Genomic DNA, 135,456 nt, shown 5'->3' on the forward strand with positions numbered 1-135,456 from the left:
AGAATTTGTCCCACATCCCACAATCAAGAATTACGAAGCATCTCGCGAGGGAATAGTCAGACACTGTAGGCGGAGAAAACCAGTTGGTGCTGTTAATAATACTGGTTATCTCCGATTTAAGGTTGCTGGGGGTAAAAACTATTATATTCACAAGTTCGTGTTCGAGTGTTTCCGCGGAGAGATCAAAAAAGGTCTTGTAATTGATCATATTGATGGACAGAAACTTAATAATAATTTATCCAATTTGAGAGCTGTGACGCAGAGCGAAAATTGTAAGGCTGGTAATACTGGTCATGGTAATAAGATCGCCAGGAAAGTTATATCTATAAATTTAGATACAAATGAAGAAATAATATTTCAATCGATATATGCAGCTGGCAAGTATTTTGGTATTTGTGTGGCTTCAGTAGGAAAAGTTGCAGAAAATATTACCAAATCCGCGTTGTCAAAAACATATAATAATCAGAAAATTATATTTCGCTATTGTTAGGTAATTTACTGTAATCGAGAGAATTTTCCAACGGAGATAACTCTGCAGTGACTGTGTGAAAAGTCAATGATATAATTATTTCCCCGTTGTTACTTGACTTTGTCAAGGATGACAGCGCGCTATAACACTTTACAGGTAACAGCAGACGGTTTTCTGCACAAGGAAGTAAATAACTTCCCTTTATTTCCCCTTGACGCTATCAAGGTGACAGCGCAAGAATGACAAAGTCCTTGATGAAATCAAGGTAAACGTGTATTTATCTTTTTATTTTCACAGACAATATCTTTATTTTATTACACTTGTTCGGGTTTATGGCTCATCTGTGGTTTCCACATGATCATATTTAAGAATATACGTTTTAAACAAATCACGCTGAGCTATTTCTGAACTTTCAAGTATCAGTCAGTTTATATACAATATCGTCCTAATACTATATTGGGGTTTCGAAACCCAACGAAGTTGCACACGTACTCCGTTATCGCCCCGTTTCGGGGTAACCTTTTACCCCAAAACAGGGTTGATTTCAGGGGTACGTGTGCAACTTGTTGGATGTAGAATTATAACCCCGCATTGTGTTTGTACCGTCCTAGGATAAGTTATGTGTTTGTGCCGTCTTAGGATGAGTTAGAATTAAGTTATATGTTTGTACCGTCCTAAGATAAGTTATATATACAATTGTAAAATACAACTGCTGTAAATAGCTTCTACTGCTGTAAATAGCTTCTACTGTAAATACTATATGTTTGTGCCGTCCCTAGGATAAGTTAGAATTAAGTTATATGTTATGTGTTATCCCCATATGAGCCTTGCTAGCATATCAAATGGTAAGCTAGGAGGTTCACAAATGGGGAATGTCTCGTCGTTTCGCAAACACACCCTCTGGGCTTTCTAGACTGTTATTTGGCAGTTTAGGAGCTCAGTCGGGGTTAGTGTTTCCGCCCCTCCTGAGTTTGGTAGGATGTCATAAGACACCCTAGAGACTCAGCGGAGATGTGATGTTTTTTTATTTTAAATATTTAAAAATATATATAAATATGAATCAAGAAAATATCAATAATGTGATTGATGCTATTAAAAAATTAGAAAAACAAGGATTTAATATATTACTAAATGTTGAAACTATTCTGTCAGATTTTGAATCATTATACGAAGCTAAGTGCGCAGGGCGTTATATTCTTCCTGCTCAATATCGATTCATAAAGATGATCCAAAATAATTTGTATAAATCGCTAGCCAGCGTAGCGGAGACACAAATAAATGAATTTGTTCCACTGTCTCGTGCAATCGAAAAGATCAGGCTGGCACTGGCAGCCGAGTATGAAACTAAAAAGATAATTAACAATCGGGTCCGGAAATTAAAGCATTGTATGTCCGCTGATGAAGTCAAGGATGAAAATCCAGAGAATTTTGAAGTCAATGATAGATTTGTCACGGATGACGAAGTCATTCACGAAGTCAGCGGGAAGTAAATACCTCTCCTTGACTTCGTCAAATACCTTGATAAAATCAAGGAAGTGAAATCGGGTACCTAGAAGTGAAATCGAAAGTAAAAAAAAAGTAATATTTTTTTTTACTGTGTAAATTATGCAACTGTCCGATTTCGTTGGTTTTCATAGCAAAATACCCCACAAAAGTCGTGACTTTGGTCTGTTTTGTTAAATTTTACTAGCAAATACCGTTATGAATCTGTGACTTTGGTCTGTTTCGTTGGTTTTCATAGCAAAATACCGTTATGAATCTGTGACTTTGGTCTGTTTTGTTAAATTTTACCAGCAAATACCCCCATGAATCCGTGACTTTGGTCAGTGGTAAAAAAATATATATATAAAGTAAAATATTTTTGAAATTCTTCGAATTTCAGGATGGAAATGTCTTTGACATTTTTAAAAATCCTTTGGATGGAAATGTCTTCGACATTTCTACTGCAGGATCTTATCGAGATGATCCCGTGAAATGCACGAGTGAGCAACATTGAGGATTTGGTCTGCATCACAAGTAATCATCGTGATATTGTTTTCGCGGAGTTGCTTCAGCTGAAAATCTGTCAGTAAAAAGTCATCATTGCCGTACTTATCGATGATTATTTTAACAACGCCCGGGGGATGATTTCCGGTAAATATTTTTCGGATGAATTCTTCAAGCGCGCTTTTGTCAACGATGGAACATTTCACGTGTTGATACATACTATTATTTTCGCGTTCATTTAATATAATTTATTATGACAGTGCTGTCGCTGATGGTGATGTCGTTAGCGTTTCCCACAGTGCTATCATCGTCGTCGTCGTCGTCAGCGAAATCACTGTCAGAGACATCTTCATCACTGACAAACAAAATCACTGTCAGAATCACGCTGTGATTCACAAACACTTTGTGTTTCCACGCTAGCGTCAGAACTGTCAGAGAGATTTTCATCATCATCATCATACTGTTGGTAATTCGAAGATTTTTTGGACATTATTATGATATGATATTATTAATTGAAAGTCCTTGAAAAATACTTTGTATTTTTACGATGGAAATCATTTCACGATGAAAGTCCTTAGGACGGAAATCGTTTCACGATGAAAATCTTAAGATTTTACCAGCAGATTAATACTAACAGTCTCCCTACGCAGGTCCAACAGTCTATGTTGCTGGTCAGTGACTTTAAAATTCATCCTTGTCAGCGTCGGATTATGACACCGCAACGATACTGGATTGATTGGCTCTTGCACAATCAAAAATCCAGGTGGCTCTTTAGGAGTAAATGAATACAGTATAAACCCTTGCTGGACTTGATTCGATGTTGTCGTGTCTATGTTGTAACTGCCATCGATGACATCACATACAAGATTGACCGCGACGACATCAGTGATTGCTACGATGCCCGGAGAAATATGCCGGCCATCGCTCGCTGTGGAATTATCATGTGCCAAGATAACGGGTTCTGGTAGTATTCGTTTGTGTTGTGCAAGTATGTCATCGAAGTATTCATCGACGATATCAGTGACGAATTTTCGCAAGATGACCGGGGAAACATATCCTGGTAATTTAAAATTCGGCAGTTCAGCTTCGGTCAGCGAGTACTTATCCAAAAACTGTTGTTTAATGATGGAACTACTGTCGGTTACTATCTGAATCATTCGTTGGTTAATATATTCCATATCTGCGGCAATCTGATTTAATATTTCGATTTGCTTAATAATTTCTCCACGTGAACCTGTTACATCGGAAAGATGTTCTTGGAAGCGTTGCCGTAGATGCGCTAGTTGCGCGCGGTGCTCCACATTAATAGTTTTAAAAAATTCAGTAATTTCGCTCAGATAAACACGAAATCCTAATCCTCCCACTCCCGTTGAATATGTTGCACGAGTAAAAGTCAACACAATATCGCCGCTGTCACTAAGAGGCGGGATCCACCTATCCACCGTTGCACCTTTTATATCATCCAGACGCGGCCTATAACCGGGTGTAATTCCGTGATATGACTTCGCGTCAGTGATATAATCGGATTTTTCGGGTGCAACGGGTGGTGTCGGTGGTGCCGGTGGTGGATTTCGAGGCCATCCTAATACTGTTCTGATTGAACTGTTATAGATATCAACGGCGTAACCCGGTGTTGAGATTTCGATGATCGTGGACAGCATTGGCTCGTGTGCAGTGATTGATATTTTTGCTTCTTTTCCGGTGATACGTTTTATTTGACGCTGTATTTCTTTGTTGATTTCTTCGATCTGATAACTCCCAGTGGGTAACGCAATGACGTTCCAATCTGGGGTTCCATCAGCGTTATTCTGATACGAAAAAACAAATGAGTTATTTGGCAACTGTCCGTGAAATGATGTCGACCTGATATTGGGCCAAATGTGATATACTCGTAATTGTGCCAACGCGATTTCACTTAATGGAATTGCAGTTGGAAAATTAATGCTGAACTCTGGTTGCGTCGAGGACACTGATATCATTGATGTTTTTACCGGAGCTGTATTTGCGGCTATCTCTTGAAGTATCTCCGTCATTATTTATCTTCATCGTTTTCAAATGAAAACCGTTTACGGTTTCAGTATTCGCTGCGCGTTCGTAGTCGTTGTAAATGCTGGACATCAACGCGAATTCAGAATCTGATATGTTGTTGTCGTCTGCGCTGGATGATATCAACGAGGACAATTTCGAGTAGGCGCTGTTGGCCGCGTTGGCTACCCGCGTATACTTGTGTAATTTTGTTATCGCGCACGAAGATATTTTTTTCGCGATGATGTTGGCAACTCCTGCAATCGTCGTTGAGGCAGAAATTGTGATTGTGATAGCGATTGCAGCAGTTACTGCTGTCAGCGCAGACAATAGCACACCCGTGGATGCAACTACCGCGGATACCGAATACACTGTTATGTCCAGCGCGGTCACACGCCGTTTGTATTTTTTTATTTTTGTTGCGCATCTGTCAATGGTGTTTTTCAACGTTGATTGCCATTCGCGTACCTGATCATGCCGGTATTGCTGAGCGCTTAATGACTCTGTCATTGATGACGTTGTCATCGGTGTTGTCGTTGATGCTGATTTCATTATTCAATTACGCGGTAACCAATTGTGGCATTTCTGCGACGAATTCCAAACACCACCAGTAAGATGTTGCGGTTAATTTCTTGTCTGCGGCTTCAAGTATAAATATTTCTTCGGTTCCGCTGTTTAGTATTATAGTTACAACCCCGGAATACTTATCGGTGGAATGTCTCCAGGGATATGTTGTGAAGATTTCAAATTTAGCGGCTGAAAACACAGACAACCTGTACACGCCAGTGACCGTTGCTGTGTATTTGATAGTATTATTTTGTCGGGACCATGTTGCGAATCCCGATGATACCGTGTATACGATGTTGGTGATATGCCCGGGGGTAACTCCAGTGGGGACTTTAATCAAACTGGTTTTGTTAACGATCTCAGGAATTCCCGATACGATATCCTGCTGTGTTTGTTTGATCGTGTCAATGTTGGTTTTGATTTCAGAAAGCTTCATATCGACGATCAAAGGAGCCCCAAAGAACTTATCCACGGTCTCGTCGGTTTTTTGAAAGTTTCTTCGAAATCTTGTAAACGCGCCCACGTGAACATCATACTCTGCCCGCAACGTGGCTAGTTTACCGTCAACGGTGTCTACGTATTGTTTGTTTGCGGCATCTTCGGGACCTTCCGGATTTTTTAGAACGGTTATTTTGTTGCCGTTCATGCTGAGTTCACCTGTCATTGTATCACGGGTCTTCGCTACACGCGTCGTTGCGACTTTTCGTGCATCATCTCGCAGCATCGCAATTGATATCGACGAATCTCTGATTCTGCCGCTGTCAGTGAATACAACGATGTTGTCCGTGACAGCTCCAATAACCCTGCGAATTATGTCATTCCACTTAATGTTACTGGTTCTTAGCTTGCCGTGCCTGTCCTGAAAAATAACAACCTCATCTGGGTCTATCCCGGTTAGATTTAAAAGATCATCAATTTCATCTTTGGTCGCATACTTCGATAAATCGATATCTTTTATTTCTTCCTTGATTCTGCTTGATCTTCCGTAAATATCAACCATTATCTGTTATGGGGTTGTTTAAATTTGGAAATCATTGATGATTTTTCAACGTGTATTCATGCACGACTTTATGAGGAGGAATCGCTGGATGTTTTGTTATCGCGTCAAGAACATTCAAAACCTCTTGACCACATATCGGAGGATCAATTAATGTTTGTGTTGGTAACGTTGACTGCCAAACTGGAATTGGAAATCCTTGGACGTACCTGAGAAATTCAACTGGCGGTGCTAGCCCGTACGAATCGAAATAGATAATTCCACGCGGATCGATCGCGTAAGCAACCCAATGAGTCCCAGGGCCCTCCTTGTTGTCAAGATTAATAATTCCTGTTTCTGGATTATTCGGTCGTGCTGGTAATTCATCTCGCATAAATACACCTTTGAAGGATTTTATGCGTAATTGTTTAGCAGCATTAAGTAAATCAAAATTAGAAGCTGGAAGCTTCAATGCTGGAAGTGTTTTCAAAACCTTTTTGGGTACCATGACGCCGGAGTTCCCGGTAGTCTTAGACCCGCTCCGTATTGTTCCACTGGAAGTTTTAAACGATTGGGCTGAGGCATAGTTGTCTTTCGGGGGCGTCTTGTTGGTTTTTGTGTTTTTGTTTGTCGTTTTTTTAGACTTTCCTTGTGTAAAATTCCTTTTCCGGTTACTTTCTTTAGTGCCATTCCAGCAGCGGTTCCAACTGCTCCTAACGCGGCTGCCTTTTCCGCGGCGGCTGCTGCTGGTGCTAACGCGGCGGCAATTATTGGAAGAAATGGAAGTATTCCGCCGGTCATTGTGACCATATCTTTGACCGCGGCCGGAGAGAGATCAATTCGAACTCCAGTCGTGCCCTGCTTCGCGCTGTTGAAATGTTTTAGCTGAGTTTTAGTCAGCGACAGCTTGTTTGGACCGCCCGCTAGCTGATCATGTTTTAACGTTATTGATGTCCCACATGTGCTCGCGTTTTTCGATTGTAATTTCTTCACCTGACCAGGAGTCAGTGACACATTAACGTAACTGTATGACATTTTATTTAATATGATGTTGATCTAATTGTTTACACGTGCTGCTAGCAATGTTACATATTTTCCACTGGAGCATCGATGACTCTCATTCGTCCACCAACACCTTCAAGTAGCATTGCTTTATCGGAGAGTATGACAGCGATCGCTCTAAAACCACCAGCAACTGCAGGTGGACCAGCAACTGCAGCGGGAAACTCACCAACGTTAGCCTTGAAGTGTATGTCAACGACCGATTGTTTGGTTAGATCAATATGTTCCAGCGAAAAGTAATAAATCGGATACAACGTTGTGAAATCCAACTGTGATATCTGCAAGCCGGTATCAATATTTTGATCACGTCCCATAAATGTCATCAGACGATGATACGCACGCGCAACTTGATTATTTTCAAAATCTATCACTATATCCTCGGATGGTTCTTGATGTCCGTTTATTCGCAGCGAAACTTCAGAGACAGCAAGTTTGTCAAATATCATATTCGAACGTATTTGACTACTTACTCTTGCGTTAGCCTGGAGCGCTACGAAAATATGTCGTGGTGCTGACACCCCCTGCTGTGATGCTATGTGCCACGTGAATTGCCCAGCACCGGCGCCCTGAATGGAATCTGTAGATGTTGTCAACCATGATATCAATGATTTACCACCTGTGTCCATGAAAGAGAGTAACCGTTGCTCTTCAGCTAACGATGGGGACATTACTGGCATCCACAACGCAAGCTTGAATAATATTACTTTACCAGGATTAACAGCAGGATCATCACCTTCTCGCCAGATAGCGTCGTTGTCGTCACCTTTTCTAACAAGTACAACTGTATGCTTGGCTCCAAAAATAACCTTTCTGACACCTCTGCAAAATCCAAAGATGTGAGACAGCGGAATTGAACATGAAAATCTTCTGCGATTACCCGATAACATTGATTTACGTACAGCAAAACCTAAATTATACTCTGGACTAGGCCTTAATATTGGAAACGCATCACCTGGCCTATCCGCAAATCCAGCTGGCTGTGGGTCAAGAGCAGTGTTTCGTGCTGTTTGTACTGGAATAACAGATCTGTGTTCAGGATGATCAGCATTATCCTTAGCAAACATCATAGTCGGACCAGCCGATCTAGTGTAATCATCTGAGTATCGTGCTAATCCCACGATTGTTGTGGCAACGTCAACGTTATCCTGAATCGTTTCAATTTCCTTTCCGTCGATGTTATATGAAGCACTTCTGAATAGTGCCATGATGCCGTTGTTGACAAGACCAACTCGAAAATTAGCTCCGTATGGTGTATTAAGGGGAACATCTGTTACAACTTCACCCGTGACTTCAAGGAATGCTTCAGCGGGTAAGAAATATCTACTTGTATCATGCACTTGTAATTCAATTCGTCCGCGCTGATTGGACGATCCTGCTTCATAAGAATAATACTGATAATCGCGCACAGATTCATCTTTAAGCGTTGGTGCATCCATGTCGAACGCTGGATCAGATACACGTTTGAACATTATATAAAATTATCGTCGTCTAAAACGAAGACCACTTCCTGATATCAGGCTCGTATTTATTTGTTCGGGTATTTGGTTTACTAGCGCCACAAGTTTTTGATTTGCGGATTGATTTATTACTTTACTGACATCCGCGGGCATAAGTTCAGTGCTCGGCAATTTTACTGGCGGTGGTTTAACCGCGCTAGGTCTGCGTGCTAACCGTGACAGTCCACCCTTAACTGACGTAAATGCCCTTCCGGCAAGATTACCAACAGCTCCAAGGGCTTTATCCTTGACAACATCAATCGCTTTCATCGACAGTTGTTTCGCAATCGGTAACGCCTTAGGGGCTATCCTTGAAAACAAACCCGTAACAACATCACCGAGACCATCTCCGTAGGTTGCTCTGTAGACCGGTAATCGTGAATTCACTACTCTGACTGGACTAGGTCGAGTATCGTGTATGATCATTTTATTTAATTGTTGTTTTCTCTAACTAAAATTATTAGTCGCTGTAATAACCATCTGCGAGTTCATTAACAAGTTCACGGTAGATGCCGATATCCATGATACCACGCTGAAATAGTCGTTGACAGATATCAGCCGCTTCATTAATTATTTCTGGTGAGTTATTTCCGGCACGTTTTCCTCCGATGAGCACTTCTAACCGAGATACATCATCGACGATATTATTAGGACAAGCAATAAAACCGCTTCCTGTTTTTAGACCATCTCCGTTTTTTTCGGATCCTTCGGAAGATATCATCCCTAGATCTTCAAGTACATCCCCCCTTTCTTCCGGAACCTCTTCTATTTTTAAAGCAGAGAAAGATGGAACTAGTTTCTCTTTTTTAGGTCTTCCACGTTTTTGTTTAGGTTTCGGTTGTTGTTCAGGTGGCGGTTGATGTTTCTGTCTTGGAGTTTGCTTTTGCTCTTGTGATCGCTGTTCTTCTTCCGGTTCTATGATTAATGGCGCTGTAATTGCTGATTTTTTAGCACCTTTTTTATGCCGTTTATCCTCTCTCGTTTGGATATCAAATCGATCCGATCCTGACATATACTCTCAATAAAATTGCTCACTTGTATCTAACCGTTCGATACCCCTTTTTATTTTATACACTCCATCAAGAAATTGTTGTTTTTTCACCCGTTGTTCGGCATTTTTTAGAAATTTTTCTCTTGTGTGATAAACACAAGTAACCTCAGTACCAAAAGCGATTGCATGGTCTCTGGTATTAATTGGAAATTTTTTTATTTTATCCACAAAATCTTCAATAAAGTCTGTTTTGTAATTAAATCCCTTAATTGGTTTAGGTTGAGCTTGTTTAAGTTCTTCTATCGCCTGAAGCAAACTTTTCTGTGATTGTTCAGGATCAGCAGGATCAGGCTTTCCTATGATAGCCGTTGTAACCGCCTTGGTAGCTGCTGTTAGAGGTTTGAATAATTCCTCCGCGGTCTCTGCGAAACCTTCCTTTACTTGCTGTCTTACTTGTAATTTTTCTCTGACACTATGTCTGACAGGAATAAATTTTTTGATTGCTTCAAGTCGTTCTCGAGCTACTCTAGCAGAATATGCTTCTCCGATGTTTGCCATTATTGTTAACTTAAATTTTTAATTCACAACAGAAATCCTAAAATGATTAGTAGCAGAGAGACTACGCCACCAACGTCGCCGTCGTGCCCCCCCCCCCCCCCCGTGAAGAAACTTTTTTTTATAGCGATTTATCGCTGTCGAAATAACCCTTCCGGCCAGAAAAGAGGATTTAGTCATCATAGTTTCTGGCTAGAAGGGTTTATTTTGTGAAATAAGAACTTCTATCAGAAATGTTTTTGATAGATGGTCCTGTTGGACGAAACAGTTGGTGGGCTCAGTCCCTCTGCTGCTAGGTGTGAACGTAATATTTGTCCAAAGTCGTCATGCAGACGCACATGAACTACTACAATATAATGATATGCTGCACGTTTAAGTTTAGAGTAGAGCATTTAGCTACTGATCACATGGTCAGTGTTATTTGTTATCAATTAATAACTACAGGACGGGTTATATAGTAAGTATTAATTACAAAACATAAGTACAGATGTGAAGTGGAGACAACCGTACTGAAGGTATTTTCGTTCAGAAGTTAAACCCTAGTCAAGGCATGACATAAACCAGATGCAGGTGCATATCAGGTCTATTCCTGCGTTCAGTGTCTAATTTCTAATTACCTTTACTGCCAATAACAGTTAAATGATATCGAAAGCTAATTAAAGATAAAACTACATCTTCTCTCGTGACTATGTTAACATTTAAAATGAAACGTGATCTGGCTACAGCATTTCTGGACCAGCTAACAACTTTGGTTATTTATAAGTTCAGTCCCTTGGTTGGTTTTGACTATCTTTCCAAACGTGTGATATATCCATTTTCCATGATTGGTATTGGTTTGCTTTCATCCGAGTCAGGGAAGGGATCAAGTTCAAATATTCAAATCGAGAGGCTCTGATATGATGAGATATTACCGATTTGTGTGTACTCGAACAAGAATGCTTCTACGTAAATTTAAGAATTGTTCATTGAATATCAGAATTAGATTATTCAAGTCTTATTGCTACACAATGTATTGTGCTCCTCTCTGGACAAACGTTAGTGAATGTATGAAAAGAAAACTAGTTATTGGTTATAATAATAGTCTTCGTTTTCTATTAGGTCTTCCTAGGTGTAATAGTGCCTCCAACATGTTTGTAAATTATAATGTATTCAGTTTTGATGAAGTAATGAGAAAGTATGTTTTCTCAATGATGACAAGAATATCTAATAGTAAAAACTGTATATTGAAATCAGTTTTGAACTATGACATTCATTTAAATTCTCATATTATTAGTAGAAAACAAATTACTCTTTAAATGTGTCATTTAATGTCATTCTTAACAATGCAGGGCACATTTAATTGTTGTAGATGTATCTGTATACTTGTATCTATGATATATATGTTCTGTTATGTTTACAATGTTTTTACTTTATAATTATATTTTAATTTAGAGGTATATACTTTGTAGTCTGAAATAAAGAATGTATATCATATCATATCTGATAGCGTAGTAGGCACTGGAAATAAATTTATCATTTTACTGTCAATCTCTCCCTCATACGTTACTACCATGAATGAACGAGGTATAAATGAAACGTTACAATGTCTTAATAAAGATCATCATTGATCCATATTTTATTCCCAACTTAAAGTGTTTTCATATTTCAGGCACGATGTCGACGATTATAATTTCTCTTTTGAGTTTGTCTCTAATAGTCTACCTATGTCTTAAGTTTCCTTAAACATGGCCATATGTTCTGTACGTATTATGGTGTCATTGGCAAAGTAGTTTGTAATTCTCTTTCCACTGCTAATTCGTCAGGTTTCTATCCATTCCTTAACGGTGGTTCACCATATGTTAAACGTGATGTGTACGGATCGTCTTCCTTTTTAGTATTCGTTTAATTGTTCTACCATCTTGTTCGGCCAAACCAAAATGTAGGTATTTTAGACTATGTGTAATATGTTTGAATCTATAAAATTATCTTAGTATTGCGGATGTAATTTGGGGACCATTATGATAAAATAATACTTCTGGTTTACCGTATCGCACACAAATTGGTCTGAGATAGTTGCAGTAATTGGTATCATGTTCAATTATTTGTTTGTAGTATATATTTCTGTTTCATCTCCTTGTATGAATATGTAGTTTGACCGAGTTATGTATATTATATAGTTAACTAAATTCGTTATTCAACAGGTGTTTACCATATCTGGGGTCTCCACATTTCATTAAAATTGAAGCTAGAACTTTCATAACCATATATCATTTTGTAAAGTTCCTTGAATTTAATATCTCGACTTGAGATCTGTTGCAACGGTTAATATCTGATGATATTGTAAGTTTGAATCCATATGAAGAAACGCTTATAGAACTACAAGTTTGAACCCTGAAAATGAGTGACTATACAAGTCATTTGTCAAACAGTGAATAGAAACAAGGAGTATGAACGAAAAAGAAAGATACGAAGCTGAGGAGAAACTAACATTGGCCATTCTGTAGTTTAGGTATGGAGTGGCGGAAAAGGTACAATAGCTCAGTTGAGTCTGGAGATGATCTGTAATACTGCTGGTATGTTTTGCTGCTAATGCAATAAATGGAATTAAGAGAAGAAAAAAAAAACAGACAAAAATGCTCTTAGATATATTCCTTGTCTTCAGTTTCAGAAAATCATTTCTTCTGAGTGCACATATATGTGTGCAAATGGCGAAGACAAACCTGTTTGCTTCAAATTACATGAATGGCAACATAATGTTGAAACAAACAATATCTCTCTGATAGTTCTATGAAGAAGAATCACCATCTATATGCCCTCATCATGCCATCTATATGCCCCTATCATGCCCCCATCATACCAATCTTTTGATTGGTCCTTTGCCTATTGAGCGTCTCCTTGCAAGAAACCTTGTGAATCGTGGAAAACGCATACCTCATTATGTATCTCTTTCATCGTGTCTAGATGACCATGATCGTATTGAGGAATGCAGAATTTTTGAACTCCGTTTAATTGCAGTGTTTTAAAGGGAGGTAACATTGGCTTGCTGACTCCTTAGATGGGAACCATTTAAAATTAATTAGACAATAGAACTTGCATGTTTACTTACAATTTCAGTGTTTATTTTAGAAAGCAGTTCAAGACAAAGTCACTCTCAGGCGTCGATCATCAAATGAGTTCCACACTTCAAACCTTGCCTCTTTTAATGTCGTTTGGGAGTCATCGCGCAATCACCATGTTCTCATACAATATATTATCACAAATGAATTGTTATCAGCTAACATAACATCACATCTCTTTCGTTTATTTATTTCCATCACAGCAGCTGGCACGTATTCATGGACAATCTTGTGCAGCTCAACAAGAAAACCGATCTTCACAATGGATAAAAGGAGAACAAATTAACGATGCACCCTGCCGATCACAACCAAATTTATTACAAAGGAGTAGAAAGATGCAATAGCATGGTATTTTTATACTGTGCGAAGAAATAAAAGATTGCTTACGCAAGAAACTACCCCAACTAAACTCGAAAATCTGGAATAGGTATTACTAAAGATTACCTCAGGCGAAGAGTGTGCGTTTTCACGTTTTTGAAAGCAAGCCATGTGTAGCCTGAAATTGTCATGGAATACACTTACGTCATTGCAGCCATTCAAAAAATTTCTAAACAAAGTGGCTGCTTTTAACGTGAACTTCAGAGGAATTTCAGAAAGAAAACTTGTAACTAGCTTTTCATCCTTGGCCCTTTATCATAAGGAGAAAATGGTTACTGGTAATAACAATGGCAAAAACGGAAACTTATCGCCCAACCTCAGCAATGAATAAATAGAGGGCATTTCGGGAACCATTACGTTCATTACAGCTGGGATAAATTTGAGGTCATTGACAATCCAGTATGATCTAGAAATATCAAATGGTTTGTTGCCTTATATTGATGTAAGTGATACATTTGTGAAGAAGAAAGAATGAAGAAAGATGAGGAGTGAAAGAGAAGGGAAGATGAAGAATATTCGACTATTAGATTAAAGTAGACTATGCTGATGAAGATATTATCCAAGATGTTAAAGCCATGCTAAAAGAAATACAGATACCACTTATGAATGACAAAGATAAAACTGGTTTTTAGTACTGACTGTAGCACAATAGAATATCAATAACTAAAACATATCAATCGCCGTCATTCTTATGACGCTTTACGTCACCTTTCGGTGGTAGAGATAACGATATTTATACATGGAAATTAGTTTTAGCTGATTTTATGGAAACAAATAAAAAAGTTTTGCATACGCCTTACCTCAAGATTACAAGTAGTCTCTTTAAGCCTATAGATGTGAGGAGTATGCAGTATTTCTTCCCCATTTTCCGTTACTGCTCATGAGAATGTTCAAAACTATGAATTTAAAATTAGCTTATGAAACATCACGAGAAGTTCACATGTTCAAATATGTTAGAGATCATGATATATACTGCATTAAAATAGTAACTACTGCGTACGTCATTGTAGCCATACGGTACATTTGGCGATCTTTAGAGGCAGTTTTTCTGACCTTTTTCATTTCGCTGCCTCATTTACATGCATAAGAACTGAGGAAAAAGTAAGTGTGACCAGACGTTTTTCCCAGCCAACGTGAACTGTGATGGAGACAAAGTTTAAAATCATTCATTAATAAAACATACATTGAAAATTTTTTTCCCTGCAATTCACATAATCAGGCATTAAAATGAAATTGTAGCCGAAATACTAGAAGGAAAAGATGTATTCAACTTAATTCTAGCCATTGTGAGGTCTTCACTTCGTTTCTCTTGTGAACGGAGGTTCCGGTTATGCTGGATTTTGCACATGGCTTTTGATCAACCAAAACAATTCAAATCTCCCTCACGGACAAAAGAAGCATACCCTATTTATTACACCCCACAATTGTAGCATTGACGTCTTCGGATTAGGCGGTGTTCGGGATACGTGCAACCGAGTAGCAAAGAAACGAGTTAGACGAGGCTACAGTAGGCGAGCAGAAACGAGTTCAATCCAGTTCGTTATCTCATGATAAGATTGTTAAAGATTAAACTAGATGAGAAACAAATGTTTGAAAAAGCAGCTGGGCCATATTGTAAGAACAGTTGGTCTGATACAGCAAAGAAACGGAGTGTCGTTAAATTAAAAACAAAATAAACGTATATTACAAATAAAAATCTGAGCTGCAGCGAAATGGTAGATTCAGTCAAATACAATGCACATTCAAGCATATAGAGAGGGTTAATAGCGTATGACATCCCCTGATTGTCTTAACATTGAATAGATAAACGGACCCAAAGTCTCAGTAGCATGATAAAAAGATCCAAAATTACAAAGATGAAGATTACCAAAAGGACTCGAAACTATCTCATTAAAGTACTTGTAAAAGAAAATCGAAGAGAAACGAAAAGAAAAGAAAAATGACGACATATATTACTGTGAACTGTCTAATCATTTCATGACTACTTGTCAAGTTTTAAATCATACAAGACATAATTATCACCTATAAATTAGCTGTTCTGAAGATAGCTTTTTCCGGATTCATAAATATAATATCTCATAATGGAGATGCAAGAGAACTAAAGGGAGAATGCCAGACCTAGGCGTTTTTAACCGTACTTATTTCAAGCCTATTCCGGATACCATTAAGGAAAACACGAAAGCTTAAGTTGTATAAAAAATGTTTAAAGTATATATATATATATATATATATATATATATATATATATATATATATATATATATATATATATATATATATATATATATGAGGTTACTATGCCACATTGACAAAAGCTGAAAATATTCGGAATAATAATTATACAATACCTATTTTTATATATTGTTATGTAAGCTGTCCTTACATTTACAGCGAAGCTTTTACCATGAAAAATAGGCGTGTCACTAATGAATTTAATATATGTGAAATGTGAATTTCAGTCGGTACAACATCTGTATTGTTTATGTAAATGTTGATAATTCGTTTAATGTACATATCATACATGGATGATCAAAAATAAAGTTGTTTCGCGGTTTTATTTTAAAATCTTAATTTTGTCTGCACTACATACTAACAGGTCTTTGGTACGCAAGTGCACCAGTATAAGAGATTCATATTGCAATTGATGGCATGGAAAGCAGGTTTCTAAACATCATGTGTCTGCTATTTTTATTTTGTTTTGTTTCTAAAATGCACATCATTTAAAACAAATACTAATCCACCATTCTTGGGGGCCGGATTATTAAAAAGTGAGAAATCGCAACATTTTAATAAATGTTCGTTAAGCCATTTAAAACGTCCATTGTGGCCGAAAAAAATAAACGTGACGTCACAGACCTATTTAGTAGATTGAAATGCACACAACATGAGACTCATTTTACGTCACATGAGCCTGCCTGACTTGCAAGTTGTAAGTCAGTAATTTGAAAATAACTGGAGGTACACAGTCGATAATTCTTGCCAGCAAGAGTGTTATATTACCTTTAATAGAAAATATCCAAATTCTTGGGGTCTGTGATAAGAGTAAAATGGCAAATTTGTCCAAATGTGTGCGTTGAAACGAAGCTGTATTCAACTATGATATTTCCAGTCATGTATATTTACAGCTGAAACCATGTAATAATGTTTGTTATTGAAGAATAAACCTAGTACGCGATCTATTATATTTATTAATTACATGACATTAATACAGTTGTGAACAGGAAGCAAGATTGCCTTGAAAGACTTTTTTCTTAGAAATTAAACCCTGGTTTAACAGAAACCAGATGCTGTTGTATATCAGTTCTAGTCCAGTGAGGAATGTCTGATTAGTTTCACTGCCCAGACTAGCTGAGAGGGAGTTAAAAGTAATTAGATTAATGATTACAAGCTATGCTTCATTTCAAACAGTGTCGAACTCAAAGACCCGTGTTTGGTCTACGGAGATAAGCATTGATAGATTCTGACTATGTATATATACTTTCAGGAGGAACACTAATATATTTCAACTCTAACAATGACAGTGTGAAAATATCTTAAGAAAGATTTACCTTAAAGAGGATCTTTTAAGATGCTATAAATTCAATGAGGTCAACATCTGCGTGAAATAGTAATTTTAAACCATCATTGCCATGACAAGCTATCATTTTAGTAAAATATATCCAAATAAAGCACATACGCTATATACGATATTTAAGTCATATTGTATTGGTACGGGTCTTCCCATTTGATGCATTTGGTATCGTTATATAATAACTGTATCAACTGTTGTACTTTGATAGTTTTCGCTTCTGCAGCGGGATAATAATCATCAGCTAGACCTCTTTTTCTCCACTATTCCATATCAACCTATGCATGACTTAACCTGTTCCATCAGCATTTCGAACGCAAGATGTACTACTTATCCAAAGATACATTACTGGAACAAAGGTTGTATCGTGTAATCAATTTTGCTACTGCTTTAACAATACAGCCTGCACATGAAAGAAAACTATATATATATATATAACTATATATATATATATATATATATATATATATATATATATATATATATATATATATATATATATATATATATATATATATATATATATATATAATGGCTGGTGCATGGGCGAAAAGTCAAAGGGAGACACTATTTTTTATTCCTAATATTATAATGTTGTTGTTTTCGCCGAAACCAAATTCCATTTAGAATGATTATCACATGTGCAAATAGGTTTAGGGGACAATAGTTTCATCCTTTGCAGACGTAACGTATTTGTCGTTCGTTTTGGAAATTTATTTCGTTTTGATGGATGACTTATTATCGCTATATGTAACGTAATAAGCCTATGGAGACACGGAATGATGTAAAGTCTGTCAGTTCCAGGGAACTAAATGTCCCTGACAGATTAATGGATCGATTCCTAAATTCTGTGGTACAAATTGTTTTATTCAGATTATAATGACCTCTACGTTGAAGGAGGTAACGGGCTTTCATGACTGAGAGATAGTGAGTTTCTCGTATAAAATCTATTGACTAAAGAATCAAAATTGCGTTAAACAGTGTATCTGGTTTACGTGCTCCTTTCTGAGGATGACGATGGCTTATTTCTTGGGTGTAACAATATCATCTCAGATAATAAACCCCTACCAATGCAGCATTACATACATCAGGATGTAGTCCCAAACAAGGAAGATAATTTGTTGAGTCTTCGTGATAAGAGGGAGAAACATATCCAAGTATTGACTATCGACATTACAAAGATTAATAGTGTAAAATACAAGTATGCATGCATGTATGAAGTTCTAGTTGATAAGATTGTGTGTTTGCTTGTTATATAGGAAAGCAAACCCAATTCTTCTTTCAGTAACACAATTTGTATATTCAATATAACAAACTTGATGGAAGTGATCATGCTGCCAATAATGATATATAGGGTCTTGTCATCATTACCTGTGAGACATGATATTATTTCCCTTGAGTGCTTAATTATGGATCCAACGTGTTCATGAAATGGGTGATATCGATCTTGTGTTAATTAATAATTAAAAATAAAGAAAGAAAATATATACATTCCTTTAACATGTCTACTACATGTGATTGATTTTCCTAATCGTTTTTTCTCGCCTGAGGCACATTGTGCATTATGAAATCAGAATAAAGAATATTATAGACGTTTCAAAGATTTTGATGTGAATGATTTTGCAAATGATTTACAAAATGCTTCATTTATTGTACTGTCTTCAGGTCTTGATCAGAATATATGAACTCTGTCTCTAGTAACTTTGATTTTTATGCTGTTGCAAACATACTCCATTAAGCATAGATATCCATGTAGGGAACCAATACCTTACATGAAAATAGAACTAAGGACAGCTATGTCTGGTCAAGAATATGGTGTTACAAAACACCCCGTATTAATCATGCACAGATTTTGAATAGTGAAAAGCAAGGACAGTTGAGAAATAAATTAAATATTAAGTTTGCGAGAACATTCTGATTTGAAATATGTGCTTCAGCATGAAATCATGAAACTGCTGTTCAAATATTACGTCATGTTCATCTGAAGGTTAACCAGGAAGAAATATAACAAATGATAATACGTATAAATAAGATGTTGGGGGTCAAACGCCTGTTAAACGATTTAAAAAGCTGAGACAAAACCCATTGTTAACCTTGTTACAGATCTAATTAACAAAACGTTAAAGTGAAATATTTCTGGATCGTCTCAATGAAGATCAATTTGTTCCAATTATCAATTGAACAATGCCCTTGAGAGAAGTTAATTTAGAACAACCAGCAGTTTACCCGTCATATCCAAACTGATCTCCATGTAAATTCAAAAGCAGCAGAGTAAGATGCAGGGTATCTGAACAAGCAGGACTGAAACAGAAAGGGGATTTTTTGAGGTCAATCCCCAGACTTTTAGTAGCTAATGTATTTACCAATGACATTTATACATTTTATTAAATACGGATTGGTATTTAACTATACTGTATAGAACTAGACACTTTGTCCTTTTTCTAACCAGACTTTGAAACATGACTGACGCGCTTGAAACGGATTTTGATGGACTGGTTCAATATTTCAAGCACTGGCCGTGGGCAAAAAGACCTTGAGTATGAAGCCTGTACTTTACATAAGTGGCGTTATCATACTCTGCGACGATTTTGTTAAACGGCCTTGACTTGACATTGACAATCAACTGCACTTTGATTCACATATAACAAATAGTACAGATCCGACATTAAATATAACCGCCACAGCAGCAATCTGGAACATTTGTTATTGATATTCCTCCACAATAACAATTCATATTATACCTGTGATTAAAAACATGTTATATCGAATTGGCCCTACACGAAGATGGTACCAAACAGATGTCCAGATGTCCACAGTGGCAGCATTTTTATAAGTTTAACCTTCACGATTGGTTGACATCAAGCGGTCAATCCACCATGACCAGTTCACGAGCAAATATACACACTGCTTTAACTTGGGTAATAGGTATTCCACTTCCAGGGTTTGGTGTGCGCAGTGGAGAATATTTTGTCATTGCTGTGGTAAGAAACTTGTTAATCCTAGCTGTCCACTATAGCTTAGTAACCTACTTTATAAGGTTGGCTAAGGGTCTGTAGATTGGAGCAAACCCCCTTTTTTAAATTTTATAATTTTTTTAGAGCTTTCGAGACCGGTAATTTGCAATCGGATTTCATATAGAATATTTTGTATGCTTTGTGGACCGGTCAAAACTCACTCTAGTGAACCATTGAGAGCGACTTATACTTAAAATTGTCTTTCTGTTTTCCTTGGCATCAAGAAAAGAAGGAGTGAGATTCGTGCTCTGCCTGTAGGAAAACGTTTAACTGCCGTTCAGTAGCAATTATAGGTCAGTTTGGTATAAATTTGCAAACCAAAGTTGTTGACAAAGTATTAGCACCCTTCAGTAACTACGCTTCCTACTGAGACAACTGATTTGGAGATTACAAAGATAATCGTTTCTGCGCAGTTAGAGTCTTTTGGTTCTATTTTTCCACTATAAAAGGTAGAAGAAAAGGTCAGAAGCGTCTCTTCCTTCCCGTCAAGGCACCTCTGATATGTTCGCATCCAACTTTGCCAGGTCTATTGTGATCAACATTAGAGAGCGGATCGTTATAAGTATCACAATGAGAAGGGCCTCTCTTTAATGAGAAAAAACCAATGCAGTTAGGGCCGTCACTACTTGCTGGGCCGATCTTCATTGGAATAATTTAAGAGAACCACATTTTGGTGGTCCCACATTACCCTCTTCTTTTAGTTTTGACCTTTAGCGTACCAGAGTGAAAATATCTTATTGGGCCCTATGGTAACAACGCATGGAACTTCCCTATGATAGATCATATTACGAACACTCGTACTATCTGGGCAAGTACATTCATTTGTAATAGTTTCTTGAGACTCATATGCCTGTCTCCAGACTCGCTAATCTTAGTTCGTTCCATCGAAGGTAGGGTGGAATTATGAATTTGGACGATGAGACTTCAGTCAAGGAAGAGCTAAGCCAGCAAACAGTGACATATATATATTACATAGTATAATTTTTTTGACCATTCCTTCCCACCCCCACTCAGCAAAAAAGGAGTATTATTTAAGTTTTTTCAGCTTCTGGAAAGACAAATAATCAAATCTTCAGAATGAGCGGTTTTGGGTAGGATTACTTACATAACTCTACCATTTGCAAAGTAATACTTTAGGAAATTTCAGCCAAAAGTCGTCTGCTATTGAACTATATGTTTGGACTGTTATAGTACAACAGAGAGCGACCCGGCTACAGTTGAAGCTATAGTCTTGGATTTATCTTAAAATGAATCGTTATATATCAAAATGAAAGAATACATTTCATATTATAGCAGAACATACATTTTTGAACAGAAATGAAGAATCGAATTATTAGCTAAGTCTTAATACAAAAATAACTTTTTGTGTGCCCTTATTCGTCTTATAATATTACACAGTTATGTGAGACATTGATTTGCATATATTTATTGAGGAAGAACTACCGTAACAGTTTCATCCAGATCGCCATGGTCGGTTTCAAATACGTGGTCCACGATACAGAAATATTCCACTTCCGTTATAGCCATATTACCGGGCTTCCAAGAATTTCATGGTCGTAGGAATTGCCACAGTCTGAATTATTATTATTATTATTATTATTATTATTACAGGAGACAATTTTTCGGATATTACGTGTGATGTCAGCCCATGTATGACTATCTTTTGTTTTAGTACTACAAATGCAGGATTGCATTTAAAATTTACTAAATCTTCCTTAAGGGACACTCTAATATAATCGTCATGTAATACAATACGTATGGACACTATATCTACCATTACTTTCATATGTAACCTGCACAGAATGGATTCGTGCCAAATAAAAGACAAATTTGTTGTCCTTTCCTGCGTGCAAAACGAATAATTTTCACTATTTGTAATTGTATATGCAGTGGTCGAAATGTAAGACTATCTCAAAGTAAAAAAGTTTAAAATTCTAACCTCGTTCCATTTTGATGCTTTTCCCTTTCGTGGAAGGGCACAGGAATAAACACGTATGGACACTGTATCTACTTGTACTTTCATATGTAACTTGCAGATAATGGATACATGCAATACAATGACACAGTTGTCGTCCTTTTCAGCGTGATATACGAACATCTTTCACCGTCGGTAATTGTATATCCAGTGCTCAAAATATAAGACTATCTCAAAGTAAGAAAGGTTAATGTTCTAACCTCATTCGATTTAGAAGCTTTTCCCTTTCGATGAAGGTCACATGAACAGACATTTTGAAATATATAGAAGGGGTATATAAGGAGAGAACTGAGCAATCAGATTTCTTTCCTATTTTCGAATCTTGCTTATTTATTTTTGTCCTTTGTAAGTCGGCAGACATGTTTTATGTTTCACGTAGATAATCTTTAAGACAAGGAAAATTTGTTTGGACTCTTCAGTTATAATAGAAGTGCTCATTTTTGGACTATAATATTAATATGAAACGTTTGGGAATTACCAAAGGATTTCTGGAAGACGATGTTTTGACAACATCACGATTCTTGGCGGACCAGAACATGTATGGTCTTGAAATATTTTACGGAACGTTACATTGTTTGGAGTTTCATAGACAATTATCATGACTATTTTGGACTCACTTCATAATAAGGGAAGTACCTCCAAGATTTTCATGTACAACTTTGATAATTAAATTATTTGTTAATGCTTACGTCACTAGATGGTTTAGCTTAGTTCTGTTACTTAGTTTATGATGATAGGGTCAAAATAGAAACTGGGGGCTCGTCCGGGATAAGCCTCCAATTTATGTAACGAGATATTTTAGCTCTATTTCCTAAGTATTGAATAAAGTATGCACATGAGTTCCCAACCGGTTATAATATCTGAACCTCACAGTCTCCGTCAGAGCGGAAAACCATCCATATAGCAGAAGCGTCATGAAATCCAATTAGCAATTTTTGGGATGTTGTATTAGCTAGGATTTCATGCAGTTTCTTCCTCTGGCAAGTTTTGGAATTATTGCTATAGGGAATGTTTTAGGGGGTGCTGGTGGTGTTTGCAGTCGGCTCGTTCGTTACCTTGAGCGGATGCTTAAAGTTATATAGTAAATGCTTAATATGTGCTATTTTATTTAGAAAGAGTCACTACATTCGACTACTTGGAAATATGGGTTGTGGTGTAAAGGTGAAAGGCATGACAAAAGGTGTTCCAATTTGTTGAAACAAAAATAGTATCAATATAATAGTCAGTCATGCCAGAACATAAATGCATACGATGAAAGTTTAATCTGACAGCCGCGAGGGGAAGATCACCATGAAGATACAATATTATATTCTTCTTATCTCTTGCAAAGCATTGATTCCATAAAATAATAATAATAATAATAATAATAATAATAATAATAATAATATCATAATAATAATACAATTAATGTTTAATATTAATTATGTTGTCAAAAAAATTAACGACAAAATATACAAGAAAAAGATGAATACTACAGCACAATTCTTAGATAAATATTTCCAAAGCGTTATAAAAAGCGAATATAAACAGATGAAATTGATGAAATACTTAAAACATGTCACAATTGTATTAAATCCTAAGCAGATTGCATAATTAATACACTCCCTGTATGTGAATGAATCCTTGGTCAAAAGAGCTGCTTCAAGTCAGTCTTCTCTTATGATATAATCTTTATCCGCTAGATATCCGGGGTAGAATAAGGGGAAAAGAACAATGCAACTGTTATGCGATACTGCTATTTCTTGAACAGGTTGTCTGGTCGATTTCCTAAAGAAAGCATACCCAGTCAATGCCGTCTTACGCCACATACCTCTCCCTAGCATTGTCTCTCATTTCAAATGTTCTGGTGTGTACCAGATTAATAAGTTTCACTCTCAAGAAAATGTATGAATATCTTGATTCAGGGATAGAATAGCTGCCAGAAATAAGGATGATGTTTTATCTACTTGTGTGTGTGTGTTTCTCAAAACGTATTTCCATGCAATGAGACTTTTTATTACATTTTCCACTTACACACCGACTCTGCAGCAGACTATATCAAACGGAGCTACTATCACAACTGACAGCCGCATTATATTGTGAAAACTGGCAAACGCACACTTATATTTATTGTAATTATATTACAAAGATCAACTTCATACCGCTAAAATGTCAACTAATGGTTTTAAGGTGAGGTACAAAACATGGAGTGGCCATGTGGAAAGTAACTTTCCAAAATAATGTTAGTTGCTAAATACATATATTCCTTTTATTTCACAATTTTCCTCAAGGGACAAACTTTGAACATGTTCATAAATTTTCTTAAATATAAATAATTATATATTTGTAAAACAACACGGAGAAATGTAAATACATATTTTAAATTTTATTAAAAGATATACAAAAAGAGAATTTATTGAAAAATCAGTTCTTTTTCACATACACATCAAGCTTAGTCTATAAATAGAGGTTTACGTGGGGTGCGATATTTCAAAGTGTATCACTTTATCTCTCTATATGTCTCTGTCTGTCTGTCTCTCTAACAGACACACTCACATATAAACGCACAATGTGATTTTGATGAATGCAACTTAGACCTTTTAGAGCTTGTTCATTAGTCAAATTATTCGGTATTACCTATTCGTGAAATGCCAGTAGAACACGATGAACGCAGTACAATGCTTGAGGAAATACTAGACTATATAGACATAGTAGACACACTCTGGCTTTTGTCTTAGGACGACGAATTCCACATACTCTTGTGCAAGAGAGTGGAAAACTTTGTCATTTTGTGTGACCTGACAGGGCAAATATAAAATGTGTTTGGCGGCAGAAGGATCATAAATGATATCCAGAAAAACAAAATGAACTTCAGCATGATGTCTGACATTTTGTTTATAAATTCGACTGATGATTGACTAACAGACATATTATTTACAACTATTCGACTTAACATTGTTGCGAGGGATAGTGTAACTGCACAGTTTGAGGATGCCACTCAATTGTGCAGATGTCGTTGTGACAGAAACGCAATTTAAATTAATGAATGAGTTTTGGTAAGAAATTAAATCCAATCTATGTTTGAGGATGCCTGTAGATTATTACGTCTGGTAGATGATTGATTAATAATGCGGTTCCGTTTGATAACTTTGTCAAAGGAAAATAGTCAGCCGGTAAAGCTCTGGTTTTGTTTATCGAAATACCAAGCGCGGAAATGTTGAACAAACAGCTATTGTGGTTTATTATGTTTGTCATGAACTGAAACCTTGCTTAGATCGGTTTATTAATGAAACGTGAAAATGATTAAAAATGATTAAAAAACAATTTCAACTCTGAAGGTGCATGTGTTAATAATGGCGGTTGGATAAAAATGAACTCTGATTGGACAAGTTAACCGACTGGTTTTCCAGGCGAAGTCTAGTGCTCGGTAAATGTCTTTCACTGAAAAACTAGTCAGTGTTTTCGTTTTCCGACAGGCGAAAGTTTCTTGGCCCCTGATTGATTAATTAATGAAATGAAATATGTTATATGCTCCTAAATTTAGCCATAACATTTTAACATGTTTGTAAAGTGACCTATTTTCAAATTCTAAGATAATTTTTGAATTGTTCCGTGTAAAGTCTTTTATTGTCAGAAACATATCGAGTGAAAAGAAAGACTTTCCATAAGGTGATGAAACGTTTTGAACAATTATGTTCAAAGATGACAATAAAGAAGTCTGAATGAGAACCATGTAGCAATGGATTTATATGTTTCATTTGCTGCATCGTCACAACTAAAATAGAGTTTAATGCAGCAACATAACATTCAGACAAATGTTTTTATATTTATTTACTTTAAAACTGTGCACTTGTGTGTGCATTTCTGCTTGTGTAGGTGGTTGAGAGAGAGAGAGAGAGAAAGATCAGCAATCAAGGAGTACACACTTCAAGTATATGGGATACGATTTCCTTTGATATTTGATATCACGTTCAGTCACATAGTGGTATCAATTGAAGGTTATGGTACTGGCTTTATCAAATGTACCGCTCTGATAAAATAATAGGTATTTATCATCGTTTCTCCACACTTACTCAAGTACATGATGAAAAACAATATGCTACGGAGATTATCCCAATTGCCATTTATATTTAATGTACCTGCATCGTCAGAAACATTGGCGGAAATATATAGTGTTGCTGGTGGTAGGTCGGAAATACTACTTTGATAACATAATTTAATAACATGAAAGAAGAAGAATTAACAGTAACAACTTTTCTAAATGTGTAAATACCACAGACATTTTATCTTTATCGGCTATACATGCTCTAAAACAGATGTATGTAATCTGTTGGAGTCTCCGCAGCAGTAGCAGCAGTAATATATTATCTAATGCTGCTCTACACTTAGGATTCGTAATGGTAATCTATAATGTAGTGCCGGTGTTAATGTAAGAAAAGCCGTGGTAGTTGAAATTAAAGTAGTAACAAATTTCAGTAGCATCAGTCACTGGATTAGCATTATAAGAAGGTCTTGCCTTTGTAATCACACGGCAAGCCAAACGTCAAAATAATCATTTATTGAAAGATATTCGGATTTATGATGACGTGGATTGAGGTGAATAACGTTGAAGCTAAATAAGAACGCATGGTGAATTTCATGACATTTTAATTTTCGTTATGTTCCGTATTTCTGAATATCTTACAGATGCCTGTTTTGAACAGTAATCACAGACTCATAGAGTGGGAACGTTTAAGAGTAAAGCCACACACTACACAAAACATTAAGGTGCAGTAAGTTGAGCTTTCTTAAAGATCCGTACATTATTTGTCTGCTACAATGTTCTTTATATGTACGGTGAACCAACAAGGACTTGTCTGCTACTGGATATTGGAAACGTTCTCTAAATGAGCCGCTTTGTGCACAATGACTTGAGTTTGGCTGTAAAGTTTAGAGGTGTGCATGACATCAGCGGAAACCTAAGCATTAAATCAGCTAATTAGAGTTTAAGAAGTTTACCAGATTGTCCGTAAGTAAAAGATTTTATTATATACTTGTAAATCTACTACAGTGTGCTTGATACAGCATCTTGATAACATGCATATTATTCTTGTTATCTGTAGACAGTGCATGAAAGAATTGTATAGTTCGTATATAAAATTCAAGTTTTGTTATCTTGTGAACTTCTATCTCATAGGATGATTTTAAGAAAGAGTTTTTATCAGACATTCAAAATTATCTTGTCAGTCATTTGAAGAATTTGAAGGAGTGGCTCTTTTTCTCTGAAACAGAACTTAGTTTGATTATATTTTCATCGTAAAACTGAAAATGAACTTGTACACGGACGTGTGAAACCAATTTTTCTGCTCAATAGTCGTGTATTGTAGATTTTCAACACACACACGCACACTTAAGCGCAGGCCATGGTTGTAAATAGGACAATTAATTCATTTCTAGTTCCTATTTCCTAGTATCGCGCTTTTCGTAGTATCAGTCTGCAGATGTGTGTTCTGTTAATGTTGTGTTTAGATTTAATTTGAGATGATTTATTTATTTTAGTTATTTTTGGGAATTGCCCATATGACTGAATTAGACAAACATTAGGGGATTATTGTGAAGTCTTTCACATTAGCTTTTAACAAGCCTGTCGTGATACATGAAGACTATCGGTAGTTTAGGACATTAAAAGCAATTCGAATCATGCAAATCGTTCTGAACAATATATTCCTTTGGACTTGTGGTATAACGTTTAGGATTATTTTCGATTTAATTGATAATATTGCGTGTTTCTCATAAATTTTAATTATAGAACTAAATGAATTAAATTGCTTATTAAGAGTCCTAACAAATGAAAAGTATGAAATAACTTTACTGGCAGTAAAAAGGTGCTGAAGCTACATGTTGTTTGATTGTTATGTTTCAACGGCACTTTAAACATTATTTGTTGTATCAATGCCGAGGAAGCTGGTTTTATATGTCAATGCAGGCCAGAGTCGTATTGAGATTTATACCATTCTCTGACGGTGTACATATTCTAGGACCTGATTTACTGTGATATCATATCAGCCTTTGTAATTCAGAATATGCATGTTGCTTAAACATCCACGGAGTAAATATCACTTTAATGCATCTTTTTGCTCACAAACGTTTAGGTGGAAGTAAATTTAAGAGGATTGTGTGTGACTCCCTTAAAATAATTAAGGTTTAGTTTATAATTAAGAAGACTGTATTTTCATTTCTGATGCCTCCATATTTTGAAAAGGGAAGAGTAATGAAACAACATAATGGAAACAAAAATGTTTTTACATTATATTCCCGATCACAATTGTCACACTTGGAAAGGTTACATCTAGGCGAAACTAAATATGATTTTGATTTTACTGTGAAAGAACGATTCATTGTAGAGGCAAGAAATATATATTTACATTGAATTGTTCTTCTTCAATCTGTGCAAAACAAAACGAATGCGACAAGTTTGTTAAACGAGTCTAGTGCGGATTTATACAGTGGATATTGCAGAGAGAGAGAGAGAGAGAGAGAGAGAGAGAGAGAGAGAGACGGGGGTGGTGGTGGTGGTGGTGGGTGGGAGTATTGCATGGCAGCTGTAACTATGGAAAAGGTCATTGGTACAAAGTGCGATTTCGTGTTGCCTACATGTTGATTATTTATAGATCTGGATGAGAGTATTAATATAAGACCAGTGACCGATCTTTACCGCTATAGGCGCGATAGAATAATTGGAATGGAACAAAAGCTGAGATATGAAAATGCCGAACAGAATGTTGTACTCATGAAATGTTGATGCTTGTGTGTTGTCGTATTCGAACTCGATGCCGCTGTAATCACGACTACTAAGTACATCTGTTCGATTTCCGTCAAAGATTTATCGATAATAACTTGTGCTGCAACAAAATATATTATTTTATTTTCAGCTCCAACAATGAAAGCGAGTCCCACAATATAACATACACTACGTCAACATGTATATTTGTGTTTGTGTGATGCCTGCGTGTCTATTGATAATTAGTCATAGATATGTAGCTGCATTCAAAGTCTTTTATTAACTAAAATGAATATGAAAGTTCCGAAACCTCGCTTAGCAATAAGCAAGCAAGATTTATCTGTATACAACGAGTTTAATTTTCGAATGTGCTATCCACTGTGTATCTATATCAGCTGATATTCGAATAATGTTTATTCACTAGGTGTAATTGGTTGACTCATTTGTATAACTTTAAAAAAAATTGTTTGAATAAAATCAAAACATCAACGTTCACTGAAATTGCTATTTAGTGTAAACTGAATCGTGGAATGAAAATTCAGGCGAGAAAGCAAAATCAAACACATTTCCTTTTATGAAACACACACAGAAAAGAACATTAAATAAGCACGAAAACATCGGGAAGAAAGAAATACTAGTTATAAATATGAACATAATAAATTGAAAATCTATGTGTTTTATCAAATAGCTTTGTAATTGCAAATGTACTCATACACAGAGCAATGGTTACCAGTTCTTCGTGTCATTTCAATTCCTGCTTTTTATTTAGTTTTTGGTGATAGAGACTATTGAAAGAAGGATTTAAATTTTTAAGCAAAGTTTGAATGATTAAAATATATCCGAACCTAATTAAAAGATATAATTAAGTAGAAGAATAACACTACGATGAGTGTATGTATGTATGTATGTATGTATGTATGTATGTATGTATGTATGTTTGGATGTAATTATGTATGTATGTATGTATGTATGTATGTATGTATGTATGCATGTACGTACGTACGTATATTTGAATCTCAGGAGCAGTGGTTGAGGTGTGGTTACGAATTATAATTTTTTTTGTATTAGCTAATGGACACTCCTACGTTTACGAGACCAACTGGTATTGGTCTTAAGTTTGCAGAGAAAGCTAAGAAAGTTACTACAAGAAAGGAAACAGAAAATTGTTACACAATTTGAACTATTTCGATCGCTAAAAGTTTAACGTGAACAACTGTATTGCTAAATTCATGTTATGTTATCTGAAGAAGCTAATAATGTCGTTCTAAAATTGAGCGTGATGATACCAAATAATTAAGCGTTTGGAAGAAAGAAGCTTGAAATATGTACAAACATTGATAGAACAACTGGATAAAAAGTTACAGCTATTTATCATGGTATATCCGAACAAAATTACATAACTTGAAGATCAACAGAAACATACTGGTAAGGACCTGAAATATATATTTCATACGGAGGAACATTAATCAGTGATTTAATATCTTGTGTAACATATATAAGCAATGCAAACTGTGAAAAACGACTACAGACGCAAAAAGAGGTATTCATCAATATTAACATTTTTATTTTAAAAGGTTAAGATCATAGATAGATGGTTTATATTCTTAAATGGAAAATAAGGCTTCCTTTGCAAAATTTGATTCTTTCATAGAGCTTATTTTTCTAGTGTTCTTATTAAAAATATTATTGAAAACAATTTCCGATGTCGTTTCATTTTCTTTGCTTTCACAGTGTTAGCCAGTTAGATATCTTTGTCAGATATATTTTTAAAATTCAGTATTATATACGCATAAGATGCATATGTATGTATCTGCTTGAATAACATGAAACTTCCTATAATGAAAATCTTGACCTGCCGTGTTTGTATAATGTGTTTGTAGATTGTTCGGTTAACCAGTTTTAAGTACAGCGTAATGTATTATCATCGCCCAATTCAATTGCTTCGGTTTAATTTGCCCTCATAATTGATTGATATTTGTGAAACAACTGGACTTTTATCATCATAGATTAAATATTGCTCATCCTTACTTGCCAGATGATGAAGTTGATCACTTTCGCTCATTTGCAGTTATTTAATTAAATACGTTTATTTATGGTTAATGCATTTGATCCGTTTGCAGATTGGCCTTGATGTTGCATCGATTGGTGTAATTGCACAATACGTTGTTATAGACGTGGGATATCATCGGCAAGTAATAAGCTAGAATTTCCGGAAGCTGGTCAATATATATAATTGTTAACTAGCCTTTAATGGCTTATTTTCGACTAATGACATACAATGTACGAATCAACTTAATCAGAATCTGCATGAAGGTTCTCTTGACACACGACTATGGTAGTGCTCTGCTTGAAGAATGTGAGTGACCGAATGACGTTTTGACACTATAAGACCCATGTTGTTTACTCTTACGATAAGCAATCACTGTACAACATCCAGACCTAAATCGTGAATCAAGTCCGTAACCAATTACAAATAATAACGTGTTTTAGGTCTTTGATCGATACAAAAATAAGCATGCTTTATAGAAGTGGCATAATCATGACAAGATTTTGTCACGGAGATTCTAATTCCTTGGTGAACATTTATATTTGCCTTTGGGATGTATGAACTTCACTAAATACTGATCATTGAGATTGATGGGAGGATATATTTGGCTTGGTTGGCATAAGTCGTGTGTGATTTAAATTGCACTTGCGTTGTGAATCAATTTTAGTATAAATAAATAGCTTGATTTCTTCCTCATCTCAACCTAGCATTTCGTCGAAAATGGCTAAGTGAGTTTAGCTTAAGTGAGGCACGTCACCGTCGTCTTCTCATTGAGTATCCCCTATTAGATTATTTTCTCGTAATATCACCTGAAAAGAAAATGTTGATCTTGTAGTCAATTATCAGATCTGTTCGTGTAATGTCAACAAATGTTAAAAAATTAGCAGATGAAAATTTGAAACCATGATACACTGTTATACGATTACCATAATGATGCAAATTTCGGAGTGCTTAAATAGTGATACACCATACTATTGTTCCATTCACTCCCGTTGTGATCCAACGTTTACCCCATAGTGACCCACCGCATGCATCTTACATTTCCAAATATCCACAAAGCATATCTACGTACCAAACATTTCTCAATATAATATCCTAAATGTTCACATCCACATTTCTGTTCTATTTACCAATTCTTTATGTTTAGATACCCATTTAATTTTTCATTATATACTTTCATATGCTGTTTCCTTGAAGAAATTTAATAAAGTTTCAACTATAAAAGTTACTGTAGTCTTCAAAAATAAATATGCAGCTTATCATACCGGAAACTGAAAGAAGTGATTATAAAGAAAGCCATAGCAACATAAAATGTTTCATTTGCGCACCAATAATTCAAAATTGTCTAAACTTTTTTTGGCTGTTTTCCACACACTAAACGTTTCTAATGACTGCTTTTTGGTTCCCTGTTTGCTAGTCATTTTATGTGATCTATATCAACACCTTGCACCATGATGATAACAACACCGAGTACAATCAATCCACTCATGTGATTTGCGATCAAATGTACAAATCCCATATTAAAATCTCCAATTAGAAGTTACAACAATGCAATTGCACAAACCTTTATGCACTCCAATAATTAGCTCATTTGCCGAAGAAAGCATTTGTCAGGACTTACAATCCAACATTCAGAAATCATTCTCTTTTGCTTCAGTAGCATGTTATAGCAGTTGTTATTAAAGGTCAGGGTCATATGAAGAACAAGAGATGTCACAAAAAAGGATACGAGTTTGCTTTTGATAGATCGAAATGCGCAGAAAGCAGTACCAAGGAAGACATTAAGAACACATGACATACGCAAGCGTCATGTTAGAATATGAATATCCTGGTTTAAAGAGCATCAACCATTTTTTTTTAAATTAAAGAAAACAATGATCAACACAAGTTCTTTAGATAAGTGACATGACCCGCTAGGTCACTTTACCTATATGTTTACATATAAAGTTATCAGTCTTAGCTAACGAAGGATGGCGGCTTGGAACTATATGTCTGTGAAGAGCCTAGTGTAAAAAGAACTTCTAGTCACCTAAAATTAAACAATTGCTTTATTAGTAAAAACCTCTGATATTATGACAGAAAGAAAGTAAACTTGAGTTATAAAGATTAAAGAATAATGGTTATGTAATTATCGATGAGTAAATTGTTTCTATCCTCTCGCAAAGTGAGCATAAAGTTTTTTGGACTTTATTTTATTTATTTATTTATCGATAAATTCCCAACAATGATCATATAATCAAATCATGTATTCTCTGTGTGTGTTTTACTTCTGTGTGTCTTAAGTTTATATAATTTATTATAGCGTGCGTGCGTGCGAATATATTTTTTAATTTCAGAACAAAGAGGAAAGTAAATATCATCATAAATGAAGACGATATTGGCTATTGTGATATTGCAACACATTCAAGTCGCCTATGGTATGTCACAGATAAGTGAATCAATCAAAGAAAAAGAAATTTTGTATTCAGACGTCAAAAAATACTGAATTAAATACTGTTGCACATTTTATCATACTGAAAACAATAGCATAAACTAAATCGGACAATATATCATGTTTTCTTTCTTATGATTTACATACGTTACAAAATCAGTTTGTGAATCTAGTCATATGTAAAGAATCAAATGCACAAACTGTTTACTATAAGGGTGTGTATCGATAGAAGGACGGTCGAAATCTAAGTTCTAATTTATAACGAAACATTTAACAAATTTCAAATATACATATCTAGTTTTGTATGATCTGCAATTGATACTGATATTTAAATATTATACTTTTCCCAAACAAAGGTCAGAACTGTGTTGTTGAATATGAAACTCTTCCTCACTTGGAGAGCCGGGCGCGGAACTATACGAACGCTGGTAATGAAATGTTCTTGATCGACCATAGTCTGGATTACAAATGGTATAATGTTGGGAAGATGAATATTCCGAATGACCATGAGAGTCTAGATATTGGGATGTGTGGCACATATTACCCTGTTTGGATGAATGGTAAGTTTTCTGTTTACATTTATGTTTCTTGTATCAAATAATAAATGGAAACCTTCCTCTATAGTCATAGACAAAATGATCCTGTCAATACTGTTCATCTTATCGAAGCATAGACCTTCGAGGTAGAGGACTTGCACGTTACTACTTAGTATTACTCTTCGCCAAAGAGATGTAAAACGTCGTGTATTGCATACGAATGTGTATCATTCGATTAATCTCTGTTTCCCAAACGTAATTTTCAACAAAAAAAAATTAGTATTTTGTACAGCTGTACTAATTTATTTGGAAACTTTACCATTGGATCATCCCGTCAATTTAACAAACCTCAATAATTATTCATTATTCTGCCACGTCTAATGGAAATGAATTTAATGTTCGATGCTGACAGTCGGTCTTATTTAATAAAAGGAATCTACACGGAAACAAATGAATAAACAGACGCAGATAAATGATTACCCTTTAGGAATAGCAGTATACATTTTCATCACCCTAGCCTCCCATCACTACAAAGAAACTTAGAGACAATATTATCTGTCATAAATGTATCTAATCATCTACAACTAGTTTCAATTTATCACCTGCATGTAGTTTGTACACATTGCATCATCTTTGAACACATGACATATCATTATAATATTAATTCCATATTTGACAGTTCAAAGCTGACGTAAATGCATCCAGATAACTTATGCAAATCAAAACAGATTTTCTGAGATTGGGTTACTATACTACGCACATTAATTATGCATGCAAGTATTGTCCATGTTTTAGACGTAACTATAAACAAATTGCAGTGTCATCATTCAATACTTACACATATGGATGACCTAAAAATAGTTCACATATTAGCCGCCTCAGATGAATTCTAGTTTTCGCGTCACTTGAATGACTATATGACGGTGCTTGGACAATTGAAAAGTCCTTTATTACATGCCTGCGCTATGGTAATTTGCATTATTTGTTAGCTAGCAGTAGACTCGTCTTACCTGCATGCACTGTGATATGATGATTCCGTAAGGCATTAATTGTTAGAGGTAGGATACTCTTTCGATATTGTAATTGAAATATAAATGTGTCTTATTTATATAATGACGATTGAATTGATATATTCACTGCACAATTGCCATACCTCAAGTGCGCCATTTAAGGGCTATAACAAGGTCATCTTCAAACAATTTCGTTGTTTTCAACAGAAGGTCTCTTCTATAATTTACAAACATTTTCATCTTGGTCATTTAAAAGCTGCATGTGTTGTTAGTATCGCAAATTGCTATATTTCATTGCATGGAATGGTTAACAGTTCTTATACATGTACATTTAACACAATTACTTTATTTTGGACCAGTAGACATTTTAAGCCAGGTATATTTTAGAACGACGTGGACGATAAAGTAAAGCAATGTTATATTGCGACATACAATTTTAAAGTATTTCCTATTTGCATTTTTCATTAGCAATACTATTTATTTATCAATTGATGTTAATAATGTTGACGATTCCCACACAAAAGCAAAGAAACAAACAATACATTTCAGTCATGATCTTTATATATAGCATGAAGTGTACAGTCGATAGCATAAAACTACACCATCTGAACAATGCAGACGTCTGTAGGCAATAGAGCAAATGTTTACATGTACAATGCGTTTATGCAATCACAGTTTATAATATCCAGTGGAGATTCTGATTATTTGACAGTAATTTTACTTGTATATATGTAGGCGCAGTACCCGATCAAACTGATGGTGTAGTGGTACGAACAGCATGCATTTTGTCATTCAATGACAACTGTGCCTACAGAAGAACAATAGAAGTACGCAACTGTGGCACACATATGATCTACAAATTAGAACCAACTAGTAATTTTAGCGCCTACTGCTTCGGTGAGTCTTACATTAGATCGAATTAATCTATATATATTTGCCCAAAGGCATGCTTGCACTTCTATTTCATTTACCCACGAGTCGTTTGCCCAAGAAAATTGTATGTCATGGAGTTTCTTAAAATATAGACCACTAATATTGAAATTTTAGACGAACCATTTACATCTTGCAGCAAGTGAGGTCTGGAATCATGCGGTACATTAAACATTCTTTTTGATTTTTGTTTCAGACCTGTCATCACTGATCACGTATCTGCAGCTCAATAACCTTGTACGTGTTTCGAAAATAATAATTTTACCAAATTATAAGATAATACGAATTCTTGAGACCAAAGAAAAATATTTCATTAATTTTTACAAATAGGAAAAAAAAATAACTTTGTGCTCCAAAAGGTTTGAAGTAATATCAAATGTTTTTGCCGTAATGGTCCACGTTAATATTTCTGCTTTTATGTTGGCCTTGATGGTGTTACTAATGATGCTGGATATTTTTTTAACCAGCTGATAAAGACATATTTATTTAACATTCCAATTAGTACATCTTTTGATCATATATTGTCCTCACATGAATGCTGATAACTTTTAATGCAGATAAAAGGTATTCAACGATTTCTGAGCTTAAAGTCTTTGCTATCTCATTTCTGTCCCCGTGGTTTAAAGTCTCCGGCACAGTCAATGTGGTATGTGAGATAGCTTTTCATTAGCTTCCTAATTGTCGTTGGTTTTTATGGGAATTGTCTAGATTTATTTCTCCTCCAGGTATACGGGCCACCACGTATTGCCCATCTTGAGCTGAAAAACGAAAGAACAAACATCTGCATTAATGAATACATACTTTGACTTAAATTTGGTTGCAAATGGATTCAAGAAGCATATGAAATTAGCAGTGCGGGCACCTCATTTAGTTACGTGTTTAAAATGTAATTTATACGGTAGAGAATGTCTTTTGGGATATGACATGACAGCCTATGACATTTATCTTTACGAAAACAATAATGCCTGTATGAAAACATTTGAGAATTATCTTCAAGCGAACATTTTGGGACATTTTCGCTACCTATGGAAATTAAACAATCTGTCACCGTGCACATTATGCAAATTAGCATTACACCTGAAGTGGTACGGTATGGACACGCAAACGACATAACATTATGTCCAAAAGTAAGGTAAGTTTGACCATGTATGGGAACTAAACAATTTTGTCGTTATAGACCATATGGACAGTTTGTCATTACGGATGGCACTATAGCTTCATATGGGAATTTAAAATGAGCTGTCTTTAGTTGGCAACGTGAATTTAGTATTAGCAATTTATTATCCACGATGTGAAAGTAATATTAGTGGATTATGGCTCACTATACCGATTGAACGTTTACCGATTATAGCCCCAACGTAACTAGAATATTGCCGGTTTATGGAACAACTATGGAAATATGTCCTGTTCTAACTGACCGACATCTACTTTGACTGACGAATACCTGTTATGATTGACATCGACATAATTTGACACATCAACAATTAGTTTTACCTGACCAGCACCAATTATGACATTTTTCACATAAATAGTTATGCAGATGCCTTAATGACCTATCCTTACTTACTAATTAGATTGAAATCAGAATTTGTATTGAGATGCGACAATAGAATACAAAAGAAAAAGGACCGATTCAATCTAACTTTTCCTTGTTTCTGAGCAAATTTACATATGCCCGTAACTTTCGATCTTCAGCTGAAGCTCGATACGAGACCATTAGACGCCATACTACTGCGCCAGTTGATCTTTGGCATGTGCCTCTGACCTCCACTCTAGATCACCAATTTTCAAAGTTTACTGAAATCCTAGCCAGCTGACACAATATCGATAATCTTTATTTTCTCCAAACAGTACAAGTTTGTTTATCAGAAAATCTTGGTTCACTTACCACCCTACAGCACACCTTCTTTTGCATATAGTAATTTCAAGAACAAAACCGTAACGTCTAGTGGAAAACTATAAGATTAAAAATCCACTCATATAATATTATTTGATAAAGTATATAGTGAATGCTATTACCTATACAGTTAATCCAGGCAGCTATTAACAAATAAATCGAAAACATATTCACAAATTGGTCAATAGTGTACTTTGGCCTTCTCCTGCAATCTAACGTAGCACGTCTAATATAGTATCACGATCCAAGTAATTCATTTTAGCAACTGAATGTACCCAAATAAAAAGTATATTGCAGATAATATTATTATTTGAATACAAACCACTACTCAGTTTCAAAAATGGGAATAGTGCGCCCTTATCAGATGAACAGGTGGTTGTGCGGATGTATTCTTATTACCGAGTGATAACGAATTAAAGCTGACAATACAGTTGAATACAGTTATTTCTAAACGTCAACCTATAACAGAAACATAAGACAGAAACAAGTGTAACGTGTAAGGTTGATGCGAGAGCATTCCAATCCCTTTGAAATTCTGCCTATTCCTTCTGCTTGTCTACAAAGCCACAAAAGTCAATTACACAAAAAACACCAGAACTAAACACAGAAGCACGAATACTATACAAAGGTAAGATTATTTTGCTCGTAATAAGTATAGTTAAATACAATAAAAAGGTTTAACGATTTTGAGTATTGTTAATTATCAGTGCTAGCAAGGCAGGAATGGCTAGAAGAACTGACCCAATCAATGGCATTTATAGGTCAGCATTGAAACGTTTGCACAATCAAGAATTAATTATATTCCAGATATGTTTCTATCCTGGAGATAATATTTTAGTGAGCTGGCTTTTTTAAAATTTTGTTTTATTATTCTCTAGATCGATATTGCATCATTAAGTTGGAAGTATATACTAGCTTACTAAATCTTTCGAAGACATTCATAAATACACTTTCTTGACATTTTTACATAATAATGATAATCAAGACCATGTGTTTGAAAAAGCAAGTAAATGGCAGAAACATATGATTTGATAGCCTGTACGTTCCTTCTTATATTTGCATTAGCAAATGCCAGATTTTAATCTTCCTGACTTAAGACGCTATGTTTTAATGAACGCAGCCGGGGAATCAAATAAATTTATTTGGATTTGGTATTATTGTGGGATAATGGATGACCACAGACAGGGTTACATCAATAAAAGTATATCCCGAATAATTGACATGATCCAATAAAGTGGAGAGGAGCCCTGTGGCGGAACATTAGTTTTCTTGACGATGCTTGACAACGCTGATGAGGAAACACAGAATAGTAGAGGTTCATTGACGGTAGAATTTGACGTTTGATCAAACTTTAGTACGTACGAGTGTGTTTCAAGACAATATGTTCTGTCAAATATTAGTATTATTAGCGGGAAATCGAGCATATATAAACATATATGGCATCAACGTACACACGGCGATACATTACATCGGTTCTCATGCATTCATCATCGTCCGCCACCAACATTTGGCATTGGTTTGCCCTTCAACCGTGAACGAAACCGTTGCATTAAAGTCAAATGTTTTTTATTTACTAAATAGTTGAAGTTATGGATATGCTTTCAAACATGTCCCCACATATCTACCACTTGATATCATTGAACATCCAGGCTAAGGTGTCTATTATCAATTTATCGTACATCTTACATAATGAACAATCTCAGAGTAGTTTGAATTCATGGTAACGACCTTCACGGTGGACATTATTACACCATTTAAACGTGTACATGATATTTGTTTTTTAAATCCCATGCATCCACTGAACAAGACCAAATATTATTTTCCCTTTTTTCCATAACTTGTTCAATGATTTACTTATAATGAGCTTTACATAAGTAATGTAACCGGCACAAATCTTTGGCTAAATAATGACAGTCGATATATTGATAGGGTCTGGGTGTAAGACTGGTTTGTTTTTATTCGGTCATGAACTTTCAGTACGTCTGTGTTTGAGCCATAGAATATCGCCATAGAAGCAACGGTATTTCACTTTGTCCTGAACATGTATCGGGTGTAAACAATGAGTTTGGCACTAATCATGTAAAGCCTTAGTTTTGAAATTAAATTGAAATATGGTTTTGACATCAGTCACTGTAACTGGCTTAACTCATTATGTAACAACGTCCTATTGCTGCTGCTGATAGTGCTGCAGTTGGAGTCTCAGTGGTCTCCGTCGAAAGTAGAAAGACTTAAAACTCCTGGAAATTCTTTGCCGACGAATTCGCTTGCGTTTATGTTACGCCAGAATGCCCCATACAACTCGAACAATTTTGGTTTCACTACATCCCTTCTGTAAGTTTTTCACTGTTTTCGTCTCTTCCTCTTACTTTTTCTTTTTGTGAAATTTTTGGTGTTGTGTTGAACAAAGATCTGCTCTTCCTCGGCAATTGCATTCTAAAGGTTCCCCTAATTCTTCCTTTTGTTTCCATTTAAATCAAGCCAGTAGAGTTAAGACGTCCAAAACAAACAGTATTCACGTTATTCTCCTGCGGAATATTAATCGCCACAGCAAAACTAGTCATTTGTTTCAATAACAAAGTTAAATGTATCCAGTGCAGGCTCATCTCAGCCATTATATACAGTATTAACATTGTATACAACTTTTAAATCATATGATCTCCTTGGCTCATGTGTCGGCATTTCTCCACCAAGATGAATATAAACTTCCCTTATTATGTAATTATTTCAATGAAGCTATGCATTCATGACATCCCGTTATATATGAAGACAACGTTGGCCATCACCAAGACTAGCAATACAGCAGCCTGAATACGAAGAGCATATCTGGAGCATATCTTAGTGTATGGACCATGATTGAAGAAAACCTGAAGTCACGTAAATACGTATAGCGCGAGTTAAATGTTTTCATTTACACTCCACTGGAGTAGAAAATGTCCACCAGTTATTAAAAAAACCAATGATAAATCAATGCCAAAAGTCTATGTCGGTATATCGTTGAATATCTTCCACAACTGAAACTTAAATCGCGATAGATGTTTGTGATAATTTTCACTTGTACTCAAAGAGACAGTTTTGGACCAAGGCCATATCACTGTACTACGTATATTCATACATATAATGACGACGAGCAATACCATTGCCGTATCTATATGATATTATATCATGCTACCTGCACAACATGGTTAATCGGCCTTATTACATAAACATGTTATTTTGAAGGAATAATACCAATTCCAAACGACACGTTAGCATGATATCAATCAACCAGCCAAGACCAAAATCAATATGAAGCTACAAGTCAAATTTGGATTGATTGAAATGTCCTCAATTAACCAAATTTTGACAAAGGAAGTATCCGTTAAAAGCGTTGCAAATATTTTTACTAACATGGGCTTTGTGTTCTGCCAAGCGATTTTCATATTTACGGTGTAACCAAGGTCAGATTAGTGTGTAAAATATAAATGTTACATATATAACCATATAAGCACCTTCTTGATCGCCAATTACTAATAAATGTGAATATAAAGCCTCGGGTTTTAAAAAAAATGTAGGAAAATGTATTTGGTCCGTCAAATAACCGCAGTTGCTTGGTCGCCACTATAAATTTAAAGTCAGGGAGTCACTGAGGGTTTTGTCTTGAAAGACACAGTGTTATCGAAGGAAATTGTGCTCATCATATAATGGTTCTCAGTCGGTTGTGATCTAACATGGAAATATGCACGTGCCCCTAACATCACATTCCTGGTATTGTTACTTCTAAGGGTTTAAACTTTCTTATCAAGATTACGCAAAAGCTAAACAAACAGTCGATTGTTCCAGGACATACATTTATTTAAATAAAATCAAAATATAAAACGATGCTAATGAATTAAAACTATCTAATACTGTATGAATTCTTAGTATGTAAACCTAATAATCCTAAACAAACTATTAATTTTAAACCAATCCTGAAACTATTCTAAGGAATTCCGAAAGAAGCTTCTGTAGTACTTATGTGCTACCGTTAACACTTGTGAATTTAACACAATTATTAGTCTATTTTTCCTTGAATGTAATATCGTAAACGATGAATGTCGCTCAAGTACTTCAATGTTTCGCATATTCCAACTGAATTTGTTTTATATATTCAAGTACTTGAAGATTATTACTTAACACCAAAGTACTGACCGTTTAAATAAAATGTTATCTGATCTGCTATAGCCAACGATTATATAAATATGATTCACTATTTTTCCTTCAATGAACCTTACAAACACTAACACAACTGAAGAATGAAATAAGCAGTGATTATGGTCTTTATATAGTGTCCATTTGCGTTTCCAATAAACAATCTCTGATTTACAATAATGTATAGAATAATCTGAATCATTTTATTCTCTTTCACATTAGTTTGGTCGTCAAGACACACAAACAGTTATATTCAGACCTTCTACGCGTTATTCCTGCACAGCGCAATTGCATGTTGAATCACGTGCTTTGTTTACGTGACTAACATTCAAACACTCGTGGAATTTATTAGTTTACTTGTTGGGTTCACCTTAGCGGTCAGGCTTATCATGAATGAAAGTCTTGCGATGAAATATAAATGTACTTATAATATAGTACTAACCAGTGAATTAAATGAATTAACAAATAACACTCTTAGTCTCAAAATGACTTAAACAAAATAATATTATACATTCACACAATGATACGTAAATCCTTTATGGTAATATATACGTTAATATGCTAGTACACGAAGAAACTACTGGTTAAGGAAATCCAAGAAATACAATAGTATGAATAGTCTCACTGACTCTCCTCCAAATAATTTGATGTACACTTAGAGGCATGGACATTGTTATTATTTCTTAGTAGCTGATCAAAGTTAGATCATTGGAAATTGTCAAAGAGAATGAATTCATACAAACACACTATCAAACATAATGAGGATAGATGGGCTTACACACAATTTACCCACACACATGCTTATATACTACCATGCACGAGGGCTAAAGCTGATTAAGACAGTTGAACTCTGATATCTGAGAGAGTGTAGACCATTTTATTTTCTAGATAAAACATAGAGTTAACATTAACTTTGAACTTGCGTTGTAAGTAAAGGTAATTTTCTTCTTTTCAATTTTAAAATTCTGTGTTCCATTTTCCATTTCTTTTAACATTTCACGTTCTCAATTTTCTTTTTAAAATTTGTTGAAATTCAAATAGCATCATTAAATATAAGACAAATTTAGTAAAGAGTCATCCAAATTCAGTGAAGTTCAGATGAGCGCAAAATTTGCAATCTTTAAAAATCAAGAAACACACCAGATTTTTAAACACAATTAGATGTAAAGCATTGACTAACTTTTGTAAATAATTTGGTTGTATATAAATTTGGTAAAGATTAATTATTCAGTAAAATTGAAAACGTTACGCTCATGAAAACCTTATGATTAGTTTACTATATGAAACCTGGCTGCTTATTAATTACCGATAGAAGAAAAATTACTCTTCTGAAAATTTCTGCAAACTTGCACATCTACTTTATACAGGGATATGTATGTATGTATGTATGTATGTATGTATGTATGTATGTATGTATGTATGTGTGTATGTATGTATGTATGTATGTATGTATGTATGTATGTATGTATGTATGTATGTATATATATATATATATATATATATATATATATATATATATATATATATATATATATATATATATATATATGCAGATACAATATTGTTTTGTTAAAGCTGGAATTTGTCATTAATCGACAATGGTGATGGATTGACAACCGTGCCTACGTTTACAAGTTGTATTTTATTAATTTAGGATTGCTTTACAGAACCAAATCCTTTTTGTATATTCAGAGGCTTCAGAGGGTTCCATTTGCTCCCAGAACGATGACTGTTCTGACGACAATGCTGTGTGTGATAATGGGACATGTATCTGTGGGTCTGGATATTACAATATTATTGGTGTCAGAGCCCTAGGAGGAACATGTATGCCTAGTAAGTTAACGTGGAAGTTTATGCAAAACTTGAATGCGGTTCAGAATCGATCTGCTTTTCAGAACCTGATGGAAACTGACATTTTAGTGTTTGTTTTTACAGTACAGTACATATTCTTCTTATAGTATAGTACGATATTGCACATCTTCATATTGCACACTCACGTGCACGACACGTTTGGCCAATAGTATAATAATGTATTAGGAACTACTTTGTAAACAAATAATGTACACTCATGTAGTCGACGCTTTACGTTTTTGTATATTAAATGTGTTTCTGAATGAACCTAAGCAGCTGTTTCTAGGACTGCCACATCACAGCTGCTTTGCAATATTTGGCGTTAACTTTTTGAAGCAATTGATTTAGGCCACCTGTAGACGACAGGCAGGTGATACAATTCGTTGGGTCCTTGCAAAGAACATGAAAGTGACAAGATATAAAAGTGTCTTCTTGAGATGGTGATACAACTGGCAAAAAAAATACTTACAGTTTTACATCCAAACTTGTTTTGAAAAGTATTTTATTAGTTCTGCAAATCCGAATTACATTGAGCTATGTCATGGGTTATAAATCTTGATTACACATTTCGAAATTGTACTGTAATTTTGAATACATTCCAAGTGCGATTAAACCCTCCTTATAAGACTCAAAATGAAATGGACATCATATTCCATCGAGTCTTTATGATAATTACAATTATCTGGGCGGACTAACGTGCGCAGTATTAATTGTTGGTGTTGTGTATTGATGAATCTGGTCTCGAGGATTTAGTTTCAAATACAGCATAAATTCAGTTACTTTGTTTCTTTTGGTTTACTTTTGAATATATAATTAAGCCTTAAGTAGAATAAGAAAATGTGCATATGATAAAAAGATTACAGCAATAGTATGTGAAAATTAGAACTTGTTTTGTCGGATGGATATGCTGCACTCCCAAGGTAGTGCAGTATATACATCCCAAAAAATGTATAGTAAGAGCTGATGGTTTGGTTATGTGAGAGAGGAAGAGAGAAAGAGAAAAAGGTGACATAACAATGCTGTTACATAAACGCCAAAGTTTCACTGACGCCCTTAACTGATGGTATACTTTACAACATATTTTACGTTTATTCAAGTCTAATAAGTTACTTTTTTCAGAGGTCGGATTAGGTGCCAGTTGTATCCAGCCAGATGCCTGTTCTGATATCAATGCTAAGTGTGATAGAGGGAGATGTATTTGTGTGTCTGGGTACTATGACAATGACAATAAGTCTGGTTACAGTGAATATGTCGATTGGTACGATGACTATGACAATACTGGCGTCAACATCTCTGGTGGAATCTGTATTCCGCGTAAGTTCACGAGAGAGCTTTATCATCTAGACTGAGACACAAACGTAATGAAGATAAATAAAAGAAAGGACAATTGTAGAATGAATAGCGGACGTAATTAATTTAATAATGCACGTCAATGTTATCAGATAGAAATCCTCTTTGCAGACAACTAAGCAGCCGAAATAGATTCAAAGCTTTCCATTGTTGAGAAACTACACTTATACTACCATAAGCGATTTGCGGTTTCTTCATTGGAGAGCGCTGAGTCTTAATCGAATTGTTGCGAATTCGTTCGACTACTGTCCAGTCTAACAGGGTTTTCCTGTCGAAAAGGAACATAGATTCTATATTACCTCAGCATGCTATAGTCAAAGCTTTGTGAAGCTAAGACAAATTCATAAATAAATAAAACAAGAAGCTATTTCGGTGCATATTAAAATATCCACCACTAAGAAAAACAATTTGTTGTCTTATTAAGGTTTAGGAAAATCAGACATTAACTGTATATAATTCGTATCAATGTGTCATGTTATATATTTGAATGTGCCATAAGACTGCACATCTTTGAAATCATTTCTAACTTGATGTGGATGCAAAGAACAGAAAGTACAATAAAATAATTCCCTCTTGCGGATTGGGAATGTAGAATTTGCTCCATGAAACCTACCAAATGCAATATAAGACGATTTATACATGCAACTATTTTGCCTTTGATGCGTACATTGACTATGCTGCAGTTGAGTTTTGCGCCAACAAATTGGACTTTGCTTTTTAAGAATTTTTCCAAATTATTTAATATGATTTCACTTCCTCATTCAAGAGTACGCTGCATCAATATAATATATCCTGGCGAAACATAAACAGCCAAATATATATTTTCATGCTAGCCAGATTATAAACTATAGCATAGGATCGCTCAATCATAATTATGACTTAATCACAGACAATAAAATTCCATAAAATTATATGTCAAGTCCACCTGGTCACAACAAAACGCCTTTAGGTTTCTATGCCCAAATACTGTCCAGAAAACAATTATATACTAATTTAAGAAGTGAAAGGGATTCTCCTATGAGGACCACATGTTCACACTTCCAGAACAAAATATAAACATTTTACATGCCAAACATCACGTATGGCCTCGATTTCACTTTACGAATCTTACTTTGAGAAAGAATTATTTAAACAAATGTTGTTTATTACAACTCTCACTGGTTTCTCAGTCATGGTCAGTAACTAGGTCCGCATTAGATACAAAGTTATATTATTAGTTGTTTATAAAAAAAAACCTGAACTGAATTTCAGGACAATGTCAAATCCAGTAAATAAAGTTGTATTTTAGTAGCATGTAATGTATTGTTTTTTAAACTAACAAACAGGTAATTAAATTAAATGATATCAAATATAAATTAAATCAAATATACATAACACAGTGAATTCCACTTCCTCGTTGTAGAAACAATCCAAAGGTATTGCAGTGATTCTAATATGTAAGACCATATTAGGGTCACCCAGATATTAGCGGACAAGAGCATAAAATTGCAATCTGCCAGAATCATCAGACCGTAAACTATTTTAAGTAAACATTACAACTTAACATTATCTAAATATTGTTTCGCAGTTATTCCAATTAGATCATTAATTTTGATAGATCTTTAAGAGAATGTCATGACAGCAAATGCTTTCTGAATTCTATTCTGACCAACGACCTGAAATTGTCGTAAAAAGTCAGAACAATGAGAACAATTAGGACATTTAGTTCAAGCAGCAAGAAACCATTTGAGATAATACGTTTGAAAGTAACTTAGAACCACGTCCTTATTATGCCAGATTTAATTATTTCTTTACCAGTAATTTGAAGTTCATATTTCTTCCAGAGTACCCTAGTGATAGAGTTCCTATTCTCCCTTGCGAAGACAATACCGATTCCAAGGGTACTGCATGGAGTCGTACCCATGGAAACGTTAGTGTTATGGAATCCTGCCCATCTGGATTTGTCGGTAACTTTCGCATTATATAATTGTGATAAACGTATTAGTTTTCATTCTTCAGAATATTTCTAATATTTCATGTCACTGTCATCAGAAGGGATCACATCAAATAGTTTCTTTTGTTTCTTTATTCAATGATGTAAAGACCATTATGCATTTAAAATGACCCAATAATTCCAGGAAATAATTAGAGCCATTTAATCAGTCTGTTTTTATTAACACTTACAAGCAATTAATAGAGCAGGTAAGCCACGATTAATCTAATCAATAGCTGTTTCTTTTCATTTTTTCACTTGTCCCATTATACGAAAAAACAATTATGCCTAAATATCGTTTGAGTGCTAAAAGTAGAAAATAAAACCTAGTGTCAATATATACTTAAATGTGTGTACTATAATAAGTTTATATTCTTAAGTGACTTTACTTTGTGTGCAGAATCATAAATGTACCTTTTAATGTTATCTTTATTTTATTTTTCATTTGGACTCCAGCAATACTTTACAATCTCTTGCTAATGCTTTAGCGTAAAGCTTGCCGTTAACGGAATGTATGCTTTATAAAATAATGGCAGAAACAATTGAAATAATCCTTGTTATTTTGACTAAGGCAATGTCACAAGATTCTGTAGCGCCAGTGGTTCATGGGACGAACCAGACTATGGTGACTGTGTGAACAAGATGTTTATCCTTCTGAATAATGAGGTAATTTATTTATTCTTATTGCAAGGAAGGAAATATTTGGTCCAAACGTAATAAGAGTTAATAGAGTTTTAAATTAGAATGTTTGTATTAATTTTAGTTAACTGTATGAGTGTCACATTCTATCTTTTAATTAGGAAAAGGATTCTATTATTTATCAGTACTAATGGAAGCGGAATCATGTTGTGATAATGTTTTGATTTATATTTTGAAGGATAAGAAATATAATATAGTACGTAGTTTCAAACGTTTTAATTATGTGTAGTTGTCTTCATTATAACGCAAGCATTTTAATATGAAAATAACATATTTTAAATTGCTTCGTCATGAAATTTGCTAATAAAGTAACATAAGTCAAGATCGAAAACTAACAAATGTAACGTGTGGCTAAAACATAGAATCTTGTAATAAACTTTGGACATTTAAACAAACATGAAATGCAAAAAAAATATTGTGTAAACTTTAGATAAATACAGATGTGTACTCAGTGCATGTATCAACATCATTGTCAATCATGGTATTCTGAATGTTGTCTTTAAAGTGATGTTATCAGAATCGCTGTATTTGTGTTGGGTGAGATGCTACATTTAGGTTATCCACGTACGAAAGGATTTTAACTACATGTTTATGTCACTTGGTCCGTATTAACTACGATATGTATGGGGTATGTCCTTCGCTCAAAGTAGAGCCGTAAGATATTAAAACATTGAGATTTAGATTAATAACAGAATTTATCAAAGTGGCTCGGCACGGTGGAAGAGTATGCGCTTGCTATATTTTTAATATTGGGAAATTGATAGTATTACATTAAACAATTCGAAAGTATCTCCAAAAGTGTCATTATATATTTGTTCGATAATATATGATTGTATGTATATATGCATGCATTCATGTACAGACTGTTTACATATACATGCATACTCTAATGCCATTGTTACACTCTAATCATGCTTGTGGCAAAGGGCAAACACAATTTGTGATAGTATTGGAGGAACATTGATACTATCAGCTGTCGTATTTTATTGACCTCAGTTTGAAGTGCTTCGGAATGATTCAACAGTCACGGAAATCAATGTCTCCAAGGTTATATCAGAACTAAATAAAGCCACTGATCCGAGACAAGTGGAACTACACAAAGCAGAAATTGAGATCGTTGTCTCAATTATGGACAAAGTCGTGGGCATTAATACTTCAGACGATCTTCTAGGCTCTTTCCAGTTGTATGAGGTAAGCAATGGCAAATTTCAATAATGTTGAAGCAATAACACATGGGAATCCCAATTAGAACTTATTCTTAAAAATGCATAATATTTTGGTGTGAAAACTTGTTGTTTCTTTGCATATGTTACACAATCATAATAGGAGAACAGCAGCAGAGAGGGTGAACCCACCTCATTTTAGAAGGGTCCAAAGACCGAAATAAACCTTCGTAAAACAACAACGATTAAATAGCGTAAATAACGTTAAAATCAACATATTCTGACCATGCGGAGGATTCTCTAATTGGGTTAGTTTCTTTTTTTAAATTTTGTTTCCTTAACTGAAAATATAAATGTATACTCATATATTTTAAAATTAAACCAACCTTTGGTCGCCACCCTCTCTTCTGCTATTAACCAAAGATTTTATCTAGACTTATACGATATCGTGATCGAGGATCATGTAATTTTATTGTTATAAATCCGTGTGGGGTTGACTGTGCTCGCGAAAATAATTCTTTATATTTAATTATATCCATGTCGCCGCTACACCAGGTTTGATGAATATTTCGCAACGTATGTGTATCAACTCCATTAAATGCAACTAAAATATTGCTATTGTCTCTGATCACTTTTGGTATTTGTGTATATCGTTGAGTAACATAAATCACATCCGTGTTTTTGTGTCTGCCTCGTGAAAATATTCTAGCTGGATTTGATTGTTTTTCCAGCATGACATCATCGTATACAACTAAATTATTAATAAATCCATCAAGGTCGTCTACAGATTATGCTGCATCAATATCGGTGACAAAATTTATATCATCACCATCCTCGTCCAACAATTTTGCATTTTCATTAAACTCTTTAAGCACTTCGTAGCATCGCTGATCATCTACAGATGGAGCTACTAAACGAAACTTATCCCATTTCAGCCATCTCATTGTCAAATTAAGTAATAATTGCGTCTTACCACTTCCAGATGGACCTATTATTTTTGTTCTGATAGAATGTGGTAGCGCTGGATGATGCTTTCCTGGCTTTTGCTTTCGTGTCTCTGAGAAATCAATAATATCCATGTTTTATAAATATAATAAATAATATGGATCTATATTGTGTTCGATGTAGAGCACATACTCATACAAGTATGCAAGCAACAATAATAACAAAAGATAAGAAGCGAACACTCACAGGAACATGTGTGCGATGTGGTACAAAAATATAAAGTTATTTCTCTTGATAAGTCAAGGAAAATTGGTGGTGATATTGCTGCTTCATTAGGAAAATTACCAGGAACTCCAAGGGCTAAATACCATGGAGAAAATACCTTCCTGGATATAATTATTGCGGTCCTGGAACTCGACTTGATATCAGACGTGAGCGAGATCAATCAAGACCTGGTGAATATCCAATAAATGCGATTGATCAAGCATGTTATGTTCATGATTTAGCTATAAAAATCTAGATCTGCAGCAAAGACATATTGCAGATGTGAAGTTGATTCACTCGTTAAATTCCATAAAAAATAAATCTTTAAAAGAATCATTATCTAATTGGTTCATAAGATCTGCGATGAAAGGTAAATTATTATTAGGAAATAAAATGTTTCCCGTGCCGGTAATTAATCAACCGATTATTATAAAATAATGGAATCGATTTATTATAGCCCAAAAGGATATTTGAAAGGTAGAGCAGTTATTTGTAAATTCGCTGATGCTTCAAATGTTACACGATGTGTTGATGCAGCGTGGTTAGCACGACATGCAATAAGGCAGATTTAACTACCACCACCTAAAACGATTTCACATGCACATTTTGATGTCGGAGTTCCTAATGAAGTTCATCAAGCAGATATTTTGTTTTTACCACATGATACTATAAAAATTGGAAGACGTCGATTAACATACAAATACGCGTTAACTGTCGTTGAAGTTGCAAGTAGATATAAAGAAGCAGAACCATTATCAACTAAATCAGCAACTGAAGTTGCTTCGGCGTTCGAACGAATTTATCAACGAGGATCTGGACCTTGTTGTCTACGATGGCCACAGTTGCTACAGGTTGATCCTGGTAAAGAATTTCTTGGTGCAGTATCATCTCTGTTGGAAAAACATAATGTCAAGTTCAGGCGATGATATACTATAATTGATCGTGATCAGGAAATTGTTGAACGATTTAATAGAATTCTTGCTGAGCGTTTATTTGGATATCAATACGCGAAGGAAATAATTCAACATTAAAGATTTCGCGAGTGGGTTGCAAGATTACCAAGTGTAATTGCAGCATTAAATAATGAAATTACTCGAACTGCTTTGAAACCCGTTAGCGCAATCACAAAAAACATATACCAATACAACGACATGAATTTTCAAAACAATACTATTAAATAATGTGACTGTCAGGTATATATATATATATATATATATATATATATATATATATATATATATATATATATATATATATATATATATATATATATGAACCTGGTAGTCTTGAATGTGGTAAAAATAAGAGCGACTGACCCTATTTGAAGTTTAACGACACATACAATTTCTGGCGTGGTTACATCTACAGGTAGACTTGCAATCTATAGACTTTCAGCTGCTCCTCAACGTGGATTTGTAAGTAGACAATTACAAGTAATTCCTGAAGACACACAATTACCGCCGCATTCACTTAACTAGCACCCCTACGTCGATAACACTCAAGACAGGTCAGCATTACATTTTCGCGCGTATGACCAAGACTATTATTAATTCTATCTACGGCAAATTGTCTTGGATTATTAAAAATATTGTTCAACAGCTTTACCGTGTTACAGCTTTTACAATGATTTTTCTGTTGTTCTTTTAGTGTCATGATAAATTTAACATCGAGATCAAAATTGCGATTATTTTTTATCACATTGTTTATAACTGACTAATTATTTTCTTATTTTATCAACATCAACGTCGTTGTTTTCCTCGAGATTTTCTGTAAAATGTATGATAATCCTAGGTAGCTGAGATATTCTCCTAACTCTAAAAACTGCAAGATAAACTAAATTTGACAATTCGATATTGTCATCAATAATCCAAATATTAATATCCTCAATAGTTAATCCTTGCGATGAATGAAAAGTTATAGGATGTCCTAGCGTCCATGGAGATTTATCCTTGTCGGAGTCAGGAGTTAATGTACTCTCAACAACACTGACAGGAACTACAACAATATTATTTAGTAAAACACTTTGTTTTTCTCACGATCCTGGAATTTCAGCTTCAATATTTTGCCGTCACGTATCTGCTGGTCGATAACACAATTGTACAGGTAGCTTTGAAACTTTTCCTTATGCAACAAAAATATTTGTTTTTGAAGTGTATCACGAACTATCTTGCTAGTTGCAACTAACAAATCATCTGGTCTCCATAATTCCAAAGGTTGTTAACATGAGTTTTTAAAATTATTTTGCGCAATTTTTCACATTTAATTTTATTTTATTTTAGTCTGATTAATTTCTTATACTCATTTAATTCTGGATCACGCGCTCTATGATCATCAGTTATTTCTTCATATTAATCAACACAACTCCTTAACCATTTGTGTGTAGACAATCCAAGAAAAGATGGTGGTTGACCATGATCGTCACACATTATTATAGTTGTATTCTTCAACAATAACCAATCAAGAAATATTTTAATGTATCTTTATATACTGTGCATATTTCATTCCAAATGAGGATCCTTGGTCTTTCGATATAAAATGAATCTGTGGCGACTCTAACTGCGGTGTCAGGAAATCTGTTTATCATCGATAATAAATGTATCGAAACATACGCGATGATTGAAGATCTTAAATGAGTAAATTGCGGTGACTCACCATCAGTATAACTAACAATGGTACCTAATTTATATCCATCTGACAAAAAAGTTGTTTCTTGACTGATGAACGTATTTTTATTCGTTGTATCGGGTAATTATAAAATCTAACTGAGCGTCATCACTAATTAATCGTGTACAATGTCGTTTATGATCACATGATCCACCTTGAGTAAATTTACCGATCATTTTTCTACCAACATCTTTCATAACTTTTTCTTCACTTTTATCTTTGACATTGGACATATTATTAAAAAATTCGTTGAGATGAGGTAAATTTTCTCTGATATTTTCCTTTCTAAATTTATCGAGGTGTGGTAATCAACCTTCGGTTTGTTTTCGATATGATAGAATTGCTTCAATGACCGACAACGATAATAATATTTTACAATCAAGCATATATCGTAATAAAACTATTGATCATATTTTCCATAGGAACTTTGAAATAACCATACTGATACAGGATCTTTCTTACTTATTTCCTTAATAAAATCAAACATATCACCGTTATAAAATTTAACAGTTCGGTCTTCTGGAATTGATATCGCCGCAGAAGTCCATGCATGAGCATTGTGATCAACGATATTTATCGGAGCTCCTCTCTTTTTTTTAATGTTTCGAATCGTGTAAAATCTCTCCTGTTATCGTTTCTACCTTATTGGGAATTTTAGCAAGATTGTTTATTGTAGGTCCTTTATCCTTGACTAATTTAGCCGATTTGTATCTATTTATCCTCGTACATATGTTAGTTTATTTCCTTGTATCGCGTTTGTGAAGTGTTATGTAATTCGCTCGGCAACACAATTTAATGTCAAGGACGAGGAAAATTGTTTTGTTTGAGATCACTAATGCTAGGTTTTTCATTCAGCGGATATAATGCGAAAATAACTGCAGTCACAGGATACGCTCGCTCATAATACGGTTTGTCAATTCCAGTCAATATTCCTGGTTTGGACATTTTATTTAACGTAACAATTATTTCATTATTAAGGACAGGGTCCAAGTATCGTCTACAGCTACAATACATTTTACCCCGAAAAATTATCATTGATTGTCGAGAAAAGCGACAATTATTTCATTGCGTCACGAATAATTTTAATCAGAGTTTTTGTCGGATCAGCCAGAGCTCGCCAAGGTAAGTCAGGGGTTGTTCTGTCAAGATCAAATCTGGATTCAGGAAACTTTGTTTTTCAAGGTTCAGTTGCAGACAATCTCTTACATTTCTTCATATTATAATTAAGACAATATATATATATATATATATATATATATATATATATATATATATATATATATATATATATATATATATATATATATATATATATATATATATATATATATATATATATATAATGATTCAAACAAAACATAATTGTAACTAGTTAAAGATAGGTTCTGCAACTCCATGTGACAAAGCTTTTGTAAATGAATTCTGTGGATTACATTTGCAAAGCCTGCAGAGTGGGAGTTATGGACCAAAACCGTGTTTACGATGTGGTGTTGTTGGTAGAGGAGAAACGCAGTTATGTATGCAATGTGGTGGCAAAGAATGTAGAGAGCTGAAGCGATATCATAATAAAAAACAATAACAACGGCTTGAGAATCAATGACATTGACAGCGTCAATGGTAAAATTATAAAAATATAACAGATTATCTCGCATAATTTTAAAAATAGTGATTCAAACAAGTTTTTTATTTAGACAAATAATATTATTATATAAAATGGACGAAAATGTGTTTCAGAGACATCGAATCAGAAAGAAATACGAAGCATCACGTAATAGTACCATTAGGCACTGTAGATCAACAAGCGAAAACAAAAAAACCAGTCGGTACTGTTGAAAATACTCGCTATTTTATATTTACTGTTGCAAAAAAGATATCTTAGTCACAAATTTGTGTACGAGTGTCATCATGGATTAATCGAAGATGGTCATATGATTGATGATGTTTACAAACAGAAACTCTATAATCATTGGTCTAATTTACGAGCTGTCACACAAAGCCAAAATTCTGCATGTGGTGGACCTGGCAACCATTCAAAAAATTCAAGGAGAGGGGTTAAATCCGTAAATATAGAGAGTGGTGAGAGAAAAAATATTTCAATCCATGAATTCAGCTGGAAAATATTTTAATATTTCATTACGTTGTGTACAATAAGCTGCATATAATATTACTAGATCGGCATTTTCAAAGTAATATAAGCAGAAAAAAGTTTTTGGAAAGATATCTACTAATTACTATATATTTTGTATTATGCATCGATAAATCTGAAGTTCCAAGGGAGATAACTCTGTCAAGGACACGTTACGTGATTAGAGTTATCTCCCTTTATTGCATTCGCTGCTGAATTAAATAATATTTTTTTGCGTTGTTTTTCACTCCGCCCTGTTGCTGAATATAACCAAATCGGTATTTCAAAGCAAAAGAAACATAAAATAGCTTTTCGGTATCTCACTTCAGAATATAACTTATTGTAAGACAGAGAAACTTAGCGTCAATTACAGTCATTGGACTAATATGATCCTCGACTATCAAGGGCAATAACTCCATCACGACTGTGTCATGACTAGATAGATATTAAATAATTTTTTGTTTGTTGTATTTTACCACTATTTTCAATTTTATTTCTCATTGGGTTGTTTCTTTCTTTTTTAAGAAACATTATCTTTTGTTTTATGAATCTACCACGTTTCATGCTTCATGTAGATTTTCTCAGCGATAATAAATAATATGAAATGAAAATACAAACATCAAATAAGCCCCGCCAATTGCGTGACCTTGATTTGGATTTCTGAGTATTATTTAGCTAATATATTAGAGAACTCCTTATATCACTGGGGGGTCCTCCAGGATTGCTCGACATTCATCGGACAAGCACACTCTCCCATTCACGATGTGGTGGGTTCCCTTTTGCACTCTCCATGGGATGATTTTTGTGGTGGAGGTGCGCATGCATTGAGCGTAGAGAAGGCTCCATATATGTACTGTGCAGCCTACATAATTAAGTTAGATAAAATTGTATGTTGTGTTGTACATAGGATAAGTTTTTTAAATTGATGTTGTGCATTTCTTAGAATTTAGTTAAATGTTGTGCAGTCCATATGATCAGATAATTAAGTTAATGTTGTTTCGTCAGATCTGATATTGTATATATTTCGTACCCTCTGAACTTTCTAGAATATCGTCTTACAATCTAGGAGTTCACATGGGTGTTGTGTTGTGTAAGTAGTTTTTTTATATATATTTTCCATATATATATGTATATGTTATATACTGTATAACGAACTATGAAAATATTAACGCTATTATTTCTGAAAAAAAAAATTAAAACATGACGGCATAAAAATATCAAATGCTTTTGAATCATTAGAAGAACGTAAATCTGAAGATAGATATACATTACCACGAGAATACTAGTTTATTAACAAATCCAGCAATCAATGTTTCAATCGCTGACTATGGTCAAAGAAATAAAAGTAGAAAAATTTGTATTTCTCACAAGCGCGATTGAAAAAATTATATTAGATATATCTTACGACCAGTAACACTCGTATCAGACAATTAAGAAAGATTACGTCATGAAAACGGACCATCGTGAAACGATCCATCGTGAAACTGGGGTCCCTGTCACGGAACACGTTTAATATTTATTTTAAAAGCTTTGATTTTAAAAGTTTTTGATTTTAACAATCGTAGATTTTAACAATTTAAATTTAAATTTATTCAGATATATTTTAAAAATCTTTGATTTTAAATATAACTTTGTTGTAGATTTTCTTTGACAAATCCAATATTTTAGTCAAAATTCGTCGCTTTTTCACCCGGTCAACTCCAGAAAGATTCATAATATCAACAAGTTCATTTTTAGTCGCCTATTTTGACATATCAATGTCGTCAATTTTTTCTTGCGCTTGGTAAAAGATCTTCCGTAAATATATACCATTACAAAATCTATTTAAATCAGTATTTTTAAATTGTACGATTTTCAAATCTCGAACTTTTATAATCGTGCACGACCTTATGAGGTGGCCTTGACGATGATGATATAGAGTAAAGTACAGCAATTGCGTCACGGCCGCAGATTGGCGGATCTGTCATTGTTTGTGTTGGTAATTTTGAATACCAGATAGGCGTTGAAAACGCCTGAGATTTTATTGTCTTTACGTAATTTATAAATTATTTTGGTGGAGCTAACCCTTACGAATCAAAATAAACAATTCCACGTGCATCAAACGCGTATGCAACCCAGTGAGTACCGCGGCGAGAACTTACATCTATATTAATGATGCCAGTCAAGGTATTATTTGGTTGATGTGGCAACTGATCGCGCATGAAAACACCTCTGAATTTTTATATTGAATTTTTTAAAAAGAATCAAGTAAATGAGCATTTGACATGGGTAGAAGACGCTTTGCGTCTAACGAACTGTTAGTGGAAATCTCAGACTACGTCCGTATCTTGCTCCTGGTAATCTTAGACCGCGTCCTTTTTTTAAAATTCCTTTTCCTGTTGCTTTCTTTAATGCCATTCCAGCAGCGCTTCCAATAGCACCTAATGCGGTTGCTTTTGCAACGGCAGGTCTGCGGATGCGGCAATTAAGTCTAGAATAGCTACAAGAAGTGGAAATATACCACCTGTCTTAACAATATTTTTGATGGCACCCGCAGAAAGGCTAAGTTGAACACCTGTCTTTGATTGTTTAGCTTTATTAAAGCGCTTAATTTGACGTTCTGACAGTGAATGTTTATTTGGACCTGGTGAGGTTTGGTTTGATTGTAATGATATTCTTGTTCCAACATTCCTTTTTAATGCTAATTGAATCTTTCGAACCTGACCAGGAGTCAGACTGACACTAACATGATGATATGACATTATTAAATATGTGCGTGATTTAAGAACATATTATTCGTTACATATGTTCTACTGGGACTCTCATTCGTCCACCAACACCTTCAAATAACATCGAATCATCACTGAGTATAGCAGCGATCGCTCTATAATCAGCACCTCCTGGATTTACACGAGCTCGAAAATTAATATCAACAACAGATTATCTAGATAAATCAAGATGTTCCAGTGAAAAGTAATAAATCGGATATAAAGTTCTAATATCGAACAGTGGTATTTGTAAACCGGTATGTATATTTTGATCACGACCCATAAATGTCATTAAACGATAATATATCTTTTGATGGTTCTTGATGTCCGTTTATCCGTAAAGAAACTGCACTAACTGCAAGTGTGTCAAATATCATATGACTCCGTTCTGGACTATTTAATCGATCAGCATTTTGTAGCGTGATAAATATATGCCTTGGGGCATAAACTCTTTTTTGCGATGCAATATGCCATGTAAATAAACAGTCAATATTACTCTCATTGCTATTTGTGGTTATTGTTAACCATGATAACAATGATTCACCACCTGAATCCATAAAAGAGAGTAAGTTTCGTTCTTCAGCAATTGTTACTATCATTACTGGTATCCATAGTGAAAGTTTTGTCAATATTACTTTATCAGCAGCAACGGCGGCTTGTCGCCAAATACCATTATTATCGTGACCCTTCTCACAAGTACAACCGTATGAGTCGCTCCAAAGATAACTGTGCTGATATTTCTACAAAATCCAAAGATGTGTGATAATTGAATCGCGCATGAAAATCTTCTACGACCATCTTTTAACACTAATTTACGTATAGCAAAACCTAAGTCGTAATTAGGAATGCCTCCATGAACCACCGGTTCATCTAACACGAAGACCACTTTGAGAAGTTCCACTTCGAGAAATTCCACTTCCAAAATTAAAATTTGTACTTGTCGGCATAATTTCATTAGTTAATTTTGTATGAGCGACTTCATGTGCAGCTAACTCTGCCAGAATTTAATTTGCAGCTTGATTTATTATTTTTACTGATATTTCCAGGCATAATTTCAGTGCTGGCCAGTTTTACTAGTTGAGGTTTTCTTCGTATTAATCGCCAAAAATGCTTTACCGGCACCTCGATTTATCAAGGCACCAACAGCACCAATACTTTTATTACTAACAACGTCAATAGCTTTCATTCCTAATTTGTTTTGCAATCGGTATTGCTTTTAGAGCTATCCTCGCAAATAAACCTTGAACAACAACAGCGATTCCGATCGGCCCACGTTGATCATTGTGTAGGATAATTTTTTTTCTTATTCATTTATCTAATCAGCGATCTTAATCGTAGGGATCTTAATCGCTATCAAACATCAATATCCACGATATCGCCGGTAAGTAATCTTCGACAAATATCAGATATATCATTAATAATTTCTGGATAATTATTTCCTGCGCGTTTTCCTCCAATTAGAATTTCTAAGCGATCAAAATCGGCAAGAATATTTTTAAGGCAATCGAAAAGACCACTTTGTCCTGATGTAATCAGGAGGCCGCCTACATTAGCGTCTGAATCAGGTTCTCTAAAGATACTAGGAAAAATATATTCTTTATTTGGATCTGTTTATCCAAGAGAATATTTTATATCTTTTCCTTTTTGTTGAAATTCAAGTAAACCTGGATCATTGTTTTTGACAAAAGATAAATCTTTAAAAACAACATATATTTCTTTAACCCAAAGTTCAGGTTTTCTGCTTTTAATGAAATTGACCTTTACATACTTTTATTTTTTGTCATATCCACGTGCAGCAATAACTACTGTTTTATATAGACTACCTCTAGTCTATTGGGGAAATTCCGGATCAAATATACTCTCCAATTTTACTGTTTTTTTTTTACTGGTGTTATCTACTTGAGTTCTATCTTAATGCATACAAAAAATCCAATTACACCCTTAACATATTCTGGTTTAAATTTGTTATCTCTTTTGGAAAAACTCGTTTTTCTTATTTCTTGTATATTGTTCTCAGTAAATTTTTCTACAAAACTAACTCTATTCCTACCATTCTTTGACGTTGTTTCTTCCTCGTCAATATCTTCATCCTGTTGTGGATGAGCGGGAGTTATTCCAGTTTGAACATCTTGTAAAATATATCTTGTTTGTTTAGTTCTTTTTGCTATTTTTTCGTTTGCTCAGCAGTTTGTTTTAACGTCGGAAGAAGACCTTCAGTAGCTTCTGCATATCTTTCAGTTACCTTTGTAATAGGCTTAAATAACTTGTCTGTACCTTCTGCATATTCAACTTCAGATTCTTGATGTTCTTGAAGTTTTCGTCTAAGATAATCACGAACAGGAAGAAATTTCTTTATTGCTTCTAGTTGTTCTCGAACTTATCTAGCTGTATAAGATTATTTAGCTGGTGGCATCATTTATATGATAATGATTTAATTGTAGCAGCAGAGAGGGTGTCGACCACATGTTGGTTTATTTTAAAATATACGAGTATACATTTATATTTTCAGTTAAGAAATAAAATAACAAATACAAATAAACTAACCCAGTTAGAGGAGCCTCCGCCTGGTCGGATTATGTCGACTTTAACGTTATTTACGCCATTTAAACGAAGGTTTATTTCGGCCTTTGGACATTTCTAAAATGCGGTGGGTTCACCCTCTCTGCTGCTAGAACCAAGATTATCTTGCAAGTTCAGCACTCATTGGTTGTAAAACTGTAGCTAAAAACCTACAAATTATCTACCCACCTAAGTGGCGGTCGTTGGTATAGGGATAGGCACCAAATCGCATGAATATCTTAGTTACTACTTCCGCTCGAACAATGCTGGACGTTCTCTCCATGACGGACCTCGCACAATTCGCCTCTAAGTTACTGGAAGCTCTGCACTTATAAGTTGAAATAGTTTTCAGTTCAAATGGAAGTGTTCCCATTCTGTATTTCCATCTGTTTCTTTCTTCCTAAGACGACAGAGTTCTGGTGTTATAACTAAAATCACTTTGCCGTCATTAGATTTTATGTAAGTACTTAGGCGGACAGCCTATGCGGCTTCACACTTGTTTTAACCATGAGTTGAATATATATGTGCCAGGCGAGTCTATATTAGGCTATTGAAAACTCTTAGAATGTGTATAACGTCCGCTACGACAGAGCTAAGCAATAGCGATGCATTTAGCGTCTTAAGTCCAAGCTTCACTGAATTTTTCTGTAAAGGCCGTCATTAAGAAACTTCCTGTTGGTAACATTGTGAACTGATATTATATATTAACGCATCATTGCCTTCATTAGGCCATCTGAAAACTCTTCATTGTCCTATGTGTGACACTTTATTACTTTTGAAGAACGTCTTTGGGCCTATTCCTACAAAAATCTTAGTTATAATGGATATTGTAGCAGCTACGTGTTATGGTTTTTCAGTTCCTTTGTTATATGCAGGCTTTGTGGGAAATATAGAAAACATTTATAATACTGTTTAGTTTCTTCTCTGGTCTGAAAAGTACAGGTCAGATTTCCAGTTATATGCTTATTTGGGGCAACCCTTCTGTTAGAATATTTATTCACCGGCCGAGTTTTTTGTTTATTACGGCAGCGGACGTTTCAGTCCTTAATTGTTTATTGGGATCACATAATAATGGGTACGTGGTCCAAGCTGAGACTAAACCTTGATAATTGGACCAATTCTCTCAGTCGGCAAACATTTCCAGTTGCGTCACGACGAATTTTAATCCCGATACCTCTGCAAAGGTATTCTCCGGCAATCACTATCACTAATGGTGCAACTTCATGGGGCTGGGGGAGCAAGTCTCCTACCTGTTTGGACTGGCATAGGAGCATGGCCATTTAAGGATCATTATTTATGTATCTATATCACAATGGATGCCGTTTCGGAAGGCTTGTAATTGGTGGCTGGCGAACCTACAAGAGAATATAATTCTCATTCTGCCTGAAAAATTGTGCTGACTGATCTCAAACAGCAAAGAGGAACAAGGCATCGGATCTTTCTGTCCTAAATATTCAGGTTACTGTTCGACATATCCTTGGCTGGCTAATGTATTGGCAGACTCCTTCTAACCGAATGGCCTTTATTTCCCTCAGTTTAATACGATAATATGGTTGATGGGATCGACTACTGAAGACCATTAGTGGTAAGTTGGAATTCTAACAGTCCATCCCATGTCACACCAATCCTGGCCTATCTATCTGGCACATTGCTACTTCCAATAACTTGGAGTGGCCAAATTTATACACATTAAACACCTTGTATTATGAACAGGATAATTATACAACCGGGTCAATATAGGAAGACAATGGAATATAATCTCAATGGTACCCAACAGAGTATTGTTCTAATGGAGACATCCATTTCATAATAGATAACTTACTGGTTTCTTCGATAAAAAAACTACTACCCATCGCAGTTAAACGTACAGTGCCTTACCGTCTAGCACCGTTTGCTGCTACAGAAGGGAGGATATTGAACGAATTAAGACATGTATTATCTTCAATTGGTTTGGAATTCACCTGGCCAAAGGCAATGGACACTTGCCCAAGTTGACTTTGCATGGGATATTTTAACCTAGTTGAAACTGCCCTAAAGAGATTACTTAGTTCATCTACCGTAAAAGTCCTGCCTCTCGCTGATTCTCTGGCAGTCGGCACGGATACTCATCAATATATTTTATGGTGGACCGATCTATTTATAATTCCAAAATGACATAAGTATCGCATATGATGCCGCCCCTCCCCCATTGCAAATGCAAAATTCACTCCTCTTTCATACAAGACCTGCTTCGTCGTTTGCATGTTGCGACGGCAGTCAGAATCAGAGAAGTACTTGCATTACTGGTGATCCCAAAGTACATACAATTTTGACAAGACAACCTTCATTACCAAGAACAGGCTCCAGTCGGTAGGTAACTATACTCTTTAAAAGAAATCTGTGTCTACTCTGGACATTCCTACTCAAGTCCACCTGCAAGAAAGATCAAGTACGAGCTTTGAAGTGATATCTTAAAATGCCAGAGCAGCTGCGTCCTGCAAGATCCTGTTCATATTTACTTCTCAAAACAGGAACAAATATATATTTCAGCACATATCTTTTCATCCTGGATTTAGTGGGTTATTCGCTCTGCATATCGAGAAATAATACCTATTCCAGTGAATTTATTACGTATTCCCGCTCACGAGGTTAGAGCAGTTGCCACAAGCATAGCATTTGACCGAAACTGGTATCTAACTGGCATTATCCAATTCGTAGAATGAAGATGGGGTAGGCGTTCTCTTTTTGGTTATCTTGGAGATATTTCGTCCCAATTAGTATAGCTCCATCTTGAATGACCAATAGCCGTATTGCAAGAGGTCGACTTTCCAAGTCGTTCGACGGTTTCATGAGACGTGTCTTGAAGATTGATGCTGGATTTGCGGGATGGAAACCTTTCCTTCTTTGAAGTTGGTTCACGACTTGTGGCGTCTTCTCCAGTCGGGTTATCAAAAAGCTGTCTCACATTCATAAGAAGACCTGAGATGGCATCTCGGAGGTAATGGGGCTTATCCTTCTTCACGCCTTACCTATTCTCATAAGGTAGTACGATTTGGTAAGGTAATACAAGAAGAAAGTATTTTGCCTAGTACAATATGTTTCTTCCCGAGTTATTCCCCAGTCTTACTATATATAGACTCAGTTTTCACGCGGTTATAGAGATCGTGCACTCCACTCTAATATGGAACTGGGCACCAATCCCTGCTTCACGGGGAGATCTCTCTCCATGACCACCACCTAGGTGGGCAGAACACGTTTAGCTTGTTAGTTAAACGTTTTAACCTTAGACGATGCATTTGCGAGGTGGTGGCAGTACTCCTAAGGTATCATGATTAGGTAAATATGCGCGAAATATACTAGAAAAGTGTAGATCATGACCACTCACTGAGTAAAACGTGACTTTACATGTAGTCTCCTCAGACTGAATAACCTGTCATAAGTCTGGTATCTCATGTCAATCCAAGATATTTTAAGTTCTTTATGGCAATCATGTCTGCGTAGAACATGATTTCCTCTGCTTTACTACTTACCATCAGTCTTGCAACTTGCTGAGATTGAATTGAACAGTCCTCGTTTTGTTGCTAAAGGTCGCGTTCTTATGTGATGGAGTGAAGTCCTGTAAACGTGCACTCTGTAGCATATGTTCCTCACTGAGTAGTCCCTGTATTGCAAAATTGTTCTTATGAGCCCATTTTCGGTGTTTACGTAACTTAAGTCATGTGGGATTGGATGCAGGTGAATACACCATTTACTGAAGGATGACCTGATTTCTTTCACGTTCTCGGAGTTAGCATCAATTTTGTCTACATGGTAACACAATTGTTTATTCTAACAAATTCATTTTTCACACACTCCTGTTTCAATTTAGAGACTTTGATCGTTTTGAGCACAATACTCCGTTGTGGACATGCTAGATTGCCCGTGGATATTGAAGCTGGAGATACGAGCATGTAGTCAGTTCTGCATGGGACAAATCTCAACGCCTTCGTAATTCGGACATCATACTTGTGGCTTGTCCTGAGGATGAGTTAACTAATGAGTTTTCAGTTTTGGGAGTGTGGGTGCATCCATGTCGTCTTGTTGCTGTTTGGCAATCAGAGGGCTGTTGATGATTAGGAGTTCGTGTTCAGCCCGTGTCCTCAGTGGGACAAGTCTATTTTTGTTCCGTTGCCTAAGGTATTATTTGCCAATGAAACCTGGCCTTATCGGGAGATCTGTACTAACTCTAGCATTGAAGTCAACAAGAAGGATTATCCTCTGCATTCAGTACTTGCTGCGGTAAAAGACTCTATGTCTTCACCAAATTGGGTATTGTACTCACCTGGGTTGATAAGGGTGAATGTATATGAACTCATTTTATTTGAATGTCTTTCGTTCATACAATGGCTGACTACTCTACATTAATCTGTCATTAACGAACTTTAAAAAATACTTGAGCTTGTTGGTTTATGATGATTTGATGACAAGAACAAAACATGCTTCACTTCGCTCTTCGTTACTTTGTCCACTCCAAATGCAGGTGCAATTTGTTCCTGCTGAGATGATTTGTCCTTATTAAGCAAGGACAATTTCACTCAGGGCTCTTAACTAATCATTCAGGCCAATTTGCTGCCCATTTGAGCTGTTGTTACCTCCTGTCCATATTTTCATGTACTTTCCATTAGTGTGAGTACATTCCAGACAGATGGTGAGTTTCGTCAGCATTGTCTACTTGTTAGATGTTGCACACCCAAGCTGGTATCACACTCACCCGTGGTTAATTGACCATGGGTAAGATGAAATAGGAAACATTTAGGGCACATTTTCCAGACTTTTCCTCTAGCTACGGTTATGAGCAATGCAGTAATAACAGGGGATGCTCAGTCCCTTCCTCAATGCCGAGTGACATTGCTGCCTATGTTCATTTACCCTTAAACACGTGTGAGCATGTCTGCAGCTACAGTTGCCATTCGTTTCATGCATGCATCTTTATCTGTCACCCATTGCCAGTCTCGAAGATGAGAATAATCATGTCATGACTTGTGCTTGAGTTGAAATTCAGGAATAAAGTGGCAAAGTCTCACCATCACACTCTCAACCATACATGTTTAAATCCAGTGGCACGACAATATAGATACCTCTAGAGACGACTCATGGTACAGTGAAAAGCCACAAAATCCTACTGCATCTAAGCTGATCGCTCCACACAGATATTGCCATCTGTCATAAGTTTTGAATATATATATATATATATATATATATATATATATATATATATATATATATATATATATATATATATATATATATATATATATATATATATATATATACTCACACACACACACACACACACACACACATATATATATATATATATATATATATATATATATATATATATATATATATATATATATATATATATATATATATATATATATATATATATATATATATATTATATATCAAACGTATCGCAGTTATTTCAGTTATAAACATAGCTACAATATAGCACGTATGTAAAATTCGACATAAATCATGACTTTATATAATTTATTTATTTTGACTCATGCAGCTCTTTGCAACTCTAATTATATATTTTACATTAGTCATATGATCGTTTTGTTTAGAATGAAACGTAGAAATTTCTACCTTTTGTTAAGGACAGGATGTTTTACTGTCGATGCATTTTATTGTGGGAAGAATGGAGAGGTCGCGGGTGACGTGTACAATCTTAATTAGCATGAAAGCTAAAATAATTGTTAATACTTTCATCGATGATTTCAAAATAAAATAATAGAAGTTATGAAGAAAAAGAGAGGTAAAACGTTGTCATTGACCTTTGCAATACAATGCACTGATATATCTACTCATCAAAGCTTTCCAGACATAAATGCATGTAATGTTTATGCTTTCTTTCTTTTTGCATTTATTATCATAAGGTGTAACGAAAGCCAAATGTACTTATCTGAGTATCATACAGTTTAACATCCAGCCTAGAGGGCGTGGTCGCCCACGTGTTAGCTGAATTATATGGTTATTGGACAATACATGAATCACATTTCCATCCTCAACTGTGCCGTGCAAATATTTGTATAATTGCTTCGCGGATTTATGTATGATTGCAATACTTTCATGGTAACTTTTAGTGGTAAACCCGGAATTATTGTAGTGCACAGTACCCCACAGTCGAGATCTATGGAGTAAGCATATTAGGCGTAGTGACCGTTGTTACAACTTTCGAACCTGCCTCACTTTGTCTTTAATAACTTACGGTCTTAGCTTCTTATGTTTTCTGCATTACCATGCCAACTATAGTGCCTCATTCGGCGCGCTTTATGATATTGAGAAATGCACAAGCCAGGTAGGTTTAGGTCACTGTATTTCGTTTCCTCGCATGCAACAGAAACAAGGTCCACGTTGATTGCAGACCACGTGAAAGAAGCAAACATGGAGTCTTATTTAATTTAATTTTGCTGGCTTCCTCACAATCTCCGCTTTATATAAATGCAGTACATATAATGCATCTAATACTTTATAATCACTGTTCTCACGTGCACAATTTCAGAATTTTATGGAGACAGCCAGCAACGTTCTGGATGCAAAAAACAAGAATTCATGGCAAGATTTGATCTCGAAAAAGAATTTAGGTGCAGAGGTACTGCTAAATTCAGTTGAGGGCTTTGTTCAAAGAATCTCTGAGCATGTAAATAAAGACAAGCGGAACATTCATCTGACATCATTTCAATCTAAAAGCATAGGTACTAATTTCTATAACATACTATCATTATTCTTTCTACACTATCTTTCTCCACGTTTACAAATTATGTAAGTATATTTCCACTCCGTCCGAAACATTATCACGCCCAAAGTATTATAAATCTCTAATACGGAAAGATAGAGCAATATGTTTTGCACATTAGTATTACATTTAATAACATTTATGACGTCACATGTGTGAAACGTATACTAAATATATAAATTAATCATATGCTTCCTGCATCATATTAAAGAATCATTGAGAGTATATATGGATAGATAGATAATTTACATGTATTAGACCTGCTAAATGTTCTTGATATTTTTGAAAACGATTCAATGATAAGAATTGCATCATACACACACACACACACAAACACACACACACACACACACACATATTTTTTTCTTCTTTGATTTATATTCGTGTGCATACTTTTCTAATTTGAAAGATTTCAAAACTTAGATTTATATTTTTGTTGCTTCCAAAAATCAATTCTCAGTAAATAACATGCGATAATTACTTTATATTTTTCATTTCCAAGGTGTAATCGATTTCTCTTTTCAGATGCTGAAATTGGATATAAACTCCCATTAGAGTTCCCCCGAATTAAGAAAAATTCATCTCAAGGGACTAGGGAGTTAAACACAGGATTTGTATTACCAGTACTGGAAGGTAGGCTGATACATTATGTCAGACAAATACGGGAAGAGGTGCTGATGCCATAAATTACAATGAGAAAATTTAGGATATATTTCTTTTTTCACATCATTCTCATAGAAGCTTCTATATTTATGAACATCGCAATTGTTATTAAAGATTGGCATGTTTCAGAGAATGTGAAAATTTGCATGAATGATACGTTTAAGAAATTTGTGATCTAATATATTCTTTGGTACAAGTAAATATATTGAACAAGTGGCTTGATGGTCATTAAAAAATTTCCACTAGCTCTTGCCGCTGACATTATGAATTTACATTTCAATAAACGATTATCTTGTACTATAGAGAATAAGAAAAAATATTTACGACATGCGACTCAACTGACGATATCGAACGAGTGGTAAGCATTCATTTACAAAGTTAGAATGAACAGGTACATGCTGACTTAGATACATGCTGACTTAGAATTCCGTCTGACAACCACATATTAATACAAGTATTCAATAGATTTTTATTTGCTTGAAAAAGTATGTTTAACACTATATAAAGTCGTGTAAATATACAAATAATTCCATCCTGATCATTACTGAATTCAAAGGACCGTACGTCATTATATACCATTTGGTGAAGCCTACATCGAATAACAGCACAAGGCACTAAACGAGTCAAGCGTTTATTTAATGAGGAAATATATATAAAATGCATTGTCTTTCATTTTCATCTTTTGTTATGCAGTTGTTTCTTTCAAAATAACAACCGTATCCTTGTATAGTGAGATCAAGGACCTTTTATTTCGTATGAATATTACATTCTACAACATCTCTTGGAAGCACACTGTCGAAGCAAATATGTAATTTACGGACACAGAGTTGCTTCTAAGGCATGTTACAGCGGTGAGCATTGGAGTGTAGCTTAGTCTTTGCGACTGTGGTTTGAATTTCTAATCGAATGTTTTATCTTGGGTTGCACATTTTGATCTGAAAGCATGCGGTGATGAAGGAGGGTGGTAGGCTGGATACGTGAAGATATTTTCATTATGAAGTCGGTACATAACAAACATTTACCTTAACAAGAATGCTAGGATCCATTATTTAAGAAGTTGAACATTCTTCCATTGTAGTAGTAAGTGTATAGCCAATCACACGTCAAACAAAGCAGTCAGTCGGTCTCAGGTGGGCTATATATATATATATATATATATATATATATATATATATATATATATATATATATATATATATATATATATATATATATATATATATATATATAGTGCGACATTCATTCTAATTTTATTGAAGTCATTTTTCTTTGCAGATAATAACTATACGTATGCTGCAGTTTACTATAAGAACGTGTCCGCCATCCTGCGGAAAAGAATCATTCAACATGGGTAACGTTCGCTTTATATCTCCAACTGTAATATACTTGCATTATTTAGATGTAATCTTCTGACAATAGTAATATTGTACTATAAGTATATTTTTAGCACAAATTATTTTCTCGAACACGCTTAGAGCAAATTTGTAAGGTTTTTATATAATATACAAATCATATATTTTTTTTTAGAGACAACTTGTATTTAGTAAAACACATTTAGGTAAATTGTTCTATTCTTCGCAAACGTCTCGTCTTTGAAGAAATTAAAACATTTCATATTTCAACAAAACACAAGGTTTTAGGCGTGTTTAAAATGTAATTTATGAGGATGAGTTTTAAAATATTTGAACTTCTAAACATAACATTTTGCATGGAATAGGCACACATTTTCTTTGGTTAAAATATTATTGTGTGCAAAAATATATTTAGTAGTAATCAGAGACATAAAAGCTGTACTAAACATGTGAACATTGTTATATTGCCAAGACATATTGCATATGGATTCAGGAAGCAACCTAAAAAATTCACAAATTAACAATACTGTAAACCTATTTTAAATAACACTAATTCCGTAATCTTGATTCTGAAAATACCTTATTTATGTACATTTCGTTAAGCTGAATGTAAGAGAGAAAATGTATTGCCAATCACTATGTTATATTTGATCTATTTCTCCTTACCACGAGCTACTTGAGGTAGAAATTTCCTCATTATTAATTAACTTTGTAAATACGTTTGTAGTGCACTGTTATCAGTTACAATGTAAAGTCATCGTTTAGAATAGAAGAAAGTATCTGATAAGTTTTCAGTTTATGTAATTCCAACTTTTGTCTGATTTTGATTTTTAATCCACGATACATTAGGCTATTTGTTTGGATAGAGAAAAGCTCAAAAAGATTCATAATAAACCGCTGTCTACGAGCATCCAGTAAGTCGCTAACATTTCTAAGCCTGTTTACCAAGCAATTCTTATTTAAAAGTCCATATGGGGATTTCTAAAACAATAAATCATGTGTACCGAATGAAACAGTATTTTCAAATTGATCCATGAGCAGGAAATATCTTTCTAAAAAAACAATTAAGTAGCTAATTGTATTATAGTCTAGCCGAAACAAGTGAAAATTAGTGATAATTGTGAAGATAACTTCGAAATTTGTTTCCATTTTGACGATAAACCATAGTTTATGAATCTGAGAAGGAAAAACATATAAAACTCCAAAAAATGTTAAAAACCCGGTCCATCTGAACTCGGACCTTACTGTAAACCACATGTTACAATCATCGTAAAGCTCCGCACAAGAAATAGGTTTTCTAGTCATAGTGTGTCCAAATTAACTGATTTCGGAATTCATATTATTAAACCATTCATTTAAATTGATGGAGTCTACTTTCTTCTTTTTGCACATTTCCTGGAAGTTGGTGGTGTGTGTTTGTAAATTTTCCTTGTGAGTTATTGTCTGGGATATTTCTTTATTAACATAAACATCATTTAGCGAGCTTAAGTTCTGTCCTTCATGGTGCCGAAATACTTTTTAAAACTTTTTTCCTTCGTCAAGCCCTTTAGCTCTTTAACCCCTTTGATGTTCTCTTCCATATTATATCAAATGTTTCTTTTTAATGCTCACTGAGTGTGAATTATCACGATTGTCACAATATTTCTGATTCCTAATTTTCCTATACTAAAAGGGTTTTTGTTTTAACGTTCTATGTTTTCTTGTAAATAGATACTTCAGATATGTGAGCAACATATTCTTCAGAATGTTATTTTGTCATTTTCGATTTTTTCCACATGAAGAAATATAATCAGAAAACAAACATCTAATGTCCTCTCCTGGAGGTATTGTTTCTATATTTTGTCCGAAAATATTGCATGAAATGATTTAACCTTTGATTGAAAATCATGATTAAATTTGCTATTATATAATAATAATAATAATAATAATAATAATAATAATAATAATAATAATAATGAGGAATTTGTATAGCGCCTAATCTTTAGAAGCTCTACGCGCTTTACAACATTTGACAACGCTAAAAGACAAAAAACATATAATAATATTATTACAAAAACAACCACGAAGAAATTAGAAAAACATTAAAAATTAAAAAACATGCCGAGAATATTTCAGGTAGGAAATATTATTAGGTCTTTAAGTTTGTTCTTGCAGTCGAACTAAGTGAGTTTTGAGAGCCCTCTTGAATGTGATCACTGTGTCTTTGTGTCTATGTTCCGTGGGCAATTCATTCCACGTTGCTTGGCCCTGGTATGCAAAAGAACGCTGTCCATATGACTTTGTTTTCATAGTGTGAATAATGAGTATACGATTGTCAGAAGAGGAGCACAATTATAGTATCTTGTTGGTGTGTACACATGGGTGAGATTGGATAGGTATGTTGGACTAGAGTCCGACAGTGAAACGTAGCACAGACAAAAGAGTTTGTGTTTGATTCTGTATCGAATGGATATCCAGTGTAGGGTACAGAGCAGCGGGGAGGTGTGCTCTGATCGTGGTACTCTAAGTATGATCCCATCAGCTGTGTTTTGAACTTTTTGAAGTTTCTGGAGTAGATATTGAGATGAACCAGACAGAATTGAGTTATAATAGTCACGTTTTGAAAGTGCTAATGAACACACAAGTGTTTTAATGGCATCAAATTGAAAGATATTTGCAAACTGAGCTGATGCGTCTCAGCTCAAGATATGCAGCCTTGCATATGTTCATGACATGTTGGTGTAATGTGAGAGTACTGTCCAGAGTAATACCTAGGTTTCGTACTGATTGTGTGAATTTAATGTTGGTGTTGCTGATATTTGTTGTTTGAGGTAAAGAATGTGAATGAGAAAGTCTTTGTGTTGTGATTAGAATGGTCTCAGTTTTATCATCATTAATCTGCAGCTTGTTACATGTCATCCATGATTTCACATCAGAAATGCACCTCTCTACACCTTGGATGGTAGCATCAACTTCAGTTGGGTGGCAAGATTTGTATATTTGCGTGTCATCAGCGTACAACTGGTGAGATACTGCATAATGATCTATGACACTTGAGAGTGAATGAGTGTACATAATGAAGAGAACAGGTCCAAGAACAGACCCCTGTGGAACACCACAACATAGATCAACTGAAGTGTATTCCATTTGCAGATACAATTTGTGTCCTGTTGACCAAGTAGAACTAAGCCGCAGTAATGCTGTATCATGAATGCCAAATACATGCTGGAGACGGTGAAGTAATATATCATGGTCTATTGTGTCAAATGCTGCAGACAAATCAAGGAGGTTGAGGAATGCAATCTTTCCACTATCCAACGCATATAGAATGTCATTAACTACGTTGAGAAGAGTAGTTTCAGTATTGTGGCAAGGGCGATATGCCGATTGTACATTGCTAAAAAACTGTTTGAATTTAGATGAGATACAAGCCGGGATAGAACAACCTTTTCTAAGATTTGTGATATGAATAGGAGATTAGAAACTGGGCGGTAGTTCTTTAAATCGTTATGGTCTAGTGTTGGTTTCTTCAGCAGAGGCTTTACAATGGCAGTTTTGAAAAATGATGGTAATTCTCCGGATGAGAGAGGTATTAATAACATCAGTTAGTGAAGGCAATACTGGATCTAAGCACTCAAGCAGCATTGATGATGGAATTGGATCACGTTCACATGAGTTTGGTGCCCTCTTCATCAGGATTGTACGTACGAAATCCATAGAGACAGGTTCAAATGCTGCTAATGGTTGCTGCTCAAATTCTGTATCCCAACTGTATGGTGACGACGATTCAATTGAAATTGTGGCTTCAAGCTTACCTCTAATGGCTTGTACTTTGTCACAGAAGAAATTTGCAAGTATGTCCGGAAGGTCGACTGGAGAGGAGGTAGTTGGAAGTGGTCTTGATTTGTTCCTTGACATTAGTTTGGTAGTAATCTCGAAGAGCTCTTAGCAGCTGGAACTTTGCATGATCTTAGTAGTGTAGTGGGCTGATTTCGCTGCATGGACTATATATGTTCTCAAAAGGATGTAACGTCCACTTGTACCACATAATTATAAGAAATTCATGATTCTGGTGACGACATTTTCTCAAGCAGCATCTGAAATTCGAATTTGATTAAGTCATGAACATCAATATCTGGGTCCTGAATTCTAACGGAAAATAATTATTCTTACTTATTTCACACTTGTTCATGATTACTATATAGTTGATTTATAAGTAATTATTCTTTATTATAAATTGATGCATGTTTTCCTATTGGCCTGTATAGGAGATAAGGAAAAACCCTCTCACCTGATTCTTGTTTTCAGCCCACTGATTGATAGGTCTCCTAAAACATGCCCTACCTTTCACAGATCTTTTTATGACTGGAGGTGAATTACCAAATAAGATGTATTTTCCCCAAGTGTTAGCATATTCAACTCTGCCACCCTGTCCTTAAAATGATTAAACTTTACCATTATTGGTTACGGTCCTTGTTTATAGTTTGGTAGATCGTTAAAGTGTACAAATCATATTTTCAAAATATTCAGACTTTAATGCTTCTTTTTCCACAACAAAAGATCGAACAACTGTGAATATTTTTATCTGAGACCTGGCGTGGTATTACATAAACAAAACATATTATTTTCTGCTGTGCTTTTAAAATATCATCATTTGAACCATTTGTATTTTGTCTGAGGCCGAGGTTTCATTGCTTTATTATTTGTTCTCCATGAGCATATGCGTTCGCTCTAGCTCGCTAATAATTCCAGAATGAAACTGCATGCTGGTTTCTACCTCATTCAATCTACTCTTCAAGTCATCCATATCGGAAGAAACATTTTTGCATCCTCTAGCTTATAATTCATTTCAACAAATATATTCTGAAACATTTTGCTTATGCTATCCAAAATCACCATTCAGTAGTGTTTTTAAATTGTTGTTTATTATCGATCTTACCAAACACTTATTTTATTTAAATATTGATTTATTCTTTCCCATTGCGGGCATCGATACGCACTGAGCATGGTAGTATGGTATAGTCAGATAAGAATTGCCTTTACTGCATTATATATACAAGGCATTACAAACGTTTAAATTCACATGAAAGTCTTAAAACACCAACATAATCAGAAAGTAACAAACAGATGAAGACCTGGATATGAAACACAAGGACGTCAACAATCATCAGTCACATGGTATTAAACTGTAATCTCATCAGTAATTATCTGATAGTTTGCTACATTTTACGTGCATATACCTTGTATTTATCACCACTTTCAAACCGAAGACATTGGCTGTTGTCTAAATTACATTACACACACACACACACACACACACACACACACACACACACACACACACATATATATATATATATATATATATATATATATATATATATATATATATATATATATATATATATATATATATATATATATATATATATATTCTTTTTAAAATAGTTTTTTTATTTATTGTATATGAACTCCTTGTATGAGTCTCACATTTTCGTTACAGGAAGCTAGTTGATATGCGACTTGATATTGGTCCAGAGATATTGTCGCTACAGTTGACTCCAAAACCTGTGAAATTACATAAGCCTATTCACCTTACCTTTAAAACCTTTGATGTGAGTATGAGTTCTCTAATCATTGAAAGATTGCGTATATAATATCATATGAACCTCTTCTCATAATCTTGCCTAAGACAATGTAGATGCACTGGTACTGGGTTCGAACTACACATGACTTTATATGCACCCAAGTAAGTGTGTTCATGGATATCTGTTCATATTTATAATTATTTATTATCAGTAGTAGGTTATACATTTTATAGATTTTCATCTATATCAAACAAAGGTTGATTGTATTGTTTTTAGATGATTTTTGTCCAGTTGAAAAATCTATCACACGACTAAAGACGTGTTATGCTTCTAACGTTTGTTTTTCTTCATTCAAATTGTATATTCCAGACTAACTTTACGAATCCACGTTGCAGCTATTGGAAATTTAATGCGAGGTACATTTACTTTACCTGAGCCAGCACCTTTTGTTTTCTTGCTTTTCTTACTTCTTTTTTATATTACTATGTATTATCGATGGAAATATATGTGCTTTGACAGATTAAAGCCTATGCGGTCTGATATGTTTGAATATGCAGAAAAATGAATTTTGTGGTGGAGGTCTTGCACACTTCTGAATTGTTCGTAAGATAACGTTTGCTGTGATGGATTATTAATTCCTTTCTAGAGGAATAGTTTTGTCTTGTTCATGATTCTAATCGAGTTCAGCCGTTTATTCATTTCTAGGAAAGGTTGATAAATTTAGTACCGTAAAATCATTTCTTCAGCAATAACTTCGGTGTCTCTGATTCATTATATTCTTATTGATTTTACTGAAACTGTTATACTATGTCATTGTACCATATATATATATATATATATATATATATATATATATATATATATATATATATATATATATATATATATATATATATATATATATATATATATGGTTATCTTCATTATGATTATGACAAATATAGTTGCTTAAAAGGGCTGATATTGAGAAGGAGGATCGGCACCTTGAGGCTTTTAGACTTTTCTTGAAACGTGTGTAATGTAAGTTCATGAACTTATATTATTCTGGTCAATATCAAACGAATAAAACCGAAGAAAACGAGATCGCTGTCTAGTAAAATTTTGAGAAATAAAAGCAATAGTTGTATTTTTCATTCCAATTTACACCTGGCTTATTTAAAGGGATCATATCCATCTAAACTTATTGAAATACCGATTTATTTATTGTGTGGACCCGAACGACAGTATTTCAAGTTTCATTTCGTCATTTCAGTATGCACACTATTATTATTTACGCTTAATTCGATGTTTTTAAGAGAGGTTTTAGATACTTCAAACATTACGAAGGAAGATAATGATACTCTTTTGAAGATTGTGGCGTCAGTTTTGGAATGTAAAATCATCCTTTTTATAAATCTGAGCATGTAAATTATATTTTATTATTGGGTGGTGAGGACAGTTGATGAATATTATGGCTTGACAATGTTCTCAAGAGGAAACCATTAGATCCAAAAACATTCCTAGAACAAAAGTATAATGTTATTTTGATGCATCAACATTCAGCTTTGTACCGATTTGTTCAAGGTAAATATTTTCACGACGTGTTATATAATGTCATATTGTAACATTGTTTTGACACAAAAAATTACCTAACCTTCCGGTATAGTGATAAATACGGAAACGAAAGTATATATTATGTAGCCCATACCGTGAAACGATTATTAGCGCCTTTGATTTTAATAACCTAATACGGTAATACGGTTTTTACCTTAAACAATTTTAGAAAATGTTGATATTTGTTAATGTGTGAATCCATTCTTGTCCCTTCTAAATTTAGATGTATTACTTTCCACAAAAGGACAATATGATCATATCCCAAGTAAACGTTTGACAACCGATTAAACTTACTACCATCTTCTTTATAATTCTAGTTCTGACGGAGACGGTGCTTGGTCAAATGATGGATGTTATGTTGTATCGAGTAACTCGAATGGTACTGTTTGTGAATGTGATCATTTAACCAACTTTGCTATTCTCATGGCCCCGTCTGAGGTACGTGTTCAGTTCATTGTTCATCTGGTTTAGATTCCCGAAGCTCATGCATTGCATTTCGGATTATTACCTCAATGTTATAATACCTTGTATATTGCGATGCCTATAACCGTCTGGTAATTATTCCCATTTTTTGAAACCGATTGGGTGAAGTTCACCATGCTATTAGCATTAGTTTTACATATGATAACCATGTACAAAATGTTCAAATCCATCCAATCCACTTTATATTCTAGAAAAGGAACCAGCTTTGAGATCAATGATAATTAATAAATGAAATAGTTATAAGAAACTGTTAAATGTCCTCACTGTAGTGCGTCCCATATTGATTTGTGTAATTAATTTCGGATTTCGATCCTGAGCCATTTTTCAAGGGGTAAGAGGTGATCGGTAGATAGATAATAGCGTTAATGTTAGCAGATATAACGCACTCGTATTTGCGCACTTATAAAGTGTTTTCTGTTGCAAGGAGTAGTATGTGTATGTGGGTCATGCCATCTAGAGCTTTAACCCTCAACGTATGCAAGCAATACGAACGCCTTAATATTATTAAATAGTATTTATGATTGAATCAGCAACATTCATATGCAGAGACATTTACCTATTCGTTTTTATTGTTAAACATTATATGCAGCGACGATTTCCTGGCAATACGGAGTCATGTTCTGCAAACATTCATACGGGTTTTTATCGGGGGTTGGGGGATTTTGCTCCTTTTAAATCAAGATTGCACTGAATGTCATAAAGAAAAAGCAATTCAATTAAATTAAAGATAAATATGAACAAGGCGTAAGTAAACATTTGTGCAAATATTGAGAGTACTACCTTGTACCAACCAGGATTTAACTATTTGTTGAGGAAATGATTAAAATAGATTATAAATATCCACATAATGCAAACATTCTATTTAGGATACAATCGAAATACACCTTGTTCTCTTTTTGTTTAGGCACTTTATCCGGAACATACTATTTCGCTTAGTATCATTTCTGCTGTCGGTTGTTCTGTGTCGTTAATATGTCTGATGCTTACTCTCCTGGGACATTTACGGATCTGGAGGTACAAACATACTGACTTTTTCGAAGCATTTGTTGTTGATGTAGAATTCATCAATCAAGTTTGTTAATATACATCCATTTATATAAAATCTAATGTTACATTCAATAATCTATAGAGAATGTAATTAAGTGAACACGTACTATTTCCCTTGTCAAGTTTTATCTGTATCTATTTAATCATTCGAATTTATTTGAAAACAAATAAAAGTGCATTAAGAAAGTAACGGTATGTTTCGTCTTGCGTCTATCTACCATTTGTATTCAATAACACACAACTGCTTGCAGCCAGGAGAGTACTCTATGTTAGGTACATATAGTATGGTAATAAACTTGAGTAACTTTTAGACGAGATTATATTATTATATATGCAGTTTTGTTTATATAAATTTTATTTTAATTTTTTAATTTGCATCTGGTAATTTATTCTTAGTTTTTTGGGTTTTTTCGTTTGCTTATTATACAGGCACGTGAAATCCAGAAGAGTATGTATTCTGATGAATATATGTCTGGCGCTTTTTCTATCCTACACGACATTTCTTGTGGGTGTCAACCGCACTGAAAACAAGGTAAGTAATAAACAATTGCTGGATAGATGCAAAATTAAACAAAATAAGTGATCGGGCAAAAAGCGAAAGAAACCTTATAATATATGCTTTAAATGTTATATGCATTACTTAATGTGATAATATTTCAAGTACACATTAAATCTGCGAACCCAACTAAATATTTGCCTTCTATTTGCTTTTGTTGTAAAATGTCTCTCTACTTTTCCAATCATAGAAGAAACTAAATTGTAATATGACTTAATGCAAGCGTTATTTTGTTTATCTATTTTCATTCTAAATACTTTCAACGACACAACATGTATGTCAGAGACGCTATCTTCAATGTGACATAAATTGATTGATGGATTAGATTATGTACAGGGCAAAAGCCGACACCAACAGCTTTAAACACAAACAAGCCGTTGTAAAATACTTTAAACTGGTTCCAAATTTGTAATGAAACGAAAAACTTTATTCCGCACTATTGAACTGTATCTGCAGATATCAAAGCAGGGAAGATTAAACATGACTTACCAAAACATAATGTCGATTTTGTCTTAAGAAAGCACGTAGGGGTGGGGATTGGGGCATTCTTAAAATGCTAAGATTAATATCTAAACATTTGCTTCCAGATACAAAGTGATTTTATGCTTTATTTCAGGTTGTTTGTATAGTAATTGCGGCCCTACTACACTACTTCTTCTTGACCGTTTTCTTCCTCATGTTTGTTCAAGGAATATGGATAGCTGTATCTGTATTGTATGTTTTCCCAACCAGATCCTACCTGCAATGGTTGCTACCACTTGGATGGTGTAAGAAAGCATACATTTCTTATTCAAATACTTCATAATTATATATTGTAAACAACAATTTGAACCGTCATGTTATCCCCATTATAAGATGTTTAAATTCGCGAGGTACCATAAATGTCAATGCAAAACATTATGAAAATTGTGTTTCCTTGTTTCTGAAAAAGGTATCGAAAAACAATAGACAAATGAGTCTAGAGCACCGCTTATACTGATTGCTTTCATGCCATATAATGTACAATATTTTTATTCTTCTCATCTTTCAGTGATCCCAATGATAATCGTTGGGGCTTCGCTTGGAATCACCCGTCTTAATGGATATGGAAACGAAAGCTTGTATGTTCAATTGTCTTTCAAAATGTTCATTATGTAAAAAATTGAATTAGGATATAGTTTCTTATGACATAGTATTTGTTATTAATTAATATTTTTATGCATTTAACTTAGGGCATACATATTCGTGAATCTCTCTCTCTCTCTCTCTCTCTCTCTCTCTCTCTCTATATATATATATATATATATATATATATATATATATATATATATATATATATATATATATATACTCTGGCAACAAATTCTGTTTTATTCTGCTTTTTTTCTTACAGTTTCTTGATTTATATCTTATGCAAAAGCTGATGCCTACATTACTTCACAGAACGGTTGCTTAGTATTCACAGGACAAGACTGTATTTCGTGCATAGGTATGACCCCATTATTGGTTCATTTAAAGATATATGTTTAGGTAAGATAGGTAAAATGGTACATATTAATATGTCTGTATAAGTTTTATTTCATTAACAAATCTGCAATCATATGCATTTATTTTGGCAGTTGTTGGCTATCTGTCAAAGATGGAATTATATGGGCTTTTGCCGGTCCAGCGTCACTAATTATTTTCGTAAGTAGATGTCATTATTAAAAAAACAAGTTTTTTTGTCACATTCATTAGATATGACGCCTCAGCTAAATTCGAACATTACTACTTGAAGTTTTGTTATCACAGTAGTATGACTGACTTCAAACTAATATTTTGCATTGTTGCTAGTAGATGAGTGTTGTTAGATAGATCTTGTTTCTTATGATGGTCTCGCTACTACTATATAAAGTACCATGAAAGATATTTTGAATGAAATTATGTATCAGGATTAATTTAAACGGATTCCGTACCTTTATTTTATCTTTATGATGTACATATTGCATATTTAATGTATTCGTTCCTTTGTTTCTGAGACCTAATACAATAATCTACGGATATATGGATCTATCACATGCAATGCCTTTGTCAAATCGTAGGAAATTTTCTCAGTAACGTTGGAGAACTTTACATGACATGCAACATTTGACAAGAATGTAGTTTAATTTAGCAAATATGTATTGTACACGGCATTTTTCATTATATTTATTCATGCCTTCATACCTTTTGTAGATCAATGTAATCATAATTGGCATCACTATAAGGAAGATGCTCAGCACTTCAACACAAGTTTCAAAGACGAAGCAAGAAAGGGCCAGGTAGTAGCCGAGAAACATGTGTACCAATATATTTGACGAAGAAATTTTCTGCTTTGCATTCGATACAAACTGACTAAACAATTTTCGTATATCGTACATTAATTTAATTATCATTCTAGGCTTCACTAGATGGGTTTGATACGAAACAGATTAATGACGGCGAATATATGGACACTATATCGTGGTATAAATGTAACAAGATAACTGGACTGGACTTCGGATTCATAACAGAATACTATTAATGGTGATACAAATACAATGTTTAATTATGAATGACTTGAATGAGAAAAAAAATTTATAAATAATACATACGTGTATACGATCCAAATATCGGATACATTAACCTAATAATGTCACAAATGAAAATACAAATAAATGACTTTACGTGCTTTGCTCAAATGGTACAAATGAATTCATTAAAATAGTGAACAATGAGTTATTTTACTCAGATAGTAAAATGATGAAAACAAAGGGACATATATCATACAAAATATCTTTACAATCCCATAACACTGGGTATTACAAACCTCAACATTAGCCCACGGCTAAAAGATTACATGTATGGAGTTACGCACTCCGTCACCAGCACCTTTGGCTACCAGTCACACTGGTCAGTCAAGTAGTCAGTATTCCTGGCAGTCGCCGACCACTATTCAATTCCTTGGTCAATCAAGCAATCGGCGCCCACCAATCGGTCAGCAACGCCCGATCACCTCCTACTCGACGAGCAACACCGTTCAATCAGGTCTACGAATGTTATGGTTCAGCTTTACAGCTGCTTTGGTTAGCTCTACAGGTGGTACCACGTTTAATCCGATCAGCATAAAATACATCTAACATCGTGTACTATGCATCACACGGCATATGCGATAACACATAATGACGTTATATACGGTAAGCTATACAAATTGCATTATCGGCACGACATTACAAAACTATATACAGGTTCAGAAGTGAACCTATCTGTATCCAATAACAATCCTATTCTACTAAATATTTCTTAATAAAATGCTATTTTATTACTAATATAAAGCTCTTGATAAGTCACAAACAAGAATAGAAAATGTGTGCAGTATACTACGTATGCCGAAGCTATACAAAAATAATGTACTAGTACAATAGGCATAACGTACACACAAGAAATTAAAAAATAACTCAAATACCTCTACAGCGGAAAACGTGCAAGTCCTTTAAGTAGACTGCTCACTGATAAGACGTTCTGTAATTATGAATATTAAGTCTTACGCTGAGGCAGTTATACACAGACGATGTAGCATACGTCGTCTGTGCGTGGAAGTATTCGGTTTTTCCCATCGAAAGCGCTTCGCACGTGCAGCATAGGATAAACCGAACTCACGGTTTCGAAATATTGTACAATATACATAAAGACATAGGTCACAAACATTGTTGCGCAAATATTATGTCAAGCAACTGCATATTATGTTGTTATAATATATAGAAAATACTATCACTAAGTAATGGGGAAACACTTTTTCATGTTGTCTCCCACTAAGCAACGTAAAGAAATAGCAAAATTTCATAACCCCGTCGTTCTAATTTAATATAGAGAAATGCTGTTAATTCAAGTTTGTTTCATAATCTTTTTGTCACGTCTCTGCATCCGTCTAATTATTTTTCAATAAAAATATATATTAATGTTTTTGTACCAATGGTACCATGTCTTCCTAAACTTTTGCGGCATTTTCTCCCATAATCCGTGGTATCAAGGCAAAAGTACTGGATAACTATTTTATCTCGCAACTTATAAGATAAGTATTCTTTAAAATAATTGAAAGACGCATGCATGATGTAGCAAACGGCCTGACGCAACATTAATGTTCGTTGAAAAATCAACAAATATGCAGGAATATGAACGAGCACATTATTTCCTAATTAGGAGATTTCCTATATATTCAGTATCATCCCTACGTATTCAAGTTTATGCTTTCAAATGCACCAATTACATCATAGTGTTAAGTACTTTAGTTAAACTAAATTCATATAACTGGACTCTTACACTAGTAATATACATGTTTATATAAACATTTCTACTGTTTTCAAAACAATATCTCATGTCCTCATGACTCGAACTTTATAATGCTAATAATGTTAGCATAAATAAATTAAAACGCTGTTCTTTCTCTAAAAACTGATTTCAGAGCAAGTGTAAGAGCCCTTGTGGTACTGTTGCCACTTACAGGAGTCACGTGGGCACTTGGCATCTTCTCCGTCAACGATCACCTATTGGTGTTCCAATATCTTTTCTGCATATTTAATTCCTTCCAGGTATTGATATACATGGTCATTATTACTTCATTATAACGAAATTATCGCATATTCTTTGTTCTACCCCCTTGTTACGCAAGAGATGAAAAAGAAAGACAATTTATGACCCGAAAGCAATATGTGTATTCATATATATATATATATATATATATATATATATATATATATATATATATATATATATATATTATAGACCAATGATATACTACGAGACGTAAAATGCTTTCCTTTAGAAGGAAGCGAGGCTATTCTGAGTTTCCTTTTATTGAAAGATTTATATAACGACTGGTATATCGAAGATACATCATAAATACTATGCGAAATGATGAATATTAATCTGCTTTAATTGACATTACTACGAACTATAGTACTGTTTTTATAAAACGTTTCCATCTCTCTGTCTCTCTTTTCTCATTGCATTGGTAGATTCGTTTTACCATCATTCATATTTCCAGAGACATCGTCGTTTTACACAGGTATAAAGGAGAGAGAGAGAGAGAGAGAGAGAGAGAGAGAGAGAGACGGGGCGACGGGGAAACGGGTTCGTCCTTCGGGCGTTTTCATATATACAAATAATCTGTACCTAGAACCTAATTATTGGTTTACGAAATTTATAAATGAACAAAAACAAAAGCATGCATTAAATAAGTTGCAGTATGTATGCCTCCTAACCAAGAAATTTACAGTATGATGTAGACTTGCTATTGTATATTTGTATCATTTATATTATGAACACTGTATATAAATCCCAAGGAAAATACACATACAGTTATTAGGAACCATATTTCTGTAGGTTACTTAGTGTAAGTTCTGATTCGATAGTTTCATCAAGTCCATATTTTCCTTTTCTCTCTCGCTCGAGATTTCTGCGTATTTTGTCCCATATGCATCAGATAGCGGAGGTATAAACATGTAACGCAGAAAGGACTGCGATGAATCTGTGATCCATGTTAAATTCATTTAGAGAACGGATATTATTAACATTTTCTTTCGTAGCTAATGCTTAATCAGCGGATATTAATCATTAATCGATATAATCGATGGCATACAGGTAAAATAGTGTTTATATATGTGTACAAATGAGCCATGTTAGATTACAATTTGATATACAAATGTTGCTGCTGTTTCAAATTAATTTATACCAACGCTTTGAAAGCCATTCAAATTTTAACGTATGTGGCATATTAATTAATTCATTTTTGTCCTTCCAGGGACTGTTTGTTTTCTTATTCCATTGCGTGGGGAATAAAACGGTGAGTTTCATATTAAGTCTGAGAATAACATGGATACGTGAAAATTTAAGATAATTAACATTTAGACAAAATGCTGAGTAGGCTTTTCGTTTACTAAATAGCAATTATTATGGAATGAAATGCGATAATTTTATAAGCAATTATATGCTTTCACAAACTGCAGTTTCATGGCATACTTTGCATATAATCAATGAATAAAGTGATCATTCTACAGTGACGCGCCACAAATAACTCAGCTCACAATCGACAACGTCAAGGTTATGCAAACGTAAAGAGCGAAAATTCAATAGACTATCTCAAAAGCGAAGTATTGCACTTGCAAGAGGTTTTCAGGTTTTGGATTATGGCCTCTGAACTTTATAACTTATTTGACTATTTAGGAAGAGTTTTATATTAAGCTTTTACATATGATGCATTGATCGATGTTTTAATGAACACTCTGCACTATGTCACAAGCCGTGGAATGAAAAATTCATGAATATGTATGCCAGTCATCTCTGACTTTTACCTCAAATATAAAATTATATGACCACCAGTGAATACTCAAGTGATACTCTATGTAGTGTATTATAATGAGAACTGTAAGCTCTTTTAAAAGAAGACTAATCCAACTTTAATTTAGCAGTATTCACAATATTTGTCCAGACACAAATCTTCAGTCGGAGATCAAGACCAAGAGTGATATTTATTAATTAGTGATTTGCATTTACATATACATTTATATAGTGTGTACGCTGCATCAGTGATATACCACGATATGCATAAGTTTTCATCAAAAGGAAACGAGTGGTATATCATTGATAGTGTACATTATATATATATATATATATATATATATATATATATATATATATATATATATATATATATATATATATATATATATATATATATATATATATATATATTATTTATGTCACATACAAATACACGTAGTTCCCTTTCAACGGAGTTCCGATTTACTACAAGCAATTGTGAATGAACCCCTGACGAGTGAGTCTGTTACAAAATGTAGTTGTATTCCTTTTGTGCCTATTTACATTCACCATTGCAATTTTTGATAAGTTGCTTTCTTTTTTCAGTTACTATTTTGCTTTGATTAAATTAATATACTACACACTTATGATTTAAACACGAAAGTTGGATTTTATGAAGAAAGTAGATCGTTATAAACACATGGTTCGCTACTCCATTAACATGAACGCTAAGCTATGCGCGTACCGTTACGTGGAAATTAATGTGGAATAGAAACAAAGCGAAATGACAAATATATTGTACAGTTGAAGTAAGTCCTTATCCTGCTTATATATATATATATATATATATATATATATATATATATATATATATATATATATATATATATACAATGGTTCGTGTTTTTTTTTTCTTCCTCTAAACAAATTAGGCTATTATTGATAATTTTGCAAGAACAAATAATACGTGTATTACTGATCTGTTTTTCCGATAGCAGGTATTGATTGTTTGCTATTTACGACTAGCACTAATTTAATCATAATGTGGATGGTATATCAATGAGCTAAAATAACAAAGTTATGTCATAATTATGGCTTTTTATTTTGTATATTGCATTTATTCACCAGGAAGATAAACAAGTGCAAGATGTTTTGTCATCAGTTTTGTTTCTTATATCTGCGCTTATGTATTACTTCATTGTTGACCATATGCAAAGTAGTTTTTTTACGTGTACAAATTTCAATTATAGTAAATGGGTCAGGTTATAGATTATGATAATTTCGTAAGATTATAATATATTCATAATCATTGTGAATTGTATGGCTACTTTATTATTTCCTTTTTCTCTTTTATCTTAACGGTAATGACATTGTCTATATAGTATCATGCATTGCCCATTTGACATTTCTCTGTTATTTAATCAATGTAATTTCATATTGTTTATTCGCGTTTAATTTCAGACGATCTTAAGTAGAAATACCTCCAATGCATGAGTTATGAATATTAGAATATATAGAACATGCTTATCCCGCAAATAGCAAGCAATATGCAATACCAAAACGCCTTTTGAGCGCTCTCGTGCGTCAATGAACAGGCGTCTAAATAATTTCCCACTACGTAGCCAACTAATACAGGCAGGTGGTAAATTTGCTATTAAACAGTACACCCAGTAATAGTCTCATTATCAGTTAAGTATTCACTTAGTTTGCTGAATAGCAGTTTCCTGAGTTTTTGGACAAATGGACAGTCAACTGTTAAGAATCATCTCTAACTGGCTGCGTCGGGTACATTTAATATCCTAGCAGCACAAAAAGTTAACGTGTTGTATTGACGAAAGACACATTTAAACTGACCAAACGGTGCAACGCACCCCACCCCATTTTTTCCTTATAGGACACCGACCGTTAAAGAGAATTATTTTTTATGTTACATTTGTAGGGTTTCTCTGTACATTAATAGTAGTTAGAAAATCCCTTCATTTGTTGCATGTAATTTGTATTTTAATCAGAGGTTAGCGATTTTCAATTGTTTTGAAGTACGAATTCAGAAAGAATGTTATCGTTACCACTTTCTGAATCACTCTGTTTTCATATATTACATTATAAGTAGTGATCGTGAATGTGAATATAAATTTATGTTCAGTCTATCAGACGATGGAATTTTTCAAGTTGACAGATTATTTGTTTTTAATACCTTACATTTTGATAGCACACACACACACACACACACACACACACACACACACACACACACATATATATATATATATATATATATATATATATATATATATATATATATATATATATATATATATATCTTAAATAAATTAGTAGAAAGTGTATATGTACATATACACTTTCTACTAATTTATTGAAACACTTTATAGTGTACTTTTTTTTCTCTGAGATACATATGGTTTATATGTTCGAAGGAAAACATCTGTTAATGCAACGTGCACTTCTAGTTTGTTCCTTTACAAAAGTAAATTATCCTAGAATTTATGTCTTACTGTTTTACTCCCAGGTTCGCAATTCTGTAAAAATCAAATATGGGAAACAAAATGCCTTATATGTAAACAGAAAGAACCCCATTACGGAATCAAGTAATGAATTTCAAGTAAGTAGTATATCTTTGTACGAATCACACGTTTGTCTATATGAGCAAATATGAAACACAGAATTTAAATTAAGAAACTTCGATAACTTACATAAATAAAACTGCAGCATACAATAAGCAAATATCTAACACATATTGTATTTAAACATATTGAAGAAATAAAGTATTATACTTTGGAAAAGTAAAATCAAATAAAAATACATCATTATATATTGGTACTAAATTCTTTGATTGCTAAATACTTAAACATATATTTTATGTTTACATACATACATACATGCATACATGCATAATAAATACATACACACATGTATGCATACATACATACGTACATACATACATACGTTCATACATACATGTATATATACTAAAACGATAACATGAAGTTATTCTACAATTAACAAATAAAAAATCAGCTCCTTTCATTCCTATAGATTTCGTTTTGTTTTCGTACTTTACAATATCATGCATAATTATGTAAGTAAGGGTTTCATTTGTTTTCTTTAATTTGTTGCAGGAAATGAACCCCACTGGTGGCTTGGGAACAAAGTAATGAGAAACAGGCTGATTCATACCGTGTGTGAATGATACACTTGATGAAAAATAATATAATAGATGTCGAACTATTCTAACAGAGTAAAAATAAAATGATGCAATATGACAAGTAAAGCTGAAGTAATCACGTTTGTAACCAAAGAGACAAACATAATGTCTTCATATAAACCCCCTTGTTGATTTGGTTTTCTATTCATGGTTACTGATATCAAGAGTTTAAAAGGGAACATAATATTCAGTTTAACATACTTGTGAGGAGGACCAAGAGATAATACCGCTTGTAAAATGCAGTGTATCGATAAGGATTTGTTCTTTAAGCGATGCAGTTATTTTTCTATTTATTAGATAGATAGATATATAGAACGATCGATAGATAGGTAGATAGATAGACAGATAGATAGATACATAGATGCAGGAAAGATTAATATGTCTTTTTAAAACAAACGCTAATGTTGAAATGCCATTCGGACAAACGTAGGTGGGAATTATTAACTTTAGTCACGATGGTTTTGAATCATCAAATACATTATTTACTCGGGACAATTGCTATTGATCCAGACCCGGTAATTGATCCAGACTTGGTAATTTATTTTGCGAGCTCTCGTTGTTACACTAGAATAATACGTTGTAATGCCCTTTTTACCACTGCTTGCTGACAAGCTTCTTGTCAAACACAAACGGTTCATTTTAGGCTAAGGTGTAGTTACAATCTTGGCATCCAAGGTGAAGGATGGAGACACGATTATTTAAACTGAAGTCTTGACCTTATTAAAATGGGTCGATATATCCATTTATCGATCCGACAACTAAGGAAACAACATAGCACTCTAAGATTCATTTGTCTTTTTTTATTCCCTTTAGCATATCTTTTCATTTTAAAATTAGGTCATTCTCATAGATTTTGTTTCGGGTGAATTGTACGATATTCAATAGTTCAAAAACTATCACACCAAAGTTAACTGTTGTAACTAATGCTTGTGAAATTTTAAGCAACATTCGAAACGCAAGATTATGCTCAGCATAAACCTTGGAGAAAGTGTTTCGTTTTAACTGAGTCGTTAAAAGACAATATATTTTCTAATAACTACACCAATCGTTAATATGAATTACATACTCTGGTACACAGAATTGATGATGTTGTCTATGTATAACATTACCGATGCCTTGTTACTGTAATTTACAATAAAATAGACACGCTCAACACTCAAAATATTTTCTATTACGTTTAGTAAACTACTGAATCCATTGTATTGCTTGTGTTGTTTGCATTCTTTGGTATACAACGTCAAATCTAAAGAATCCACAAAATGGCACACTCTTACTATTCTTTAGCACTCGCGTTTTATGTGGTATCAAATCTTAAAGATATTCATTTCTTCATTCTTTTAAATTTCCAAACTTCATAATACGTAAAAACTAACAAGGTTACGAACTTTCAGAAAATGAAATTGTTCTCAATGGTTTGCATCTATCTGAAGCATTTAACTTATTATTTGCAAACATTGTTTACAACAATATTAGACTTACCGACTTACCGTAATGGTGGCCAAGCAGGTATGATAAATGAGTTAACAGGAAGTTTTTCATCTTTAATAAATATCCGGTACGCTGTAAAATTATGTCACGAAATTATATATCTTTATAACTTTCTTGTACACTAGCCAGTAGGGTAGCATATTCAGTTTTAATTTAGACTTTTGGTGAAAAAGCATCACATAAAATTATAATGTTCTTCTCTGAAAAAATCATTTACTATGTATTCAAATTGTGGATTTTTGTATAACCTGTGTATTATTACTGATATGAATATACTGGCTTGACTCTTTTTCCTTGATATATTGTAAAAATAGTACAGGTAGATGATAGTTGAATAAAGATATGATGATAAATGTATTTGACCCCATCAGTCCAACTGTTATGATGCATGTTATATATCCGATAGCTAGGTTCGAGAAACCAGATAGCTATCAAGCCGAGACAATGTTAATATTATCATTATGACACTTGCTCTGGACGTTCGTTATTCTCACGGAATGTACATCCTTCATCAGTCTTTTCATTTTAGTTTATTATTTTATCAAAAACAAGACAGAGAAATGCCAGAAATGAGCTATACGTCCAACAAAATATTCATAGTTATGGCTGATAGAGATAACGCGTGCGAGAGACAGAACAACATAAAATTAAATAAAAGGATGCGTTGTCGAAACCTTTACAACACTGGTATTGTTCTAGAGTCACTGATGTAAACTAAGCACGAAATATAGCCCGAAAGTGTGGCACAGTAGAATGTGTAATTGATTGGAATGCATACAACAGCAACAGCAATAATAATAATAATAATAATAATACAGAGCAAGGAGGAGGCTATTATGGTCATACCAGTTAACAAAACTCGGGGAGCTTGAATATAAATACAAACAAGTTCAGGAATCTGGATTTTTATTCCCTCTTTATTATTATCATCACAACACCCTGCTTTATACGAACTTGAGAAAAGTTCCTGACGACAAGACATTTTTAATTCACCTGTCAAATGTATCTAGTTCAAAGGATATATCTTGTTCGTTAGCATTGGAAAATAAAACAAAAACCCTTGACTGATTCTAATATTTTGCAACAGTTTATGAAAATCAAATTAGGGATTTAACATTCGTTGATAAATGTTGGTATAAGAAATTATATATATATACTCCGATTTAATTGTGAATCAATAATAATAATAATAATAATAATAATAATAATAATAATAATAATGATAATAATAATATAGGGAAAGGGTCTGTAGATAATAATGAAAATAATAAAGTGATGTTTATTGATCCTATACAGTGAAATATTCATGATTATATAGGGAAAGAGTCTGTGGTCCATAATAGGAATTCTGAGGTATCTGACAATATCACAAATCTTGACTGATACTGCATTTCAAACGGTCATGCGAATAGCATGTTTATTCAATTATATTGCATCTAACATCTTGAAGAAAGGGAAATCATTGCAATGTCACACAAAGTAAAGCAATGAACAATTATGATATTTTTCGGTATAACACCCTTGCCTTTGCACACAGAAAATTACGAGTGCTTACTACTGTTTTTCATTTACCTTTTCTGACAACTGCTATCAAAATGAAGCCAATATTATTCTGAGTCTTGTTAATATTGTTTGACGCAGTATATGTCTGATATCGCCGCTCATATTTGCTTCATTCAGATCGACGATTTTGGTGTTTTCACCAAGCAATGATATATAGACAATTCTCTCTGTCTAACTGCACGTTATATTTGTACACGCTGATATTGGAAACAAACATATGTCAGTTTTCACAAACGGTATATGACAGTATACCGGACCTTGTCACGCTGGATCATTAAATTCCTCGGCATCTCAGGAACAGCTGAATGTCAATCGAAATTCCAAATGGCGCTAGTATCAATCCTTTTGCGGAATTAGCCAACAATCTTGTCAAATTCCTCAAACTATTTTACTCAGTTCTCGTAGTTGCTATATTTAAAGTGCATTGCACATAAAAATACATCTCGAGTTGGGTTACAGTTGCGATAGGCTCGTGTGGTCAAGAAGTTGTACTTTTTTAAGTACAGTTTACAGAGAGTTAATTTGTCAAAATTGAGCAAAATTATACAATGCAAATTTGATAAGGTAGCCATTGTCACAAGACCTGCATTGATTTTAATTACTATGCAATGTGAAATTAAAACAAGACATTGTGAAAAGATGAAATGAAATCCAACTTGACACTGGTCAGGGTTGAATAAGATTAAATTTAATCACATATGAAAACAAAACTTGCCGATTCCTAGGATAGAACAAGAGTCAACCTGATTGAATTTAGTGCTAATTATAATTAAAAAACGTTTCTTAGAAAATTAAGGAAGGCAAAGAACAAAAAAATTGGCAAAACTGTCAATAATACATATTATTGGAGGCGGGGTGTGTGTGGGGTAAAATGTCCCACTTGGATATAATGTGGGTTATTACTATTTTTCACATGGTCGATATATTTTAAATACAGTATGTGTAGTTTCGTCCTTTTGATACGACAACATGCAAACATATTACTTTTTATAATGAATGGTTCAAATATGCCCGTGAAATTCTTACTCATTTTTCTAGCTACTAGCTTGCTGCAACGCAGAAATGTTTCCTTAACCCGTTTTCTGAAATGTTGGAAAAGGTCGATGTCTAAATGTTGTTATTGTAACCCGCAGGGGTTTGTTATGCCATGTCAGATGGGTAATGCGTTAATAGAAGATTATTGAAGTTGTTAAATTATGCCCAATACTCGCAATAGCTAGATATTTTTGAACACATTTTATAAATTCAACATTAAGTTATTAGCCATTTCAGATCGTCTATTAAATAATACGTTGAGTAATTTAATACCGATTGAAGGATGATGTGTGCTCCAAAATAAAATTAATATAATTAACAACCATGAACTTCTACAATTCTCATAAAAAATGTTGAAATACGTTCAAGAGTGTGGGAGTTATACAATAATCACAAGAGGCTTTACACAAGACAATTTGGATACATTATAATAATGGAAAATAAAAATAAAAATGGCATCCTACATGCATAACCAATTTTGAGTGATGTAAATTCATTATAAGCACACAAAACACACATGGCGCGAATGTTTCTATTCTTATGCTGTCATTTGAATCAGCGTTTGATATCTCATTTTTATTCCATTTAACAACTGATTAATATTGAAAAAACATCGAAACAAACAAATTCAAAGACAGAAAAAGAAAACAGACAATGAGTTCTAAATCATTTACAAAAGGACAGTTGGTGAGGTTAAATTGCTTTGCAGAGAAAGTTACTGGCAAAGAGACTTAACATAAAATAACAGAGAAAACATCGCCTATTTAGAAGTATAACAAGAAACTGTATCAAAAGGAAAAATCGCATGATTACATAAACTATGCTACAACACAACTGGTCCTCATTTTCTTTTGTAACATGATTTTCAAATTTCCGACCTCAGACACAGCTGAAAGACCAAACTTGTACAAACACTGATAATATGTATTAAACATTTGTTAATTCAGAAAATCAAGCTGTAATAATACTGAAACATGGGTTTACAATTGTGTATGAATAATTGTGCAGAAGTATGCATGAACATGAGACCGGGGAAGTATGCATAGTCTATCTGTTATTTAAAAAAAAAACCACTAACAGATCGTCAGGAGCATATATATGTTCAGCAAACAATCTTGAAGATGCTACGTTTCAAATATTTACTGAACAGTGTCTAGCTTGACATGTCATGATAGTAACAAGTTGTTTTGATAAAACGGGCAATCCGTGATGTAATTTCAACTTTAGGCATGCAGGATGAAATTCCTTCAAAATATGGTGCAAACGAAGTTCTACCATCATGATTCATAGACGATGAGAGTGAAAGCGTTCCGTTTGTAAGGTAAAGATTTGAATTATTAAGACATAGACCAGAACGGATTTCAACGAGGAGATGTAAGACAGCTCTTCTAAAAGGTACAATTGCCAAACATGTTGAACATACTGGTTGATAAAACATTTTCATTTGTTTTATGTTAAATGTTATGCACTGCACGAATTGTAGTCGTTATCATTTGGTTGTTGGTTTGACAGATTTATCGTTTTATCTTTTAGCACAGTTTGGTGCTGCTATTTCACTTAATATACTTAGATGAGTGCCATGAAACCATATGGACACATTCATCCCATGGTATATTTTGTGTTAAATGAATATGCCGCTGCTCCAACATCCAGTATGCCCACTACAGTTGTCATCTTGAAAATCGTATCACTTGTCCTCCTGAATGGATGGTCATATCACCAAGAGGTTTCCACTAAAAGACTTCTGGTGATGCCTAATTGGTGCATGATGTAAATGGGCTGATTTGATGACCAATATTGCCACCACAGTGGTTATCATGAAAGTCTTGCTCTCGCTACTGCTGAACAAAAAGTAAACGGGGTATTCAATAAAAGAGACCCTCGTTGCTGTTAAGGCTCTTTTGAAAGTCACATCAAAAATGGTTTTCCAGAAGGCTTCGTGTGATGCTTGATGGCCCCAATGAAAATGATGCCAATTCGACATCCAATATGCTCACCGCAGCAGCTGTTTTGAACATCGTGTTAATATTAATAGATTAGCAAAGATAGTTTCAATACCGAGCAGATAAAATCAAGAAATGATCTTATCTCACATTTTCAGAAGTTATTTTCAGCCAGTTGAGCAACAATCCGTCGAGGGATTCTTATTTACCGTAGGAATTTTTTCGTAAAAGGGAACAAATTAGATTTATCAACACATTTGCTTTCAACAGCAATATTAGCTTAAACGTGAATGGTGATATTGAATAGAACACGTTTAATGCAGTTCTGGGTACAGATTTTAAAGGACTCTCTTATTCCTCCAGCTCCCCAATTAATTCAAAATGTATAAAAAGCTTTCCAAACAAAATGTTATGAATCTCTCCTTACTTAAGACATTTGAAATGATTCATTAATTTATTACGATTCATATGGCCAACAAAAACATTTTCCACATATTAATCCTGTAAACGCTAATTGAAATTGGTAGGCTTATGATCATATCTCAAGCTAATGTCTTTTGCATAATTTGCATTGAGAATAATGAACTCGTACGTGATAAATTTGTCACTGAGGCCCAGCACTTCTTTCATTGTTAAAACTTAAAATTTCTTGTTTTATGTTGAAAAGGTACTGATCCTAATAATGCTATTTATGAAACACAAATTTCAAGCCAAAGCATCAAGTTAAAAATCTTTGCGATCATGTAACTATACTTGCAAAAGGTTAAAATCACATAAATGTTATACACAAAAATGTTAGACCTGATCTAAGATTTGTCTCTCTATAGCGAGCTAAATTTCGATGACCTAGACTCACTCTAGGCATAATCACAGGCCATATATTATGAACATGTTTAGAGGTAAAAGCCTGATTGAGGCTCATGAAATACAGATGTGATCATTTTGATACTTTATTTAGTAGATATTTATAATGATAGACATATCATTGATGTTGGGTCTTATTGCAACTTACTTTAAGGACCTTTGATGAATTCTAATCTCAGCTGATTATGTGGTTAATATGTTGAGCTTACTTACATGTTCAAAGAATTTATAAAATACAGCTTGGAGCATAAGTTTGAATTCAGTGCTCAAAATGATTCTAACTTAAGGGGCCTTGTCATGGTGTCACGAAGTCTCTTAAGCTGGATGTACGTTAAAACGCTGACCCATAGTTGGTACGTGTTTTGATTCAAATCTCATTTCTTCCACAAGGAAAATAAAACCGAAATGCGACTTTAAAGCATTGGGTTGCTTTTTCTCTTTTCGATACTTGCATCAATAACTAATTATGCGATTCACACATTCTTCTATAGAAATCCAGAGAGAGCAATTTCGGTTCTGTCTGGTGTATATAAATAATTCTCTATAGTTAATTATATATACCTTGATTTCTTTCATTGGCATCCGGAATGACTGTGCAGATACATGAGAATTACTTACTAGGTCGTCGCAAGAGTGTGTCTGCTGTGCACGAAAGCATATAACACCAATTGAGTAACATAATTATTTTGGTAATGTGTGCTTAGTCGTGACGGAATAAGGGATCGTGTGTGCAGGCAAGGGGATGGGTGCCGTTTACCTGCGGACCCGAGTACGAATTAAAAATTCTTTAACCTGTACGACAGTATTATTTGTATTATATATATATATATATATATATATATATATATATATATATATATATATATATATATATATATATATATCCAGTTTTGTCTTATGTTTAAGCATTTTACTTTGGCATTTTAGTTTCTATTTTCACTTGTTGCATGCAGGATAAGAATAAATATGACATATATGCAATTCGATATTTTGATTTTATTTGCTAAGTCATTTGCTTTTGAAAGTGTGATCAATCTTTCTCTCTTTCCTTTTCATATGTTCAGCCAGAGACTGTTGACAGCGGCTGACGTCTTTAGTCAATAATGTTCTACACAACGCATTAGAATATCAGTTTAACGTAGACAATAAATAAATACGTAAATATGTTAGCATGACTGTTCTGCAAATATTGCCAAATATGTATTCATTAACGAGTTCATGGCTGATCACTTTTGCTGCTTTCTGGTTTCAAATCAATCGAAATTACCCTATTTGACTTATCACATTCATCACACCACGTTTTGCAAAGCTGGTAGAGTCCAATCAAACCTTGCAGACCTATTTCTATCCAATCAAGTATTCTGGAGTCAAACCACACGCACATGATCTGAAAAAGAATATAAAAATCTTAATATTTTCTGACTTTAATATTATTGATGGAGTTCAGTTCATACATTTCCACATAAACGAATAAAAAAACAATGATGACGACAGCAAAACTAACACAAAGAGAGCTTATTTCCACAAAAGCTGCAACTACATTGATACTCTTTTTTAACGTTTATATAGATAGATAGAAGGTATTTTCACAGAAAGAACTTATCAAAACTTAGCACATTTACAAAAGAGTTGGAACCCCTTCAACACCTGCACTAGTTGAAACTATATAAGAACACTTTTCTAGACTGTTAGTATACTCAGGATAGTGTCCGTAAGTTAAGAAATAGAAGGATATTTCAACATTAAACTACCAGTATATAAAACGTATTTGCAAAACGTTGCTATCAAAATCATTCAGCGGCAAGAATCAGAAGATAGTATTATGAAAAACACCATGGTAGCTGGGTACCTGCGACTACATTCTTCTCTAAGGCCATGCAATGATTAGTACGTACGACCTACTTGTATCAAAAACTAACTGCATGATGGCTGTTAAGTCGTACCTTTCATATCAAGAGATTACCAGAATAACTTCTTTTAAAGATATATTTTAATTAGGAAATAGGATTTTCTGTTTTCGACACTTTTTTTAACACTTCCAATTTTTAGTTTACTCACTTATATGCAATAATATGTGCGCTCTGATTGCAATATGAATAATTTAACCTGAATGAATGCAATATGTTGTAACAACATAATTAGCTTTCACGTAATTATGACCGGCTTGATTTAGGGTATGAACAAACATTTGCCTATTGGTAGGTACAAACAATATCCTGTTTTTATCTTCCGTACTGAAATTCAAACAGTTGGTCAGGGTGTTACTCTACTTCGGGACGTGTGCTTTCTTCTATGCACGGAGATATTCCTGGCCTCAAAGTGGCCTATGCGCATTGTTGTTTTCTTGGACTCCATATCATTCCAATAAACACCAGTACTGGAGGCATGAGATCTGAGATCTCTGAAACTGATGCTGTATGGAGCGAAACATAATTCCGTAAACTTTCTATGACATCAGATTATCAATTGGACGGCATAAAGTGCTTATAATAGCTTTCTTTTTTTCCCAGTCCATCACTTCCTTCTTGTGTGCCATATACGTGTTAATTCTTTCTCTACACTAGCGATTGAAGTAAGTATAAACTTCCATCACCCGATCCAGGAAGTCTGACTGTTCACTGTTCTTATCGTAATTAAGATATACCTCTCTTAAGGTTACATTCTTCATTCTGTATCATATTACTAAATCTTGGAAATCACACGAAATTTTGTCAGGCCCTTTCTATAATTTTAAGTATAATTTATACTTGTTTATTTATAGGAGGAGTACTTTACTTTTATCACTTTGGATACGATATAACACCCGCTAAAAGCAATATCTGAAAGATGTAATTCAACAGGCTATTCTTGTGCCCAAATACATCATCCCCTCAATATGATGGTGCCGGAAATGGATATAGATTATACCTTGGAGAGGAACCGTTGTACTGATGTGGAGATTATTTGTAGCCATTTCATTTCGAAGCTACTGCTGCATTAAATTAAAGTTGTAAATCGGAATGATTGCAGAAAGAAAAAAAACTAATAAGCTTTCATTCCCTATGCAAATTATGGTTTCGTGATTATGTCACATCTTTCCCAGAGATAATCCAACCATAGTCATATATATCCTGGATGAATTCCTCGGTCGTCTGTACAAAAGAACGTGTTTCGTATACAGTGTTGGTCAACATTTCCACCTGTGTCGATTGTTAACTTGTTGACATGCATCTTTTCCTTTACTTTTGCATCTAACGGAATCAAGGAAAATTGGAAAACATGCACCATTTGAAATTTTCACAACTGGATTACATTTTATGAAAAGAATGAATGATCGTTTAATCTCTGGTTAACCAATTTCTGCCTCTGGAGTCTACTCCATGCAATGAAGTGGCATAATAATAATAATAATAATAATAATAATAATGATGATGATGATGATGATGATGATGATACTCATCGGATATGTAGTCGTGGTGATAAACTCAGTTTCTCGATAACAAGTCAAGTGTTGGTGGCTCAATACTCACTAGTAATATTAAAGTTGTCAACTGCTAAATAGCTCACTAACTTGTCCAAGGACGAATTATGAAATTGTAACGAATCGATGAACTGCAATTGTACGAGTTTAAACGTGAATGTTTTCAATTTTTATTATGGAATAAAATGCATTGGTGCTTTCCCTGGATTAGAAAGACAAATTGGTAGATATTTTTCAATTTCTTTAGAATAGTAATCGCTTAAGGTACATATAACACTTTTGACCGGTAAAAGAAACTTGCTTCTGCCATAGTATTTGATCAAATATGGTATAGGTAGTAAATAAGTATATTCCAGTAATAAAACTGATGTACACTATGACACCAATAAAATCTTCACAAGAACATATAAATAAATCGCCGATTTGAGCGAGGATCTTAAAACAACTATCCTTCCAGTCAGTATGTTTTCTCTCTCTCATATATATCGAGAGAGAGAGAGAGAGAGAGAGAGAGAGAGAGAGAGAGAGAGAGAGACCTGTGTGTGTCTATGTGTCTGTCTGTGTGTGTTTCTCTGTGTGAGTGCGTGCACCTTAATTTCATTTACTCACAGTTAGAATAAGGTCACAACAGTTGCTTCTTTCGATGCTGCTGTGTGTATGGCAAGTCGCTGTGATCTTGGAGAAACCACACCTCTAAGAAGTTTGAAATCACATTGTTGATAAACGAATGAGAATTTTTTTTTTGCATGCTCTGTTTTGCACGCATATGTAAATTTTATTACGCATTCAATTCAAGAGTGAAAACTGCGTGAGGTAAGTTACCTGACAAATCTTGAATTTAAATATATCCCAAATCAATAATCAAGTCATAAACTTTCAGCATGTCGACAAATCGATATCTCATGACACGTTAAATGAATATATGACCATAAACACTTGCTATAATGATTATATATATAGTATTCACCCTTGACAAGAAAAGGTAACCCGAAATAACTCTTTCCAAAGGAAAAATCACTGAGGGTTTCAATAAAATTATTCTCCAGCAACTCTTTGAATTTATAATAACTGACATTGATCAATTTGGAAACTTTAAGAAAGAAAGACATACAGACAGAAGACCAAGACAGACAATGAGAGAAAGAGAGGGAGAGGGAGCCAAATACAGAGAGAGGGACAGAAGAGTTAGTGAGAGTGAAAGAAAGATAAAGAGACAAAGATTAAGATAAGAGAGATTTGATACGTAATTAATAACTAAATAAATCGGTAAACCAAAGATGCCTTTGGTTTGTCTCTATCGCGTGTTTTACAGAGACGGTATACTCCGGACTACCTCGCGAAATCCTTAACCAGTTGCTTCCTTTAAACTGGTTATAATGTAATTTTTCAGAAACGTTTGTTATGTTTGCATAAGCATGGTATAATTTCCTGCTCTTATTTCTTTAAAATTGTTTATAAAAATGTTCATAATTAGTATTGCATCAAACTTAAAATACTTTAAAGCATGAATCATAAAATGAAAGACTAACAAGTCATTAATATCGCCATAAATGATCACATTAAAGAGCTCGAAATTTTGTACTAAATAATACATTAAGATACTGCGGTTTCAATGTCTCGCTTATCTTGATAATAAGACAGTTCCAAGCTTTTGTAAATTCAATACTATTTTCACCAGGAAATCTGCATACAGAGATATGATTATAATCAGTTTCCCCACTTATAAAATATTCCTTTGCGAGAGAAATACTGTAAATTGGTGATGGTGTCATCATTGCAAACCACGGGAGACTATTTAGTAACTCTCTGTTCAACCGTGACTGTTTGCGATATTATTTCCTTCTTGTTTTATGAACATGTATTCCATATAGCTAATGAAATAAGTTCTTATAAATCAAAGAAAGTCACTTGTTTTCGATCGACGAGTGACTTTGCGTGGAAGAGAAGGTCTGATTGGAGTAGCTACGACTGAAAATATTCTGTAGCGATTATTGTCACGCAATGGCATAAATCCCTTTTTTATTAAATATAGGTACTCGGGGTTTCGTTTTTCGTGTACAACGATACCCGAGGGTGATTTATGTATATTCTACAATATTTCGAAACAGTGAGTTCTGTTCAACCTATGTCGCACGTGCGAAGTGCTTTCGATGGGAAAAGCCGAATACATCAAGCGCACAGACGATGTTGGGCTGCATCGTCTGTGTATAATTGCCTCACCTTAAGACGAACTCTTTACGTTACTTAACGGTTTGTCAGTGAGCAGTCTACATAAGGACTTGCACATCTTCAGCTGCAGAGGTATTAAAGTTATTTATTAATTTCTTGTTTATAAGTTATAACTATTGTACTACCACGTTTATTTTTGTAGATCTTCTATGTAACTTCGGCAAATATTTTCTATTTTTGTTTGTGACTAAGCAATATATATATTTTAGCTATAAAGCTGCATTTTATTAAGAAACGTTAAGCACCATATGATTCTTATCAGACAGGTGGTTTCACTTATGAACCTGTTTATTGTTTTTTGTCATGGTGTGCCGATAATGTAATTTGTTTAGCTAACCGTATATAACATCATTATATGTGATCGTCAATCATTGTACACAGTGTTAGATTTATTTTAATCTGATCGGAGCTCACCATGGTGATTAGAGCTGACCGTGGCAGCTGTGGAGCTGATCCATGGTGATCAGAGCTGATGGCAGCTGTGGAGTTGAACATGGTGGTCAGGGTTTATGGGATACCAGCTGTAGAGCTGACCACGGAAGTTGACCACGTCGGATGTGGTTCTCGCCATAGTGGTTTTAGAGCTAATGATGAAGCTGGCGACAGGAGTAGTAAATAGGGTCGATTTGGCGACAATGGGACTTTAATGTTAAAATAAGGGTTTGCCCTTTGGCGACAATGGGAATTTAACATGAGGAAATTTAACAGGGATGTGACTGTAGAGCGACAAGGGAAAGAGAGCGTCTGACGCCAGGGATGGGAAGATTGGTAGCACTGTAGCACTAGAGGCAGGTGACGTCACACAAAGAGCGGGGTGTACAGAGAGAATACAGACAAGACTTACATTATACACAGAAAACATTTAAACAATATTTTTTTGTTTGGGAGTTAGACAAGAAAGTCAATTTCTTTTCGAGACGTATGAATGGCCCTGAAAAGGGCCTTTGGGTTTCTTCTTCTTCTTCTTTTTGTTCTTCACACCACTTGTCGACCCAAATTCAACGGGAACAGGTCTTGTAATAAGTAATGGAAATCATCCACGGTTTGAATACTGTCATTGAATTCCTTTCACAGAATCTGTTCAATCACGTTGGATAAAAGTCGTGGCATGGCAGCCTGTTTTTATAATCTCTTTTTTTCGGAAGCAATAAATGTAATTTCTTCCTAGAGATCTTCGTTCTCCAGTAGGAAATCTAAATCTTGCATACTGTAACCTACAGTTCAGAGTTCGTTCAGAAGTTTCCTCTTCCACTAAGCAGATTCCACGTAAAAGATGTTGGTTATCCTTTAACTCCTCTTCCTCAATTCGTTGCAGTAAGTGAATCTCGAAGTGACCAAAATTATGAACATGTCGATCATTTGCGACCTCAAAGTGTTGAACAAGGTCTGACCACTGGAACACTTTCTCATCAGTCAGTCCTCTTATAACATTCAGGTACAAGTGGTTCAAACACCGATGACGTAACGGATGTAATTGTCCTTTACCTTTGACATGTATTTTGACCAGTTCTCGGTAAATGCGTTCTCTCAATTCCACAGGCAAGCCACGAATGTTCTCTTGTAAAGTATCCATGATCAGGTCATACTAAACTAAATTTAATGTAATAAGTGTACTGTTTGCACAGAAATGACTTTACTTCAATGCCTCGGTCCTACTAAGGGTAAGTAATGACAATTCGGTGACCATCGAGCATGTTCCAGGTAGGCTAGATCTTGTTGTTCCCACTGGTGTAGTGACACACCGCAACTCGAACACTTGACTTTATCCCCTACGCCCAAGTAGAAAAATCCGGATCTGGTTAATTCTTCAGGGGTTGGTCCTCCCAGATACTTAGGCCATTTTCCTTTGAACGATTGAAGACGATTTTAAAGTCGCAGTATTTAGGCAAACGTACAGGGAACGATTATTCGTCTTTCACAGGTTCTCGATGACGGTTGGGTGACATCGATAGGAGTTTGCTCAGGGCTGAATGACATCCGTAGGGTGGTAGACATGAAGGTTGACATCCACGTTTACCATGAAAACCAGTAAAGAGTCCACGATAAGGAGCAGCATCGCTTTCGCATCCATCAGGTTTGACACGTATAGCATCACTTTCCTTGATAGGGGTAGCAGTGATATTAAAGTTCCCATGATTGTTTACTGCGTCGTTCACATTGCAAGACTCACAATCACACTCGTCTGCAAACTCCGTTACGCGATTACATTGGTAAACGCATGGACACTTGCAGTTTCCTTCCTAACATTTTCTGTCGCAATGCATAAGTCTTATCCATCCACTATTAGTAACACTATGGGAAGGTAAAATTTTTTACAATCCCCAAACTTGAATGATATCTCTCTCAAAGGATTCATATTGTTCGCTTGACTTTGGTAGTCACAATGAACTATCGATCTTGCATAATGACCCTTTTTATATGCTGTCCAATATCCCTGTGACCGTACTGCAGAGTGGAGTGATTGGGAAGTTGCACTGGCGATTTGATAGACTTTTTCCAAGGATCGACTGATGATTTGATGAATGGGTAAACGTACAATCTTATGCGGTTCACGGGTGGTCACTTTAAAGTTTTCATCCTCTCCAGAGTGAAAGGCTTCTTTCAATACCCCAAAGTTGACCACTCGACTGGTGCGATAATTCAGAGTCAATCCTTTCACTTTACACTCGGTGTGTACTTCTCCTTGTGGGTCCCGGTATTCGTAGCCGTAATTTTCAGGACCGCCACTCGCGAAACTTAGAATCTTGTCGTCGGGGTGATCGTCTGTCCAGGCACTTAAACGGTCTCCTTCGATGTTAGGGTGATGTTGACCCGGGCGATCGATGTAGATGCAACTGTCCGTGTCAAAGCATAGGACGCGATCCCCTAACAGTTCTAAAGCTTCGTACAATTTTAAGCGAGCATGAGCTGTCACGTAAGCCGCAATGATGACATTTCCAAATGCGTCGGCTTCTACAAAGTCCAGATCTTCTTCGTAATTCACTAAAATCAAATCCTCATGAACGACGTCCACGTGTTTCATGTATTTGGTTTTGTCGTGAATCGTCTGGAAGTAGTGAGAAGGATCTGTGAAATATTCCGTTTTGGGTAAACACGGTTGTTGTGCCATTTTACCCCACAAACAATTTAACAACACTTTGGGAAACGATCGCCTGCCTTCGTTTTTCTCGATGTGATCTAAAGGGATACCTTCTTGTTCCCAGTATTTCTCTTTGAATGTCTTTTCTTCTTCGGGTGTGTGACACCAGGAAGGATAGACACTGGCTTCTTGTTTCAGTTTCAAAAAGGCATCCATGTAGTTTGCGAAAATGCCTTTCTGACTTGGGTCACCCTTGTGGCATTGTTGTGTCTTGGGAAATTGGCAAAGTTCGTACACTTCTAACAATTGCTATCCCATGTCCTGAGCTTTGAACAATTCCTCGCTAACCCACGTCCCCGTCAAGACGCGTTCCTCCTGGTTGTGCTGACAAGGCTTGTCTTGGTTGCACGTTTCGGCACAAATACAGCACAAGTGAAACATCAGTTTGGCTTGACAATGGTAAGGTAACACGGGATGGTACAAGTCGGTGGGAGGCAAGACTTTACATTTGATCAAACCTTTGTATTGTCGAATGTGGTTCAGGTCGATGTGTTCCGTTAGCAATTGCGGGTGCTCTGCGGAAAAGTGACAATATTTCCAAACGTAAGGATACAGTGAACACACGTCCAAGTGTTTGATTTATTCTCCTTTCTCTTCGTCGGCTTGTTACAACAAACAAGTGGCATTGGTCCTTCCTTCGTACAAACTATTCCTCGGGTTCAGGGGGTACACCCACTGGTAACTTTCTACGATACGTTTAAACTCGGGATCGATTTTCAAACGGTGATCGTACTCGTGTTCCCACATTTCCACCACTTGATATCCTTGCTGTTCTAACTTCAAGCGTCGCCGACGAGTGTCCTGGTACCACCATGGTTCGTTGTAAAAAGTGTCACGATCAGGGTAGCAGACGGGACATCCGTGAAATAAGCAACCGTTAAACTCGTACACGATCTTGGGGTTTCCTAAGTCGCAGCCATCTATCGAATGCGCTCTGATGGTCTTTTCACCCCCTCCATTGCGGACATGCTGAATCCATTTGTCTCCCTTGTCGCACAAGTAATGTAACCAACGTTGGGCTTTGACCGAGTATTGACGTTTGACAAAGTTGGTCGTTTGAGGGGTGATGACAGCCAGGGTGTTTTCAGGCATGAATCGTTGTCTGTACACTAAGGAACACGCTTTGGCAATAGTGCAAGCTTCTTTCAAATGATCGACCCCTCCGTGTTCCATGAACAGTTCTCGAAATTTTCCACAGCAACGCCGTAAAATGTCCACGTCGGAACGACAATACTTTAACATTTCTTCCTGAAAGTCAAAAGGGTCCGAGGAATGGGTCTGGTACCAAGCGTAGAAAGCTTCTCGTTGTTCGGTACTCATGTTGTCGGGGTCGTAGTCTTTAGTCTCAGGCAAATGAGTAGAACAGTATGTTGATTGGCTTCGGTATTGAAAAAGTGAGGAAAGTACCCTTTAGCCATTTCTGTCATTCCAAACGTTTCAGGCATTCGACTCAAAGGCATGGACAAGTAACTCATTGAATTTTTAAACTGTACTTATCCCACTTGCATGAAAATGATTTTGGCTCCGTTCAAAGTAACTTTAGGACGTTCGGTATCTTGTTCCGTATAGTATCTGAGAAAAAACTGTCCATTGTATCCCGAGAAATTGTGGGCCGTCACTGTGGCATGGCGATGACAATCTCCGTACCGTTCGATGTCCTCTTGGCTCCATGTTTCGTCGATGGGGTCTAAGATCCATTAGGCAAAATCGGCTAGCGTGTTCGGTCTCCGAAAGATTTTTTCACGTCCTCCAGGAAGCTTGCTGCAGTGAGAGCAATGACTAAAGACAGGTTCGTGGATGCACTTTTCACACGCTCGATGAGCCACGCAGAAATTAGGAATGTGAATGCCAGTCTCTTGCATGCATTCGAAATCTAAAAAGATGAAATTGCCTTTCTTCTTGTGGTACTCATTTTCCTCTTGTTGAGGCTGGTATTTTTGCATGTAGCTTTGCTGTTCCAAGTCCACGATTTGGTGACAAATGTGATATTTGTTTCTTTCCTGGACATACGTGTGCCTTGGCACAATTGGTACGTATGCCTTGTCCACACGTAGGGCACAATCACAGCAGGAGACAAGCACATTTCTGCTGTGAACCTTGTGTCTTTAGATGTTGTTGGTAACAGTCAGGGCTGACAAACGTGCGCAGACAAGCAGGACAATTCACTCTTTCTTGTCCTTTGCCCAGACAGGGTTGAGAGGCCAAACATCCTGAGCATTTCGATCCATAATGTTTGTGTTGCTCTTGATTGTTATAGCCATCGTCACATATCTCACAATAATAACCATATCCCATGAATCCAGGGATACTGATAATGGTATCGAAATGTTCATCGCGATGATAGACATGAATGTATTTTCCGTCCTTAAAGTCTGGCCTCGAAACAACAGAGGTCCGCGCACTTCTTGAGGGTGCACTTTCAAGGTGTAGCCTGGAGCTAGGAAATCTTGCAATTTTTGCATCTCAGGAATGCCACAGGGTGTGTCGTTGGACAGGCCAGCTTGTTGTAACAGGAATTTTGCTTCACTTCGTTGTTTGGCTGGGTCCGATTTTTGAATAGTTTTCCAGGCTCTTTTCCGTTCTGCCGTGTCGTTCTTGTTGGCATAGGTTCGTCCCACCACGATGGCACGAGCTAAACACATCTGGTCTTGAGGATTGTTAATTTGGACGAGGCTATTTTTGGTACTGCGAAGGTCGTTCACCAATAACATCTTTTTGCTTTGTACGGTCCCTTGAGGAGGAGAGACGTGGGTCATGGACAGTATGGCTTTTTCATCGGTGATGTCGAACTGGTCATTGGATTGTTGCACGTGTTGAATCTTGTCCATGACTTTGGATGGGGTTAATTCTGCAGGACTGCTAAACTCGATACAAACAGGGGTCTTTAAATTGTCGTGTTGTATGGAAAGTCTCAAGCGATCGTCTTCTTGGGCTTGACATTGTCGCTTTAGTGTGGTTAACAAAGAATCCCACATCTCGGTGACGAACCCTTCTGCTTTCTCCAACGGTACGTCGGACTTGAAATCTTTAAACTTCACCATGTAAGTGTAAGCCGTGGTTCTAAATTTTCTATAGGAGCGCTTTTCCGTCTCTCGAATATACTTTTCAGGGTTGACTAAGGGTGGTGAACTTTGGTTAGGTACAGACTCTCCTGGGCCTGGATTCTAGTTCACTCATGTCATCTTCAAAATCACTGGCATGAATTTGTGCCAAGACTTCAGCTATGGTACGAGGCGATATATCACTTTTCTGCCTCTTACATTCTTCTTTCTTCTCGAATGGATTGATCGTTTCATCTTGACTGAAAAAAGTCAAATGACTACATGTTAAACACAATGGGTCACTTTATATCCATGGCAGACCAGCGTATATATAAAGGGTGTGTGTTTTGTCCTTCCACTATTAATCTCACTCTCAAACTGAGCAAAATCTTGGAAGAGACTACACAGATCGAACCTTTTGTTAGAGCTTTGCGAGAGGTCATTATAAAATTTTCTTCAGACAAGTCGACGGTCTACTCTCCTTCCTTTCGAGATAAAAGTCAAGATACTTACTATATCTGTAAGAATAAAGGGCATTGGTCTTCAGAGTGTCCATACCGTCATAAAAGCAAAACAGGGGCTAGAAGAGACAAATGTCAAGATACCTGTTATCACTGTCAAGAAAAAGGACAATGGTCTTCAGAATGCCCTAATAAACAAGAGGAGCACGAAGAAGAGAGGGAATCTGGAGAGGAAGAAGAGGAAGAACCTAGACATGTGAAGAAACAGAAGCAAGGGAAGACAAGAAGAAGGGAACAAAGTGAGGATGAAGAGGAGAAAAAAAGCTGTGAAAGTGACGACATTTAAAAAAACAGAGAGAGTGAAAACAGAGAAAGAAGAAACCTATGCACTTTTTAAAGTGCTATGTTGTGTTGTGAATTGGATCGTAAAATTTGTATCAGAATAGACCAGTCATAAAACGTAAGTGTCTCTTGGTTTTGATTTTTAGAATAAGAATCTGCATTCACGCACTCATACATTCACACGTACCATAAGGGTAAAAAAGGGATTTTTTTAAAGTTTTAATTGATGTTGGCAACTGAAATACTATCTGTTTTCGAGAGACATGGGTGATCATGAAAAGGGTCTTTGGGTATTTGTTGATTCAAACAATCAACTTTAACTGTCTTAAGCATTTTCCACGACCATGGCCTATTTCTGGACTGCGTACTGTCGATGATGATTTGGTAGAAATCACTAAGGGTGGTATGGTAGGCGTATTCACAGGGTTGGGTTGTTTAGCTCGGGAAGGTCTTTTTCTCTTCGGTCGTAATAAAGAAGTCTGATACATTTGTTTCAGACTTATTAACTCCGCTAAAATGTCTAACAGTACCGTAACGGTTTGACTTTCACACCCTTGTTTCTTTGCAGCTTCTTCTTGTTGTTTCCTTCTTACCTCTTCTTTGTGTCTCTGTTTAAAATTCTCCACGTGTGGTAAAGAAGGTGACGAAGGTACTGATTCCGGAACAAATTCTTATGAGGTAAGAAAATCCACAAAATCCCAATCCCAATTTAAATTCTCCTCTTCTGGAAGTTAATCCGGGTTCCCTTGGGTAGTCTCCACGGCCGGGGCGCCCCAATTCATCGTCTTCTGAGTTTCCGTCAGGTTTGAAAACTGTCGCACGGATTGACCGCGCACAGACCCTAGCGACTCTATATAGAGAATGTGACGTCACAGACTGCTCTCTTCGGATTGGACGTTGGGTGACTGAATTTTGTAACGCGTGTTTGGATTGGTCAATGAACTCAATCCATTTCGATCCTCCCTTTCCCTATAAATAACCGCAGTTCTCTTCATTCCTTCACCTGTTCTCGTCACCAAGATGTGGACCAACGTCGAATCCTCTACTCTAGTCCCTTCAATGCTGTTCCGGTCGGACTTATCGACTATTGGAAGAGAAGAATATACGTAGAAAGGCAAGGTTGTTTAAAGAGGGTTTTATTTTACGGCCGAGAAGTGAAACATAGTTTAAGGAAAAGAAGAAGACCTAAGCATTGCCCTTTATGTTAACATGGAATAAGGTTAACATAAACCCAAAGGCTCGTTTAAGGACCATTCATACGTCTCGAAAAGAAATTGACTTTCTTGCCTAACTCCCAAACAAAAAATTATTTTTTAAATGTTATCTATGTATAATGTAAGTCTTGTCTGTATTCTCTCTGTACACCCCGCTCTTTGTATGACGTCACCTGCCCCTAGTTGCTACAGTGTTACCAGTCTCCCCTACCCTGACGTCAGACGCTCTCTTTCCCTTGTCGCTCTACAGTCCCATCCCTGTTAAATTTCCCAATGTTATATTCCCATTGTCGCGAAAGGGCAACCCCCCTATTTTAACATTAAAGTCCCATTGTCGTCAAATCGTCCCTATTTACCACTGACAGGGCTGGTTGAATGGCAGCTGTGCAGATGAGTGAACAGTGTGTTGCTGGTCGAGTAACAGGTGATCGGGCGTTGCTGACCGATTGGTGGGCACTGACTGCTTGATTGACCAAGGAACTGAATGGTGGTCGGCAACTATTTGTAATTATGACTGCTTGATTGTCTAGTGTGATTGGTAGCCAAGTATTTGACGGAGTGTTTTGTGTAACCCCATAATGTAATCTTTTAGCCGTGGCTAATTTTTGGGTTTGTTATACCAAGCGTTTTGGGGTTGTAAAAAGATATTGAATGATATTTTGCCCTTTATTTTCATCATTTTATTATTTGAATAAAGTACATTTTTTTACTATTTAAGCGAAACGCATCTTTGTTTTAGTCGTGTGAAATTACTGTGAATCATTAAACTGTCCTTTTACCGTGTAAGTTCATTTATTTGTATTCACATTTATGTTGCATTAATGGGTTCGTGCGGATTGTGTTAATTTATCCAATATTTTGATCTTGTACACGCAAGAATTTTAATTTTTCTTTCGTTCAAGTCATTAATCAATAAACATTGTATTGTATCATGATCAAAAGTGTTCGGTTATAAATCCGAAATCCATCCCGGTTATCTTGTTACAGCTATGTTCCTATGGCTTGCAGTGATGCGGTGTAATCATCTGTTTCAAATAAAAAGAATTTAAAAAGGATACAAAAAAGTAATATTTTTTTATTAAAATTGGCTTATTGAGACAAAGGAGTAATTTGTTTGCCAGTTCGAACTTTATTTTATGTCAAGTTAGAAGGTGGTTATTTCACACGCTCGAGCCACAACAGTAGTAAATGGGGTGAGATTAGCGACAATGGGAATTAGCATTACAGAGACCCCTGGGTCAGATTAGCGACAATGGAAATTTAACATGGCGAAAAATCGTGGGTCAGATTAGAGACAAGGGAAATTAACATGGGAATAAATCGTGGGTCACTCTAGCGACAAGGGGAATTTAACATGGAACTATAGTGTGGGTCTGTCTAGCGACAAGGGGAAATTAACATGGGGAATAGAGTTTGGGCTTTTGGGATTTTTTTTTTTAAATTTAAATTTAAATTTAAATTCAAATTTAAATTTAAAAAAGGGGTAGGCAATGGAAAGGCTATCTCTTTTCGAGAAATATGGCTGGCCCTGAAAAGGGCCTTTGGGTTTTCTTCTTCTTCTGCTTCTAATTTCTTCTTTTTCTCCACCAAGTTCTTATTTTATCTCCAACACTCTTTCTCTTCTTCTCTTTCTTTTTCTCCTGCTCTTCTTTCTTCTTCTTCTCTTCCTCCTCTTCTTTCTTCCTCTTCTCATTTTCTTCTTCTTTTTCAATCTTTTCGTTCCATTTGCTTATTCTTATTCTTTCCTCTTCATCCTCCTTCTCCTCCTTTATCTCTTTCATGACACCACTAATCTTGTCCTTTACCTTTTTTAAGTTATTAATTTCCATCTTTACACGATGGGGGCTATAGGAATAATGGTCTTCAACCAGTCTTATTAACATCTGCTCCATCATTCCTAAGTTGTCTAAAACGTCTTGTAATGTTTGTATTTTGTCCATTTGGTTAGAAGCCATCTTCTTTTTTGATTCTTTGCAGAATGGTTTGAACGACGAATACTATGGGTTCTTATACTTAAAGCGCGTACGTGAAGGAAAACATCCCCCTAAAACGTAAAATTGATCTTACCTAGATCATGACCAAACAACGCGCGAACGTGAAGGAAAACATCCCCCTACTTTTTCATTTCATATAATAAAACCCAAACTATACTTTTTCATTTCATATAATAAAAACCCAAACTATACTCTCCACATACGCTAAGAAACAATAAACAAAATCCATAATCTACTATCCACACAATCTTACGTGAGCGCTTACAAAACCCAAACTATACTCTTCACATACGCTAAGAACAATAAACAAATCCATAATCTACTATTCACACAATCGTACGTGAGCGGGTACAAACACAAACACAAACACACAAACACAAACACACAAACACATACGCTAAGAACAATAAACTAATCCATAATCTACTATCCACACAATCGTACGTGAGCGCTTACAGAACCCTAACTATACTCTTCACCTACGCTAAGAAACAATAAAGAAACCCATAATCTACTATTCCCACAAACATACCTGAGCTCTTACAAGCACCAACACACAAACACATACCCTCACACTATCTTAAAAAAGAGTTAGTGTTTATAATCACACTACTCTACCTACACACATTGGCAAATCGATCGTTATTTCTTTTCTAGAGTATTGGGTAGCCCTGAAAAGGGCTGTTTTTTTTTTGTTTGGAACTTCATGGACACCTGGTTAATGGTGGCACCTTCCAGGCCTGGCGCCGCATACACATCTTATCCCCCAATTACTTTTTACCTTTTGGGGGGAGAGAGCAGAGGCAGGATATGTCGCTTCAGAATCCCAATTTTCGCTCTCTGGGATTCTGAAATTTCTTCTTCTTCTCTCCTTTTCCTCCTCCTCCTCCTCTTCTTTGCATCTTCTCTCCTCCTCTTTGTATCTTCTTTCCTCTTCTTTATATCTTCTCTCCTCCTCTTCTTTGTTTCTTCTTTCCTCCTCCTCTCTTATCCTTCCCTCCTCCACAATGGCTTCCGCGGCCAGTTCATTTAATATGCGCCTGGCATATTCCAGATGCACATGAAGTTCCAACAGTTTCTCCAGTCTCGTGTTCATTTTTGGTGTTGATCAATCAACAAGGGTAGCTGGACTGCCGAACGAGTTTCAATTTATAGTGAAAGCGCGGACGTGAACGAAAACATCCCCTAAAAACATAAAATTGATCTTACCTACATCATGACCATAAAACAACGCGCGGACCTTAAAGGAACACTCACTCACTTTTTATGCTACCCATCACTATTTTAAAATTTTTTATAAATCATTTCAATAGACTATCCACATACGCAAAGCAATCCAATCTAACCCCAAATTTACACCTCAAACACCAAAAAAAAAAAAAAAGACATCATTTTAATCTACTATCCATACCAACTTACTTAACCACTTACAAACACAAACACACAAACACATACCCTCACATTTTTTAAAAAAGAGTTAGTGTTTATTTTCACACTACTCTACCTACACACATTGGCAAATCGATTGTTATTTCTTTTCTAGAGTATTGGGTAGCCCTGAAAAGGGCTGTTTTTTTGTTTGCTATGGCATTCTTTTTAGTTTCTAAGAATGCGATGTCCTCTGAGGATAGACTTTCTGGCGATAGGTCTGCTTCTTCGGAAAGAGAAGAAGAACTCTTTGGTGTCGATACGACAATCGACAAAGCCTCTGTCAGCTTCAGGTTGCTGCTGCTGCTCTTGTTGTTGTTGTTGCTGCTGTCTCTGAAGTCTGTACTTCTCTGTCCATTCTTCTTTTTCCTTGTTCATTTCTTCTCTGAAGAGCTCGTCTATCAGGTCTTCAGTGATTTTTAACATTCTCACATTCTCTATTTCTTCTGGCTTCGGTATCAGACTGTGTCTGACCCTATGCAAATTCACGTAGGCTTCGTTGAGTTTAGCTAGTTTGGAACACATCTTCTGAGGAGGATGAGTCGACAATGGATGGTTAGACTGGAAACAACCCGGTTCTTAAAGTCAAAGCGCGGACGTGAAGGAAAACATCCCCCACACGGTTTTTGAGTCGCAACGTTCAGTGAGTGTCATGAGAGGGATAGTAAGAAATGAAAGAGCATCAATCCAACATTCTTATAGCTAAACAAAAGACAAAGGCATTTTTTTCAAAACACAACATTTTTTATTCAAAAATCACTTAACACTAAACAACAACTCTAACATTTTTAACAATAATCCAACAATATAACATCAAACAATTTTTTCAAAACACAACATTTTTTATTCAAAAATCACTTAACACTAAACAACAACAACTCTAACATTTTTTAACAACAATGCAACACTAAAAGTTTCTCACTAGGTAAAGAGGGATAACAGTCTTCCATGGTTTCTAGTAATCTAGGATGACTTCTCTCAAACTGTTGATTTCTATGGTATTATCGAATTCTGCATACAGGATGACGTTCACCGTTTCATCAGGGTCTCGGTCTTTAAACTGAATTTCCACACGAATCTGGCCGGATTTTATAGGGTGGAAATGTCCCTCGTCGCTGCCTTGGTCTGGAGTGAAATCGAAAGCCCACAAAGCGTAGCCTCCTGCATAATCCTCGTACGTAATACCGTGACTGGTATTGGTTCCTAACTGTCCGGTGGCTTCGTACAGGGACAAGTACGATCTCAAGTAATTCTTCTTTTTAAAGTCAGGTTCGAAAGGTCGGGTACACAAGGTCTTGCCATCGCGACTGACTTCGATTTTGGACACGCCAAAGTGTTGAAAGTAGAAAGGATTTTTTTCGGCAGCTCCGTTGAAGGCTGTATTCTCGACGATACCAACGATCAAACGTTTGGGTAACTGTCCTTGGAACAGATGATCTTCGATCATGGATCGCTGTCCCTTGGGAATGGTGAAGGTTTTCACTTCCACGCGTCGTATGGGATACTTGGCGGTCGTTCTGCTCAACGTCTGACTGATGTCGTTTCCCACTTTAGGTAACACTTCCACACGGCGTACGTAGAGTCTGGCTTCTAGGATTTTGGTTTTGTAACCGTCACTATCAGCCATCAAATGGAAAGCGGCACTGCTACGATTCAGTCTCAGGCGGACATCCACCCCGTTCAGCAAATACTTTTCTTGCAACCACATGTCCAAATGCAAACGATCCATCAGTTCTAAACTTGTGTCGGCTCCCGTCATTCTCTTTCTTCGTTCTACAAATCCATCATTGTTGTCTTTCTTTTCATCAGTTTCCAATATTTCAAACTTGGTAGGTTCGTCAGCTTCCCATACCACACAGGCATTGAGATGAGTGTTCTTGGCATCTATTCCGTACGTCAAGAGATTTTCCAGGTAGGCACGATAAGGGTAAGTATCCATGCTGCTACTGACCAGTTTGTTATTCAAATACAAGTCCACTCCACTGAACAAGGAATGCATGAAATTGTTGACGGGAGCTACTGCTTCATCGTCTATAGCACCTCCAGTCTTATCTAGAATTTTGACTTTCAGGTACAAGTAACTGCTATTCAGATCGATGTAATCTTCGGGCTGTCCTTTGATTTCAAACTCGATGGGAGCGGAATCGGTCAGTGAGGAGACGGGGTGAAATTCCACCCACTGGGATTCTTGCATCGTCATCATCGTGGGGGGCATGACAAACAGATCCAGTTCCGTCTTGGAACAAGCGCAAGATTCTCGGTGCATCATTTTTTTGTCTCTTTTCTCAATAATCGAAAACGTCTAAGTCTCGAACGGTTCTTCTTTTCTTGGCCTTTCTCGCTTGAAGTCTGGTGAAAGGGTGTTTTCTTCGTCGTCTCTTTCTGCTTTGTCCTTGCTGAATGCCTGACTCGGTAGCGTGCAGGGCATTTATAGGTGTTTCTCGTTGGCCTAAAATGTCTTTGCCCGTTTGCAGCAAGACATTTTTGCCTGCCCTCATGAAGGCTTCTTTAGGGTTTTGTTTGTCAATGATGACATTTTGGAGAAATTCTTTGCCTTGCGTCAGTGCCGCATCTTTCAAGGCGTGCAATCCGCGTGTCACCATCGGTTTCAACACCGGGGCCACCGAACGAAAGGCCGATTTTAACATATCTCCTAAGCCGTGTCCTCGCTGTTGAGCAACCCCTCGGTACACTGGATACATGACTTAAGAGTCGTGAGAGAACCGTTTTCGAAAATGGAGTTTCACCGTGACTTTTCCTTTGGTGAATGGAATATTTTGTCCCAGATCTCCTTTTATAGCAATGTTGACCGTGTCCAAATACGACTTACTGACAGGCAAATAGTGAGGATGGACAAATTCGCGGTGGATGTGGTAAGTGTTTCAACCTTCCTTGTCAGTGTTCGTGGCAGAATCCACTTTGAAAGGAATGACACGCAGTAACGGTACGGAGGTGTGTCCCACCACGTTGTACTCCACCACATCGGAATACACGAACATCAAATTCAGTCCTTGGTTCAGTTCTACCGGGGCACGAAATAACTTGCTAAAAGACTCGTTGTCGTAAACGATGGGTAATTCGTTTTTCTTGATCATGGTCTTTCTCATGTCCATGTCTCCGCCCAACATGTCATACAATTCAGGACAAAATAAAATGGACAGGATTTTACTCCGTTCAAATTTCATCAAGAAGCGACGAGCTGCTTTGTGGTACTCCATGGTGACATTTTTGTTGACATGCTCCAAAGCTTTCAGAAACACGACATTAAACCTGGAGGTTATGGTGCTGACCAAATGTTGACCACTAAAATAATAGCCTGGGGGAATGAACAAGTGATAGGTTGTGTACTTTTGTGTACGGGTTTTCTTGTCATATTTGACATCGCTATCCATCCACTGTTGCATTTGCTCGTCATGAACTTCCACATCAAAAAAATTTTGATTGGGAAGGACATTGAGGACTTAGGTCGGGTGAATCATTTCTACTAAAGCCACTTCCCAATGGGCTTCGTGATCTAACTGGATGGGCTGAGGTAATTTGGCCGTGTAACAGCACAACGTGTTCTTGGGAAACACCTCCATGGAACTGTCACTGGGTAAAGTTAAGTAAAATTGGTTTTGGTGACTCATAATTCCAGAGTTCTGTGGCTGTCCGAGAGGTTACTGGACGTCAGAGGCGTGTCTCCGTCTAAAATGGGGTTCTGGTTGTGATTGAAGTGGTGACTGGCACTGGCACTGGACACAAGGTTCCCGGGGTTCCCGTTCGAGGTGAATTTCAGGGAGGGATTAGGAAGCAGGTAACCGATGCAACTGCTCAGTAAAATGGTCCACAATTGTTTGTCTCCTTGTTGCAAACTCAAATTGGCGATGGCTGCCCCGATGACACAATACACCACGAAGATTTGGCAGAAAAAGACGATTTGCGTTTTAGGCACACGTTCTCCACACCACACCCACAAGGGTTGTTTTTGTAAATCTTGCACAGAAGAACTAGGTGAAGGAGGAGTGGTCGACGTAGCTGCGTCTGCTGTGTGAAAGGGCATGATGGTCACTTCTTTTTATAGTCGATGACTTGCGAAGCGTCGATCCAAGAATCAAAACTGGGTGGATATCCTTTCCAACGTACTTTGACTTCTTTGACACGTCGTTTGCCCACTTTACGGGTTCTGCGTTCGAGAATGCTTTCGATGTCGTACACGTCGTCTTCTTTTTTGGTCACACGTTGTAACTCGGGCAAATAAAACGTTCCTTTGAGCACTTCTCCGTTCATGTCTTCCAATTTATAGACGGCAGGATGACGGCCATGCACTCGTCCAGTGACGCGAAACAATTCGGTCGTCCAGTTAGGTAAGTAACCTTTGTCGAAAGTGCGTTTGGTTTTGCCAATGCGCACCCAATCTCCTACGGCCAACTCTCCACTTTTCTTGGGGACAGCCCTCGTCGGGGACGTACCAAACAGGTGCTCAAACACCAACACTTCGTTGTCGGGAGTCACGTCTTGCGGGGCACGTCCGATGCTTCGATGGTAAGATTGGTTGTACGCTTGCACCAGGTGCGGTAAGATGTCGATGTACTTCAGAGTGTGGTGATGCGTAAAATATTTCCACATGCGTTCTTTCAAAGTGCGTTGAAAACGTTCCACGATGCTGGCTTTGGTTTCGGGATTCTCGGTGGTAAAAAAATGAATGTCACGTTTCTTTAATTCTTTTTGGAAAGCTTGGTTCAGAAATTCGGTGCCTTTGTCCGTTTGCCATCGAAGAGGGTGACGACCGCTTTGTTTCAACACCCGTTGCAGGGCTCGCACTAACTCGCTGCTCGATTTGGAAGTCAAGGGCACGACCCAGGCAAATTTGGAAAAGACGTCGATGACACAAAACAAATATTTGTAGCCACGATTGTAGCTGGCCAAATGAGAGACATCGGCTAAATCGGCTTGCCATTGATGATCGATGCCTTCCACTCGGGTGCGACTTCTGGCAAACTTGAATGGATTTGTGTAAAGTGTAGGTAGCTTGTTCTTGTAACCATCGTTACACTTGAGGTAAACGGAGACTTTTCAGTCGCGTTTTGGCAGCACGATACAATTTTTGAACTCCTGCGTAACCTGCAGGATGGGAGGGATCGTAGTAAATGCTGGCTAAGACTTTTTCCATTTTTTTGTGTTGGTTGGTGTGTTAATAAGACACCCACTCTTGGAGGATGCTACTCTTTTTCTCTTGGGGTATTTTCTTGGATTGCAATGCTTTGCGTGTGCGGCCAGCAATAGGTGTCGAAGAGGAGAAGGATGTCTGAGCGGGGGATATCGGTTCTTGTTTCACTTCTGTCTTCACTTCTGTCTTCACTTTCTTTTTCTCTTGTGAGAAAGAAGGGGTGGCCATCATCTTTTTAATCCATCCAATTCTGGAGGTAGGTGGTGTTGTTAACTTGCGTACTTTTTCTGGTGGAGTTTGAAACCCTTCCTCTTCTTCTCCTTTTTCTGTCTTGGTCACGGGTACTGGTGGTACTGGTACTGGTACTGGTGATGGTGCTGGACTTTTCATCAAGGTCTTAAAATCTTTCAGAGTGGGTAGAGCTGTTTCGTCTAAAGCTTTCTGGTGAAAGAGTTGCAGTCGTTGCAAGAGTTGACCGTACTTTTGCGATTTTTCTGTTTCGGACAAATCTTGGCGATCCATCAAGGACTGCAATTCGTGTTGTAACTGGGACACCTCGCTCAAATGGGGATTGGGAGGTAAATGTGGGGTGTGTTGTTCTTGCCACCGATGGTATTCCATCCATCGTTTGTAAGGCACTAAAGCTAGTTTTCGTCCTTCCATGGGGTTGTCAGGGGTCGATTCTGAGATCTTGGAACTTCCGAGGCCTTTTTATCTTGCTCCCACCAGTCCTCCCAACATGGTTCCCAAGACTCCTTTCAGTATGGGGCCTAACAAGAGAGGTAAAATACCTCCACGTTGCACTAACATCTTCTTTTTTTGACGAATGGGAATTTTCTTTTCAACCATTTGGCGAAGAACGTGACGATGTTTGCCTAAGCATTGTTTCTGGTGTTTGGACAAAGGGATCGTGCCTTTCAAAACGTTCAAACAACATTCGCACACGGTATCGATGACCTCTTTGGAGGCTGTTTGAATGAGTTTTTTTCGTAGGGGTGGAGAAGCTTTGGACAGGACAGATAACATGTCCCCATGTTTGGCTAAACGTGGTGGCAGTCCTTTCCTTTTCTTTCCTTGGGGTTTTCTGGAGGGTGACATCTTTGAGTCTTCAGGAGCACCAAAAAACACTGATACCCGACTTGGTCACAGGCCTTTTTTATACTGGAACGCGTCGCCACTGATTGTCTTTACGTCGTATTAGTTTGAGGACAGGCATGACACGTCGTGCAGGGGTACGTAACGGACTAAATCGAGCCAGTTCTTGCTTGGACAAATCCAGTAAAATTTGTAACATGCCCGATCTTTCTTGAACTTTGATTTTGGGAGAAGGTACTTTGTGAGCAGCAGCCACTGCCACTAAATTGGAAGGTCCTGCCACTGGGGAAGTTCTTTTGGGGGTCATCAACGGAGAAGTTCTTGGTGTGATCAACGTCTCCAAGTACTCTTCAGTTCTGGGTGTCATTAACGGAGAAGTGGACAAACGTGAAGCTGCCCGAGACGCAGTCACTGCCGTGGCAGGTCGTGGTTTGCGAGTGTAAGGTTGCGTCCTGGCCGAAGTGCCTCTCTTGCGACTAGTTTTCTGTGGACTTTTCTTTTTCTGGGGGCTTCTTTTCTTTTTCCGGGGTGGTGGTGGTGTCTGGTCAGAGGAGGGTCCTGCCACTGGAGAAGTTCTCCTTGGGGACCTGGTCTTTTTCTTCTTGGGGCTTCGTTGGACTTTTGTCTTGGGGATAACTTTGGGGGCATTAGGATCCCATCTTAAGAGTGAGCGAATGATGACCCCTCCTAGAGTACCGCTCCCTCCAGGTTTCAAAATGATTTGTTTTTTGGTTTGAGTGTCGATGCGGGGATCGGCCAGTTGGACCAAAGCGACTTTGTTTCGATCGAAAAAGCGTTGGGTTTGATGAGGAATCTGAATGATTCCTTGGAGTAATTGACGTGCCGTCACCGTGAACCATCGTAAGACTTCTTTGAGACTAGCTTCTAAGACACGAGCTCGTGTTTGTGGGTTTTTTTCTCGACTGATGCCATACAAGGCACGAATCAATTTGACGGGAAGATGCGACTGAAGGGACGTCATGTTCGCACTGTGTGAGACAGACGAAAAAGGGTCTGAGGTTTCTATAGATTTTTTTATGGGGAGTGAAATGAAGTCGAGGACGGAGACGTGTACAGGACAGGCCCTCCGTCTTGGTACCAGTGGTGAAACAAGTGGGTACGAAATCGCAAATCCTCGGGAGTCGTAGGTTTCAAATCGACGAGTAAATAGGCGTGTGGCGTTTGAGTGGCATCGTCGTACGCCTGAGTCAGCCAAGGCGTTCCTAACTGTTTGGCTAAGACTTGCACTTGCGATTTATCTCGAGGGCTTTTAAACAAGACCACGTAATGCGCATTGAGACTGATGGTGCGATGGGCTTTACTTTGTTGAAACAAATTTTGGGTGATGTAAACGACACTGGCATTACGGTGATGCCCTTTGCGCGTGAACCACAGTTTAATTTCTTCTTCGTCTTCTCCTAACATGTCGTCGAAAATGACCAAATGGGTTTGACGGGAGTCAGAGACGATGCCGTCGTCTTCTTTAGGAATGCCTTCCACAAACACGATGGAATCGCCTTGACTTTCTCGCAAGAGGCTGTACGCCGATTGCCACTCTTTGTAACACCACACGATCCGTTGAGGGGGTCGATCGATCAAATGATGTTTATGTTCGATCAAACGTTTGACGAATTCGGTTTTGCCTGAACCGCTAGGTCCAGCAATGAGCATGTTAAAGGGATGGCGAAGATACAAAGCCTCCCAACTGGCACGATCTAAGTGTTCGTCGATGACTTTGACAGTAGAGGAAGAGGGAGCAGAGACAGCAGAGGTAGCCATGGTGTGAGAAATGTCACTTGTGACACGAAAAACAAACAAGACAAGAGTTTATATACTTTTTCAGAACACGTTTATTGATTGTTTCAAACATAAATACGAAAGACAAAAATGCATAAAAGCCAAAGGCTTAAGTACAAGAATAAAAGGCACATGATAACCATGAACGTGGAATAAACACAAGTGTCTGTACAACATGTTTTGGGTAAAGTTCTAACCAGTTCTATAGTAGGGGTAAGGTCACACAAGTGTCCTCCCGAAAGGGTCATTCAGGCATGTCCACGACAGTCCTGTCCTGGGTGACGGGTTCTTCTGGCACCGTCACTAACACAGGTTGAAAAGTAACTTTTTTCCTTGAATAACTCTCGTGCATACTGGGCCACCTCTTGTGTCCAAGCCTCAAAACCCTGGTCTCGGTGATGTCCAACATTTGACTCCTAACCAATCTGGTTTCTTCTTCGTCAACGACATGGTAAGTTACTTCAATGAACAATGAACTATCGATCTTGCCTAGGGTTCCTTTTCATATACAGACCAATACCGACGTGACCGTATGGTAAGGTGAAGTGATTGGGAAGTCGCACTCGCTTCTGGTATACAATTTGATAGACTTTTTCCAAGGGTCGACTGACGATGTGGTAAGTGGGTAAACGTACAATCTTGTTCGGTTGATAGGTGGTCACTTTAAAGTTTCCATCCTCTCCCGATTGCAAGACTTCTTTCAATACCCCAAAGTTGACCACTCGACTGGTACGATGATTCAGAGTCAGTCCTTTCACTTTGCACGTCGTGTGCACTTCTCCTTGTTTGTCCCGGTATTCGTAGCCGTAATTTTTGGGACCACCACTGACGAAACTTAGAATCTTGTCGTCGGGATGCTCGTCTGTCCAGGCTCCTAAACGGTCTCCTTCGATGTCAGGGTGCTGTTGAATCGGGTGATGGATGTAAATGCAATTGTCCGTGTCAAAGTACAGGACGCGTTCTTCTAACAGTTCTAAAGCTTCGTACAATTTTAAGCGAGCATGAGCTGTCACGTAAGCCGCAATTATGACATTTCCAAAAGGGTCGTCTTGTACAAAGTCCAGATCTTCTTCGTAATTGACCAAGATCAAATCCTCTCGAACGACGTCCACGTGTTTAATGTATTTGGTTTTGTCGTGAATCATCTGGAAGTAGCGGGAAGGTTCTGTCAAATATTCCGTCTTGGGTAAACACGGTCGTTGTGCCATTTTACCCCACAAGCAATTTAACATCACTTTGGCAAACGATCGCCTGCCTTCGCTTTTTTCGATGTGGTCTAAAGAGATGCCTTCTTGTGCGTAGTATTTCTCTTTGAATTGTATTTGGTCTTCGGGAGTGTGACACCAGGAAGGCTAGCCGCTGGCTTCTTGTTTCAGTTTCAAAAAGGCATCCACGTAGTCGGCGAAAATGCCTTTCTGAGTAGGGTCACCCTTGTGGTACTGTTGTGTCTTGGGAAAGTGGCAAATTTCGTACACTTCTAACAGTTGGTATCCCATGTCCAGAGCTTTGAACAATTCCACGCTGAACCAGGTTCCCGTCAAGGCACGTTCTTCCTGGCTGTGATGGCAAGGTTGGTCCTGGTTGCACGTTTCGGCACAAGTACGGCACAAGGAAAACATCAGTTTGCCTTGACAATGGTGAGGTAAGACGGGATGGTATAGGTTCGTGGGAGGCAAAACTTTACACTTGATCAAGCCTTCGTATTGTCGAATGTTTTTCAGGTCAATGTGTTCCGTCAACAATTGCGGGTGCCCTACAGGAAAGCGACAATATTTGCACACGTAGGGATACAGCGAACACACGTCCAAGTATTTGATTTCTTCTCCTTTCTCTTCGTCGGCTTGGTACAGCAAACAGGTGGCATTGGTCCTTCCTCCGTACAAACTATCCCTCGGGTTCAGCGGGTCTATGAACTGGTAACTTTCCACGAGGCGTTTAAACTCGGGATCGGTTTTCAAACGGTGATCGTACTCGTGTTCCCACATTTCCACCACTTGGTATCCTTGCTGTTCTAACTTTAGGCGTCGCTGACAAGTGTCCTGGTACAAGTCTTCCATGGTTCGTTGCAAAAACTGATTTTTAGTGTCACGGTCAGGGTAACAGACGGGACATCCGTGAAATAAGCAACCGTTAAACTCGTACACGATCTTGGGGTTTTCTAAGTCCCAGCCATCTACCGAATACGTTCCGATGGTCTTTTCGCCTCCTCCGTTGCGGGCATGCTGAATCCATTTGTCTTCCTTGTCACACAAGTAATGTAACAAACGTAGGGCTTTGACCGAGTATTGACGCTTGACATAGTGGGTCGTTTGAGGACTGATGACAGCCACGGTGTTTTCAGGCATGAATCGTTGGCGGTACACTAAGGAACACGCTTTGGCAATAGTGCAAGCTTCTTTCAAAGGATCGACCCCTCCGTGTTCCATGAACAGTTCTCGAAATTTTCCACAGCAACGTCGTAAAATGTCCACGTCGGAACGACAATACTTTAGCATTTCTTCCTGAAAGTCGAAGGGGTCAGAGGCATGAGCCTGGTACCAAGCGTAGAAAGCTTCTCGTTGTTCGGTACGCATGTTGTCGGGGTCGTAATAGTGAGCCTCAGGCAAATGGGGTAGAACGGCATGTTGATTGGCTTCCGTATTGAAAAAGTGTGGAAAGTACCCTTTAGCCATTTCTGTCATTCCAAACGTTTTAGGCATTCGACTCAAAGGCATGGCCAAGTAACTCATCGAATCTTTAAACTGTACTTGTCCCACTTGCATGAAAATGATTTTGGCTCCGTTCAAAGTGACTTTAGGACGCTCGGTGCCTTGTTCCGCATAGTACCTCAAAAGAAACTGTCCATCGTATCCGGAGAAATTGTGAGCCATCACCGTGGCATGACGATGACAATCTCCGTAACGTTCGATGTCCTCTTGGCTCCACGTCTTGTCGATGGGGTCTAAGACCCATTGGGCAAAATCGGCTAACGTGTTTGGTCCCCGAAAGATTTTTTCACGCCCTCCGGGAATCTTGCTGCAGTGAGGGCAATGACTGAAGATAGGTTCTTGAATGCACTTCTCGCACGCTCGATGAGCCACGCAGAAATTAGGAATGTGAATGCCGGTCTCTTGCATACATTCGAAATCGAAAAAGATGAAATTGCTTTTCTTCTTGTGACCGTCCTCTTTCTCTGGTGGGGGTTGGTATTTTTGCACGTAGCATTGGTGTTCCAAGTCCACGATGCGGTGACAAATGTGACATTTTTTTTTTTCCTGAACATACGTGTGCCTTGGTACTATTGGTACGTATGCCTTGTCTACACGTAGGGCACAATCTCAAGAGTTGACAAGCACATTTCTGCTGTGAACCTTGCGTCTTCAGATGTTGTTGGTAACAGGTAGGACTGACAAACGTGCGCAAACAAGTCGAACAAGGCACTGGTCCTTCGCTCAGACAGGGTGGAGAGGCCAAACATCCTGGGCATTTCATTCCACAATGCTCGTGTTGCTCTCGATTGTTATAACCATAGTCACATTTCTCACAATAATAACTGTATCCCAGGAATCCAGTGATACTGGTAATGGTATCGAAATGGTCATCGTGATGATAGACATGAATGTATTTTCCGTCCTTAAAATCTTGGCCTCGAAACAACAGAGTTCCACGCATTTCTTGAGGGTGCACTTTCAAGGTGTAGCGTGGAGCTAGGGCATCTTGCAATTTTTGCATCTCAGGAATGCCACAGGGTGTGTCTTTGGACAGTCCGGCTTGTTGTAACAGGAGTTCTGCTTCGTTTCGTTGTTTGGCTCGATCGCATCGTTGAATAGTTTTCCAGGTTCTTTTCCATTCTACCGTGTCGTTCTAGTTGGCATAGGTTCGTCCCACCACGATGGCACGGGCTAAACACATCTGGTCTTGAGGGTTGTTAATTCGGACGAGACTCTTTTTGGTGTTGCGAAGGTCGTCCACCAATAACATCTTTTTGCATCCAGTTCCTTGAGGAGGAGAGACGTGGGCCATTTTCAGTGTGGCTTTACCATCGGTGATGTCAAACTGGTCATTAGATTGTTGCACCTGTTGTATCTTGTCCATGACTTTGGAAGGGGTCAGTTCTGCGGGTCTGCTAAACTCGATCCAAACAGGGGATTTCAAACCGTCGTGATCTATGGATAGTGTCAAGCGATCGTCTTCTTTGGCTTGACATTGTCGCTTGAGTGCGGTGAGCAAAGAATCCCACATCTCGGTGATAAACCCTTCTGCTTTCTCCAAGGGTACGTCGGCCTTGAAATCTTTAAACTTCACCGTGTAGGTGTAAGCCGTGGTTCTAAATTTTCTAGAGGAGCGCTTTTCCGTCTCTCGAATGGAATAGTACTTTTCAGGGTTGACTAAGGGTGGTGAACTTGGTTTAGAGGGTTCGGATTCTGGTTCACTCATGTCCTCTTCAAAATCACTGGCATGAATTTGTGCCAAGATTTCAGCCCTGGTACGAGGCGATAGATCACGTTTCTGCCTCTTACTTTCTTCTTCTTCTTCTTTCTTCTCGAATGAATGGGATCGTTTCATCTTGAGTGCAAAACGTCAAATGACTCAAGTTTAAACACCATAGACTAATTTATAGTCTTGGCAAACCAGCGTATATAAAAAGGGTGTGTGTCTTGTCCTTTCACTATTCATTTCACTCTCAAGCCGAGCACAACGATGGAAGAGACTACCCAGATGGAACGTTTCGTCAGAGCTTTGCGAGGGGTCATTAGAAAATTCTCTTCAGACCAGCCGACGGACTACTCTCCTTCCTTTCGAGATGAAAGTCAAGATACTTGCTATATCTGTCAGAAGAAAGGGCATTGGTCTTCAGAGTGTCCAGACCGTCAAAAAAGAAAAAGAAAACAAGGGTTAAAAAAGACAAAAGTCAAGATACCTGTTATTATTGTAAAGAAAAAGGACATTGGTCTCCAGATTGCCCAAAAAAGAAACAAGAGGAGTCAGAAGAAAAGAGGGATTCTTCAGAAGAAGAGAGGGATTCTTCGGAAGAAGAGAGGGATTCTTCGAAAGAAGAGAGGGATTCTTCAGAGGAAGAAGAGGAAGAAAGAAGACAATTCTATTTAAAAGAAGCAAAGAAACAGGAGAAGAGAAGAAGAAGGGAAGAAAATGAGGAAAAAACGGTGAAGAAATTCAAAAAACAGAGAGACTAAATAATGAGAAAGAAGAAGTGTACGAACTTTTTAAAGTGTTCTGTGGTGAATTGTGAATTGGATTGTAAAAAATGGATAAAAGAATACATGAATGATATAAGGTAAGTGTCTTTGAGTTTTGGTTTTTAAATAAGAAGCTACACTCAAGCACTCATACACAGACACGTACTATAAGGGTAAAATGGGTGGGGTTTATTTTTGAGTTATTGGCAAATTGAAATTGTATTTCTTTTCGAGAAATGTGGGTGGCCCTGAAAAGGGCCTTTTTTCTTTATGGTGTAGGAGTGAGTTTAACCAATCAACTTTAACTGCCTTAAGCCTTTGCCACGGCCAAGGCCTACTTCTGATGATTGGGTTGAAATCACTAAGGGTGGTAGGACAGGCTTAGTCACAGGGTTGGCGTGTTTAGCTCGGGAAGGTCGTATTCTCTTCGGTCGTGATAAAGAAGTCTGATACATTTGTTTCAGACTTCTTAACTCCGCTAAAATGTCCAACAGTACCGTAGTCGTTTGATTTTCACCCTCTTGTTTCTTTGCTGCTACTTCTTCTTGCTGTTGTTGCTGTTGTTTTTTTCTTACCTCTTCTTGTTGCTGTTGCTGTTGCTGTAGGAGAAAAGCTTGTTCCGCTTCCTTTTGTCGTTGCATAAATTTCTCCAGTTCTTCTTTCTGTCTCTGTCTAAAATTCTCCACTTGCGGTAATGAAGAAGGTAACGAAGGTTCCGGAACAAATTCTTGCGAGGTAAGAAAATCCACAAAATCCCAATGTACCTGTTCTGAAAGTAAGTCCGGGTTCCCTTGGGCAGTCTCCCCTGCTGGTGCACCCCAATGGATCGTTTTCTGAGTTTCCGTCATGTTGAATCACTGTCGCATAGATTGACTGCACACAAGCGCTAACGAATCTATATAGACCACGTGACGTCACAGACTGCTCTCTTCGGATTGGATGCGAGCTGACTGAATTTTGTAACGCGTGTTCGGATTGGTGAATGAATTCAATCCGTTTCAATCCTTCCTGTACCTATAAATAAGCGCAGTTCACTGCATTGATTCACTTGTTCTCGTCGCTTCAAGATGTGGACCGATGTGCAATCTTCTACGCTTGTGTCTTCCATGATGTTTAGGACGGACATGCTCATGTATGTCCGATCCAAGTGGACCGTTGTCCACAGGACAGACACCAGCCTGTGGATACGTAGGATCTACGTTGAAAGACAAGGATGCCTGAAAAGAGTGCTGATTTACGGACCAACAGTGAGACGTAGCCTAAGGACAAGAAGAAGACCAATGCGGTACCATTTATGTTAATGAATACATTAACATAAACCCAAAGGCCCTTTTCAGGGCCAGCCATATTTCTCGAAAAGAGATAGCCTTTCTATTGCCTACCCCTTTTTTAAATTTAAATTTAAATTTAAATTTAAAAAAAAAAAAAATCCCAAAAGCCCAAACTCTATTCCCCATGTTAATTTCCCCTTGTCGCTAGACAGACCCACACTATAGTTCCATGTTAAATTCCCCTTGTCGCTAGAGTGACCCACGATTTATTCCCATGTTAATTTCCCTTGTCGCTAATCTGACCCACGATTTTTCGCCATGTTAAATTTCCATTGTCGCTAATCTGACCCAGGGGTCTCTGTAATGCTAATTCCCATTGTCGCTAATCTCACCCCATTTACTACTCACAACAGACAACGAATGTCACAAATGTATTCATTTTTGTTTAAAATTTATTTATCACAAGAAATAAGACAACCACAAATATTGATGATCATTACATTGTCTGTAAACGTTTACAAGTTTTGGAATCAATTATCTATTTTTAATTTGTCTAAAAATTATTATTTTTTCTTTTGTTTCTGACCAATTTTGAAAGCACTCGGTCATGCTTCAGGTGCTAAATGTCTCCGCATATTATATGATATTTAAAAAAAATGGGATATCATTGTTAAACTAATCAATACTAACAGTAATTATAATAACTATACAAAAGTTTTCAGAAGCATTTTACAACAATCACTGGACAGCTCCGGTTGACTAAGTGGTTAGAGTGTTCTCCTCAGATGCGGGAGATCCCGTCAGTGAACCCCGGCTGTGTCTTATAATAATGGTACTAGCCGCTGCCTCGCTTGGTGCACAACATTAAGAGGTTAGGGTTAGGACTGGTCGGCCTAGTCTCAGGATATTCTGACTGGGTGGGACATGATGCTACATGTCTGCGGCATGATGCCCCATGCTAGTCATCACTATAAACTGCCTCTGCAGACATCGTAGCAATATGACTGGAAAATTGTTAAAGCTACGTTAAAAATCCAAAGCACAGAGAGAGTGAGCATCACCACCAACAACATTAAGCACTATTTTGTATTCTTGTCTTACCTAACACCTGAGGAATGAGACAGTCAATTTCCGTTACTGATATCTACTTAAATACCACTTACTACGTTCATAAATTAGCTTATATTTTGCACCGAAAGTCCATAGCGGATAAGACGTGAAGTTGTAACTTTAAGTTTCATTCCGTAGTATATTGTCCTCGTCAAACGGTACACAACAATGACTAGAACATTATATAAGAAATAAACATCACGTGGTATTATAAATCTATGACTCAATTTGCAAGAATGCAAATTTTAATTTGCTAACATATTTGATCATAGAAAAAATGGCTGGATTTGGCACATTATGATATAATGAGAGAAATATTATATCTGTAAAGCCTGCATCTACATTAACTTTATAAGCTATTGGTAATATACAGTTCAGTACAGGTGGGTGAACGATGGTACAGTGGGTGTCACGAAATGGCTAAAAAGTCTTGTAGCAGTGACGTGCAATTTCTCTCAATTAAATATTCTACAACATGTGGCAGTGCCTATGGGAAAGAACAGATAATACTACAACATTTCATACTATTTTTCCACGGACTTTGATACATTGTACTGCAATATGGAATATGTATCCAGTAAACTAGATACGTCACATACACGTATAAATATTATATTTAATGGCAAGGAGAAGTGGCTGTTGTATAAAACTTGGAGAAATTGAACGTTAATTATTTTATGCAGATCCTTTATGCAAATACAAGAGTGTCGTTAGTCCTGAACCACCTGAACAATAGTTCCCAAGAAAAGTAGGGTGGCCTCTACTGGCCATAATCATCATTTTATGATGAAAATAACACAATCTTAAATTTATTTGAAAATAATAATAATAATAATGACACAAACTTCAGTTATAAACATTATAATTATCCCACAATACATAGTCGGAATATTATAAAACTTTCTGAATACATGTCCTTCTGACCATGTTGTACATATATTTATTCTACGACAATTGGCAATTGAGTTTAAATTTCTGACCACTTTCCTGGTATCCTTGTAATATACGCAAGGCAAAATGTGAAAAATGTATGACTTTGGTCTAATATTACCCATTACGTGGAACGCCTGCCACATTAAGCGACATCCATGCAACCTATTTTCTAAAGCACCTCATCTCTCAGCAAATAAACAGCGATAACACAATATGTGCTCAATGTTCAAAGCATATATATATATATATATATATATATATATATATATATATATATATATATATATATACATACATACATACACTATATTCAATAGTGCAAATAAGTGTTAAATCTAGTCCTAATTACGGCTTATTTAACTAACCGTAGACTCCACCTTAGAAAAGCACATTGATATACAAAAAAGATGTCCTATTTACTGTCACTAAGTATGTTGCACTATAATTAGTTTAACATTCAAGGTTAGTGACACATCCAACAGAAGTGAACAAATTACCTTCTTTTAAAGTATGCAGCAACTTGTATATCTTACCCGATTAGTTTGAATTTTTGTTTCTTTTTTTTTAATTCGAACCTCACATTTGCTTTGCATGGAGTGTCTCCTCAAACTCTCGTGAAAACACATAGCACAGCTACAGTCATTTTAATCCCTACAAGCAAATTCAATGTATATTCAAGTTATTCTTAGGTAAAAAAAAATTCTTTCAACAAACGGATAGTACTAAGTATTTCTCATTATCTTTAGACATGTATTAAAACTGAAGAACTGATCATATACACTTTCGCGGAATAAATATTTACGGAACCACTTGAGGAGAAATACGTGAGGGAAATAACGTAAATGTAATCAAGCAAAAAGACTCACTTCACAGTACGTAATTCTGAGTGCTGATGTATTGTCTTCGCTATTAGCAGTAGCGACCACAACTGGACTGTCTGTGTGGAAAGTGTAGTCGCCATCGGTTTACATGTGCACGGGTAATATGACTGTCAGTCATTGGACTGTTTGACTGGGGCAAGACCAATATGGTAGCCCTCAGCACATGGTATCGCACTGTTTGCTACTTTTCAAATGCATACGCAAAATGTATAGATCAATGCATCTACTTTAGTCTCTGTAAAACGATAATACCATGGCAATAATTTCATCGTCGTGACCTATTGCCCGTACAATGCTATATAAAAATGTCTATTTTATTTCGTATAAATACATTTTTCTCAAAAAGTATTGTATTTACCTATTTAAATGACAGTTTGATAAGTTAATAATTTATAATTTCCCACATTAAACGTGGTATACGAGATATTTGGCTATAGCACATCAGCCCACCCAATCAAACATATTCGCATCACCATTAGCCCTTAACCACTGTGCTAATTATATAATGGCATATATTCCGGTTAGATTTAGTAAACTACAAGCAATGAATAAACCCTGAATTTGAAAGTTATTTTTACATTCTGGCTAAAACAATATAGTGCATATAGTGTTTTGTTAGGTTCTAAGACAATTTATTTTAAAATAAAATTATCTTATTTTTAAATACTAATTTGGGGAAAAATTTTTAAATTACACATTCCTGATGTAAGGACAATATTTTACAAGGCATGGAATCAGTTTATATATTTATACAAAAACAAAGGATTTATCTTGAAATTTAAGAAAAACAGACCGTGATTTTTCACTTTATTGCTGAGACGGGGTTTGAATGTTGTCTCTTACAAAACATTTGACGATGTTTATTTTATTATACTATGCAGAGGAAACGGAACCTGTGTTTTTCTTAGGGTGGGTATCGGATTCGGGACTCTTGGAATACATGGCATACGGTCTGTCAACTGAGTTATCTATCTTCCTTCAATCATTTGGATGGTTGGTCAATATAAGAATTAACTGTATAAATTTATTTATTTATTTAGTACATCCCTGTTTAGAATTAATACTTTACAGCATTTTAATATTTTATTGTAATATGAAGAATTTTAAAGTGCCGGTTTCATTTATATTTATAACGTAAACTAAATATAAATTTCGATACTTTATATATACACAAACATACACGCACACACAGTAACAAAACAACAAAGAAAACTAGTTCATACCATCACCATTAATGAAATAATTACTATTTTTTTTTAAATCAAATAACGATCTATCTTTATCAAAGTATGTACATGTGTAAGGCTGTTCGCCATTCGGGCGCTGTATTTGAACAAATACAGCGTTCTGAATGATAACAGAGCCGGAGTGACACCTCCGCTAAAGGTTGAGACTTACTTTATATGTATCTCTTTCAATCTGAGAGTCACCATTAAGAAACTGGAAAGAGAATGGGAACCAAGCTAATGACTGGTAAAGCAACTAGACCATAATAACTAGTTTCAAAAGATACAAAACAAATTTCTAACATAACAAGTGGTGGTGTTACGACTTTATGGTCTTAAAATAAGTAGCATATGAGTGGATTCGCAATTTTCAAATCCAACTTCCACTGAATTCTTCTGTTGAACTTATTTACTATTGTCAGATTTATGTAAAATGTTTCACAAAAATGGAATTATTATACAATTAAATGCAATACGTCTAACAATGAAAATCCAGTTCAATCCAACAGTCTAAAAAATTGAGTTAGGCCCAGATGGTGCTTTCAGTGTTGTAAAGTACCAAAAAAAAGCACTTGTGCCCTTCATTGGTGAAATAAGTGAACACCTATTTAGCTAAGCGACAACAAAATATGCTGACTCAGAAGAATGATAATAGCATAGGGCTCTCGTTCCTCATATATACCACATGTGTATCATCGGTTTCAAATGTTTACTGTTATCGATCGAAATTTTCAAAAGCAATCCTTTTCTTACAGAATAATTGGACTGAAACCTTCAAAACGTACGTAATCAGTGACAAAATGTGGAAGAAATAATTGCTACGCAAATGGTCGAGTTTCGGCGTGTTCGCCATGAATGAGATAAATTACCAATAGCGACTGTTACAGCAGACCTAGCAGCAGGCAAGTTACTTGCTACACAGATTTCATCAAACATTTTAACAGAATCTATCAATCAAAACGAGTCAGTTGTGTCAATGGATTGCCAGGGTTCTTCTTTAACGTTTAAAGCTCAATATTGCTATGATCAGTTTGACTATTTTATGACCATACTTAAAGATAGCGACCTATGTATACATTCTACAGCGATGATCCCGTGTTTCTTATGATTCGTTCACTGTCTATTGATTCGGGGTCAAATTGTATATTCATGTAGCCCAGTCGACCCTCTCTCTCTTAGAAGATCCTAAACTTTCTTATCATAATTTCAAGAAACTGTGTAGAGACGCAAATTGCTTTTACGAATGGTTAGGGAAACGATGTCTGGCCAAATTCTTCCTGTTATTTAATCAACATCGCATGGAACGTTGTTATTTATTATTATTATTATTACAAACAAACCGAAAATAAAATAAAACATAGCAGCACATAAAAGCACAACTATTTCCCGTATGTTGTACATAGATCAAATCATAGCAGATAATAATCGAACTATAATTATAGGTTACTACATTTGAATGGGAAAATATGAACGAGTTTTTTTGGATGGAATACTGCACGACCTTGGGAGTGAAGTATATCCATCCGACAAAACGAGTTCATATTTTCCCATATACATGCAGAAACCTTTTTATTATATGCTCATTTTCTTATTGTACCTAAGACTTAATTATATAAACAAAATGCACTACAACAAACAACGTAAATGAATGTATGCCATATTCCAAACTAAATACACAAGAGCAGTTTTATCATTACACAACAACATCATTATTAATGCGCACATAACTCCGCCCAGATAAATTTGAACTTAGTCACGCGCTCGACATAACTTTCGAAATAAAATGGCGAGTCTAGTTAAAATTGAAATTTGCAGTCATATTGGGAATGAATGCGCATTGCAACAACTTTTCCATTTGATCTGGAATTAAAAGATTTTGGTATTTTGTTTCGATTCGACGAAAGTTTGTGATTTTGGACTGGATTCATCTGTGCAAATTGTACATGAAATACATCGGATTGAAGCGGCGCTGGAAAAGCGTGTTTACATCTGCAAATGTGTTTGTTCTGTCATTGACTATTTGAAATATATTGTTTCAATTGCAATTATCAAAAATTTGAATTGAATTTAATGTTTATTTCATTTTGAGTACAGTAAGGAAGATGTAATTGCACTTGGAATATACCGGTAGTCGAAATTACAGTACAATTTCGAAATCTGTAATCAACTTGATTATCAAGCTTGAGAACTCATGACATGGCTCATGTAATTCCCATTTGCAGAACTAAGAAAATACATTTTGAGGAAATTCTGGATGTAAAACTATAAGTATATATTTTTTGCCATTCTTACTTCCAGCTAAAGGAGACAGATTATACCTTTATAGCTTGCATATTATTTGTAGGTACCAAGAAATTTTATGAAATCTTGTCTATCACAAAATCTGAAACAATGTATCAAAAAGTTAACGTGGAATGTAGCAAAACAGTTGGTATGTTACAGTCCACGAAACATCTGCTTTAGTTCATTCAGAAACAAATTTAATCGACCAAAACGTATTGCATCTACTATGCGAATGTACATGATTTGTTTACAAAGTAGTTTCTAATACACTATTGGGCACACGTGTCCTGTGCGTGTGTGCAATATGAAGGTGTGCAATATCATAAAATATTGAACGATTCTGATAATGTAAAGTCAACGGAGAAAGAAATGAGCATATAATAATGAAACCTTCAGCACCATGTCGATCACGATAACCCATCGGTTGCATTGTCCAAGAAAATATGAGAGACAGAATGAAGCTGCAAAACAAGCATCATGCTGCAGAATATGTGAGAATTATCTGGCTCACGTAAACAATGACCAGTATGCAAATACCATTATATCTCGCCCTACCAACTACAAAAGTTTCTTTGTTACTATAATATTGACAATCAATGTATGTTCAAAACGATTGTAAACAAATGAAAACACAAGCAAGTAAGCATATAACAATTCTAGCAATAGTGATCAACATAGCTATTATCTTCCGCCCAGTCAATTAGTTTCGAAAACCCAAAGCAATCTAGTTGAAGGTCTAAATGTATTCTTGACTTTTCTATTTCTTTGTTTTGTTAGTTTTTCATTTTCAATTGTGTCTCTCAGACGATGCAAAATATATCATCCGCTCATTTGCGGTTTGGAAGTGTACTATAAATGCTTAATGTGCGAAGGTACAATGGCGTTGATTTTTTTGTTGTAACTGCATTTCATAAGTTCATAATATTGTATTAGGAACAGAACTGTACAATTGAATATGTCGTTTTCGTTTCACCAAAATTAGAAGCAAATACCTCTCTATATAAATTAATAAATTATTAGCAGGAAATTAATAGTGTAGCCAGTATGTCTCTCGTAATTAATGTATAAGTTCCTCCATAAATAGGGAACTCATAATATATCTTAATTAGACATCATTGCATATACTTTTAAAAGCAGAATAGTAAATGTTAAATGGTCTCGAGTTCGATGTACGTCATTATACCTATGTTGAAGTTGGACAAAATCATATAAATATTTTGTATAAGAGAGAGAGCCTCTTATAATCCTTAAACATGTACCAGCATATAAATATTATATTAATTTTGAATCTCCTTACCTTGTCATCTCAGCTGCCATATATATATATATATATATATATATATATATATATATATATATATATATATATATATATATATATATATATATATATATAAAGAGAGAGAGAGAGGTGTGGGTGTGGGTGTAGTGTTTCCATGACCTATCTCATACCAGACTACAGAAGCGTTTACTTTTAACGTTTAGTGATGAGAAGAAATCCTGACACAACATCCTGACACGCTATGTTTGCCTGTAATACTCTGATATTTACGGTGGTACTTCGTCAATATGTGTTTGCATATGTGCCAAGATAGGTTGATTGACAGACAAACATACAGATAAACAGATATATTATTATATCTGCTAACACATATTTTCACCACCGTGTGTGATTGTTCACCGAAGTAGATATTTTTTTTTTATCTGTTAACGACGTGAATAGATATTTTATGATACTCATGGCAGTTAAAGTGTTTACCTATTATCTTTACTTTGATTTATATGTGTACAGGTAGAACAATGTGTTAGATTCTGTTATTACATATTTTGCAAAGCAGGAGATGGGTATGGACTTTGCTAAGATACGTTTGAGAAGAGAACAAATATAGCGAACTCAGTACGATCTCTGTCTGTCTCTGTCTGTCTTTGTTGTGAAAGTCTCTCATTCTCTCCATATATATATATATATATATATATATATATATATATATATATATATATATATATATATATGATATATATATATATATATATATATATAAAGATAGTGGGAGATGGAGGTAGGGAGTGACACAAAGACATAATGAAACACGGACAGAGAGACAGACAGACACAGAATTGATCATCTATCTGCAATCGTAAGTGTATATTTCGGGTATAAATATTTGTTTAACTTTATACCGTATGTAAGACGACACTTCAGTCTTTCATCAAATTAGACTTGGTAATGAATACCTATCTGAATAGATCCAAGTTTGTCAGGGACAAGAAAGAAGCATTATGATAGCTTACAATGAAAGTAATCTGTCAAATCTTTGATTTTACTTTCATTATTGTAATCATCATCATCAACGACATTCTTCTTGTTGTTTTTATGTTTTTCTATATAATCACGTGGGATTAGTGGTTAGTATTCCTCATAATCTGTTCAGTTCAATCATGCGGTCTACCTTGCTATGTTACAGCATGGTACTTTACTATTACCATGCACTGAATAGTCTTATGTGTGCTGATACGCTGTTAAAACCCAATCCATTGC

At 35.9% G+C, this 135,456-nt stretch overlaps 1 protein-coding gene and 1 long non-coding RNA gene across 3 annotated transcripts; one reads left to right on the forward strand and one right to left on the reverse strand.

The window, feature by feature from the left end:
- The first annotated feature begins 26,592 nt into the window (after positions 1-26,592).
- Positions 26,593-89,635, forward strand: LOC149774392 (adhesion G protein-coupled receptor L3-like). Of its 2 annotated transcripts, XM_089945333.1 has the most exons (25): positions 26,593-27,144; positions 33,280-33,360; positions 33,731-33,934; positions 35,656-35,817; positions 43,607-43,747; positions 44,885-45,079; positions 46,939-47,061; positions 47,659-47,753; positions 48,783-48,977; positions 66,783-66,975; positions 67,542-67,649; positions 68,955-69,030; positions 74,514-74,625; positions 74,968-75,014; positions 76,509-76,629; positions 77,579-77,688; positions 78,151-78,253; positions 78,894-79,044; positions 79,308-79,377; positions 79,876-79,942; positions 80,471-80,556; positions 82,716-82,842; positions 84,054-84,095; positions 87,099-87,191; positions 87,709-89,635. In XM_089945333.1, exons 2-25 carry the CDS (start codon positions 33,309-33,311, stop codon positions 87,742-87,744), a joined length of 2,709 nt encoding a protein of 902 aa, XP_089801459.1. In that variant the 5' UTR covers positions 26,593-27,144; positions 33,280-33,308; the 3' UTR covers positions 87,745-89,635. The 2 variants fall into 2 exon arrangements, with proteins under 2 accessions (XP_089801459.1, XP_089801460.1); XM_089945334.1 differs by lacking the exon at positions 44,885-45,079.
- Positions 89,636-95,668: 6,033 nt separating this feature from the next.
- Positions 95,669-98,920, reverse strand: LOC149774393 (uncharacterized). The gene is made up of 2 exons (XR_016416871.1): positions 98,757-98,920; positions 95,669-96,074 (listed from the first exon to the last, which is right to left on the reverse strand). It is a non-coding gene; the product is annotated as an uncharacterized LOC149774393 (long non-coding RNA).
- Between the last annotated feature and the right edge of the window lie 36,536 nt (positions 98,921-135,456).

The sequence above is a fragment of the Sinohyriopsis cumingii genome, unplaced genomic scaffold (genome assembly GCF_028554795.1).
Source record: "Sinohyriopsis cumingii isolate HCF-2022 unplaced genomic scaffold, ASM2855479v2 utg000233l, whole genome shotgun sequence".
NCBI lineage: Eukaryota > Metazoa > Mollusca > Bivalvia > Unionida > Unionidae > Sinohyriopsis > Sinohyriopsis cumingii.

Bases quoted from the DNA above. Each gene is read 5' to 3' on its own strand.
- LOC149774392 (XM_089945333.1), top strand. From the start codon at position 33,309: ATGAAGACGATATTGGCTATTGTGATATTGCAACACATTCAAGTCGCC. The intron at 33,361-33,730 runs GTATGTCACAGA...TCCCAAACAAAG, and splicing joins ACACATTCAAGTCGCCTATG to GTCAGAACTGTGTTGTTGAA. The intron at 76,630-77,578 runs GTACGTGTTCAG...CTTTTTGTTTAG, and splicing joins TTCTCATGGCCCCGTCTGAG to GCACTTTATCCGGAACATAC.